The 144,179-nt window shown below is 41.2% G+C and overlaps 1 pseudogene; it reads right to left on the reverse strand.

Moving 5' to 3' along the window:
• Positions 1-3,794: 3,794 nt before the first annotated feature.
• Positions 3,795-4,559, reverse strand: LOC129697753 (golgin subfamily A member 6-like protein 24; annotated as a pseudogene).
• Positions 4,560-144,179: the final 139,620 nt, after the last annotated feature.

Genomic DNA, 144,179 nt, shown 5'->3' on the forward strand with positions numbered 1-144,179 from the left:
CGCCTGTCGTTTCGCAAGCATGAAAGCGATATGACACGCACGCATCCTGGCGGGGTTCTTCACGTAGTCACTCACGTGACTCCGAAGTAAAATCGTGTTTGTCGTGCTTTTTGGCAAACTCCAAGCGGGCTGTCATGTGCCTTTTACTGAGGAGTGGCTTCCGTCTGGCCATTCTACCATAAAGGACTGATTGGTGGAGTGCTATAGATATAGTTGTCCTTCTGGAAGTTTTTCCCATCTCCACAGTGGAACTCTGGAGCTCTTTCAGAGAGACCATGGGGTTCTTGGTCACCTCCCTGACCAAGGCCCTTCTCCCCCGATTGCTCAATTTGGCAGAGCGGCCAGCTCTATGAAGAGTCCTGGTGGTTCCAAAGTTCTTCATTTAAGAATGATGGAGGCCACTGTGCTCTTTGGGACCTGCAATGCTGCAGATATTGTTTTATACCCTTCCCCAGATATGTGTCTCAACACAATCCTGTCTCAGAGGGCTACAGCCAATTCCTTCATCTTCATGGCTTGGTTTTTGCTCTGACATGCACTGTCAAACTGTGGGATCTCATATAGACAGGTGTGTGCCTTTCCAAATCATGTCCAATCAATTTAATTTATCAATGGTGGACTCCAATCAAGTTGTAGAAATGTCTCAAGGATAATCAATGGAAACAGGATGAACCTAGGCTCAATCTTGAGTGTCATAGCAAAGGATCTGAATACTTATGTAAATGTGATATTTCAGTTAGTTCTTTTTAGTTACTTTCAATACACTTGTTTTCGCTTCTTCATTCTGGGGTATAGTGTGTAGAATGATGATTAAAACAAATGCATTTAATCCATTTTAAAATAAGGCTGTAATGTAACAAAATGAGCTCTCTTGCACAAGTGGAAAATATATGTACCTGTAAATAGCAAATGTAATACAAAATCCTGCTTCAGAGTGGATACCTTATTGTGCAAAGGAGCAGCCTTTGTTAATGGGATAATGGTCAATAGAGAAGATAACTTTGGATTGGAAGTAGAGAAAACTGTTAAATACTTTCATCCTGAGTTTTGTTTTCCACTGACCTGCCACTACATCTTTGCACTCCATCATAGTAGTGCATGGATATTATTCCCTGAATTCTTGACCAACAGATTCTCTAGTTACGATTACATTGCTGTTTGTAGGAGTTTCCTGCACATTAATTGAACCATATTACAACAGGGACTACATTATTAAACAAAATGTAGCTCTAGCCTTTTGAGTTGTCCACTGGTTACAAATGCATTAAAAAAAAATGTTTTAATTATTCTAATAATCCAAGTCAAAATTTTATTCCATTTTATCTTCTGACAGTCACATAAAAGAATCTAAGAAGACTAATTGAGCAGCTGCACAGTGCATACTCAAATCAGGCATGCGCCGTTGAATCTTCAAATTTACTATGATTTTGCCTATTTCATGCTTGAACAACAATCCTTGCAATGTTGAATCTAAACAGCTTTTACTGCAAACAACTTGTAATGATAATATCATTCTGCACATCATAGACTACTTTCATGTACAGAAATTGCAATTGCTTCTGGTTGGTGTTCAGTGATTGTCTGTATCTCAATACATGTGCATTAATGTACAATCTATACCTTCAGAAAATCTGCAATTGGTGGAACAATTCCTTTTTATCGAAATGAATGAAGCCTGAAGACAGCGTCATGAAAGCATTAAAAAATGAATGAAAGCTTCAATTACTCTTGCACTTGGATATCTTCTCCAAATACCGGTAATACTATCTGTTTTAGAAACTGGAAAACAATATGGATTGAAAAATTCAAAGCAACTACAATTTTATTATAGCATATAATGCAGTACATTTCCTGGGAATCAATTTTAAAAATGCTCCCATGACTCAGTTGGTGGTGTAGCGGCAGATTTTTATATCGTTCAAGAGATTACTCCCTCTAGCCGCTAACTGAACTACATGGTTAAGGGGAATATCGTTATACGCATGACGATTGCTTCCGTCATTGGACCTTCAGTCTAATGAACCCTCAACCATATAATGGTCACTCTTTCTTTAAGTTCTAACTAACCCTGTTTTGTTTTTGCAGATGCTGGAGAATCGAAGGTGTACACAGAAAAGCTGGAGACTCTCAGCATGCAGCAGCATCTATGGAAGAAGGAAATAGGCAACGTAATGGGCCGAAACCCTTCTTCAGACTGAGGGTCTGAAGAAGGGTTTCGGCCCGAAACGTTGCCTATTTCCTTCGCTCCATAGATGCTGCTGCACCCGCTGAGTTTCTCCTGCTAATAACCCTTCCTCAATACTCAATACCCAGTCTAGAATAGCCTGCTCTCTCGTTGGTTCCTCTACATATTGGTTTAGAAAACTATCCCGCATACATTCCAAGAAATCCTCTTCCTCGGCACCCCTGCCAATTTGATTCACCCAATCTGTATGTAGATTGAAGTCACCCATTATAACTGCTTTATCTTTGGTGTTGGGGGAGTTCAGAACCAGGGGCCACAGTTGAAGAATAAGGAGTAAGCCATTTAGAACGGAGACGAGGACATGCTTTTTCGCACAGAAAGTGGTGAGTGTGGAATTCACTGCCTCAGTGGGCAGTGGAGGCGGGTTCTCTGGATGCTTTCAAGAGAGAGCTAGATAGGGCTCTTAAAAATAGCGGAGTCAGGGGATATGGGGAGAAGGCAGAAATGGGGTAGTGATTGGGGATGATCAACCATGATCGCATTGAATGGCGGTGCTGGTTCGAAGAGCTGAATGCCTTATTCCAGCACCTATGTCTATTGTCTATTGTCTATTATCTATTATCTCTCCACTATTCCCTCAGTCTTCTGGGCAACTTGCTAATGATGACTCTAGATGTACTCGAAAGATTCATTTCCACCATGTGGCTGAGATTTTTCATCGAGCTGCAACAACCTCACAGAAATATTGTATATTTGCTCAATGCCATCCCATCTTCTGACTAGATTTCTTTCCAAGCATGGGCCTTCTCCATGTATGCGTTAGAAATCCTCTGATCATTGCCAAAATGTTCTTTAAGTAATCTTGTCGCCTTTTGATAGCCGTGGCTGCCTGGTTCATTTTAACAACTTTCTACAAGTACCTGAACATCTCTGCTTGTGTACTTCACCAGAAATCGTAAGCGCTCCTTTTCATTCATAATTTTCATTTCTAATACTTCTTCTAATGCCCTTACAAAAGCTTCATACCGCAAAGGATCTCCATCATATGTAGCAATTTCTGCTGGTGGTAGAATGAGGGAGGTATTTTGTCGAGCAATGAATTCAGCTTGACTGTATGCCAATGCCCATAATCCATCCTGATAACCTTGGCTTGGCTCCACCTGATGGTAAACAGGCCTCTGTGACTTAAAGTGGCCTGCTTGAGACTGTGCATCAGGCCTCAGAAGAGCATGGTCCACTATTGGTTTCTCTCGTGGCTCCACAGATGCTCCATTTGTTTGTTTCGATCTAGCACTCATTTGCTGAGATGAAGTTTTACTCATCTTATTCAGTTCCAATAGGCTTTCAAAGCAATGAAATCAGGTGGACCTTGATTGTGGAATTGATCCAACTGCTGATTCATTTGGAGCTGTTTTTTCTCTTGGTCTAGAGCTCATCATCTTCAATGATCTAGAGCTGCTCTTGAACCGTTACATTCCAGTATCTCCTTCTTTGATTTGACCACAGCCATCTTTGTGTCTAGTTCCAGTTCCTGTCATCGCCTCAGCAGCTCCTGTCATTGCCTCATCTGTTCCTTTTGTAATGTCATCTCCTCCTTCATCTGTTCCTCTCATCGTCTCATCTCTTCCTTCATCTGTTCTTCTCGTCGTCTAATCTCTTCTTCTTGTCGCCTCATCTGTTCCATTTGTCGCCTCATCTCCTCTTCTTTTTGTTGCGTCATCTCTTCCTTCATCTGTTCCTCTCATCGTCTCATCTCTTCCTTCATCTGTTCTTCTAGTCGTCTAATCTCTTCTTCTTGTCGCCTCATCTCCTCTTCTTTTTGTAGTGTCATCTCCTCCTTCATCTGTTCTTCTCGTCGTTTCATCTCTTCCTTTTGTCGCGTCACCTCGTCCTTTTGTCACGTTAGCTCTTCTTCTTGAAGCCTCATCTCCTCTTCTTGATGCTCAATCTCATGTTTCATCCTCAATGCATCTGCTTCTATTGACAGAGCAGCTAGATCAGCTTCAACTCCCAAATGAGCAGAAACCCTTGATACCGAACTGGCTGTGGAACCAGATTTATGTCCTGATCCTCGTGTAGATACTTTCGAGATATTATCTCGTGGTGTTATCTCATCTTCCTTTCTGACACCTTGTTGTCTTGTACTTCCAGCTGCTAAGCTCGTAAAATATGGTATAATAACTACCCCTCTGCCATCCATGAAACCATTGAATATCTTTAGCTTGTCTTCCCACCACTGGGTGTGACTTATGCGTTCTTCCCGAGACGACTGTGAACACAGAAGCACATTTTGTATCTTTCCAACCTCTCGGCAGAGGTTCCATAGATGGCTCATATTAGATTTCACTTTGACCGTGTTCTGTACTGATTCCATTAGTTTCTTGTTTCTCAATTAATCTGGTAACCTGTTTCCATAATTTGTTTCTCTCCTTCTCAGTTTCTTTCAAGTAAGCAACATGTGTATTATCTGTTTCTTCTCGATACATGTTCACTGTAGCTTTCAATTGCCTCATTAACTTGTTCCCATATTGAGTTTTCCTCCTTCTTATTCTCCATCAGACAGGTAGGTTGTCCTTGATTAAGCTAGACCGCCACTTTGTGGTTCCTCAGGCATGGCTCTTTCTTCATCTTCTGGCTCCATGATTTTAAAGAGGTCTTGGCAGATTGCTAAGTCTTTAAATTGAACAAACAAAGTCTTCTCTGAATTCTGCTCCAACTTTGTGTAAACATCAAGTGGCTATTTTGAAAACAAATTTCTCAAAACAGTAACAAACTGATATTGTAGACAACATCTCTCAAATGTCCATGAGCTTAAAGATGATGATAGTTCAAAAGGAATGCGTGTTACCAAGAGTTCAAAACAATCCAAGGTCGAACTGGTGGGAATCTCCAGACAGTGGAAAAACACTTTCTGGCTCTTCTTACAGAAGCCACTTAAAATTAAAACATTGCAGCTTCAAAATTCATAGAAATAATAGTCGATTTTACTCACAATATCTGTGATAATGTCTTTAGATCTTCAGATAAGTTGTGTCACTGTTGATAGGCCTCGAGGCCATCTCTGGCCGAGATCTATTGTCTTCAGTTCCTCGGTTGGAACCGGTCTTCTGTCCAAAATTTATTTCAAGATCTTAGCCAAATTTTCTGTCCCACTCTCTGGGACTGGCTGTCACTCCCCTCCCAGAGGTATCCTTTAACTTAATGTAGCAGCAGATTTTTATATCGTTCAAGAGATTGCTTCCTCTAACCGCTAAGTGGACTATATGGTTAAGGGGAATGTCATTATACGCATGCGAGCTTTCCATCAGAGACCTTCAGAGCTTCTTCACAGATAAATCTTCATAACACATAACATAAGCTTTTGTTTAATAGATTCTTTATTGTTCATGAAAAACAATAAGGTACATCCAAACTTCTTTCGTCTCATACACCATAATCTTCATCGAACTCCAGCATATCGCTTTAAAGGTTTGAAAACTCCTCGTGTCTCCGTTACACTCTGCATGGTCAAAGGGTATACCTTCCCCATGCTGGTCCACTAAAAACTAAAAACTAAGCTTCTGCGCGAGAAACTTAACTCCAAACACGCCCTAAAATACTTTATAAATCCCACTCACAGTCTAAAAAGACACATGCCATCATTAATGACACACAAAACAATCAAATGGCCATTACAGGTGGTACTTCCTGCCTCTGGCTGTGTCCCAATTCAGATATTCAAGCCTACGGGATCTCCTGGTTAGTAAGCATTTCAACTCCCCTTCCCATTCCCATACTGACCTTTCTGTCCTGGGCCTGCTCCAGTGCCATAGTGTAGCTACATGCTAATTAGAGGAACAACACCTTATATTTGGCTTGGGGAGCTTACGACTTAGTTCTCTATTTTCTATTGAATTCTAAAACTTTAAGTAACTCCTACTTACACTCCCCTTCCTTCCCCCCTCCCCCCTTGGCCCTTTTCTCCCCCCTAGTTGTTTTACCAGTTCCACAATTGTCCATCTTGAGATCACACCTCGCCAACAATGGGCTTACCATTGGAGGAGCATAAGGGACTTGGGAATGCTTGTGCAGTTAATTTGCAAGTCGAATTGGTAGTAAGGTAAACAAGCTCAAAGCTAACAAAGATGGCTTGTATATAAAACAGGGATGTAATGTTGAGGCTCTATAAGGCACGGGTAAGATCGCATTGGGAATATTGTGAGCAATTGTGGGCAGCTAATCGGAGGAAGGCTGTGCTGGCACTGGAGAGGGTCCAGAGGAGGTTTACAAGAATAATCCCAGGAATGAGTCGGTTAACCTATGATGAGCGTTTGTCGGCACTGAGCCTGTACTCGCTGGAATTTAGAAAATGAGGGGGAACCTCATTGAAACATTCAGAATTGTGAAATGCTTTGATAGAGTTGATGTGGAGAGGATGTTTCCACTAGTGGGAGACACTAGGGCTAGAGGCCACAGCCTCAGAATTAAAGGACGTTCTTTTAGGAAGGAGATGAGGGGAAATGTCTTTAGTCAGAGGGTGTTGAATTTGTGATATTCTTTGTCACAGAAGACTGTGGAGGCCAAGTCACTGGTTAATTTTAAGGCAGAGATAGAAAGATTTTTGATTAGTACTGGAGAGAAGGCATGAGAATGGGGTTAGGAGGGAGAGATAGATCAGCCATGCTTGAATGGCGGAGCAGACTGATAACGCAATGGGCTGAATGGCCTAATTCTACTACTATTGCTTATGACCTGACCTTATGACCTGGCACCGCCCTGCCTGAGATCATTTGTGGCTGGCCTTGATTGCTCTTTTCTTGCCTCCAGCTCTTCGCCCCCAACCCCACCCCCTACTTTCAGTCTGAAGAAGGCTCCCAATCCGAAACATCACCCATACCTTTTTCTCCGGCGATGCTGCCTGACCCATTAAGTTACTCCAGCAATTTGTGTCTATTTTTGAGATTTCCATTGCAGTGCAGAGGGTGCTGCTCGCCTGGACATGTTGAGTTTTGGATATATTAAACGGAGAGTTTGAGAGAGAGAGAAGATGAGATTTTAGATTATGTGCAGGATGTTAGTAACCTATTGTCACCAGCCAAATCAGGCAATTTGATTATTTATCTTATTGTTGTTCGTCTGGAAATTGGCCAACTAATTTCCTGCAACAGTGACTACACTTCTAATATACTACATTGACCATGAAGTGTTGTAAAGCATAATATGTCAAGATAAGTGCTTGTTCCTTGTGGATTTTCTCAAATCAAAGTGTTCAGTTGGACCAGAAACATTGGCAGCCCATTGAGACAGTGCTGATTGTTTAGCAGAATAATCCAGGCAGTCCCACTCTCCTGCTCTTTGTACGGATCCCTGCAATTCTTTTTCCTTCCAACTCACAATTTCTCCAAATCCCTACATGTCTAACATTGAGTCCGTATCCACCAACTTATTTAGTTTAGTTTAGAGATACAGCACGGAAACAGGCCCTTTGGCCCACCGGGTCCGCGCCAACCAGTGATGCCCGCACATTAACACCATGATACACCCACTAGGAACAATGTTTTCCATTTAACACACCAATTTACCTACAAATCTGTGCGTCTTTGGAATGTGGGAGGAAACCGAAGATCTTGGAGAAAACCCACGAAGGTCACGGGGAGAACGTTCAAACTCCGTACAGACAGCACCCGTAATCCGGATCGAACACATGTCTCCGGTGCTACATTCTCTGTAAGGCAGCAACTCTACCACTGCGCCACCGTGATTAGTTAAGAAAGACACAAAATGCTGTAGTAACTCAGCGAACATGTTCATAATTGCAGTTGTGAAATGTTTTTGCTTCTGTCTGCTGGTTGCATTATATTTGTGAGCACTGCTCTCAATGATTTTGCCTGTGGAAACAGCCTCCATTATTCTGTTTCAACCTTTCATAATCTATCTCTATCAATTCTACTTGATAGGTAATTAGTCGTTCCATCAGTTTAACCCCCATAACTATGATCTGTCGATAGACATAAATATGCCGGAGCAACTCAGCATGGACAGGCGGCATCTCTGGAGAGAAGGAATGGGGGACATTTTGGGTCGAGACCCTTCTTCACCAATCTTTTTGGTTATGCTTGCGAATCTTCACTAACTTCCAAGGTGTGGAACTCAAAATTGGTGTCAAACAGATATTCTGTGCATAATAAAAAAGCTGAAAAACTCAGCAGGTTTGACAGAATCAGTGAAAAGTGAAAGGGAGTTAACATTTCAGGGCAGACAAAACCCGTTCCCTTTTACGCATATACCACCTGTCCTGCAGATTCGTTCCAGCATTTTCTATTTTCTCTTCTAATTTTTTCCAAGTGATTTGCAAACAATGAATAGGCCTTCTGAAACTGCCCATAAACTGCCTGAAGCCAACCAGTCAGTCTCTGGGCAGGTGGGGATCTTCTTTCCCATTGTTTACAGCCTGAGTCTCCCATAAGGGTGGTGCCAACATTGCCAACTATGTGTTGGGAGTCAAGCAGTTAGGATCAGCATTGATGAAACCCAATAAATTTCACATTGGGTAAGTAGGTGCTCTGCAGGAGGTTAAGCAGCATCGATGGAGGCAGAGGAAGTATTATTATAGCAGGTACTATCACAACATTTAAGAAACATTTTGACAGATACATGGATAGGGCAGGTTTAGATGTATATGGGACAAACACAGGTAGGTGGGATTAGTTCAGATGGGATATGTTTGGTTGGTGTGGGCAAGTTGGGCCGATGGGACTGTTTCCATGCTATATGACTCTATGGCTCATGCTCATTTTGGACGCAGGACAATGTTCACAATTGCCACTGTATAGCATACAAATATTTGCAGGCAAGAGAATAATCTGAATGTTGCTTTATTTTTGTGTTAACTATGTCTGACTGGCCTCTTTTCTTCCCTGTGGTGGGCTCACAGCGGGAAAGATACTACTGAAATAGGCCCTCAGGGCTCTATTCCAGACCACTTTAAAGAACAGGCTTGCTTTCACCTCCCCTTTAATCATAAAGAAAGTGGAATATTTCTTTAGTCATTCCCTTTGGACTTCTTCATGAGGCTAGAAATTAAAGTTGCTTATTTTAGAATATACAGTAAATCTGCATCACATTTTTATCACACTTTTCAGCTACTTATTTAAATAATTAATGCCTCATTAAAATCACGAGGCAGATGCATGGCAGATGCAGTATAATATAGATAAATGTGAGGATATCCACTTTGGTGGCAAAAACAAGGGGGCAGATTATAATCTCAATGGGGTTAGGTTCGGTAAGGGGGAGGTACAGTGAGGCCTGGGTGTCCTTGTACACCGGTCACTGAAAGTTGGCGTGCAGGTACAGCCGGCAATGAAGAAAGCTAATGGAATGTTGGTCTTCATAACAAGATGATTTCAGTACATGAGTAGAGAGGTTCTTCTTTATATAGGGCTCTGGTAAGACCACATCTGGAGTATTGTGTACAGTTTTGGTCTCCTAATTTGGGGAAGGACATCCTTGTGATTGAGGCAGTGCATTGTAGGTTCACGAGATTGATCCCTGGGATGGCGGGACTGTCATATGAGGAAAGATTGAAAAGACTATGCTTGTATTCACTGGAGTTTAGAAGGATGAGGGGTGTTCTTATAGAAACATATAAAAGTATAAAAGGACTGGACAAGCTAGATGCAGGAAAAATGTTCCCAATGTTGGACGAGTCCAGAACCAGGGGCCACAGTCTTAGAATAAAGGGGAGGCCATTTAAAACTGAGGTGAGAAAAACGTTTTCACCCAGAGAGTTGTGAATTTGTGTAATTCCCTGCCACAGAGGGCAGTGAAGGCCAAATCACTGGGTGGATTTAAGAGAGAGTTAGATAGAGCTCTAGCGGCTAGTGGAATCAAGGGGTATGGGGAGAAGGCAGGCACGGTTGATTGATTGGGGACGATCAGCCATGATCACAAGATCACTAACGGCTCGAAGGGCCGAATGGCCTCCTCCTGCACCTATTTTCTATGTTTCTATGTTTCTATGTAATGTCCTTGGTATAAATGTAAACTCCCCTAGTGTATGAAGGATTGAGTTAATGTGCAGGAATCGATGGTCGGTGCGGACTCGGTGGGTCGAAGGGCCTGTTTCCATGCTGTAACTCTATCTAAACTAAAAACTAAAAAAAATCACAAATCAAAAAATATTAAAAGCAAATTTGGTTAGTGGCACAAAGTATCTTCAACATTTGATGTTTGCAGACTTGACATTAGTGAGAACTCTAAAACAAATTATTACTTCTCAAAATTACAAATGTCCCTCATTGTAACAGTCTCTAGCGGACTAATCATTTCTACCAGTCATCCAGTCTTCATAGACAGTTCCCTGCTGCTTTTTAATGGTCCAAATCGACTTTCATCCATATATACACCAATTCCTGAATTGACCAAGAAAGAACATTACCCACCAGGTAGGTATCTGCTGTTTGGGATGAAGGTGGCCTCAGGTATTAAGGTGTGTGTTAACATGGTGTAACAAATCCAAAAGTAGATGTGGTCGATCATTTCTGCGACTGTTCCCCTGATACCCAATCCCCTTCCCACATGCTGTAGTGCAGAAGCCTGGGAACTAGAACTATGCGTTTTCATAAATAATCATAAAGTCGTGAAGAGATACAGTACAGAAACAGCCCTTTAGCACACAAAAGGACACAAAGTACTGGAGTAACTTAGCGGGTCAAGCAGCATCTCTGGAGAACATGGATAGGTGACGCTTCGGACCCTTCTTCTATTTAAAAAAAGAGAGCTGTACATTCAGAGAGGAAGAGAATGGAGTGGGGAAGGGTCCCGACCCAAAACGTCACCCATCCATGTTTCTCTGAGATGCTGCCAGACCCACTGAGTTACTCCAGCATTTTGTGTCTTAAATTATTGCAGGAGATCATCAGGACAATATCTGAGGCACAATCATATTCAGATACTTCATTCCTTGAACCTCCTTTATTTATAAGAGGATGGGTCATTATTGGTTACACAGTACTCATGTCACCCACAAAGAAATCACAGCAACTGGTGCCTCTATGTAATAACACATTTACAACATATAAAGAGGGGCTGATAAATAGTTGTGCCACAGCAGTTCCCAGCTTTGAACATTAACATCAAAAGTAAATATACTCACCTACTCTTGATATTCAATAGTATTTCCATTGTCAATTCCCAACTATGAACATTCTCCGGGGTGAACATTGACAGAAATTCCATTAAACATTGTGCCAACAAGAGTGAGTCAGAATATAGGTATCTTGAAGTGACTGACTGAATTCCTGATACCTCAAACCTATTTTATCATCTACAAGGTGCAAGCCAAGAATTTGATGCAGTACTTTTGAACTTGTTCATTAGCTTCCTGAAGTACTTTTTTTTAAATTTTTTGTTAGAAGTACAATACTGTGGTACCTCAGTACCTAATACTTGTTGACATATTACATTTCATATACGACTTCTTATTTTTTTATTTAATAGCAAAACAGGAATAAGGAAGAAAAGAGTAGAAAATAAGAGATTGACATGTGGTGTGTGAGAGAAAGATAGTCCAAAAGTAGGAAGAAGAAAGAAGAAGAGGTAGAAGGAGAAAGAGATGAAAAAAAATAAAAGAAAACTAAAAGAAGAAAAGGAAGAAGGAGATTGAAAGCTATATACCTATTTTATGTTCCAGGCCACTCGCCACCTGATTCTAAAACATTTTATTTCTATGGTTGTGTTGCACCATATGCTTGTAAGAAATCGATAAAAGGTGACCGAATCAATAAGAATTGGTCTGCTTTACCTGCTAGAAGGAGTCGCATTTCTTCCAGATATGCCGTTTCCGACATATTTGAAATCCACATTCCTGAAGTACTTAACACATCATACAAATCCTTGAAGAAAGGCCCTCTGAAGAAGTGTCTCAATCCAAAATATCCCCTGTTCCTTTTCTTCAGAGATACAGCCTGACCCGCTGAGTTACTCCAGCACATTGAGTCTATCTTCAGCGCATCTGCAATTCCTTCCTACACACATACAAGTCTTATTTGTCTATGTCTTGCTGAGGTGGACGTTTCTGTTAGTTCTTCAAGCATGGTCTTCTTTTCACTTTCTCATTTGAAAACAAAAAGTGTGCTTTCATGTTGTTTACTTGCTGAAAATCTGAATTATTCAGGACACAGTGAGCCATTTCAAAGAGTGAAAGGAAAGGTTTGAATTAGATAGCACAACCACATAACATATGGGAAACCTATATGTAGGGGTGTCTGGTTCATCTTAAGTAACCTTCCCTTTAGTTTATAGTTTAGAGATGTAGAACAGAAACAGGTCCTTCGGCCCATCGAGTTCACGCTGACCAGCGATTCCTGCACACTAACAATATCCTACACACACTAGGAACAATTTACAATTTTGCCAAAGTCAATTAACCTACAAACATGTATGGTATGTCTTTGGAGTATGGTAGGAAACCAAAGCACTAGGACAAAGCCCACGCAGGTTACAGAGAGAACGTACCAATCCCTTATGGACAGAACTCGTAGTCAGGATTGAACCCGGGTCTTTGGCACTGTTTGGCGGCAACTTTACCACTACGCCACCGTGCCTCACCTAATGATGAACCAACCAGGAAAACGGAACTTTTCCTCTTTTGAGTATCTTCCTGTTTTTACTGACTTCCATGCTGAATCTATCTGCTTTCATTCAATTTCAAATCTATTGACTGGCTGACAGGTTTTACTGCAAAGGGACTCTACAGTGCAGCCAATTTGTTTACTGGGTCAGACATCCACTAAACAACAATCAGCTTTTTCTGGATCTTAGACAACTAGAACTTGAAATAGTATCCATGTCCTAACAAGATAATAATGCCCAATAGGACGGGCCCTTAACAAAATACTACTTTGCACATGGCTCTGGGGGTTCCATTAGGGTCAGATGAGCTATTCATGTGCCGTTAATCTAGTTGGGGAGATGAAAATAAATAGAGGGCACCCCAATTTACATAAGTGGTCTGTTCCTGAGAATGGTCTATAAACTGGATTTTCCATGTTAGGAAAATTACCATTTCCCCCCAAATGGTAATGCAAGTTCTTAATTTGCAGAGAGTCACAGGTGGAGGGTCAGTGTAGTGTGATGTGATAGGAGTTTATTTTAGTTTAGAGATTTAGTGTCGAGACAGGCCCTTCGACCAACCGAGTCACGCCAACAAATGATCAACCATACACTACACACTAGGGGACAGACACTCTTGTTCTATCCTACACACCAAGGTCAATAGTACAGAAGCCAATTAACCTACAAGTTACATGTCTGTGGAATGTGGGTGGAAACCAGAGCACTTGGAGAAAACCCACAGAATCACAGGGAGAACATGCAAACACCGTACAGACTGCACCCATAGTCAGGATTGAGCCCGACCTCTGGCGCTGCGAGGCAGTAACTCTGCTGCTGCGTCACTGTGTCGCCCTTGATTTGTTAATCTGCAATAAAAGATTGGCAATTTAATTAAGTAAAATGTGCTCTCATGAGAGGTAAATCAGCCTTCATAACATTTGATCTTACCTAAAGGAGAGTTTGGAGAAGTTATTGGTTTTTTTTTCAGTGAGCGGCCTCTGTATTCCTTCCAGGATAACAGATCAAAGAGAATACCTGTGAGCAGAGTCCAGGTAAAACCAGGTTGTTACAATTCAGGTCTTCTGTAATTCAGGGGCTTGTGCAATAAGTGGAACACGGGCAATTTATCCAGTTTCTATTGGGGAGAGGGATTTAAAATTATTCCTGGAGTTTCTTCTGAGACGCAAGCCTGTTATCAACTTTTCTCATCCATAGTAAAACACATATGTGCTGGAGGAACTCAACAAGTCAGGCAGCATCTGTGGAAGAAATGGAGAGGCGTTGTTTAAGGTCGGGACCTTTCTTCAGATTTGACCTGACAGAAACATGATGAATGAATACTTTATTGTCAACTGTGACAAGCCACAGTGAAATACTTTGTTTTGCGTACCAAAGGTATACAAAGAGCCGCCACATAAATAAAGTAACAAAGTATCCAATGTCAGGTCCTCCTTTGTTCCGCTTTTCTCCCCATCCCCTCCCCCTCCCCTCTCCCCTCTCCCCATCCCCCCCTCCCCCATCCCCCCTCCCCCTCTCCCCCACGTTCCTGGCAACATGTCCTCCGGCTCCCACATGCATGTCCTCCGGCTCCCACATTGCCTGTCCATTCCCTCCACAGATGCTGCTTGACCAGCTGAGTTCCCTCAACACTTTTTGTTTTGCTCAAGATTCCTGTTTCTTGTGATTCCTCATCTGTACCATGCCTCGGCTGCCATTACTTGTTCATGATTTTTACCATCCTGTTCAACTGGTTTTAAACTCCATTTATGTTTTCAATGCTTTCTATTAAATTACTTAGGATCCATGTGCTCTTGGAGTTTTATTTCTTCAGGAGAGAAGAAATAATTTAAGTTCTGGTGAACCTCCATTTGTAATATAATGATCCTTGCATGCTGCAAAAACTGCTTCTCTGTCATTCAGCCTCAGTATTTCTGGTCTGTTAACTATAATAACACTGTAAACTACTTAGAAAAATTATAGCAGCAGAGAATAACTCTTGAGGCACAGAGTTGCAAATATTGTACACTTAATTGAGAAGGTTGATACTGGCACTGAGATCAATCTTCTCCTCGGCTATTTCACAATGCATCTAAAAAAATATTCTCTATACCTAATTTCCACATAGATTGGTTATGTAAATGAACTAACTTCACAGTGTTCATTGCCCTTAAGTATACTTTTATCTAGCACCTCATAAAGTGATATTTATAAACCACTTAGAATAAATTTGCAACCTGATGGTAAACTTTAAAATAGTGACAGCTAACACTGAATCTCTCATTAAAACTCAGCTGTCGGGGGTGAATGTGCAGTACTGCCTCATACTGATATGAAAGGTTTCAGGTTTGCTGCATATTTTGGGTTATTTTAGATGTGCAATGGTAATGTGATCTCCTAAATTCTAAACTCAATACTCTGACTGACGAAGGCCAATGTGCCGAAAGACTTTTTGACCATCATGTCTACCTGTAATGCTACATTTAACAAACTATGCACTTGCACTCCTAGACCCCCCTGTTCAAAAACACTCCCCAGAGCCCCACCATTCTCTGTGTAGGTCCTGCCTATGATAGTCTTCCAAAAATGTAACACCTCACAAATCTCTGTTTTAAATTCATCAGCCATCCTTCAGCCCACCTCCTCAATTGTTCAAGAACCTGCTACAATTTTTGACAACCAACTTCATTATCTACAATACCACCCACTTTTGTGTCATCTGCAAACTTGATAATCATGTCATGTACGTTCTCATCCAAATCATTTATACAGACAATAAACAGCAATGAGCCCAGCAACAAACCCTGAGGCGCACCACTAGTCACAGGCCTCCAGTCTGAAAAACAACCTTCCACCATCACCTTCTGCTTCCTTCTATGAGGCCAATGTTCTATCCATTCAGCTATCTCTCCTTCGATCCCACGCCATCTAACCTTCCATAGCAGTTCTATCCATTCAGCTATCTCTCCATGTCGAATGTCTTGAGGAAATCTATATATACAACGTCTACAGCTCTGCCTTCATTAACCTTTTTGGTGACATGTATTGAACCTGTTTTTTGTTTGTTTATTATGTTATCTATTCAGATTCAGATTCAGATTCAATTTTAATTGTCATTGTCAGTGTACAGTACAGAGACAACAAAATGCATTGAGTACTATGTTTACAAGCCTGTTGTGCTGCTGCTGCAAGTAGCAATGTCATTGTTCTGTTTTTGGTACATACAGTATAACAATGAAACAATCTTGCCTTTCGACTTGACTAAATGGAGTCAATAGTGGGAACTCTGGTCTGGACATAGGAAGCATGTATTGCAGTTTTAGTTAAAATCCTTATATCTTTGACAACTGCAATAGCTGAAGATGTTTGCTTATCTGAAGGGATTTTGGTCCAATTTATGGTATAATTTTGATATGATCAGATTATTCAAAGTGATTACTGGCTGGGATATATAAACAATTAGAATAGTGCTAAGGATGATTGGATGAAATGTCAAATGCAAAAATAAATTAAATTGTGCATTCTTCGAAATCACATTAATTTGTAGAGACTAAAGACTAAACTGGTTTTCAGTGATTACGCCAGATCGTAGGGCTGGTGTGATGTCATGTGGTGGACAATGCAGTCCAAATGTATAACTTTGTTGGATACACTGAGAAATGAGTGCTAGAAAGCATATTTATTTTCTCTCCTCTCCAAGAAGCAGCTTTCAGTAGTTAAGGGGGAATGTTGTCTCCAACCAGGCAGGTAGGCTGAGAGATTTTCAGCTGGTGTATAACATGTACAGACTGTTGTAATGAGTTGGCCCATGACAGAAATGGTTCAATACTGACTGTCTGCTTTATGTTACACCAGATGGAAAATAGGCTGACTGGAGAATGTGTCGTTTTACATTCATTCACATAAATGTTGTTTGTTTACAAAGTACTTTTCATTGTAAATTTTCTGTTAGTACAAGGAAAAGCAGATGGTAGATTGCGCAAGATAATATGTAGCATAAAACTATTCACAATTGGTCTCCTGTGAGAAAATGAGAAACAGGACAAAGGGAAGGCTCTGTATCCCTTGAGTTTACTTTGCTTGTCAAGAAAATCGTGGCCCTTCTCTCGGCTTATCTAACAAATTGCCTTAACGCCAAAACTCTCGATTTCCTTGGAATTCAAATATACATTAATTACAGTCTTGAATGTACACAGCGTTCACTTCACTTAATATACAAAACATGGAGAAAAAAATGTCAATTTTTGAATGGATGTTGAATCTAAGAGAAAATCTACTTTTTACCAGTAAAATGTGTTGCAACATTTATAAGCATCATTTTTTTTACAATGGAATCAGTGAATACTATCCCATCTACTGAAGGGATGGATCTCTATAACTGTTGTGGTTCAGTCAACACTCTATCTGTTTTCTCTGCTGAAAGACCTGTACACAAACATAACAACGACACAGAGAACGCTAGTTGAGTGATACTGGAACAATCTCATGCTCATCATCAACAAAACCAAGGAATCAATTGCTGATCAGAAAGGTGAAGTTGTGAGACCTCGTGCCAGTTTTCATTGTTGGGTTAGCAGATTAAAATGTCTGGGAAATTAACATCTTGTTATGACCTGTCCTAGGGCCCAGTGCACAGATGTAATTCTTGAAGAAGGCTCGCCAGTTCCTGTACTTTCTTCAAAACTTTAAGAGTTTCAGCATTAACTGAATAATTTTACAAACCTCTACAAATGCACTGTAGTATATGGCCTGCTCAGATGTACAAGAGGCTGTAGAATTTAGCGGACTTAGCCCATAACATCACATAGCAGCATCTACATGAGGTGCTGTCTAAGGAAGGTGGCGTCAATCATCAACGATCTCCACCATCTTGGCCATGCCCGCTTCTTTCTGATACTCACAGGCAGAAGATACAGACTGCTTAAGGACTGTATAACCAGATCAGTTACGGCTATTTTCTTGCAATCAACAGGTTCTTGAACTGACCTGTACAATCCTATTCCTATCGTCAGCAACAAAACAATACAGATCACATCTTGCACTAATATGTACATGTGTAAGAAGTAATTGTAGATGCTGGCTTAAACCAAAGATAGACACAAAATGCTGAAATAACTCAGCGGGACAGGCAGCATCTCTGGGGAGAAGGAATGGGTGACGTTTCAGGTCGAGACCCTTCTTCAGACTGATCATCGGGACATCAGATTGATCATTAGTCTAAAGATGGGTCTTGACCCAAAACGTCCCCCATTCCTTTTCTCCAGAGATGCTGCCTGTCCCGCTGAGTTGCTCCAGCATTTTGTCCAACTATCATATACATCATGTTTTACCAATTTATTTTAACTGATGGATTGTATTTGTGTAGTACTGCTATTTTCTTTTCACTGTCTAATTGTCATAGAGTTATAGAGTGATACAGTGTGGAAACAGGCCCTTTGGCCCAACTTGCCCACACTGGCTAACATGTCCTAACTGCACTAGTCCCATCTGCTTGCATTTGGTCCATATCTCTCCAAACCTGTCTAACTGTTTCTTAAACAATGGGATAATCCCATCCTCAACTACCTCCTCTGACAGCTTGTTCCATACACCCACCACCCTTTGTGAAAAAGGTACCTCTCAGATTCCTATTAAATCTTTTCCCCTTCACCTTGAATCTATTCCTCTGGTCCTCGATTCACTTACTCAGGGCAAGAAACTCTGTGCATCTACCCGATCTATTCCTCTCATGATTCCATACACCTCAATAAGTCACACCTCATTCTCCTGTGTTCCAAGGAATAGAGTCCCAGCCTACTCAACCTCTCCCTATAGCTGCCACCCGCTAGTCCTGTCAACATCCTCATAAATCTTCTCTGCACTCTTTCCAGCTTGACAACATAATTCTTATAACATGGTAGCCAGAACTGAACACAATACTAAATGCAGTCTCACCAACATCTCATACAACTGGAACATGACCTCCCAAATTCTATATTCACTATTCTGACTGATGAAAGCCAATGTGCCAGAAGCCTTTTTGACCACCTTATCTACCTATGACTCGACCTTCAAGGAACCATACACCTGCACTCCTAGATCCTTCTGCTCTACAACACGCCCCAGAGCTCCACCATTCACTGTGCAGGTCCTGTAGTTAGACTTCCCAAAATGCAACACCTTGTGTAACATATCATTTATTGCATCATACAGTATGAAAACAGGCCCTTCGGCTCAACTTGGCCACACCGAATATTGTATAATGTATGTTTTTGTGTGTTGTCTGAGTCTATATATGTGTGATGCTGCTGTGTTGGCTCATTCTTGTGCATATGATAATAACCTCCACTTGGGTTGACTTGACTTTGGAACCAAACTGTGATAAACACATTTGACATGTGCTTACACTTTTTAAAATGCTTGGCAAGCCTTTGAGCATATTCTATTTTTACATTTTAAAAACAGATTTTAAATTACTGTGATGATAATGGTGGACAAATGTTGTTTATGTGATGTTACAGTGCAGGTGTCAAATTAGGTTGCATGCTGATTACTGTCATCATCTGCCTTCATAGTCTCAGTAGGTGTTGCATGTCTGTAAGCCTTCCCTTCACCATAGGTGCATGCATGTACTGCACTACCCAAAAGTTTGCTTGAATCGCTCGAACAAAGGATCCACAAACCTGAATTTCATGCTTCCTTGCATGGAGTTATTATAATAGATGATAGCCCTTAACCATTAATATGACAAAACCCATAATCAAAAATCTTTTCTGAGCAGTTTTCCCAGAGAGAACATGCAGTCGTTCCAGGTGCGACAAAGGTTCACCTGTATCTCCTCCAACCTCATCTACTGCATCCGCTGCTCTAGATGCCAGCTGATTTACATCGGTGAGACTAAGCGGAGGTTGGGCGATCGTTTCGCCGAACACCTCCGCTCAGTCCGCAAGAACATACCTGAACTCCCGGTGGCTCAGCACTTCAACTCCCCCTCCCATTCCCAATCTGACCTCTCTGTCCTGGGTCTCCTCCATTGCCAGAGTGAGCAACACCGGAAATTGGAGGAACAGCACCTCATATTCCGCCTGGGTAGCCTGCGGCCGGCGGGCATGAAGATTGAATTCTCCCAATCTTGCTAGCCCTTGCTGTCTCCTCCCCTTCCTTAACCCTCGAGCTGCCTCCTCCCATCCCCCCGCCCTCGGGCTCCTCCTCCTCCCCTTTTTCCTTCCTGCTCCCCCCCATCCCCTATCAGTCTGAAGAAGGGTTTTGGCCCGAAACGTCACCTATTTCCTTCGCTCCATAGATGCTGCTGCACCCGCTGAGTTTCTCCAGCATTTTTGTGTACCCATGCAGTTGTATAATCCTGTTTCTTTTCTTAATTTAACCCTTTTTTTCCCTTTTGAGGAGCAAAATGACGTGAAAGCAATTTCAATGTAACATTGGAAAAGTGTATTTCTATTTCCAATTTACCTTGTTAATAGCAAATAGTAAGTTTCTTTTGTTCTGCAGAATGTGTGAAATGTACAGTAGCAAGCACAGGATGTGTAATTTACAATTTTGCCACAGGAACATTTGATCTCAAATTTGTAATGTAAGATTTCAGGAACAAATAGGCATGGAATTTTCTTGAATGAATTATATACTTGATATAAATCTAAATGTTCCAATATTTGGAAATTCATTTTAATGGGGTTTCCTTCAACATAAATAAAATAAAAAATATCCAATGTTTTATCTCATTGCAAAGCTATTTACTGCTACTTTAAACCATGCAGGTGGATCAGCATTGTGCAGCACCTGTCTGCTGAGATATTCCAGCACTTTGTTTCCTTTTTTTTAACCAGCCTCTGCAGCTCCTTGTTTCTGCAGTACACTAATTAATACGGATAATAAAATGGCACTGGAATATAATTAAACATGAAGAAATACCATTACTCTAAAGGAAGAAACTATATATATCATAGCATGTCATTAAACAATATGGTGTATTCCAAATTACTGGTCATATGATTGTTATGTTGACAAGCATTTTGTGCACAACAGTTGTCTTCAAATAATTAACTAAATAAATAAATAATTATTGTAGAATTGCTTGCAGGAGCAATGTTAATAATGATATTGAGATAGCTCTTCCATTCATCCAAACATTCCAACACTGAATTAGCTGTAGGCAGTATTTAGAGTGAACTAGAAGGACATATTATCCTGGATTCTTAACTCGCAATTTTAGTTTTGGAGGTTGGTTTAAAAACTGGACTTTCGGACATAGTTACAAGAATGCAACCAGATGCCAACACTCTGTCAAATCTAATCTGACCTGCGGTTAGCAGTAAAGAGTGGATTTTAGTCAAGCAGGGGGATACTGTCAGATCAAAAGCCCATGCACAAAATGTTTGTCAACATAACAAACATATGACCAGGAATTATAAACATTGTTTTTAGCGACACGACGCAATGCAATATAAATATATTTAATTCCTTTAGTCAAGTCATTATGTTTATGTGCAATTAAAGCACAGTGACTGTAGACTTGCACACGGCCAAACTATTTTGTTGCAAATTGGATTTACCCTCAGGTATCAAATTTAAATTATGAATGATACCTTCTATCATAAGTCTACCAACTCCAGAAATCAGATTAAAATTGACTTCCACTTAAAATATATATATATATATATATTTTTTAATGTTTATTTTATTAGAAGCAATTGTACAAGAATAAAGCAATCGGCATAACAATGATACACTTTTCGTACAGCTTCATTTTTAACATTTTATAAATTGATACATGAATCGAGAAAAAAGTAAAAAGGAAAGAATGAAAAAAAGAAGAAAGACACAAAAAAGAGAGAAGAAAAGCCCCCTGAACTGCCAAAGAGGTGCAATCAGAAATTCAGTGAAAGAGACCATGTTTTGGAGAATTGGTCTGATTTATAAGCCAAAACAAGCCTAATCTTTTCTAAATGTAGTGTCTCGGTCATTTCAGTGCTCCACATCTTCACTGTGGGAACTGTTGTCTTTTTCCAGAATTTGAGTATAAGTTTCTTCACAGTTATTAAGCTGTAGTCAAGCAAACATCATTGGAATGTCGTTAACTTAGAACAAACCTCTGACATTCCTAAAATTATTAGTTTTGCATCTGACTCCAGTTGAATTTTAAGTGTTTTAGAGATTATATCGAATATTCCCATCCAGAAATGTTGTATTTTTATACAGGATGTGAAGGAATGGGTTAAGGTAGCTTCTTGGAGGTGACATTTATCACAGGTGGGGGGGGATAGGTGGGAAGATCTTATTCAATAGTATAGTCTTTGAATAGTACAACCTATGCAATATTTTGAATCGTATCAGGCAATGCCTGACATTTAAAGAACAGTAATGTATGTATAGTAGGCTTTCCTCCCATATATCATTTGAAATAGATAAACCCAACTCGTCTTCCCATGCTCGCCTATACATCTCAGAAGGTGGGGTATCAGCATTTAAGAGAGTGTTATAAATGTAAGATATCAACTTACTTGTATCGGCATGTCTCTTCAGACAATCATCTAATATATCTGGACCCATAAAAGGACAATCTTGTATGTATGTTTTCACATAATCTCGGATTTGAAGGTATCTAAAAAGACGGTTTGCTTTCAAATGATATTTCTCCTGTAGTTGTTGAAAAGAAAAGAATGTTCCCTTCTTATAGAGGTCTCCCACAGTATTAATTCCTAGATTTTTCAATTGAACAAACACCCTATCTAAAGTATTTAAGAAGGAACTACAAAAATGCTGGAGAAACTCAACGGGTGCGGCAGCATCTATGGAGCGAAGGAAATAGGCAACGTTTTGGGCTGAAACCTTTCTTCAGTCTGAAGTACCCCATCTAAAGTAGACGGTTTAAACAAGGGATTTTTAGCAATAGGCAGAAGGAGAGACAAATTTCTCAGTTTAAGACTTAATTTCAACTGTTTCCGTAGGGTACTGTGCATTATCGGATTTTGCTCATACGTTGACTTATTCAGATGTATTGGAGATAGAAGAATCGAACCTATGTTAAAAGGTAAACAATCTTCTCTCTCCATTTTTAACCAATTTACCTGTTGACATGTATCATCCAACCAGAAGATTATACTTTTAATGTTAGTCGCCCAGTAGTAGTAAAGAAAGTTAGGAAGAGCTAATCCTCCATTTTCTTTGGATTTGCACAAATGTCTTTTATGTATTCTATGGGTTTTGTAGTCCCAAATAAAGTTAGTGATAGTAGAATCAAATTTCAAATTTACTGTAAAAGTGGAAATCACCTCAAGACAATATGATATAATGTCAATTCACCCGTAGGCTTTCCTTGATAGACAATAGACAATAGGCAATAGGTGCAGGAGTAGGCCATTTGGGCCTTCGAGCCAGCACTGCCATTCAATGTGATCATGGCTGATCATCCCCAATCAGTACCCCATTCCTGCCATCTCCCCATATCCCCCGACTCCGCTATTTTTAAGAACCCTATCTAGCTCATGATTACATGACTGTCGAGATGACAATGAGACCCATACATTTGAATAGTGCTGGAGTAACTCAGTGAGTCAGGTAGCATCACAGAAGAAAATAGATAGGTGATGTTATGGGTCAGGACTCTTCCCTGCTGTGCCTTCAACTTTGATTCCAACTGATCCTTTATCTCTGTCCCCACATTCCTGTTCTCTCCCCATCCCCCTTGATGCCTTATGCATCTCATAAACTATCGCTATTTTAAATATAATAGGAATTTGGCCTCCAAACCTTCTCTGGTAGAGAATTCTGTAGGATCACACCTTCTGAAAGAGGAAATTTCTAATCCCATTAATTCTAAATGAGTTAGATTTAGCTCTTTGTTTACGAAGAAACTGCAGATGCTGGAAAATCAAAGGTGGACAAAAGTGCTGGAGAAACTCAGTGGTTGCAGCAGTGGGCGGCACGACTCATGTCGCAGCGGCCTCTGCAGTCCGTCTGTCTTTTTATTATTTTCTGTCTCATTTCAATGTAGTTTTTATTTTATTTGTTTTGACGGGGTAGGTGTGCGGGGGCCGGGGGAACTTTAAAATCTTTCCCCTGCACGGGAGACCTGACCTTTTCTTTGTCGGGTCTCCGTTGTCGTTGGAGCTGCAACGTGGAGCGGCCTCCAGCAAGAACGACCTGGGGCTCCAGTCGCGGAGCTGCGGACTTACGTACCATCACGGAACTGGCCAAGTCCGGAGCGGGTGGAGCGGTGGCGGCGAGCTGCTGTGACCCGACCCCCGGAGATTCAGAGGCTCCAACCGCAGATCTGGCAGACAGGAACACCGGGAGCCCGCGGGTCCCTGCTGGGAGACCGCTTTTCGGGGCTTCCGCAATGGCGACTTCTCCCGCCCGAGTTGCGGGGTTGAAGATTACCTGGAGCGGGGCCTTACATCACCGCCCCGCGCGGCTTGGAATGGCTGCGGGACTTTGTTAGCGCCCGCCGGGGGCTCCAACAACAAGACCCGGAGCGTGGCCTCGCATCACCCGGCGTGGCTTTAATGGCCGTGGGACAATTACCATCGCCCGCTGGGGGCTTTGACTCTGACATCGGAGGGGAGAGGGGAGTGCAGGGGAGAGATACGTTTTTTGCCTTCCATCACAGCGAGGAGGAGAGATACGTTTTTTGCCTTCCATCACAGCGAGGAGGAGATGCGCTGTGAAATAGGCAACGTTTCAGGCCAAAACTTTAGCTCTTAGGGCTAGGGAATCAAGGGATATGGGGAAAAAGTCAGAACGGGGTACTGATATTGGATGATCAGCCTTGAGGGGCTGATTGGCCTACTCCTGCATCTATTTTCTATGTTTCTACCCTACATTATCACATTAGTGGATAACACACACAGGCATCCACCAGTAAGGACTTAAAAAGGACTCACTAGTTTAATTATAATCAATTTCAAATGATCTCTGAAGATATATTTGTCCAATCTTAAGACCCCAAGAAATTGCAGTTGTGTACATATCCTAGTCGATCACACAGACCAGATTTCCTACCATTAATGCCATCTGCACAGAAAGCACTCAAAGCCATGATCAAACTCATGTCTCTGATGCCGTGAGGCAGCAGCTCTATCAAATGTTTCACTGTGCCATTGCTTTGGGACTTTTTGTTTACCATGGACATGATTGAATAATTAACCATCCTAAGTCATGCAAAAGTTTAGAACTGGAAATCCAAACGATCTATCCATTAAAATAAAATTACTTTTCAACAAATAATTTAGGCAAAGATTTTTAAAATAATTCGAATAATTTGCTAGAAAACGGGCACTTTCTATAGTTTTAGGGGATGTCTTCAAAATGGATTAATTTAGCTCTAATTTGGGATTCTTTGCTACAATAGAATTCTGCTCCAATTCACAATTGTTGTAATTCAAGGCCACACGTGTTGCTAATAACAAAAAAGAAACACAACACGTGATGAAGGAAATAAGGAGATAATTTATTAGGTAGCTTCTAATTAGACTAATCGTGATTGTAATTCTAGGTAAGGTTGTCTTTTTTGTATGCTGATTTAATTAGGGTACCAATGCCTGGATATATTTCTATACCCATATACAAATCACTCTTCAGATAACCAGGTAGCAGATGTGCATGTAATACTTGAATAGATCTATATTTTTAATGGCTGCTGTGGTGATTATAATGGGTAATGATGGTTGCACAGCAAGTATTGATTTCACAATTGTTTATATACAGCGGTGACCTAATCTGCGAGTTTGAAAGATTTTGCCCTCGATTCAAACATGCAGCATGGTCGACACATGGTCCTAGGAGGTCCTATGAGGTCACTGGAACTCTCTTTCATGCTATAGGGAAGTTCCCATATACTTGCAGCCTCAGTTTTGTTGTGGAAACATTTTCAGCATGTTGCAAATTTTTCGACAAGTAAAAATTGATCGGCATGATTCTTTTGAACTCGTAGTGCAGTAGAGTGGGGTCGCTATGTAGTTATATGCAGTCGAGGGCAATCTCCTTCACTGACCTGGCATTTTAATTGGCTCATTGGAGTGTCAGGACTAAGGAAAACCGACCGGTAGGTTAAATGCCCGCTAAACTTTATTATAAGTTGTCTGACTACTTAAAAGTGTCTTCACTCCTTCCCTCCCCCCCTCCCTCCCCCCTTCTCTCCCCTTCTCTCCCCTTCTCTCCCCATTGCTAAGCCATTTTGGTCAAGTCTGTGTTTCTGTAGAAATAAGACAGGCTGCTGAATGGTGCCAGTAAGTCTAGAGCCCAGAGCAATATTGCAGATGAGAAATGTAAGAGTATCTCTTCAATTGACAGAATGAGTGAGATTTCTGTAGAAGATCTCCAAAGAAGTGTGAAAGGCATGAAGTTGATAGGATTGCAGCAACAGCATCGTAATTAGTGTAAATAATATTGCTAGACAGTTACCCTGCTGTTTGTTGATTGGCCAAAGTGTTAAGCCCTGGCAGGTTTGTTTCAGTTCCAGGGTAAATGTTACATTATTCAGTTAAGTTAGCTTCCATCCAGAAGCTTCTGTAGACACAATGTATGGGAGACTATGTTATTGGTTTGGGGAACTGTCAATAATGTACTGATGTAATTAATATGTTTGATTGGATTGTAAAGAGACCACCCCTATGTAGTTCGGCCCCTCAAGGTTTGTGGACCTTTAAATGGTGGCTCCATCTTAGATCGGAAGTACGCTTAGAAACATAGAAACATGGAAACATAGAAAATAGGTGCAGGAGGAGGCCATTTGGCCTTTCAAGCCAGCACCACCATTCAATGTGATCATGGCAGATTTTCACACAGAGAGTGGTGAATCTCTGGAACTCTCTGCCGCAGAGGGTAGTCGAGGCCAGTTCATTGGCTATATTTAAGAGGGAGTTAGATGTGGCCCTTGTGGCTAAAGGGATCAGAGGGTATGGAGAGATGGCAGGTACAGGATACTGAGTTGGATGAGCAGCCATGATCATATTGAATGGCGGTGCAGGCTCGAAGGGCCGAATGGCCTACTCCTGCACCTAATTTCTATGTTTCTATGTTTCTATGTTCCCTATCAATAACCTGCGTGACCTTTTTGGAGTGTTTCTGCTTGCACAAGGCTGAAGGGCTTAGCCATGCAGAGACAAGGATTGAACCTGCGGTGGTTTAGGTATCGTATAGGGGAATTTGTTGTTCAATCCAAAAATATAGATTAGTTGTGCCAGTTATTGACTCAGTGGTTTTTGACTGAACTAGACTGGGGGCTAAGCTTTAGAAGAACGTATTTACATTGGGGGCTTGTCCGGGATCTCAATGGACCCCCAAACATAAGCTTGTGATTAAGGGTGTTGCGCTGTTCCCGATCGCGAGTGCAGAAATTGGTGCCATGGTGCCGTTTTCACAACGGTTTTCGTCACTTCGCTAGTTGGAGCAGATTGATCCGATTGGGCTTGGGAAAGGGTCCCAATGAGATCGTAGAACAGAGTCTAGAAAGCACTGGGGGTAAAAGTGCCTTTGGGGTTAGAGGCCCTACTAGAATTGGGTTAAAGGCCCATAAAACTAGGGTTGGGTTAAAGGCCCATGGGTTAAAGTCCCATAAAACTAGGTCGTATTCAGTAGCTACAGATGCTGTCAAAAAACAAAAATCTATTCCGTAAAAAAAATAAAAATAGAGGTTTGAGGCCCTATCCAGATCGGGTATCCAATTGACTGGATATTTCAAGACAACCTGGATGTAACAGTGCTAAGCGGCTAAGCACTGCATCGTTGCTGGTTGGTGCAGATTAGAAGCGTGCTAGAAAAATCGGCATTGACTGCCAGTGTGAAGAGATTACGCGCTGACACCCGGTGTCAAGCAGGTGGAAAGGAAGAAGCATTTTTGACAGGGTGAGCCGATGTTGGTTAAAGTCCACACCTGTTTGAGGAATCCAGATCTCTGAGAGGACGGGAGAGGACCCTTGTAAAGGTATCGGGCATTCAGTGGTTAAAGTATAGATTGGTTGAAAATACTCTAATCAATTTGAGAATTCTATATCTGAGCAAATTTGAATTTGAATTTGCGTACGTCGAGTTATGCACCAAAAAGCTAATTGTTCCAAGCTGAACGAGGTGAAATTCTTCGATTTAAAGTATCTGATATTCAGAATCTCATATTGAGGTGCTGGTCTATAAAGTGTGCACATATCTGTGTATTATAATAAAACTTCGAAGTGTGTATAATGTTTGTGTAAGATCGATTCCGAATCGTGGCTGATCAACTTGGAGTTCGTACCCCCTCTAATCCATTGTTGATTAGTACCTGACAGCAAAGAGTAACTGAGTAATTTTTAGTAAAGAGTAACCTGACAGGATAGGTACCCCTAAGTCTAAGCATTTAGTGTGAGAAAAAAGTACCTGAAGGTAAAGAGTAGCTAATTAGTACCAAGTACCCCTCAGCATAGAGTACCCTAGGAAGGGGAAAGTCTTCTGTATCAGAGGGAGAGGTTCACTGGTTGATAGCAACGCGACGCGGGATTTAAATATTGTGATTTGCTTTTGGAACTGTATATTAAAGATTGCTGTTATTTCATTGTGTTTATCGTGTATTGCATTGCCAACGATAGAATTTAGTAAATTTCAAGTGTACATATTTATTTCATATAAATACCTTGTTGCTTGTAAGATACATTTGCAGTGCGTTAAGGGCCTGTCCCACTGCGGGGACCTAATTTGCGAGTTCATGAGAGTTTAGGAGAGTGCCATGGTCTTGTTGTATCGCCAAAGTAGAACACCTCCGAAGACCTCCTTCGACTATGTAGAGAACCTCCTACGAATATGTAGAAGACCTCTTATGACCATGTAGAAACCTCCTTCGACCACCTTTGACTATGTTGAAGACTAGTTTCGACTATCTACGATTAACTCGCCGATACTCTTGGGAAAATTGGACACCGAATAATGGGGAATGAAGATGACCACCTTCGACTACCTTCGACTATACTAAGACTACCTATGACTATCTTCGACTACCTTCGATTACCTTTGACTACCTTTGATTACCTACGATAACATGCCGACCTACTACAACCTACTTCAACTAAGCCTACGAGTAAAAAAATATCGATTTTTTTCCATGCCGACCAAGTTTTACTCGCGGACAATTACTCAGCATATTAAAAAATTCTCCTTGACAAAACTGAGGCCGTGAGTATGTGGAAAATTCTCTCAAGCATGAAGGAGAGTTACAGTGACTTCCTAGGACCATGTGTCGACCATGCTGCGAGTTTGTGGTGAAGGCAAACTCTTCTAAACTCGCAAATTAGGTCCCCACAGTGGGACAGGCCCTTTAAGATCGTAAATTGTTGCATTGTACTGATTGTGTATTGTTTAGGGATTTGGGGTATTAGAAAACTGGGGTAGAAGTGGGTTAAAGTGAATATATAAGATTTGGCTTGGTGTGGATTGTATTAGTATTGGAGTCCGATTTTGTGGTTGTTCGATCAAGGTTCATATCCTTCAGATCGATTGCTTTGGGGAAGGGTTTGTTCTGTTGACCGATCACACCATCAGGAAGAATTTAAATAGTGTGTGATTTAATTGTGATAATAAGTGAAAGCTTGTAGTTTATATTGGAGTTTGTTTCTGTTTAGTTATAATAGGTGGTATCGTTTCTTGCTTGGGTGTAGTTTTGCTTGCACGGTTTGGAGTTTATTTGTCTCTGTTAAATTGAAGTATTTTGAGTGAGAGAGATTGCTGCTAAAAAGTATACTTGGATATTAAGCACCTTAATCTGGGAGACTAAGGATCCTTCCGGAACTGTTTACAGGTTGTAAGTTGGATGAGGGGTTGTGAATGAGAAGGAACTGCAAAGAGAGTTGGGTGCGCGATTGAACAAAGCGATTGAACGGAGTGATTGAACGGAGCGATTGAACAGAGCGATTGAATAGAGCGATTGAATAGAACAATTGAATAGCGATTGAATAGTAGATTGGGAAGATTGACTGTGCGATTGTTTGAGAAAGGTGTGAGACTGTTAGCGTTTCGGAGACGTTGGCTATTGTTCGGCAGCGATCTTGGTAGCCTCGGAGACTGAAAGGAAGGAGTGAATTATTGAAGAGGTGTGAGTGACTCAGAAACTTGTCTATATTATTTCTATCGTGAAAGACATGGGGAATAGCCTAGAGAAGGATATAACTACCACTTCCAAAAGCCCATTAAAAATAATGTGTAATGAATTCCCTCAAAAAGCCGAGAGGTTACAAACATTTTCGGGAAAGTTAAATAAAGAGTTAGGAAGTGAACGATGGCCGATGGGTGGCCTGAAGTCAGTGACGGAGATAAGGTACATAGAGAAAATTATCCGGCAGTGTGGAGATAGCAAAGAAGGAAATGAACATAGAAATATGGAGAATGTATTATACGAAGAGGAAAGTGAACATAGAAGTTGTTAGGCTAACAAATTGGAGGAAGGCCACCTCAAGACTGGGGATAAAGTTTTTGGAAGTGGGAGCTGATTGTTCTCTGGGTATTTCTGAAAAGAAAGCGAATGACATTAAAGATCAAAAGCAGGAGCAGGGAAGAGCGGAGACTCTTAAGGGAAAGTTGACCCCGGTAACTAATAAAGGGGAAGTGGCCCCGACGACTACTAAATTCAGCAAGAGCACAGTGGTTAGTGTGGACCTTGAAGGAAAGGAAGCCCAGTATTTAATAAGATGGGCAGACTTTTTCGGTATAGAAACACAGCATTCCTCTCATGTTCCTAAGAAAGAAAGAGAAAATAAAAAAAAAATCGCTCTATTATAACATTAAACTCCGCAGAAAGGGGACTACCAACCAAGTCTGTTTTTGTTGTTTTACCTCCCGTTACCAGGTCCTGATACCACTTATTTATATATTTGTTTTTTTTTTAAATTACTATTGCACCTCATACTTGTAATAGGTCCAGAAACATAGACCACGTCTTTTGGAATTGGTCTGCTTTACCTGCTAGGAGGAATCTCATCTCTTCCAGATGTAATGTTTCAAACATATTTGATATCCACATTTTTATTGTTGGTGTCGGCGCATTTTTCCAGAATTTAAGTATAAGCTTTTTTCCCATTATTAGCCCGTAATTAAATAAATTCTTCTGAAACACGTTTAATTCAGGGTTACCTTCCGATATTCCGAAGATAATCCATTCTGGTTTTGGTACCAGTTTTATTTTGATCAATTTTGAAAAAATATCAAATATTTCATACCAGAATTTTTGGATTTTTGTACAAAAAACAAAAGAGTGCGCTATGGTAGCTTCTTGACACAGGCATTTATCACAGATTGGTGAAACATTAGGGAAGATTTTATTTAATTTAGTTTTTGAATAATATAATCTATGTAATGTTTTAAATTGGATGAGCGTATGTCGTACGTTGATCGAACATTTATGCACCTGTAGTAAATGATTATCCCAGGTCTCTTTTGAGATTTTTATAGCTAATTCTTGTTCCCAATCTTTTCTAATTCCATCTGTTGTGGGTATTTCTATGTTTAAAATGATATTATATAGGTACGATATTAAATTAGCTGATTCCGCCTTGGTCTTCATTGCTTCATCCAATAAGTCGGAAGGCATATTATGATAGTCTTTTGTGTGTTTTTTCAGATAATCACAAATTTGAAGATATTTAAAATATTGGTTATTTTTCAAATTATATTTCAGTTGTAGTTGTTGAAATGATAGTAAATTCCCCAATTCATACAGATCTTCGAGCGTTTTAATTCCCATTCTTTCCCATTGTATAAATGATTTGTCTATGATTGATGGTTTAAACGATGGATTATTGACTATTGGTATTAAAAGAGATAGGTTTCTTAATTTTAAATTCTGTTTTATTTGTTTCCATGTTCTTATTGTGTTATGTATAATTGGATTTTTATTATAATTTTTATTATTCAAATTTATTGGTGAGAGGATGGTCGCTCCTATATTACTCGGGGAGCAGTCCCCTTTTTCCATTACCATCCAGTCCGCCTGCTGTGCAGAATTGTCCAGCAGGTGAATCATATTTTTAATATTTACTGCCCAATTATAATACATAAAATTAGGGAGCGCTAGACCCCCCAGCTCTTTTCGTTTATTAAGGTGTGCTATTTGTATTCTATGGGATTTATAATCCCATATAAAATTTGTAATGTCTGAGTCCAATTTTTTGAAAAACTTTTTTGGGAGATATATAGGTATTGATTGAAATAGGTATAGAATTTGTGGTAAGAAAACCATTTTAATAGCATTTATTCTGCCTATTAAGGACATCGGAAGTGTTTTCCAGAATTTAATCAGATTATTCAATTTCTTGAGTAAGGGATTATAATTGGCTTTAAACATATCCTGGTAATTTCTAGTAATTTCAATTTCCAAATATTTGAATTTTTCTGTAGCTATTTTAAAGGGAAATTTCCGAAGATGTGTTGAGTCTTTTGGTTTTATCGACATAATTTCACTTTTGTTCCAATTTATTCTATATCCCGAAAAGGATCCAAAGTCCTCAATTAAATTTAATATGTTTGGTATACTAATTTGTGGTTTTGTGATGTACAGTAGTACATCATCGGCATATAGGGATATTTTATTCTTTGAGTATTTTGTATTATAACCATAAATATCCGGATGTGTTCTTATTTTTTCAGCAAGGGGTTCAATTACCAAAGCAAATAACAGCGGTGATAATGAGCATCCTTGTCTATTGCCCCTTGATAGTTCAAATTTCGAGGATAAAATATTATTAGTTAATATTCTAGCCGTAGGTTTGTTATATAATAGTTTTATCCATGCGATAAAGTTTTCTCCCAATTGGAATTTTTGCAATACTTTAATCATATAATCCCATTCTACTTGATCAAACGCTTTTTCTGCGTCCAGTGAGATAATAGATAACTCTTGGTCGTGAGATTTATGTGAGTGCATTATGTTAAGCAAACGTCTCAAATTATTGAATGAGTGTCTCTTAGGTATAAATCCTGTTTGATCTCCATTTATTAATCTACTAACGTACCTGCTTAGTCTACTGGCTAGTGTTTTCGCTATTATTTTTTGATCCGTATTTAACAAAGCAATAGCTCTATATGAGCCTGGTTCTTCTATGTTTTTATCTTTTTTAAGTATTAATGTGATCGTTGATTCTGCTAATGTTTCGGGTAAGCTTTGCTCTTTAAAAGCGTATGTATACATTTTCTGTAATCGTGGGGTAACTATATCGTAAAAGGCTTTATAGAATTCACTACTGAATCCGTCTGGTCCTGGTGTTTTGCCATTCTTTAGTGTTTTTATTGTGTCTTCTATCTCCTTAGAAGTAATTGTTGCTCCCAGTTCCTCTTGTTCCCTCAATTCTAATTTTGGGAGGTTACAATTTTCCAGAAATTCTGAAACTTTATTATTATCTATTGACGTTTTAGATGTATATAGATTTTCGTAAAATTGAGCAAATCTTTTATTGATATCCTTGGGTAATGTTAATAATTCCCCACTATCTGATTTAATCTTTAGTATTGCATTCTCTTTTTCCCGTTTTTTCAATTGGCGTGCTAAGAGTTTGTGGGGTTTGTCCCCGAATTCAAAGTGTTCTTGTTTTGTAACTTGGAATAATGTTATAACTTTCTCTGACAATAATTTATTCAGCTTGAATTTCAATAATAGGATTTTATTATGTTTATCCATAGTTGGATCTTTAGCATTATCTGTATCTAATTGTTTTATTTGTTCTTCTAAATGTCTTTGTTCTTTCTTATTCTTTTTATTTTGATAAGCTTGAAATGAAATAATGACTCCTCTAATAAATGCTTTAAAGGATTCCCATAATAGCGTGGGGGATATATCTGGTGTATCATTTATCTCAAAGAATAAGTCCATCTGTTTTTTTAGATATATACTCCCTTGTGGGTCTTTTAAAAGTTGCGAATTAAACCTCCAGAACGATTTATTCATAGACATTCCTTCTAATTTTAAAACAAAGGTTAAAGGAGAGTGATCTGAAATCGCATTAATGTGGTATTTAGGATTCATAGTGTGTGTAATTAATTTTGTATCCACAAGAAAATAGTCTATCCGTGAATATGTTTTATGCACCGTTGAATAGAACGAGTAGTCCCTTCCCGTCGGATTTGCAATCCTCCATACATCTGCTATATTTGTGTTTTCCATATATGTATGTAAGAGTTCACTGGTTTTAGATTTCATATTACCTTTTTGTTTTTGCATCGATTTATCTAAATAAGGGTCTAAAACACAGTTGAAGTCTCCTCCAATTATAACATTTTGATAATTAAATTCTGCAATTATATTCAGAATTTTATTAAAAAATTGAGGGTTATCAAAGTTGGGCGCATATATATTTACCAGCGTAATTGGCGTATTATTGATCTCTCCTGCTACTATAAGATATCTCCCTTCCTTATCTGAAATAGTATTCTTTGATTTAAATGGAATTCCTTTACGGATAATAATTGCAGTACCTCTAGATTTAGAAGTGAATGAAGAGTGAAATGTTTGGCCTATCCAGTTAGCCCTCAGTCTCGTCTGATCTTGATGTTTAAGATGCGTTTCCTGTAGGAACGAAATGTCCGTGTTGTATGCTTTCAACTGAGCTAGTATCTTGCCCCTTTTAATAGGTTCATTAATACCCCTTATATTCCAACTACATAGTGTGACTCCTCCCATTTTCCTTTGATTGTCGTCATACATTTTTACCAATTTTAATGACCTTACTTATTATGGTGCATCCATACCTCAGGACTCTGGTTATTTTGGGAGCATTTATATTATAGACTTTCTTGGTAGTTCCCCTCTGCGATTGTCCTTGAAAAAAAAACACATAAATGTGACATATTGTGATAAAAAAAAAAGTATATAGAATAAATGTACGGTGTCTGGATTTCCGACACCGTAGTGAGTGGCCCACTCGTCTGTGGGATACGACATCGATATTGCTTCCGGCGTAGCTGTTATGAGGTTAGCCCCGCTGACTTTATTACTCATAACCTAGGGGGTAGGTACCGTTTCCAAATCAGTTCTATTTCACCCCATTGCAGTATATATATATATATATGTTTCATTCCGACTTATCAAATCTAATCAAGTATTCAGTTACATATATTCCTCTCTCTTTATCTCTTAACTATTTGTAATTGGTTTTAGTATTGTTAAAAGTGAGCTGTTCGTTGAAAGGGTTAACCAGAGTCAGGCTCCTGGAATTAAGCCAGGTGCCTGAGTCTCTTCCCCTCCCCCACTCGAGCTGCGGAACCTGTGAGATTACAATGTTGTCTGCGTTATAACACATATTTATCAATATCAGTTTATGTATTAGTATTGTTAGTTATTAATTACTAATAATTCTCTATACTTTGTAAGAGTCTGTAAGAGTATGTAAGCCATGTGATGTTTTTCACTCTCTCTCAGCTTCAGCAGATCTGCATTCTTCTGTTATCAATGTTTCCTGGTTTGAGCATCGCATGTCCTTGAATTAAATTCGAGAGAAGATTATAATGTCTAGACAAGTCTCGTGGAAAATCTGTTGCGAATAGTCATTTTTAAAGCTTGGTGTTATTCACTTTTTTCACTTTTCTACTAATATTCTTGTTGGGGGAATAAGCACATTAATTAGTTCATGACGTCTGGTGATCAATCTTCTTTTGTTGCTGCCTTAGCCACGATTTCTTGAGCGTATTTAAGGGATTCTACCGGGTTAGTGAATGTTTTTGAGATTCCCTTGAAAGTGATACGCATCCTAGCCGGATAAAACACTCCACATATGACGCCCTTGACACCGTAGAGAGCTTCTCTGGTCTGTGAGAACTTTCTTCTCTTTTGCACAATCTCATAAGGGTAGTCCCGTAGAAGTTTAATAGAATCATTTCCATACATCATCTTCTCTCCGTGTTTAATTTTTTTCATCAGCGCTTCCACTGTTGGGATATCCCGAAGTTTGACTATAATCTGTCGTGGGTAGGCTTGTTCTCCTTGAAATCTTGGTTTAAATCTAGGTAGTCGATGTGCTTCTTCAATTACTGGTGCCTCAGGTAAATTGAGTACATGTTTGATTAAATTGGCAGTGAACTCACGAGCGTTTTCCCCCTCAGCTCCCTCTTTCACTCCACGTATTCGTATATTTTGACGTCTTGAGCGAGCTTCTAGTTCAACACATTTATCAGATACTTTTGTAAATTGGCTCTTGAGGCTGTCTAATTCTAACTTCATTGCCTCCATTTCTCCAGCCATCTCTTCCACAACAGCTTCCAAATCTTTCACTGCAATTGCATTTGCGGAAATAGTTTCATGCACAGCCTCAAACATCTTTGTGGACTCTTCTGCCACCTTAGTAATTTTCCCCGTTAGCTCTTCTTGCACATCATCAACTTTTTTTTTTGCAGAGCACCAATGCCCGCGAGTATTTTTTCATTACCAGCAATCAAGTTTAAATTTCCAGCTTTCACATCAATTTTCAAATCTCTTACCGAGTTCTTTAATTCCTCCATTTCAGTTTTCTCTTTTGTGATCAACTCAGTCTTAGATCGTGTGGCCATTCCAGAATCCACTCCAGAGGTTAGTTTTGCAGTTTCTTGATGTTCCTGAGTCTTCAGCAGTTGTTTTGTCACTTTCCTCTGTGGGCTCTGACCTGGAGATGTATTTTTCATTTAAAATGATTTTCCCTCCGTTAAATCCACGGCGCTTACTGATGACGTCATCAGCACCGCGACATGAAACTCCGGTAAGTCTTTAAAATCGGTCCCGACCTCCAGACCCGATTTTAACGCGAAAAATCGCGATTTTTTCAGCGGAGCTAGAAGATTTGCGACTGCTAGCAGTCCTCAGTACCATTCCTAATGAAGTAATCACTCTTAATCACATTGTCCATCTGACAACGCTTTTAAGGAACCATGCACCTTTAGTCCCAGATCCATCTGTTTTGCAGTACTCTCCAGGGCTCCACCATTTATTGTGTAGGTCCTGCCCTGATTTAACACAGAACATTGCAACACCTTACACTTGTCAGAGCTAAAATCCATTAGCTATTCCTTGGCCCACTGTCCAAACTGATCTAGATCCTATTATAAACTTAGATATCCTTCCTGATTATCTTGAGTATTATTTTCACATTGCAGAGATATCTAGGTGTTCTCATGTATGAAACTCAAAAAAAGTTAGCAGACAGATAGAGCATGTGCTTAAGGCGGCAAATGGCCTATTGGCCTTTATTGCAAATAGGTCAGATTTTATATTTAGAGACACTTTGCTACAATTATTTAGGGTGCTGTTGAGGCCACATCTCAGAACTACACACAGAGCTGATCCTCATAACTAACAAAATGACATAGAAGCATTGGGGACAGTTGACAATAGATTCACTTGGGTAATTCCTGGGATTAGAGGATTGTCATATCACAAGTGGATGAACAGTTTGGATTTGTATTCCCTGGAGTTCAAAATAGTGAAGGTTGATCCTATGAGTCATATCCTATGTGGCTCTGACAGCACAGGTGATGAGATGGTTTTACCATTGGGAGCACCTCAAACAAAGAGGTGCGAGTAAAAGATATGGGGCTAGTCGTTTAATATAGAGGTGCTCCGAAATGTATTGCCACAGATGTATTTACACAGAGGCGTAGAACAAATGTATTTCATTCATCTGTTCTACGCCACTACATCATAGTCTATATGTCTCATTTCCTTTTCCCGTGTCTTTCAATCTGAAGAGTCAATCATTCCTTCTGTCCAGAGATGCTGCCTGACCCCTGGAGTTATTCCAGCATTTTGTGTCTATCTTGAATTTTTTTTCAGTTTAAGTTTAGTTTCAGTTTTCAATTTCAGATTCAGTTTATTGTCACATGTACCAAGGTACAATGAAGAGCGTGCTAACCAATCAGTGGAAAGACAATACGCGAGTACAATCGAGCCATTCACAGTGTACAGATACATGATAAAGGGAACAATGTCTAGTACAGATTAATGTCAGTTAAGTCCTAACAAAGACAGTCTGAGGGTCCGCAATAAAATAGATAGTAGTTCAGAACTGCTCTATGGTTGCGGTAGGATGGTTCAGCTGCCTGATAATAGCTGGGAAGAAACTGTTCCTGAATCTGGAGGTGTGTGTTTTCACACTTCTATACCTTTTTCCCAATGGGAGAGGGAGGTTGGGAGTGTGAGAAGAGAGGAAATTTCACATGAAGATCGTGGAAGATAGATAATTAGATATATTTAATGTGGATGTTGATACATTTTTGAAAGGTTGAGGAATAGAGAACCAAGGGGATCTGGTGCAGAAGAGGAGTAGTGGCCTAGGGCAGGTTATACATGATCATATTGAATGGTAGGTCAGGTTTGAGGAGGCCAGTGACCTGCTCCAATTTAATTATGTTCTTGTGTTCAGTCGCTCATATCAAGGTTCCACACTAATCTAGTTTTCAGTTCGGACAAATGTACTTTGGTAAACCTTTTTGTTTGTTTTTGCACTGCAAGACAAATATCCCATTTCATTTGACTTCCTTATTTCAGTTTTGTAATGGTTTTTTGTCCTAGATGTTGTATAAACCACCATAGGCCACAATGCTACCATAGGCATAGCCGGCCATGCAAACCATATGCAATGGTCCTGTGCTAAGTAAAGACTTGAAAAATAACATTTCTGTAGTCGACTGTTAATATGTCTGAGTTTCAGGTGTTAAGAGCATCAAGAGTGCCTGACAAGGGACGTCTATCTGCAATATTAACTTTTATATTGTCTTTTCAGTGACCTGTATACCTCTGATTTATTATAGTCCAAGACATCCAAGATGCCTTCTTTTATCAGTAAACATGGTTTCCTTCCTGCTGTTCTGGATATATCCTTCATCTGCTATTCTGATCTAGCTTTCCTTCCCCACAGACAGAACAAGGAGTTCCCCTAGTCCACATCTATCACCCCACCAAACTGGAGGTACTCCACTTCATATTCAACATGGGTACCTTTCAACACAACAGTGAATTATTTAAACAAACCTTTTCTTTTCCCTCTATCTTTCCTGTTCTCCAACCTGGTGTACACCCATTTCTTCCACTATTTTTCCACGTTTCTCCTTGGTCTCCATCCCCCTGTACTCCTCCCTCTGGCTTGGCATTTCACTCCATTCCATATCTGACACCCTGTTATCTTCTTTTCACCTTAGCCTTTATAATTTATCCACACATAATTTATCTGCCAATAGACCCCTCCCCCAATTATCACTTGACAGGCTTTGCCCCACCCTCATTTTTTTCCAGCTTTATCCCATATACTGCACTCAGTCTGAAGAAATATCCGAATTGAATAACATGTGGAATTCTCTGCCACAGAAGGCATTGGAGGCCAATTCACGGATGACTTCAAGAGAAAGTTAGATATAGCTCTTAGGGTCAACGGATTCAAGGGATATGGGGAGAATGCAGGAGAAAAGTAAGTAAGTAAGGTTATTTGCCAAGTATTCACATACAAGGAATTTGCCGTGATGCTCCATCCCCAAGTAAACATAGAAACATAGAAAATAGAGGCAGGAGTACGCCATTCGGCCCTTCGAGCCTGCACCGCCATTCAATATGATCATGGCTGATCATCCAACTCAGTATCCTGTACCTGCCTTCTGTCCATACCCCTTGATCCCTTTAGCCACAAGGGCCACATCTAACTCCCTCTTAAATATAGCCAATGAACTGGCCTCAACTACCTTCTGTGGCAGAGAGTTCCAGAGATTCACCACTCTCTGTGTGAAAAATGTTTTTTCTCATCTTGGTCCTAAAGGATTTCCCCTTTATCCTTAAACTGTGACCCCTTGTCCTGGACTTCCCCAACATCGGGAGCAATCTTCTGGCATCTAGCCTGTTCAACCCCTTAAGAATTTTGTAAGTTTCTATAAGATCCCCCATCAATCATCTAAATTCTAGCGAGTACAAGCCGAGTCTAGCCAGTCTTTCTTCATATGAAAGTCCTGACAACCCAGGAATCAGTCTGGTGAACCTTCTCTGTACTCCCTCTATGGCAAGAATGTATTTCCTCAGATTTGGAGACCAAAACTGTACACAATACCCCAGGTGTAGTCTCACCAATACCCTGCACTACTGCAGTAGAACCTCCCAGCTCCTATTCTCAAATCCTTTTGCTATGAAGTCAAGTCAAGTTTATTTGTCACATACACATACGAGATGTGCAGTGAAATGAAAGTGGCAATGCTTGCGGACTTTTGTGCAAAAGACAAACAACCAAACAAACTATAAACACAATCATAACACACATATTCTTTTACATAATAAATAATGGAAGGAAAAACGTTCAGTAAAGTTAGTCCCTGGTGAGGTAGGCGTTTACAGTTCGAATGGCCTCTGGGAAGAAACTCCTTCTCAACCTCTCCATTCTCACCGCATGGCAACGGAGGCATTTGCCTGACCTTAGCAGCTGGAACAGTCCATTGCAGGGGTGGAAGGGGTCTCTAATGATATTGTTGGCTCTGGAGTTGCACCTCCTGTTGTATAGTTCCTGCAGGGGGGCAAGTGAAGTTCCCATGGTGCATTCGACCGAACGCACTACTCTCTGCAGAGACTCCTTGTCCTTGGCAGAGCAATTCCCAAACCAGATGGTAATGTTCCCGGACAAGATGCTTTCCACCGCCGCTGCGTAGAAGCACTGGAGGATCCTCGGAGAAACTCTGAATTTCTTCAATTGCCTGAGGTGGTAAAGGCTCTGCCTTGCCTTACTCACGAGTGCTGAGGCGTGTGATGCCCATGTCATATCCTCGGAGATGTGGACTCCCAGATATTTAAAACAGTTCATCCTATCCACAGGATCCTTATTTATCCTCAATGGAGTGTACGTCCTCGGATGATGTGCCCTCCTAAAGTCCATGATCAGCTCCTTCATTTTTTTGATGTTCAAGAGGAGGCTGTTAACCTGGCACCAGAGTGCTAGATCAGCCACCTCCACCTGGTAGGCCTTCTCGTCGTTGTCTGAGATCAGGCCCACCACCACAGTGTCATCAGCAAACTTAATTATTGAGTTGGAGCTGAACCTAGCCACACAGTCATGTGTGTACAGGGAGTACAATAGGGGGCTGAGGACGCAACCCTGGGGCGAATCTGTGCTCAGGGTGAGGGACTTTGATGTATTCCCTCCCATCTTGACTACCTGGGGCCTGGCGGTGAGAAAGTCCAGGACCCAGGCACACAGGGAGGTGTTGAGCCCCAATTCCAGTAGCTTCCCAGCCAGTCTGGTGGGGACTATCGTGTTGAAGGCTGAACTGTAGTCTATGAACAGCATCCTCACGTAGCCCCCCTTCTGGCTGTCCAGATGGGAGAGAGCGGTGTGCAAGACCTGGGAGACCGCATCGTCCGTGGACCTATTCGGACGATATGCGAACTGCAACGGGTCCATATTCCGAGGGAGGAAGGCGCAGATGTGATTCTTCACCAGCCTCTCAAAGCATTTCATGACTACCGAGGTAAGGGCCACCGGACGGTAGTCATTCAGCCAGGCTGGGGAGGCATTTTTTGGTACCGGTACAATGATGGATTTTTTGAAGCAGGCAGGAACCACGGACTTGTCCAGGGAGAGGTTGAATAATGTAGTGAGCACTGGAGCTAGCTGCGTAGCACAGGACTTGAGCACTCGCCCCGAGATGCCATCGGGGCCTGCAGCTTTTCTCGTGTTCACCCGTGTCAGAGCCCTCCTCACGTCATGCTCGGACAGCGAGAATGTGTGCACATTCCTCCCTTCAGCTTCAGTAGCCAGCCCGCTGGCAGTATTGTCGCTAGTCGGCAGATCTGGAGTGGTGTTGCCCCTCTCGAAAGGAGCGTAAAAGGAGTCCAGGTCATCAGCTAGGAAGGTGCCGGCACTTGCGGATGAGGGAGGGGTGCTCCGGTAGTTGGTTACAATCCGTAGCCCCTGCCACAGGCTTCTGGTGTCCTGCTGCTCCATCTGTGACTCCATCTTGTCTCTGTACCTTCTCTTTGCGTCCTTCATCGCCCTTCGCAGTCGGTAGGACTCTGCCTTGTAGGTGTCCATGTTTCCTGATGCCAGGCCCGAGTTGTAGGCAGTCGTGTGAGCATTCAGGGCCACACAAACAGACCTGTCTACCCAGGGTTTTTGGTTCGGATAGGTGCTTACCCTTACCGTGGGGATGATGTTCTCGGTTACTGTTGCGATGAAGTCCGTGACTGCTTCCGCGAACTCACTGACTTCACTGGAACTTGCTTCGAACATATTCCAGTCGACATCACTCAGTGCATCTTGCAGCATGGCCTCTGACTGGTCGGACCACCGCTTTACGTCCCTCGTCTCTACCGCTTCCCGAACTATTCTCTGTTTATACTCCGGCAACAGGAAATGGCAGCGTGGTCAGGTTTTGCTAGGGGAGGGAGTGAAACGGCCTTGTAGCCTTTCCTGAACGGTGTGTAGCAGTGGTCCAAAGTTCTCTCCCCCCTGGTGGCACACGTGATGTGTTGGTAGAAGTTCGGCATCACCTTCTTGAGATTTGATTTATTAAAATCTCCCGCCACCACCATAGCCTCATCCGGGTTCTTGTTTTGATGTCGACATAACACATCATGTAGGGCCGAAAGTGCCACGTCGGTGTCCACCTGTGGTGGAATGTAGACGGCTGTGACGATCACTGAGCCAAACTCCCGGGGAAGGTAGAATGGGCGGCATGAGATCGTCAGGTGCTCCAGGTCCGGCGAGCAGGAACGGGAGAGCATCTTGATATTTCCAGGGTACACAAAATTGCTGGAGAAACTCAGCGGGTGCAGCAGCATCTATGGAGCGAAGGAAATAGGCGACGTGGCAGCGTGGTCAGATGTTTCCTGATATTTCCAGGGTTGCACCAGTTGTTATTGGTCATGAAGCAGACTCCTCCACTCTTGGATTTCCCAGATGCTTCTGTTCTGTCAGCACGGTGGACAGTGAAGGACTCGGTTGGGCAGATTACCTGATCCGGGATCAGCGAGGTCAGCCATGTTTCAGTCAGGCAGAGGAGAATGTTTCAGTCAGGAGAATGCTAACACACCATTCGCTTTCTTCACCGCCTGCTGCACCTGCATGCCTACTTTCAATGACAGGTGTGCCATGACACCCAGGTTTCGTTGCATCTCCCCTTTTCCTAATCGGCCACCATTTAGATAATAGTCTGCTTTCCCGTTTTTGCCACCAAAATGGATAACCTCACATTTATCCACATTATACTGCGTCTGCCATGCATTTGCCCACTCACCCAACCTATCCAAGTCACCTTGCAGCCTTCTAGCATCCTCCACACAGCTAACACTGCCCCCCAGCTTCGTGTCATCCGCAAACTTGGAGATGTTGCATTCAATTCCCTTGTCCAAATCATTAATATATATTGTAAATAGCTGGGGTCCCAGCACTGAGCCTTGCGGTACCCCACTAGTCACTGCCTGCCATTGTGAAAAGGACCCATTTACTCCTACTCTTTGCTTCCTGTTTGCCAGCCAGTTCTCTATTCACAACAATACTGAACCCCCAATACCGTGTGCTTTAAGTTTGTATACTAATCTCTTATGTGGGACCTTGTCGAAAGCCTTCAAAAAGTCCAGATATAACACATCCACTGGTTCTCCCTTATCCACTCTACTAGTTACATCCTCGAAAAATTCTATAAGATTCGTCAGACAAGATTTACCTTTCGTAAATCCATGCTGACCTTGTGCAATGATTTCACCACTTTCCAAATGTGCTGCTATCCCATCTTTAATAACTGACTCTAGCAGTTTCCCCACTACTGATGTTAGACTAACTGGTCTGTAATTCCCCGTTTTCTCTCTCACTTCCTTTTTAAAAAGTGGGGTTACATTAGCTACCTTCCAATCCTCAGGAACTACTCCAGAATCTAAAGAGTTTTGAAAAATTATCACTAATACATCCACTATTTCTGGGGCTACTTCCTTAAGTACTCTGGGATGCAGCCTATCCAGCCCTGGGGATTTATCGGCCTTTAATCCATTCAATTTACCCACCACCACTTCCCGGCTAACCTGGATTTCACTCATATCCTCCATCTCATTTGACCCGCGGTCCCCTGCTATTTCCGGCAGACTATTTATGTCTTCCTTAATGAAGACAGAACCAAAGTAGTTATTCAATTGGTCTGCCATGTCATTGTTCCCCATGATCAATTCACCTGTTTCTGACTGCAAGGGACCTACATTTGTTTTAACTAATCTCCTTCTCTTCACATATCTATAAAAACTTTTGCAGTCAGTTTTTATGTTCCCTGCCAGTTTTCTTTCATAATCTATTTTCCCTTTCCTAATTAAGCCCTTTGTCCTCCTCGGTTGGACTCTGAATTTCTCCCAGTCCTCTGGTAGGCTGCTTTTTCTGGCTAATTTGTACGCTTCATCCTTTGTTTTGATACTATCCCTGATTTCCCTTGTTATCCACGGATGCACTACCTTCCCTGATTTATTCTTTTGCCAAACTGGGATGAACAATGTTTGTAGTTCATCCATGCAGTCTTTAAATGCATACAACATGTAACAACATGACATATAGTGATAGTTACGAATGACTCAGAAAACACTAAACATTAATAATAATAAAACATTAATGATAAAACACCATTGATCAAGCACATGAACCAACAAAATACCAGATCAAAGGAAGGCTACTGATTTTTGGCTGTTGAGTAGAGAGAAAAAAGGGATACTGATTTTGGATTATCAGCCATGATCATATTGAATGGCGGTGCTGACTCAATGGGCCAAATGGCCTACTCCTGCGCATATTTTCTATGTTTCTATGTTTCTAATCTGAAACATTGACCATCCACTCCCTCGACAGATGTTGCCTGACCCTCTGAGTTATTCCAGCACTTGGTGTTTTGATCCAGATTCCAGCATCTGCAGTCTCGTATGATTCCAACAGCCATATCTATCCTGTTTGAAGAAAATTCTATTAGGCGTACCATTGAATATATTACTGTTATTTATTGTGCTGGCTTTAGTTTAATCATGCATTTTAAATGCCCTCGCATCACTTTCAAATTCTCCATCATCTCACCAAATGTTGATTTTCAGTAAGATTTGGAATGCATATGCGATGTGATGCATAATTATGACCTATCGTTCAAATATTGCTGAAGCATGCCTATTATATTAAAACCATGTCCAATTTATTTATATAACATTAACTGCACGTACTGTGAGCACTTCAAGGTTACCAGCATTTGGGGAACTTGGGAACAGGAGTAAACATGTCAAGTTGGCACCAAATAGCAGCTTTACTAGTGGGCTTCATTCAATTCCAGTGACATTTGATATGAATAATGCATTAAAACTCAGTTGGACAATTGCAATAAATGCCTGGTGGAAGTGAATTATGACAATGTGCACTCTGCTCTTATTTCCATTCATTCATAAATATTAACTAATAAAAAGCAGTGGAGTAAACCTACATTGTAAGGGAGGCATTAACTCAGCTTTTCAACCCTCACCATATTCTATTTCCCATTCATTTCTCACTTCTTGCCAGGTCACTTGTCACATATTTGTGACTAGAAAGCAAATTAGCTATGTTCAGCTTGAACATTGACAGAGCTGGTGATTGCATTTGACCTGCAATGTTGAAGATGAGTCATCCTTCAATGCAACTCTTCGTAACTTTTATATTTCACATTCACCCATTCGAGTCTTGATACTTTTAATGTGGTGGGTGGAAAAGTACAGAGGAATTTAATATCTCAACATTTAAAAGTAAAGTGGTGTAATGGCTATGCTGTGTGTCTAGTAATCCACAGGTCATGCCATACCACTCCCAGGTAAAGAACATATCCAACAAGGGAAACCTGGTCACTTAAAATGATGTTTAAAAACATTACCTGAACCAAGAACCACACCATTACCATTCCAGGGGTCACTATTGACTAGAAACGTAACTGGATCAGCCACATAAATACTTTATTGTAACAGCAGATCATAGGCTAGAGATACCCCATTTCTGCTGCCTACATCTAGCCTGCTGGAGAATGTAATTATTAGATATTCTCCAGTGAAAGCAGTTTCAACAATATTCAGAAAGCCTAACACCATTCATCATAAATCATTAAAAAGGATTCAATTCCTTCATGTTTAAGATTAAGTTTAGGATCACAAGTGTCTTGTACACCGAGGTAGAGTGAAATACTTTGCTTTGCATGCTATCCCCTCAAATCAGATAATACTATAAATAAATACAATCACGCCAAACTCAAGTACAACATGCAGAGCAAAGGAAACTATACAGTTAGAGTCATAGAGTTATAGAATGATACAGCATGGAAACAGGCCCTTTGACCCAACTTGCCCACAACGGCCAACATGTCCCAGCTATACTAGTCTCACCTGCCCCCGTTTCACCTGTATTCATCCAAATCTGTCCTACCCACGTACCTGTCTAACTATTTCTTAAATGGTGGGATAGTCCCAGCCTCAACTACCTCCTCTGACAGCTTGTTCCATACATCCTCCACCCTTTGTGAAAAAGGTACCGCTCAGATTCCTATTAAATCTTTTCCCCTTCATCTTAAATCCATGTACTCTTGGCCTCGATTCGCCTACTCTGTGCAAAAGACTTGTTGCATTGCAGTACAATAGCTTCAGAGAAAAAGTCCAATGTCTGCAATGAGGTAGAGAATCAAAATGTACCATAGGCTATGAAAGGACTATTCAGAAGTCACATAACAGAGGGGAATAAGTTGTTCCAGAGTCTGATGGTGTGCTTTCAAGCTTCTGAATCTTTGATCTGACTAGAGCAGGGAGAAGAAGAAATGAATGGTATGAGAAAGGTCAATGATTATGTTGGCTGCTATTTCAAGACAGCTTGAGGTGTATAGGAAGGAACTGCAGATGCTGGTTTAAATCAAAGATAGACACAAAATGCTGAAGTAACTCAGCGGGACAGGCAGCATTTCTGGAGAGAAGGAATGGGTGACATTTCGGGTTGAGACCCTTCTTCAGACTGATGTCAGGGGAGTGGCGGTACAGAGATAAGAAAGTTGAGTTAATCCAGCACTGTATCTTTTTTATTGAGATAAACAATTCTATGTGAGTCAGAGGTTGTTGCACTCAAATTGCACAAAATGTTCTGTTCAGGGAAGCTCTGATTACTGGTGCACAATGGAGAAATACTGGAATGCATAGAAGAGGCAAAGGTGGACATGTAGCTGGAGAATGAATTATAACAAAAACCTTAAGAATCTTGGGGTTTTCAGTATTTTTAGCCAGTGACAGTAAGGAACATTGATACTTGCCCAAGTTGGAGAAGTGTGTGATCTGAAGATGGACTTAGAGATGATGGCACTTACAATTGCCCTTGTTAGCATTGACAAGTTTGTGCAGATTTGGGGAGTTCTTTCAAAAGTGCCCCACTGAACTTTTCAGTGTATCTTTTAGATGATGTTCAAAGTAAGTCTATTAATAATCATTATTGTTTTGTTCAATGAAAGTATATTCACTATATAATTTCTAAGAATATTTGCCAGACAATATGTTGCAACTGATAAATGTTTATTAATCTATGGTATGAAGTGCTGCATGCCATTTCTAAAACAAATTACGCACAATATTGGAAGATAAATTAGCCTAATTTGCAAACTCTGACCTTTAATGAACTTTATTGACATTATAAGGGGAAGTCAGATGGCAGGAGAGCTTACTTGATGTGTGTTTGGTCACTGCTGCTCTAAGATAAGTGTAACCTTGTGTTAATTTGACTTACTTGCTCCATTTTTAATTAGTGTGAATTAATTAAATTGTAAATCATTTCATTGAAATGTGTTTTCTTATTTTGAAAACTTCGTTACACTACATCCATCCTAATAAGCTTTAGAAAACAACAAGGCCAGGAATGAATGTATTTTCACCATTTTTGTACAGAAAGTACGGTACAAGCTATTGCAAATATCCCCTTTTCAATTGTTTACTTCTGATATTATTTGGTTACTAAAAATGTTTAACTTTGTGTAAATAATGATTGATTTTTAAATATTGGAGGTGAAATTTGAATGAGGCATGCTCTGGTAAAAAGTGTCACAAATATTATCTTTAAGGATTGATACAATAAATCAGCAATATAAGAAGGGCAATATAAAGATTTTGGGAATACAAGCAGTAAATTGAAATAGAAAAACTGCAACAAAAGATTAGCAGAAAATAGAAAAGATTCTGATGATACTGTGATATTGGAATGATTGGCATGGGTTTCATTTGGCTCCAGCTTGCTACTACATTCTTTTAATGATGGTTTTACCACAATAAGGGTAGGCAATCATTAACAACAGTCCTTTTACAACAGTGGAACAGATCAAGTGAAAGAAAACACAATTTTAGGGCTGTATTGTTGTGATAAATTCATTGAATAATTGGGACCAGTGGCCATTCGCTTCAGTTAATGCACAGAATCATCTTCTATTATTTACTACTTTGCTTCAGATGTAGGGAATCAAGCAATCAAGGTGCCAGCTGTATTTCCAGTTCTCCTTGTGCTCTAATACCCAGCTTTGGTTCCAATGGAGGGGGACAGTTATAAGGATGTGAATACTGCACAGAAGAAGAAAGAGTGTAAAGAATGTAGAAATACAGAAATAAAAGTGATCAGAAAAAAAAAGTACTAATTTGCAGAAGGATTAAAGGGAAGTGAGAAAAATATTTCAGGGCGGCACAGTGGCACAGCAGTAGAGTTGCTGCCATACAGCTCCAGGGATCCGGGTTCCATCCTGACTACGGGTGCTTTCTGTACGGAGTTATATGTTCTCCCTGTGAACACGTGGGTTTTCTCCAGGTGCTCCAATTTCCTTCCACACTCCAAATACGTACACGTGTGTAGGTTAATTGGTTTTGCTAAAATTGTAAATTGTTGCTAGTGTATGTAGGATATTGCTCGTGTACGAGGGTGATCGTTGGTCGGCATGGACTCGGTGGACCGAAGGGCCTGTTTCCGTGCTGTATCTCTCTAAACTAAACCAAACCCGGTAAGACTCCGGAACTTACGAACTGAAAGAGTGGTTGAAGCAGAAATGCTCAACACTTATGAAACAGTACTTGGATATGTACTTGAATAGCTGTGACGTGCAAGGCCACAGAACTGGAAGGTTGGCTTCTGCTGCAATGTTTTCTCTCTCAAGCAGCATAGTCACAGTAATCCAAATGACTTTCTTCTGTGCAATACAGTTTCTATGAATTTGAAATTAAAAAAGGTTAAAAGCAAGAAAGAATGAGGAGGGTGTAAATTATACATTTCAGAATTCCACACTCTGCCACAGTACAGCTTGGTCTTTTGTCAAACATTTTACAAATGCCGGTTTTAAACTGAAAAAAGCCCTCAGGTTATTACATCTTTATTCAATGTGATTGGCTAGTAAGGATTAATTTCAGAATGGACCTCTTGACCAGCATCCTGCAGTCATGAAAAATAGTTTGACCTTCTCATGGTGCTCCTTGTACTGCTCGAGTGACAGCTCTATTCATTTGAATTCAGACAAAGTCCTTGCCAGGTTAGGTAATTTGGTCTAGGGGACAAGGGGGGAGGGGGTGGGGTTGGGATTTGTAGTCAGCATGATTAAAAGCTGGCACTGAATTCAGGCTTTTGATAAACAGAGGGAGCTGTAAGTGATGGGGACAATCAGATTGTAGAGGACTGCAAGAAGGATGGGACACTGGAGAGGGGAAATTAGTTTTAAGCCAAGCAAGGTGACCCGACAAAGTGGTATGGTGCAGCATATTAAATATTTACATATAACATGAGGACAATTTGGAATGTTGGATAAAAGTCGTTGAGCTTTATCTTCACCTTGATTTATAAAACCTCCTACATAGTCTCACCTCTACTGTTGCAAATTTAGCCTCTCATATAGATGACGGAAAATCATGAGAATCCAATCTAGGTCACAAGAGGATGCTATTGTTACATGCCCAATTAAAACAACTGTGAAAGTCGGCATAGTGCCATGTGTTTAAACTCACATTAAAGTAAGGCACTCGGCCTTATTTGAGGGAGAGACTACTTTATTTAGACAATTTACTGGGTTCTGTTGATCATTAATACTTTGGATAACAGTTTTCTAATCTGAGCATAAACCAATAGAAGCTAGATAACTCTTATAATAAAAACGGGAAATGCTGGAAACTCCCATCACATCAGTGTGCATCTGTGAAAAGAGAAAAAAAAAGAAAAAAAACATTTCAAGTCTGAGACCCTTTATTTGAACTGGGGAACAAAGAAAATAAAGCAACTTTTCAGCAGCAGAAAAGTGGCAATCTGGGCGATTGCTAGTCAGCGCAGACGGTTAGCCAAAGACACCATTTCCACACAGTATCTCCAAATTAAACTAAACTAGTAAACTAAATAAAGTCATTCTGATGGACTCTCCTGGGTAAGCAGCTATCAGGTTTTTCAATTCTGTGCAGAAGATCACAGGTGCTTACTTCTTCATAACTTTACCAATAACTTACATAGTTAATGCATGTTCACCTGATAATAAAATCTTTGGGTGTGCATTGAAATGATTCATTTTCGGTGATGAATACCAGGGAAAAATGGACTTACACACTTATCCTTTGTTATTGTGGCAATATGAGGACATTGATGGCTGAATTACCATAAATGTGTACATTATGTCAATGTGTCAACCTAAATCCTAAGGGTGGCACAGTGATGGAGTTGCTGTCGTACAGCGCCAGATACATGGGTTTGATCCTGACTACGGGTGCTGTCTGTGGAGAGTTTGTACGTTTTCCCCATGATCTGCATGGGTTTTCTCCATGATCTCATGTATCCTCTCGCACTCCAAAGACATACAGGTTTGTAGGCTAATTGACTTTGTATAATTGTAAATTGTCCCTAGTGTGTGTAGGATATGGTTAGTTTATGGGGATCGCTGGTCGGCGTGGTGGGTCAAAGGGCCTGATTTCATGTTGTATCTCTAAACTAAAAACTAAACTGACCTAAACTAAATCCGTGTCAGCACACATTCAAATGATGGAAATAAATAAACACACATCTGAAATTGTGACTGTGAGTGGAGTGGTGGGTGTGAGTGAAGAATGCTTGAGTGGGTAGCGGAGCAGTAGATGTAGGTCAGAGTTCTCATATTCTGGACACATGCTTTGTTACAAGACCAGTGATTTCTAACTCTACAAATTTTCCAAGGAAGTTTGTCTAATGACTGGCACTTTTCCCATTTTATTCGAATGGTGACCCCAAATTTCACTATACCAATTGGTGCATGTGACAATAAATGTCTCTTGAATCTCTCTTGGATCTCTTGAATCTTGATTGAAAGAGGCCTCTATCTGATTCACTAACACAGTTTATATTATCAGTGTTTCTTGTGCATTCTGAGAATTAAATCAAACTTTCTCTGTTTTGAGAGGTGGGGGACGACCGCTCTTGAATCCCCCCCCCCCCCCCCCCCCCCCCCCCCCCCCCCCCCAGTGTTTTTTTGTTAAATCAAACTTTCTCTGTTTGAGAGGTGGGGGACCCCCCCCCCCAAGTTTTTGTAATCCGGATTTTAAAACTTGGTGAAATCTCTGCTTTCCGCGAGACAGTGGGGGTGGGACTGAGGATAGAGTGCGGGTGATTGGGGGAGGGAGATGTGCCAAAACACTCTCGGCACAGACCTGCGCCTCATCCGCAGCCAGGATCGTTCCCGGCTCTCTGGTGCTGTCCCATCCCCACCTGAGTGCCCCCCCCCCCCCCCCACCCCCATGCCCGGGGGTGGCCAGAGAGGTCAGGAGTGAGACGGGACCTGAACCCCAAGGCCCACAGCTAGCGCAGAGAAGCAGCGCAAAACCCAGCTCAACTCTGCCTGTCCCGCCAGGTTAACCTACAGCCCTGCGTGGATGCGGGAAATATGGCCCAGGTTTACAGCCAGCGCGGAGAAGCAGCGCTGATGTCCCGTCAGTCCAGGCAGGGCTGTAGGTTAACCCAGCGAGACAGGCAGAGTTGAGCTGCATTTAGCGCTGGATTGAGCCACCAAAGCCTCGTGCGTGTGTGTGTGAGTGTGCGCATGCACGCGCGGCCGCCAAGAAATTCTGTCCCCCCTGTCCCCCGCATATTTTTATAGCGATTTCCGTGCCTGATCGGGGTTGCCTCCTACACCCATGCAGAAATTCCAGACCATTAACTTCACTACTAATTTCCAACTTTTCGCTGAACACCACCGCACAGTCCACCTACACCTACCATTATCTTCCAGTAGCGAAACACTTTAATCCTCCCTCCCATTTCCATGCTGATCTTTCTGCCCTGGGCCTCCTCCACTATCAGTGAGGCCAACGCAAATTGCAGGAACAGCATCTGATATTTTGTTTGAGCAGCTTACAACTCAGCAATATGAATATTGACCTTGTAACTTCAAGTAGCCCTTGCTTTCCCTCACTCTCCACCACTCGCCCATCCTAGTTCTCCGACCAGTATGACCGTCCTGATTAAATTTTACAATGAATGCCTCATTATTTTCTTCCCCTAGCTAATAATGATCTATTCTACATTTTCCTTGATTTCCATGCCCTTTCATTTATCATTTTTCCCACCTTACCCTTCCATATCTCCCATTTCCCTCTCCTCTGACTCTCAGTCTGAAGAAGGGTCTCGACCCGAAATGTCACCCATTCCTTCTATCCAGAGATGCTGCCTGTCCTGCTGAGTTATTCCAGCATTTTGTGTCCTAATCACATTTGATTTATTTTAAAAGGAGAAAGTAGACACTTCCCCACATCACGAATAGTCTAAACAGGGTTATGAAGGTTGAACATTATGCTGCAAATAGGCTTTCTTTGTGCATAACACATTTCCATTTTCATTTAAGTCCATTACACCAGGAATTAATTGCCTCTGGCAGTTTGATTGAAACACAAGAGCAATCTTTAATCCTGAATCTTAATGTAGGCATTAATTTTGTAAACCTCACCAGAGAAGAGTTTGACTTCTGATGCCCATAGCATAGTTACTCAGATCTGAGTTGAGTCACCAAAAGAAAAAAAAGTAAAATGAGTCTGTGACTGCAATCTAAATTAAGCGTACAAAATTCTAAGTGGTGCAAGTTGACATAATGCAGTGTCTAGAATTTGAGTAGTCAGTGGAATCATGATACAACATGGGAAATTATGGGCTTTGCTGTTTTGCTAGCATTCAATGTAGTGTGAGAGCCTTGTTAGACCCAAGAAAATGAAGGCCTCATTGCCCAACATGTGTATCGGATACAGCTAGAGCATTCTTTTTGAAAGGCTCAAGGTGTCTCGACTGCAACCGAATTTTAATTCTCAACATTCCACAATCTGCTCAATTACAAAAGCTGCTATGACATTGCCCAATTTTATGTCAGCCAATCTGGGAAGAACAAGGCAGAGTCAATAACTGTGCCTTGGACATGGCAGTGAGCAACACAGGGGCCTCACAGGGGCCCTTCCTGTTCACCATTTACACCTCAGACTTCAAGAAGCGAGCGGGCAAGATCATCTCTGACCCCTCTCACCCTGGCCACAAACTCTTTGAATCACTTCCCTCTGGAAGGCGACTCCGGACTATCAAAGCTGCCACAGCCATCATTAATATCTTATTATTATTAATGTTAGTGTTTTCTAAGTCATTCGTAACTCTCACTGTATGTCATGTTGTTACGTGTGGGCGAAGCACCAAGGCAAATTCCTTGTATGTGAATACTTGGTCAATAAACTTACTTACTTAGATATAGAAGCTGGGATGTAATGTTAAAATTGTACAAGGCATTGGTGAGACCAAATCTGGAGTATGTGTACAATTTTGGTCGCCCAATTATAGGAAGGATGTCAACAAAATAGAGAGAGTACAGAGGAGATTTACTAGAATGTTGCCTGGGTTTCAACAACTAAGTTACAGAGATAGGTTGAATAAGTTAGGTCTTTATTCTCTGGAGCGCAGAAGGTTAAGGGGGGGACTTGATAAAGGTCTTTAAAATGATGAGAGGGATAGACAGAGTTGATGTGGACAAGCTTTTCCCTTTGAGAATAGGGAAGATTCAAACAAGAGGACATGACTTCAGAATTAAGGGACGGACGTTTAGGGGTAAATATGAGGGGGAACTTCTTTACTCAGAGAGTGGTAGCGGTGTGGAATGAGCTTCCAGTGCAAGTGGTGGAGGCAGGTTCATTGGTATCAATTAAAAATGAATTGGATAGGCATATGGAGGAGAAGGGAATGGAGGGTTATGGTATGAGTGCAGGCAGGTGGGACTAAGGGGAAAAAAAAGTTGTTCGGCACGGACTTGGGCCAAGATGGCCTGTTTCCGTGCTGTAATTGTTATATGGTTATAACTTGGACTCCTGCCACCTGCAGAAGTTTTCGGATGACTGCAACTGGGGGCTGCATCAGTGAGGGGAGGGAAGCTGAGAGGTGTAGTCAATGACTTTGTTTAGTGGTGTGGACTAAATCACCTGCAGCTCAACAACGACAAGACTAAGGAGTTAGTGGTGGACTTTAAGAGGACTGTCCCCAGTCTCCATCAAGGGTGTGAATGTGCAGTTTTCCAGGGAGTATAAATACCTTGGAGTGTACCTTGACAGTAAACTGGACTGGTCCAGGAATGCTGAGACCCTGTGCAAGAAGGGACAGAGCCGGGGCTGTACTTTTTGAGAAGGCTCCGCTCTTTCAACATCTGTAGCAAGATGCTGCAGATGTTCTACCAATTAATGGGGGCCAGTGCCATCTTCTTCACTGTGGTTTTCTGGGACAGTAAGGCGAAAGTCACAGACACCAACAGGATTTACAAACTCATCAGGAAGGCTGGCTCCGTCTTCGGGAACAGAGTTGGAGTCATGGAGGGGAGGATCCTCCTGAAACTGCAGAGCATCCTGGACAATACCCCCCCCCCCCCCCCCCCCCCCCCCCCCCCCCCCCCTCCCCTCCATGGCACACTGGTCAACCTGAGGAGTACCTTCAGCAATAGACTGGTTCCACCAAGATGCAGGACTGAACGCCACAGATCGTTCTTCCCGGTGGCTATCAAACTGTACAACTCCTCCCCCTTCTATCGAGGTGTAGATTGCTTCCCCTTCCCCCCAAATCTTTGCACAACCCCAAGCCTTCCCACTTGTCTTTTTAATTTTATGTTTTGTGAATTTGTGTTCTATGACTGTTGGCAGATCAATTTCCCTCCTGGGATAAATATTCTATTGTATCGTATCGTATAAGGGTGCAGGATCAATATGATGTAGGATTCCATGCTACATTCACATTCAGATGCGTATGAATGTAGATGGGAAGTAAACTGGGTTTCCATGAGAATTACCATCTATTCACAAATTTAATGATATTTAAATAAGACCCTTATTTTAAATAACAGCTCATGTTATAGATTCTATATTGTTACAGACTTGATTGTAGCAAAATGAAGAAGGGGATTATGTTTAAGCTTAGGTTTATTATTGTTACATATACCGAGGTACAATGAATGAAATAAGGGATGACAGAAAGCTCATTTTCACACGCGATCCTTTATTATTGTAGTGCCCAACTCTATTTGGTCACTGTCATCTACCTGTTCATGGTTGGATGATATCCGATTTTGCAAGCTTTAATTTAATTCCGAAAAATGCCAAATCAATATCGTACATTGCCAATGGACTTGCCAAGAACAGCAGTAATGAACAGCACTGAACTACCTTGATGTGTCCTTTCTGTTCTACCACACCTCTTGTAAAAGAGCAAGACTGCAAACCTTTTCTTTTCATTTTCTCATTTCTGCAAGTTGTGGAAACATGGTTGATGGCAAAACTACAAAATGTTCTATTAACAATTTCAAATATATGTTATATACACATGAACTGCAAAATTTGAGTTTCATTTTATCCACAACTGAAGGGAAGTGAAATGGACAGTATATATTTTCATAGTAACAGAGAAGGAATAGAATAATCAGCCCTTATTTTAATTGAAAGGATACACAAATGTCATGCCAGAAAATAAAACATTCTCAGCTATTCGATATTTGGTCACTATCCAAAATTCCCCAGAAGATTGCGAAAAAACGCTATTCAAAATTTCAGTTTATGCATCAGCTACTCTAGCTGATATTCAGGGAGACAAAACAAAATAGAGCATTTCAGCTTAACCTGCTGGTCTGATAGCTTGGAACATACTGGAAAATATTGTTAGATTTTGGACGTACTGGAAGATTTTAATATTAATTAAAATAAGTCTGGCAGAGTTTTATTTTGGAGCATAAATTTCAATTTGCATGAGCATTTTAACTTTAATTGCCGAAATGAAACCATTACTTTACTTTTTCCAAACGTTCTCCGTCTTATTCTTCAATTTCTCCTCATCCTTTCCACACTTCCATCGCATGTCATCTTCCCTCTTTCATCTCCCACATCCGGTAACAAGGACCATTTGCATCCACATTTGGCATTAGTTGCTGATGTAAATGCACAACATTCTAGTGGTTGTGTGCCAAATTAGCCACAATAGATTCCTCACTCTGTTGATTGTTAAATTTTACCACAGATTAAAAAAAGGTGAAATGGGTTGAAGAGGGCAAAGCTAAAGACATTGTATATATGGATTTCACTAAGGCATTCAACAGGGTTCCACATGGTAGGCTGCTCTGGAAGGTTAGATAACATGGCATCCAAGGAGAGACAGCCGACTGGATAAAAATAGGCTTCATGGAAGGAAGCAATGACTAAAGATAGAATGGTGTTTTTTGTCACAAAAGGAGGCATGTGACTAGTGGTTACCTCATGGTTTGGTGCTGGGGTCATTATTGTTTGTAATCTATATCAACAATTTGAATGAGTACGTATAAGGCATAATTAGTAAATTAGCAGAATACACGAAAGTGGATGGTATTGTAGATAGCAAAGATAGTAAGTAAGTAAGTTTATTGGCCAAGTATTCACATACAAGGAATTTGCCTTGGTGCTCCTCCCACAAGTAACAACATGACATACAGTGACAGTTAGGAATGACTCAGAAAACACTAAACATTAATAATAATAAAACATTAATGATAAAACGCCATTGATCAGGCATGTAAACCAACAAAATACCAGATCAAAGGGAAGCTACAGATTTTTAGCTGTTGAGTAGAGCAACTACTCGTGGATAAAAACTGTTTTTATGTCTGGCTGTGGCAGCTTTGACAATCTGGAGCCGCCTTCCAGAAGGAAGTGATTCAAAGAGTTTGTGGCCAGGGTGAGAGGGGTCAGAGATGATCTTGCCTGCTCGCTTCCTGGCCCTTGCAGTGTACAGTTCATCAATGGAGGGAAGGTTGCAGCCAATAATCTTCTCTGCTGATCGGACGATTCGCTGCAGCCTCCAGATTGTTCCTTGAAAGTGGCATCACAGGCAGGTAGGGTGATCAAGGCTTTCAGCACAATGGCCATGGATTGTTTTGGTTGTACTAAGGTCTTTGGGTTTTTCTACTTGCATTGGATTTATTATTATTTTATATTTTTTTTTTTTTTTTTAATTTATTGTTTGGATTTTTGTATGTAATTTATGCGCCTCGTGTTAGTTGTATGTTCTGTTGTTCTGCCTGTTTTATGATGTCTTGCTTGTTTTCTTTTTTCTGTACAGCACTTTGGTCAGCTTTGGTTGTTTTTAAGGTGCTTAACAAATAAAGTTATTATTATTATTATTATTATTATTATATATTATCTATGTGTACTGTGTTTATAAGCTTGTGATGCTACTGCAAGTAAGAATTTCATTTTTCCATTGGCAGTACATATTACAATTCAACATTATTGACTCTTGGCTCTAGATCTAGAGCATACAGGTTTAGGAAGAGCAGGGAGAAATTTAAAAGTGATCTGAAGACACATTTTTCACACAGGTGGCTTTCTGGAATGAGGAGGGGATGAGGAGAAGATACAGGCCTAATGCCGGTATATAGGATTAGTGTAGCTATGTATCACAGATGGACCAAAACAGTCTATTTCTGTACTGTACGTTAGGTTAGGTAAGGTAAGGTTAATTATTTTCACATTTTACTGTGGTGGACTTAGTGTTATGTTTGTTTTTTTCAGTGAAAAGCCTTGTTTTGCATGCTACCCAAACAAGTTCAAGTGAGTTTATTGTCTTGTGTCCCTGATAGGACAATGAAATTCTTGCTTTGCTTCAGCACAACAGAACATAGTAGGCATTGACTACAAAACAGATCAGTGTGTCCATATACCATTATATAAATATATACACACATAAATAAATAAACTGATGAAGTGCAAATAACAGATAAAGAACTATTAATGTTCAGAGCTTTGTCCGAGCCAAGTTTAATCGCCTGATGGCTGTGGGGAAGTAGCTATTCCTGAACCTGGTCATTGCAGTCTTCAGGCTCCTGTACCTTCTACCTGAAGGTAGCAGGGAGATGAGTTTGTGGCCAGGATGGTGTGGGTCCTTGATGATACTAGCAGGCTTTTTGAGGCAGCGACTGCGAAATATCCCCTCGATGGAAGGAAGGTCAGAGCCGATGATGGACTGGGCAATGTTCACTACTTTTTGTAGTCTTTTCCTTTCCAGGGCGCTCAAGTTGCCGAACCAAGCCACGATTCAACCGGTCAGCATGCTGTTTACTGTGCACCTGTAGAAGTTAGAAAGAGTCCTCCTTGATAAACTGACTTTCTGTAATCATCTCAGGAAGTAGAGGCACTGATGAGCTTTCTTAATAATTGGATCAGTATTCTCGGACCAGGAAAGATCTTCAGAGATGTGCATGCCCAGGAATTTGAATCTCTTGGCCCTTTCAACCAATATATAAAGGGACTGTGGGTCCCCATCCTACTCCTTCCCAAGTCCACAATCAGTTCCTTAGTTTTGCTGGGGTAGAGGGCCAGGTATTTCTGCCTGCACCATATGGACAGTTGCTCTATCTCTCTTCTATACTCTGACTCATCCCCATCAGTGATACATCCCACAACAGTGGTGTCGTCAGCGAAATTGATGATGGAGTTCGCACTATGACCGGCTATGCAGTCATGAGTATAGAGTGAGTACCGCAGGGGGCTTAGCACGCAGCCTTGAGGTGCTCCCATGCTGATTGTTATCGAGTCTGACACATGTCCACCAATACGAACAGACTGTGGTCTGAGAATGAGGAAGTCGAGGATCCAAATGCAGAGGGATGCACAGAGACCCAGTTCTGCGAGTTTGGTAACCAGCTTGGAGGGGATGATTGTATTAAATGCCGAGCTGTAATCAATGAATAACAGCCTGACGTATGAGTTTTTGTTGTCCAAGTGGTCCAGAACGGAGTGGAGGGCCAGCGAGATCGCACCCACCATTGATCTGCTGTGGCGGTAAGTGAACTGCAGTGGGTCCAAGTTTTTGTCAAGGTAGTAGTTGATTTGCGCCATGATCAACCTCTCAAAGCACTTCATCACCACAGGCGTTAGTGCCACTGATCGATAGTCATTGAGGCACGTCACCTTACTCTTCTTGGGCACTGGTATAATTGATGCCCTTTTAAAGCAGGTGGGAGCCTCAGACCTCAGAAGTGAGAGGTTGAAAATGTCCGTAACAACTCCAGCCAGTTGGTCCGCACAGGTTTTTAGAACACTACCGGGTATGCCATCAGGTCCAGGCACTTTTCGTGGGTACACCCCTTTGAAGGATTTCCTGACGTCGGCCTCTGTGACTGAGACTGAAATTCCATCACAGCAAATGGGGGCTTGGGAAGGCACATCGGTTTTTTCCCTATCAAAGCGTGCGTAAAACGCCTTGAGCTCAACAGGGAGTGATGTTTCGCCAACATTCAAGCTGCCTCCTGATTTCATAATAATAATAATAATAATAATAATAGTAATAATATATTTTATTGGCATTGCACATCAGTGCAACGAGATTTAGTATGCAGCTTCCAACCGATGTAAAGAAAAGTAAAATAAATAAATAAGCTGTGTGACGTGACCATCCGAGGGAGACAGTCCAGCGGGGGGTGGGGGGCACTCAACAGGGCTGGTTCAGAGCCGCTATAGCTCTGGGAATAAAGCTGTTTCTGAGTCTGGAGGTTCGGGCTTAGAAGGCCTTGTAACGTCTGCCGGAGGGAAGTAGTTCGAACAGTCCGTTACAAGGGTGTGAGCAGTCTTTATGGATGCTGACGGCCTTCCTGAGGCACCGTGTGTGGTAGATGCCCTCCAAGGCTGGTAGCTCTGTCCCAATAATCCTCTGTACTCTGTGGACGATGCGCTGAAGAGCTCTCCTCTCCGCCTCCGTGCAGCTGAGATACCACACAGAGATGCCATACGTTAATATGCTCTCTGTGGTGCAGCGGTAGAACGTTGTCAGCAGCTGTTGGGGCAGACCAGTCTTTTTTAATGTCCTCAAGAAGAACAGTCGTTGCTGTGCCTTCTTGACCAGCGCAGCGGTGTTGGTGGACCATGTGAGGTCCTCTGAAATGTGAGTGCCCAGAAACTTAAAGCTGGACACTCTCTCCACACTTTCCCCGTAAATGGAGATTGGGGCGTATTCTCCATTATGGGATCTCCTGAAGTCAATAAATACTTAAAAAGACCAATAATTAACAATTAAAAATTAAAAATTGCAAAAATGCATCCCCCTACAGCCTAGCGGTTCGAATTATAAAATCTAATGGCTGCAGGGGTGAAGGATCTCCTGAACCGCTCCGTGCTAGAGGGCAGGGAGAGGAGCCAGTTGTTGTTCCGAGTGCTCTTTTGACTCTCCAGAATTACATAGAGGGGATGCCCGGGGTTTTTCAGGATGACCTGCACCTTGTGCCTCATACGCCTCTCAAGCACATCGATCCCAGAGTCTACTCTCCCCTCCAGCACTGAGCTAGCTCGTTTAACCAGTTTGACCAGCTTCTTGTTGTTTTTTTCACTAATGCTGTTGCCCCAGCAGACAACAGCATAGAAAATAACACTTGCAATCACAGTGTTGTAAAACATGTGCAGCATATCACAACACACATTGAAGGATTTGAGCCTTCTGAGGAAAAAGAGTCTGCTCTGGCCTTTTTTGTAGAGGGAGTCAGAGTTGACAGACCAGTCCAGTTTGTTATCAAGGTGCACTCCAAGGTATTTATATGTCTGCACCACCTCAATGTCAGCCCCAGCAGCGTTGACCGGCTGAAGGGGGAGCTTGGACCTGCCAAAGTTAACCACCATCTCTTTACTCTTAGTTGTGTTCAGGATGAGACAGTTCTCTTCACTCCAGGCACAAAATGAACTGGTCAAGTTCCTGTATTCCTCCTCCTGCCCGTTCCTTACACATGCCACAATCGCTGTATCATCTGAATATTTCTGTACGTGGCATGTGTCAGACTTATAGTTAAAGTCTGCTGTATACAGGGTGAAGAGGAACGGGGCCAGAACTGTTCCCTGTGGGGCACCAACATTGCACACCACTGTGCCAGAGACACTGTCCCCCAGCTTGACAAACTGTGGTCGACCCGTCAGGTAGTCGTATATCCAGGAGATAAATGTGGAATCCACCCCCATCTTCTTAAGCTTGTCATTCAAAATCAGGGGTTGGGTGGTCTACAACTCTTTACAATTTCTTGAGGTCTTGGGCAGAAATGTTCCCAAACCAAATTGTAATGCAACACAACAGTATGCTACATTTATGTTATGTTACAGTATGTTACATTTATAGAAGCTTATAAGAGTCATGGAAGACATGCTGAATTTCCTCATCTACTTGGTTTGTCATATCAATGTGGTTGGACTAAAACAGATCGTTGGTAATATTAGTGCCAAGTAACTTGAAGTTCTTAACAACTTTCAATTCTTCACCATTGATGCTGATAGGGGCATGTACTCCGCCACAATTCCTAACATCAATAACTAACCCCTTCATCTACTAATATTTATGGAGAGGTGGTTGTCCTGACATCAGGTTACTAAGTCCTCCATTTCCTTCCTGTACTTCATCTCGTCATTGTTTGTGATCTGGCCCACTGACCTAGTGTCATCTTTAAACTTGTAGAATGAAATAGAGCCAATTTTGTCACACAGTCAAAAGTGTATAGAGGTATAGTATGGGACTGAGAACACATTCTTCTGGGGCACTGATGTTGATAATTATCTCGATACATTTGGGTGAAGATGTTTGCAAATGCCTCGGCCTCATCTTTGGTGGTCATATTTTGGGCTCCACATTCATTGAGAATGGACATTTTTGTGGTAACTCACAGAACATCGAACGCAGAACAGTACAACACACGAACAGACCATTCATAGAAACATAGAAATTAGGTGCAGGAGTAGGCCATTCGGCCCTTCGAGCCTGCACCGCCATTCAATATGATCATGGCTGATCATCCAACTCAGTATCCCGTACCTGCCTTCTCTCCATACCCCCTGATCCTCTTAGCCACAAGGGCCACATCTAACTCCCTCTTAAATATAGCCAATGAACTGGCCTCAACTACCCTCTGTGGCAGAGAGTTCCAGAGACCACTCTCTGTGTGAAAAAAAAAAAGAAAAAATCTGTGCTGAACACAATGTCAGGACCATCTCTTAACTACCTGCACATAACCATATCCCTCCATTCCCTGCATTTCTATATGCCTGTCCAAACGTCTTTTAAATGCCACTAATATATCTGCTTCAACCACCACCACGGGCAGTACATTCCAGGCACGCCATCTCCCTCAGTGTAAAAATGCCCCACACAACTCCTTTAATTAGCAATGTTACAAAATTTTGAGATTTAAAAAATCAAGTCTGTAATTTATACCATCCGATAAAGCATAAAAAGAAGTTTAATTTGACACCTAATTCACTTTCATATCTTCAGTATTAAAAAGGTTATGACCATTTTCATACTCGGAAATAAGCATCTTGTTCCCTATTGCTTTTCCATTGACTGAATATAAAAGCTGTGATCGAGGACAGTCAAAAGCCTATAACTTTATTAAAAATTAAGAGAACTGAAAGACATTTTCAGTTATTATAGATTGAAGCATTCTGAAACAAATATGAACAATCTTACATAGATGGCTTGAAATTAAAGCATATAATTAGTTAGTTACCTAATTGTAGCTAATTACAAAATTCAATTACTAGATCTAAACATCTATCAATTACTTAAGAATAGATTAACATTTTTAAATAGCCTAAGTGTCCAAATAACATTCACACAAGAATTCACAATAAAACATGTTTTTTAAATCTCATTGTCATGGATTTATAAGCCAAATGGAAGGAATTTAATGTTTAATACCTGCAAATTAATGGCCATTTATTTCAACTTGCGAGTGGGTTTTACTGGAAAGGGACCATTTGGAACGTTGAGGTTGTGGTGATTTATACCCCCATTTCGGCATGCTGTTTCGTATGGGGACTAAATCGCCATTTTGCAACTCAAAATGTGAACTAAAGGCATCTTAAGACACACTTTTATACATAAAAATAAACAACTTTATTTTACCTGTCACCTACATGAAATCCCTCCCCGTTGTCGGCGTTTACGGCTTTAGAAGCTGGTTTTAAAATGACTTCAGCGTTGAAATTGTCGGGCGATTAAAAAAAAAAAGACACAGAACAGCCGTCGGAATGATTCTTCAACAAACGCTTGGACTCCGACAATATATAATCCAGGACAAGGCAAGAGAAAATCGTTTTTTTGCAATGTTTACATATTCTGTTGTGCTGCTGCTTAGTTCCCTTCATTGCATGTTGCTACCTTTTTTTAACATGCTCTTATTTTGCTTCTTTACCAACACATATGTAAAATTCTTAAGGGATTGGACAGGCTAGATGCAGGAAAAATGGTCCCGACGTTGTGGGAGTCCAGACCAGGGGTCACAATTTAAGAAGGATTGAGATGAGGAAAAACCTTTTCACCCTGAGAGTTGTGAATCTGTGGATTACCTGCATAGAATCTAAGTTCAAATCCACTGAATGTTTTCAATAGGGAGTTAGATTGTGCTCTTTGGGCTAAAGGACACTTCACCCACCTGGGCCTGAAAGAAGGAATGGGGTAATTGACGGCGGCATGATCGGCCATGATCATATTGAATGGCTGTGCTGGCTTCGAAGGCCCAAATGGCTACTCCTGCATTTCGTTTTCTATGTACTGTACATCAATATGATAATCATCAATGGCCTCTTACATTCTCCATTGAAGTTAACCTTAATCTGTGGTGAACAAATTGACAATGCATATTGATAAATGGATTCACCTCTGAGGGTTGCAAATGTCTTTTTAATCATATTAGATACTGATATTTCCACTGAAAACACACATGTCAAAATTTGTCAACAGCCTATTTTTATGTTAACATGTCTGCAAGCAGCAAGAAGCTCTTGGAATCTGTGTATGTTTTTGATCTGACCAACTTCTCATTATTGATTTTTAAACATTCACTTATTTATGAATTAATACAATATAGATTTACCACTGGATACTTCCTCAAGATTAATGTGATATGTTTCAATGATGTTGGAAGACTATTTTGAAAATGTCAGGCTTTATTTTCATTATTGCCCGATGTAAAACTATGTCAAAATTATCAAATATGTAATTCAATGCCACTGTTTTGATTTGTTGAGGCTCTGCTGACAAAAGTCACACCTGCAAATTCATATAATGCCAACAAGGCAGGTTAACATCATTCTCTGAACCTTCTAAAATCAAGACAAATATAGAAATTGAACAGATTTCCATCATAGTATTTGCCAAATGGAAGAAGGAGTATCCCAATCAATACGTTTATTTGATTCCACTGCTTCAGAGTTGACTTAATATTGTATCTTCTCAGTAAACAAATAACATTATTTTTACTGTGCATGTATGAGAATGACTGCTCAGATGAATTCTGAAGCTTTTCTGTGAATTAGTTACCTAGCTTGCCCTTGCAGCTCTTCTTAATTAAAGGACCAACATTAACCACCCTATGGTCTCCTGGTGCCTTATCCGTTGCTAAAGATGAAGCAATTATCTCTGCTGGGATCCTTACATTTTCTTTCCTCGCATCCCACAATGTCCAGTGATACCCTTGATCAGGCCCCAGGGATTAATTCATCTTACTATGCCGAAATACCTTCAGCACCTCCTCTTTTTCAATTCAGTTATGTTCCAGTACGTCACTATTCATTTCCTTTAATTCCATAGCCTTCATGACATTCTCCACAGCAAATACTGTTGATAAATATTTATTTAGTATCTCTCCTACATTCTGTGGCTGCTCACATAAACCCTTAAGGGGAACTATTTTCTCCCTAGATATCATTTCCCCTCATACAGAATCTCTTGGTGCTCTCCTATACCTTATCTGCCAAAATTATCGCATGTTCTCTTTTTGCCCTCCTGACTTTGCTGTTAAGTGTACTCCTTCTTGTACCATCAACTCGGGTCCCTATTTTCTGCCAGCCTAGCTGTTCACTCAAACAGGAACCTATTCATGCTGGACTTTCTCCATCTCACTTTTATAAATCTCCTGTGTGCCACATGTCCCCTCACTTGCTAACAGCCTTTGAAAGTTCCTGTCCATTGCCCACAACATTTTTCATGCACCAATTTGGGAGTTTAATTTGTGGACAAGACCTTATTTTTCCATAACTAAAACTAATATAACTCAAAGTACTCGCCCACCAATGCTTTAGTTACTTGCCTTGTCTCATTTGCCAATAGTAAGTCCATTGCTTCTTCTCCAGTAGTGCCATCTACATATTCTTTGAGAAAAACTTTGCTGTTAAACAAATTGTGGCCCATTCCAGCCCTTGGCTCTATGGCAGTTCATCTCATTGTGAAGGAAATTGACATTACCTAATATTACAACCCTATTATTCTTACAGCTGTCTGCAAACTCCCTTGACTATGGTCTTCAGTCTTGATGGCACCTTATCAAATACATTTTGAAACCCCATACATACCACATTCAGTGCATCCCCCCCCATTATCACACCTGTTATTCACTCAAAAACCTTCAACCTCTCAGTTTAGTTCAACATGATTTACGTTTAATAAATCCACGCTGACTTCCTCTAATTAACAGTCTGATAAAGGGGCCCCCAATGCAAAACATTGCCTATCCATTCCCTCCACAGATGGTGCCTGAACCGCTGAATTACTCCAGTATTTGCTCAAAATTCCAGCATCTGCAGTTCCTTGTGTCTTCATTCCCCAAATCAATGCTAACATGCAAATGGTAGCATTTTTCAAGAACATTCCTCACCACAAAACTTAAACTTACTGGTCTGTAGTTATAGAAGTTATCCATGCGCCTTCACTTAAACAGGATGGAATATTTGCAATTTTCCAGTTTGCAAGCACCACCTCTGAATCTATGTTTGGAAATTCTGCTGTTTCTTCCTTCAGCAATCACGGGTATTTTCTTGTCTGGAGCAAGTAAGTTATCCACTTACCAGTGCCCCTGTTTATCAATATTAGCACATGAGGCATCATAACACCATTTTATTTTACTGAGGTACCAGTGTAATTGATTTCCTTGATAAATAACACATGCAAGTACACATTTAGCTTCTATTTTCATCAATAAATTTCCTTTTTCTTTATACTTTAGACTTTAGAGATACAGTGTGGAAACAGACCCTTTGGCCCACAGTCCACACCGACCAGCAATCATCCCTTACATTATCACTATCCTACAAACTGGGGACAAATTACAATTTTTACCAAAGCCAATTAACCTACAGAACTGCATGTCTGTGGGAGGAAACTGGGAGAGGAACCTCACGCAGTCACAGGGAGAATGTACAAACTCCGTACAGAGAGCACTCATTGTTAGGATTGAACCCAGGTCTCTGGCGCTGTAAGGTAGCAAATCTACCGCTGTGCTACTGTTCCTATCTGATTATTCAACATTTTCATCCAACAATCTTTTCTTTGCGGTTCACATACTTAACAAATATTTTCAGATTCTCTTTTATGTTTTCTGCCAGTCTTTTCTCATGCTCTCACTTTGTTTCACTTAGTTCCTTTTTTATCTCCCCTCTGAACTATTCGCAGTCAGTCTCATTCTCACTTGTGTTACCAACCTGACATCTGTCACATGTATTTCTTTATCTGCTGTATTTTACTTTATATCTTTTTTTAATGTTCAGGGAGACCTGCTTTAACTTTCCTGCTCATTCCTCTTGTGGGAATGCACCAGGGATGTAGCTGAAACACCTCAGCCTCAAAGCAAGCCGTTGTTCAATTACAGGTTTGTCTTCCAACCTTTGATTCAATTTGCCCATGTCAGATCTGTACTCATCCCATTCAGATTGGTCTTCCAACAGTTTTCAATAACATTGCTATATTATAGATTCACAGAATCAAATAGCACATAAATAGCATATAAATAGACTGTTTTGGTTAATCTTGTCCACATGGACAGCAATGCTAATTTCCTCTTGTTTGAGATTGTACCCCTCTTGTTTGAGATTCCCCTCTTTGGCAAAAAGACTTTGACTATCAATTTACTGTATGCCCTCATAATCTTATGAACCTCTTTAAAGTCACCATTCAGCATCCTATGCCTCTTGTGCGAATCAACCCAGCTTATTCAATCTGTTTATAACTTTCAATCTCTCTCTATTGTGACCACATCTTTCCTGTCGTGTAGCAACTAGAAATGTACAAAATATCCTTTCTCCAACACCATCGTTAAGTTATATACTGTACAACATAGAGCGCAGTACAGCACAGGAACGAGCCCTTTCGGCCAACAATGTTTGTGTTGAACATGACGCCTAGCTTAACTGATCCTATCTGTCTGCACATGATTTATATTCCTCTATTCCCTGCACTTTCATGTACTTATGTAAAAGCCTCTTAAATGACACTATCATTTCTGCCTCCACCATTACCCCAGGCAGTGTGTTCCACGCCGCTACCATTCTCAGTGTATAATAAATTCCCCCGCATATCTCCATTAAACTCTCCCCCTCTCTCCTTATAGCTATGCCCTCTAGTGTTGGACATTTCCATCCTGGGTAAAAAGGTTCTGACTGTTTACCTTTTCTATGCCTCTCATAATTTTAGATGCCTCTCAGAATTTTATATAATTCTATCAAGACTTCCTTGAAGCTCCAACGTTTCAGAGAAAAAGTTCACCGACAATACGACCGGGGTTGGACAAGCAATGAGTCAGAGTACAGGATGGAGATTGTAATATGATTCATTTGTGCTAGAACAGCAATTGTGCTCTCAACATTGGTAAGGTCAAGAAGTTGATTTGTGACTTCAGGGAGAGAAAGCCGCTTCTTCCCATCAACCGAAGATAGACATAAAATGCTGGAGTAACTTAGCGGGACAGACAACATCTCTGGAGAGAAGGAAAGGGTGATATTTTGGGTCGAGACCCTTCTTCAAACTGAAGAGAAGGGGGAGAGGGAGATACATAGATAAGGAAGTGTAAGGTGTGAAAAAAGGACAAAGGGAATGGAGGTCAAGGAAAATGTAGAATATATTCTTGTTAGCTGGGAGAAGGTAACGATAAAGCAAACAGAGATAAACTGTAGTTGTAAGATTGGTCGGAGAGCTGGGAAGGGAAGGGTTGAAGAGAGAGGGAAAGCAAGGGTTTTGGAAGGTACAGGTTCATATTTCCATTTTCGCATCAACCATCAAGCCCTTGAACCACACTATACAATCCTAACCACAACTCTACCACTGCAATGATCTGCAGTGGACTTTGTTTAAGCTGCAATCTACTTTGTTGCCACTATTATTCCTGATATTACTTGTCATTTATTTGTATTATTGATTATTGTGTAATTTATTTGTGGTGTTGTTGCTTTTATGTATTTATAAAGCTGCAGCAGTTGAACACTCTTGGCAGGCTACAGGGCATGATTTTTCACATTATTTCAAGCGGTTGTCTTTCCAAATATGTACAGCAGTGGAAGGCTTGGGTGTCTTGCAATTAATACAACAGCTTTAGCTCATTACTTGTTATCTGAACTTTATGGAAGAAATTTCAATAGGAAAATATGACTGTTACAATGATCTGCAGTATTTTTACACATGAGCTATAATTTATTACAGTGTAAAATCGAGTTGATGTACATTTACAATCTGAATTCCTAATAGTATAGCAAATTAGCCCTTATAATTTACACATATTGTTTGTCCTCTTGTGTCTAAGCCTCAACATGATTGTCAATGCTCACTATCAATCTTTCATTTGTTTAGCTCCCCTACAATTAGCTCCCTGATTTGCTTCTTTTCCATTGAAAGTGGAGATGTGATTTCAAAGACGCAACAATGTGTACCAGAAACATAACTGGATGTCGTAATCCAGTTAAGGATTTTCATTGAGGCACAGTTGAAGCAAGACACTGTGTTAATGATAGACAAAAAATGCTGGAGTAACTGAACGCATCTCTGGAGAGAAGGAATGCTGCCTGTACCGCTGAGTTATTCCAGCAATTTTTGTCTATCCTCAGTTTAAACCAGCAGCTGCAGTTCTTTCCTACACACTTTGTCTGCTCCACTGCAAACTTCTTCAAGTTATGCCTACTTTGAAGAAGTTTTCCTCCTCTCTCTGACATGAGTCCTGCAACAATCTCTCTTGCTGCTCCCCCTCTGTGATTCCTCCTGCTCTACAACCACATTTTAAATTTTACTTCGGAGTCACGTGAGTGACTATGTGAAGAACCCGCCAGGACGCATGTGTGTCATATCGCTTCATGCATTGCAAAACGACAGGCGGGGTGGAGCGTTCCCCCGCAGTGGTAAGTTTAAAACCGAGACCGACAGGTAAGTGAATTACTCTGCAGTCGTTTGTTTTCCCGTGCTGTATTACAGGGGGAAACTATGGACAAAACAAAGAAGTTCACAAGGGCTGCGATAAAGCTGGCTGGGGAGGACCGCGGAGTTGCGGGCAGCCAGCAGCGGCTGACTGCACCAGAATCACCTATAGTGCAATCAGCTGTGCCCGACTTGGCACCTGCGCTGGCCAGATCAACACCATGGCCGGGCGGGAAGGCCAAACGGAAGACCGACAGGGCCGTTGACTCAGACGAGTCGGACTGCGAGGGAATGCCGCGGGCGGCTAGCGACCGTGATTGCTTGGGCCGAATGGAGCGGCTTATGGAGCAGATGCTCCACCGTGACAGACTCCAGGAGATGGAGTCTAGTCACCATGGGTCTTATAATATACCTACGGCTGCACCTTATCCAGGGCTGCATAGTGCATCTCCCTCGACAGAGGGGAGCACTAGGAGCCAATTCTGGGCTGGCTCTGAAGAGGGGTTTGCTGAAGAAACAACTAGTGTGCAGGGGGTGCAAGAACAAGAAAACCTGCTGGAAATGGTGTCCAAATTTGTACAACCAGAGCAGACTGGACAGCCATTAGAACTAAAATTAGCATCCAGTATTGACTACCTCTCATTTAAACCACTACAAGAACAGGCTGTAAAGGACACTACTGCCAAATATTTTGCACCTGTAAATTGTGTATCTCTCAACGTTCCCGTTGTGAACAGTTGCATCTGGGGATACATTGGAGCGGGAGTCAGAAGCCAGGAGGTCAAGCTTCAAAAAATCCTAAAACTATTGACTGCAGGGATCACAGCATTTGCCCGGTCAGTGGATGGAAAGGAGATGTCGGAACTACAGCAGGACGCTCTGGCATTATTCTGCAATATGCAGTACGAGATTAATAGTCTTAGGAAGAACGCTATCCGCCCAGCCTTAAACCCCAAGTTTGCAGGGCTGTGCAAACCTGGAGGTACTAAACCACCAATATTACTATTTGGGGGCAACCTGTCAAAACAGGTAAAAGAGCTCAACAAGGAGGCTAAAACCTTCGGGCTCATAAAGGTGGCAATGGGCAGGACCTCCTACACACGGCGACAGCACCCCTACACACCCACCAGCAGAGCAAGACATACAGAAGCTGGTGAAAGCTCAAGGGCCGGGCAAACAGGACAGAGGTCTTTTTTAGGCCATGGCCCAGACCGGCCTTCATGGAAGATGTGCAAACCCCACACCTTGTTCTTGAATGGGGGATGGAAGCGAGTCTAGCCTAACCATGGTCATTGGTCATTTGCAAGCCGCAGATGCTAACAATTCTGAAATAAAAACAGCGCCTCAACCTCTATGGCGACAGAACAGGAAGAAATAAACTTTCTACTAGTAACCATGGATGTAGGTGGGTCTGATTCCTTCCAAAAAACAGGAAGTGTAAATAATACACAAATTGGTGGTAGATTACATTTTTTTGGGAGGCATGGAGTGCAATAACTGCTGACACTTATATCATGCATAGTATTCAGGGATATACAATCAAATTTGTGCACAAAAACCATCCTCCGGTTCAGCATGTACCGAACCAAACGTTCGTGCTATCACGACAATAAAAACTGGAAGCGCATGCTGAACTGAAGAGGCTATATGCTAAGGGGATCATTGAGAAAACCCAACACAACTCTCTGGAATTCGTGCCAAATATCTTTACAAAAAACAAAAAAGATGGTGGTTGCCGCATCATTATAGATTTGACCAAACTAAATACATTTGTGCAGTATATTCATTTCAAAATGGAAACCTTTGTTACTGCCAAACAATTGATTTCCAAAGGCTACTTCATGGCTTGCATCGATTTAAAAATGCTTACTATTCGGTGCCTATACGGAAGGATCACAGACGTTATTTAAAGTTTAACTGGATGAGGCAGCCCTTGGCAGTATAGAGCACTAGCTAATGGAGTAACATCCGCCCCCAGACTATTTACCAACATTTTGAAACCAGCCCTAGCGTTTCTTCGGAAACAAAAACATATGGTCATGGCTTACCTAGATGACATATTAATTGTAGGGAAAACTTTGGAATTAACCAAAATAGCTGTATCAGCCACCAAACAATTGTTTGAGAAATTGGGGTTTATCATCCATCCAGTTAAATCTAAGCTGACGCCTTCCACCACTATGGATTACTTAGGGTTCACCATTGACTAAGTTCACATGTCGGTGACTTTACCTAAGGACAAGGCAACAGACTTAACTGAGGCCTGCAACAACCTCATTGACAGCAGTGAACCATCTATTCGACTGGTAGCAAGGGTAATTGGCAAAATTGTGGCTGCTTTTCCAGCCACAGCTCGAGTGTTTGGACAGCAAGGGTTTGCAAAATTAGAAAACTTTACAGGACGCAAGCTGGGCGGAAAAGGTATTCCTCCAAGCACTCAAAAGGGTTTCTGATACTGGCCATTTTCGCTCCATAGATGCAGCTGCAATGAAGTTTCTCCACCATTTTTGTGTATCGATAAGTGATAACGGAATTAACACAATGGCAATGGTGTTATCAGAAAAAACATTCGGCATTGTTACCTACCAGCCCTATCAATACAGTGGCAGACACCAAGGTCACGAAAATGGTGCTGACAAACTCGATGATGTTGACTGCATAGTGTTTGGATATTGTGCACAATATAATTCCATCAGCGATGGATGCTTTGCGCTGCAGGGGGAAATTGGATGCACAAAAGGCATCATTACTTGAGACACATGGCATAAACTACTTGGAAATGTTAGGTGCCCGATTTCTATGGTCCCTAAATTCCCATATGGTTCAGAACCATGCATCACCTGAAACGACCAGATTTGTTGGACTACAGGGATTGCCATAATGCCCACCATTTGTTGTGGCATAGAATCTAAAGAAACCACACTTCTATATGGGGTGACGGAACCAAAAATCGATATCACAGCGGCTCAGGCAGTCCACCATAAAACAAATCTGGTTCATCAGGACTGGGAGGATATAGGAGGAACAACATCACTTACTGTACGGAGAATTCCTGGCTAGCCTCCCTATGAGAGGGGCTCAGGTATAGGGAGGACACAGCCTTGAGGGGTTTAGCGTATCTGTGGAAGGGGAGAGAGTAATTCAGCAAGGATTCACCCCCTAGCAAAATTTATGAGGGGATTTTTAAATTAATCAGGACGTTCATTCCCATCAGGACGTGAGTGCTGTCCCACGCTACTGAGGAATATGCAACAGCTCTGTCCCTGCAAAGACTAACTTTCCGGTAGTCATGAAGATGGGGTTTTGGCCCAAAACGTCATAAATTATTTCCTAGTCCACTCCATAGATGCTGCTGCATCCCGCTGAACAGACCGGGATCGTCAGGCCTCAAAATACCTTCGAGCTTATCATGTGATGATCGTGGTTATGACACAATTTGGCAATGAGTGTTATCAGAGGCAATGAGATGGCATTACTGATCAGCCACAAACAGCCCCATAATAGGGTATCGGTACAAACAATTTCCAGATGGCTGAAACAGGTTTTGACAGCTGCTGGGGTGGATACTAACATATTCAAATCTCATTCCAACAGGGCTGCAGCTACATCGGCAGCTATGGAATTGGAGGTACCTAGGGACCAAATCCTGGGGACAGCAGGATGGTCAAAAGAGAAAACTTTTCAACTATATTACAATAAACCAGTGGTCAAACCTGTGCCTTTTGCAGAATCCATTTTAAGTTCTGTATCATGATTTACCCCATAAGATAGGGGTTATAATTTTGTTTGTTAATAAATTCATCATGGTTTTTTCAATGTCTGATTCATGTTTGAATACGTAAACACAATTCCTCCCTTAGTCAATTAAGGCAGACGTGCGGCATGGAATCGTTCCACGGCATGAAATCATAGAGCTTTAAAATCTTCACGTAGTCACTCACGTGACTCCGAAGTAAAATAGTAAGATTAAACGAGAACTTACCAGTTTGAATTTTGATCTTTATTTTATGAGGAGTAACGTTGAGGGATTACGTGCCCTCTGCTCCCACCCTCGATCATAAGTTCAACTGGTATCCTATTTCTCTAATCTTACTATGATCAGTTCATTTACTGTTATCTGTGATTTCACACCGCTGCTTTGAAGATTGACACGCATGTGTCCTGGCGGGTTCTTCACATAATCCCTCAACGTTACTCCTCATAAAATAAAGATCAAACTTCAAATTGATAAGTTCTCGTTTAATCTTACTATTCTACATTTTCCACGAAATCCATCCCCCTTGTCTCATTTTCACACCTTACACTTCCTTATCTCTGTAATCCCTCTCCCTTGACTCTCAGTCTGAAGAAGGGTCTCAACCCAAAATGTCACCCATTCCTTATCTCCAGAGACGCTACCTGTCCCACTGAGTTACTCCAGCATTTTGTGTCTATCTTTGGTTTAAACCAGCAGCTGCAGTTCCTTCCTACACACTGTGTTGATGATATTGTCAGGCTAGGGGGGACTCACATTGCTAGCTTGATGGGGCCCACGGAGGTATATTTGTACTGAAATTAGATTAGGCAATTGCAAGTTTAGTTTAATTTAGTTTAGTTCAGTTTAGTTTAGTTTAGTTTAGTGTAGAGATATAGCGTTGAAACAGTCTCTTTGACCCACCGAGTCCATGCCGACCATCGATCACGCATACACTAGTTCTCTCTTACACAGTAGGGCCAATGGCCCTACAAACTTGCATGTCTTTGGAATGTAGGAGAAATTTGAAGCCCCCAGAGAAAATCCACATGGTCACAAGTAGAACATGCACACTCCGTACAGACAGCACCCATAGTCAGGATAGAACCCGGGTCTCTGGTGCTGTAAGGCAGCAACTTTAGCCTTTACTTTAGACTTTAGGGATACAGTTTGGAACAGGCCCTTCAGCCCACTGAGTCTGCACTGACCAGCCATCACCCCATACACTAGGTCTATCCTACACACTGGGGGACAATTTACAGCTTGTTACTGAAGTCAATTAACCAACAATCCTGCACGTCTTTGGAAAATGAGGAAACTGGAGACCTGGAGAATACCCATGTGGTCACAGAGAGAATGTACAAACTTTGTCCAGACAGCACCAATAGTTAGGATCGAACCCGGGTCTCTGGTGCTGTAAGCAGCAACTCAACTAGTGTGCCACTGTGTCTCTCACTGTGGTGGCACAGTTATGGTACAGCTCTGAGTTACTAGAAGTATCCTTAAAGCTTTTATTTTTGTCACAGAGGTTTGGTCATATAATATTATGATATGTCTTCAATCTAAAAGTTGAGCTTCATCTTCATAAAGACATCACTACTGGTCAGGAAACTTAGATTTCAACCTTCAGGTCATATTTTTGCCCCTCGGAAACTATAAATCTGGAGAATACCCATGTTTCCATGTTTTTCCATGAGAGAATGTACAAACCCCTTCATCAGAGACTGCGATGTATAACTAAATCCAAACCGGGTCTCTGCTGTTTGTTCTGTACCTCAACTACCTGCTAGTTTCCCTCTCACTCTGACTGGCACAGTTATGGTACAGCTCGAGTTAGACTAGAAAATGCTGGAGTAATTGATTTTGTCACACAGCATCTCTGGAGATAAATTAGGATAGTGACATTTAATAATCTAATAATAATAATAATCTTAATAATAATAATAATAATAATAATAATAATAATAATAATAATAATAATAATAATAATAATAATAATAATAATAATAATAATACTTTTAATCTCATTGCACGTCAGTTTGCAACGAGATTTAGTATGCCCTCCATCTGATGAAAAAGAAAAAAGTGAAAAAAAAAAAGTCCTCTGTTTGTTGTGACCATCCGAGGGAGACAGTCCGGGGGGCAGATGCTGGGGGGGGGGGAAAAGATAGATGGGGGGGGAGGGGGGACAGCATGGGGGCACTCAGCAGGGCCGGTTCAGAGCCGCTATAGCTCTTGGAATAAAGCTGTTTCTGAGTCTGGAGGTTCGGGCGTAGAAGGCCTTGTAACGTCTGCCGGAGGGAAGTAGTTCGAACAGTCCGTTACAGAGGTGTGATGAGTCTTTATGGATGCTGACGGCCTTCCTGCGGCTGGTAGCTCTGTCCCAATGATCATCTGCGCTCTGTGGACGATGCGCTGAAGAGCTCTCCTCTCCGCCTCCGTGCAGCTGAGATACCACACAGAGATGCCATACGTTAATTTACTCTGTCCTCTGAAATGTAAGTGCCCAGAAAATTAAAGCTGGACACTCTCTCCACACTTTCCCCGTAAATGGAGATTGGGGCGTATTCTCCATTATGGGACCTCCTGAAGTCAATAATCAGCTCCTTGGTCTTGGAGGTGTTTAGTGACAAGTTGTTACGTGTGCCCCAGTCCGCCAGGTTCTGCACCTCCGCCCTGTATTTTGTTTCATCATCGTTGGTGATCAGCCCAATCACTGATGTGTCATCTGCAAACTTCACGATGGTGTTGATGTCGAATGCAGGAACACAGTCGTGAGTGAAGAGGGAGTAGATCATGGGGCTTAGTACACAGCCCTGTGATGCGCCAGTGCTCAGGGTGATAGTGGAGGACAGATGCGGGCCCAGTCTCACTGCGTGCGGTCGCTCCGTCAGAAAGTTCAGGATCCAATCGCATATCGGCGAGCTGAGGCCTAGTTGGTGGGGTTTGGTGGTGAGCTTGGTGGGGATGACCGTATTGAATGCAGAGCAATAGTCAACGAAGAGCATCCTCACGTACGTGCCCTGTCTGTCCAGGTGAGTCAGGACAGTGTGAAGAGCCAGAGAGATGGCATCCTCTGTTGATCTCTTTGCCCTGTATGCAAATTGATGAGAGTCCAGTGAGGCACGGATGCTGGATTTGATATGGGAGAGGACCAGCCTTTCGAAGCACTTCATTGGGATTGGAGTTAGGGTAACCGGGCGGTAGTCGTTCAGGTTGGTGACTTTGGACTTTTTCGGCACCGGCACTATGGTGGATGTTTTCAGGCACTTGGGGACTGTTGCGGTCTGAAGAAGGGTCTCGGCCAAAAACGTCATCTATTCCTTTTCTCCAGAGATGCTGTCTGACCCGCTGAATTACTCCAGCAAATTGTGTCTAACTTCTGTTGGCATGGAGTTACACTTAGACCAAACTGGACAAAAAATTATTTCCCTAAAGTACTTTGTAAATCATATGATTATTAGAACAAATTGGCACCATGGTGATTGTTATGTATTCAGATTAATTTTTATTGTAAAAGGGAATAAAATTTTCAAGTTAGTGTGATGGGATTTACATATTCTTTGGGGTCATTGAATCTTTTCACTGAACTACTAGTTCAGAAAGGGCGGGCGGCACAGTTGCACTGCTGTAGAGTTGCTGCATTACAGCTCCAGAGACCCAGGTTCGATCCTGACTATGGGTGCTGTCTGTATGGCGTTTGTACATTCTCCCTGTAACATGTGGGTTTTGTCCGGGTGCTCTGGTTTCCTCACATTCCAAAGACGTGTGGGTTTGTAGGTTAATTGGCCTCTGTAAATTGGTCTCTGTAAATTTAGAAGATTGTGGGGGGATCTTATAGAAACTTACAAAATTCTTAAGGGGTTGGACAGGCCAGATGCAGGAAGATTATTTCCGATATTGGGGAAGTCCAGAACAAGGGGTCACAGTTTAAGGATAAGAGGGATGTCTTTTAGGACCAAGATCAGAAAATCATTTTTTACACATTTTTTGAATCTGTGAAATTCTCTGCCACAGAAGGTAGTTGAGGCCAGTTCATTGGCTGGATTTAAGAGGGAGTTAGATGTGGCCCCTGTGGCTAAAGGGATCAGGGGGTATGGAGAGAAGACAGGTATGGGATATTGATTTGGATAATCAGCCATGATCATATTGAATGGCGGTGCAGGCTCGAAGGGCCGAATGGCCTACTCCTGCACCTATTTTCTACGTTTCTGTGTTTCTATGTTTCTATGTTTCTATGTCCCTAGAATTTGTCAAATGGTAAATTTTACAGCACTGCAGTGCCAGAGACTCTGTTTTGATCCTGACTAGGGGCGCTCTCTGTACGGAGTTTGAATGACCTCCCTGTGACCGCGTGTGGTTTCACTGAGATCAGTGGTTTCCCACACTCCAAAGACATACAGGTATGTAGGTTAATTGGCTCGGCGTATATGTAAATTGTCCCTAGTGTGTGTGGGGTAGTGTTAATGTGCGGGGATCGCTGGTCGGTGCGGACTCGGTGGGCCGAAGGTCCTGTTTCCTGCACTGTATCCATAAAATTAAAAGTAAAAATGTTGGGCAAAGCTAGTGTATGGGATGATTGTCGGTTGGCACAGACTCGGTGGCCCAGAGGGCCTCTTTCCATTCTGTATCTCTAAAACTAAAACTAATCACCTATTAAGTGCTGATGTACATGCATCATACAAGCAAATATCACCAAGATCTTCCCCATTGTTTAAATGGCTCTTTGTTTGTGAACCACACACAATGAATGGTGCCAGCCTATTTAATCTTGCAGCGTTATAACACCTGTCTGGTCATCTGCTTCGCCAGATACAAATGACACCCAAAACAACTTTAATCAGCTGTGTCAAAACAGAAATCACCGCTAAATTAATACAGAGTAAGGAAATAGAAAATTAGACATTCAGTCATATTTTAATAGAAGAATGATATTGGGACAAAGCTACCCTTTTAACATGATGCATTGTGTGTCTATTTCTTTCTCTGTTGATCTTCTTTTGCAAGATGGTATCATCCATTATATATATAATAAATACTATTTGAGTGAATTGATTGTACCAGTATTTTTTTTTGTTTAGATATAGGTTAAAGATATCTATTAATACTGTAAAGCCTGAGAAAGTGATTCATAATATTTTTAAATGGATATTAAAGGCAGAATACTGTTGTTGCATTTTGTCAGCAGACATTCTTAAAAGAACAGCCTGGTATAATGGTTACCTTATATTGACACTTGGGGGGAAAAAAATCTTTACCAGATTAAAAAGTATTCAAAGTTTTCACTCGGAGAACATTTGGATTTAATCCAGATTTCATACTTTGTTGTATTGGTGTTTAGCCTAATCATCTCACAGCTGTGGCTACTAATGCTATTCAAATCCCTTTACTCTTCAAAAAGGAATCGGGTTCTACTTGTTTATTCTTACCGCAGAACCACTGCAGGCAATGGCAAATTAATGTCACCGTGGCATAAAGGGACCATTATTTGAAAGTCTTAAGTACAATCTCAATATCAAGTAAGGTGTTCCACTGAGGATACTGCTGCTACTGTCTATCACTGCCATAGTGCAGCAGTTCACTCATCATTATACAGTTAGCAGTGCTATAAGAATCACTGCCATATTTTACCAAATTCTATTCATATTTGAAAACTGCCCTTTCACATTCAACAAAGAACAGTAAACAATTTGTTTTCTCTGTCAAATTAAAGAAAACTGGTAGCCAGCATGGTATAGCTACTGCCTTACTGCGCCAGAGACCCAGGTTCGATCCTGACTACGGGTGTTTGTCTGTGTGGAGATTTATGTTCTCCCTGTGAACTGCGTGGGTTTTCTCTGAGATCTTCAGTTTCCACCCACACTCCAAAGACGTGCAGGATTGTAGGTTAATTGGGTTGGTGTAAATGTATATTTAACCCCATTGTGTGCAGGGTAGTGTTAATATGCGGGGATCCCTGGTTGGTGTGGACCCGATTAGCCTAAGGAACTGTTTCTGTGCAGTATCTCAAAACTAAACAGCAACACAATATTTCACACTGTTGGATAGCCATGAAACTGTCCTATGATCAGTCTAGGTCACTTCTGCTGGGAGCAAGGATTTTACTGATATTAAAAATCCTTTAGCCTCTTAAAAACATAATTGTTTTTGTGTGTGATTTTGGAATCTCAGGTTATCTTGAAGCACTGCGCATTGTTTACCAACCCAACCTACCTGTACATAACCAAGCAAATCTGTGTTTAACTTCATTAATTAGAGCAAGGTTTAAAAACATTGACTTGTTAAACTTTAGTCAGATTTTGATGGATTATCTAATAATGCAGCTACACTGGTGCATATTGATCTCAAATCAATTCTTCTTTACTCCTTTTTATTCTAATCTGTTGTCTGAATATATAGAGAATCTTCAATATTGGGTTATGCATAACTATTTGTCACACTGTGTATAATGCACTTGTGAAGATCATTATTTTCAATAGTGCTTTGCAGCTTATAGCTGCCACAGCTGTTAAGTCTACTTCAATTCCCTCACTGCTCAAAAACACCAGGTAATGCTGATTTCTTTTTAATTCTAGAGGGCTGTACTGAAAGGGCCTGTCCCACTGTATGAGGTAATTCAAGAGTTTTCCCGAGTTCTCCCCTGATCCGAGCTCGTGTAATGTACGTAGCAGGTACATAGGAGCGCGTAGATGTCACGTAGCGGCTCGTACGAGTAACGGTAGGTACTCGGGAATTCCTGTAAACTCGTGACGTTTTTTCAACACTGCAAAAAATGTCCACGAGTAAAAAAAACTTGTGATGAAAAAAATTGTTACTTTTTACTCGTACGAGCCGCTACGTGCCCGCTATGTACATTACACGAGCTCGAATCTGGGGAGCACTCGGGAGAACTCTTGAATTACCTCGTAGTGGGACAGGCCCTTAAAACTGCCTTGGTTTTTTTTTAATCCTTAAAGCTGTATTCTGTCATTACCATAACTGTTCTGTTTATTTTATTTTCTAATTATTTTTGCATTGTAGACAATAGACATTATACAATAGGTGCAGGAGTAGGCAATTTGGCCCTTCGAGCCAGCACTGCCATTCAATGTAATCATGGCTGATCATTTAAAAATAAATTGGATAGGCATATGGATGAGAAGGGAATGGAGGGTTATGGTATGAGTGTAGGCAGGTGGGACTAAGGGAAAAAAGTTGTTTGGCACGGACTTGTAGGGCCGAGATGGCCTGTTTCCGTGCTGTAATTGTTATATGGTTATATCCCCAATCAATACCCCGTTCCTGCCTTCTCCCCATATCCCCTGACTCCACTACTTTTATCATTTGGAAATCTCACTAAAAATCCCCATCATGTTCCTTTCAAAGTGCGTACTTAATTTTCATGGGTGTCATTATCACTGTGAAACTATCTTCTTGAAACTGAATACACAATGAACTTCAGATGCCGGAATCGTGAGGAAAATATCATCTATCCATGTTCTCCAGAGATGCTGCTGGTCCCGCTGAATTACTCCAGCATTTTGTGTTTTTTGTTCTTGCATTTAAAACTATGTTTCTGAAATTGAATTGTCTCAGAGTTCATTGTTTCATCCAGACACTGAAAATATATTGATCCTGTATTTAACTCTGCATATTTGTGACTTTATATTCAAATGTCTCTAATAAATCTTTTTTTGTACAGATTGGGTGATGATGCATAGGATATTGTACTGGGAACTGTTTTCTTTTATCAAAAATTGTTTGCTCACGGGCTCAAGCATTGATTTAGTGAAATTTTCCAGGAGTGGTGAATGTAGTTGTGTATATTCACTTTGCTTAATAGAGTGGAGTGTGCTGGCATGAACTGGGGTGAGCTTATCTATTCACCTATATGTTTATTCATTGTAAGCTTCAACAACATTAGCAAACCATCTGTGTGACACTCATTGCCCAAGTGAACAGTGTAAAATTAGCAGTGATAAGGATATTGGTTGCACGTAGCTTTTTGATACTTTATTGAACTAAAAGTTAAGAAAAATGTTTATGAAATAATTTAATAAACAATCTTGAAAACTTCCAACATTTTCTGGTGATTTTAAGTCATAATTTGGCATTAAAATGGTCCTATAACAGAGAGGTTTTCCTTTTGTGTAAATTTGCTTTATCGAAGTTTACTGCATTTCCCTTTACAATGGAATCTAATGAAAAACAAGGTGGAACACAATATAGTTGAAGGTAAAACTAAACTATGGACACAAAATGCTGGAGTAACTCAGTGGGACAGGTAGTATCTCTGGAGAGAAGAAATGGGAAATATTTCTGGTCGAGATGCTTCTTCAGACTCTTGATAGGTACAACATATCTCTAGGGTATTTTGCAATATGACATGATAAGTCTTACAAATTACTTTAATTACAATGCAACTGGTCTGCTTATTAAACAGGCGAGTGTGCAACAATCTTCCTTGCCAACCTTACAGACGTGTTACCTGCTGTAACAGATTGACTTGTCTTCCTCTTTACAGCAGTCAGGTCTGCCTTCCCTAAGACTTCAGCAGAATAAACTAAGTGGAATAATTGTAAATTGGTGCTCTTGACAAAAAAACAAAATGCAGTTTGACTATGACATCTGTTCTTTACCTGAACTTGACCTTAAAAATATGGCCAGCATCAGATATAAGGGTTTTTTTAAGGCCTCCCCAGACTTTATGTTATAAGGAATTTCTATCCTGCAGCATGTTCAATTAATAATGCCAGGTGGAACAAAAGAATTGCAGAGGCAACTTTCAAGTGGTATTAACTTATGCTATCCTGGAAATTAGAAATAACTGATCGCAGAGAGTTGGAGATGCAGCACAGTCCATCATAGAGTCCTGAATTCCCACTGTTGACTGGATCTATACTGCACGCTGCCTTGGAAAAGGAACTAACATAATCAAAGACTTGTCTCACACTGGTCACCCCTTCTTCACCTTACTCCCTTCTGGCAAAAGTTACAGAAACTTGAAAGTGTTCACTACCAGTCTCAGGAACAGCTTATTCCACTATGTCATCAGGCTTCTGAACGGTCCTTCCAAAAACTAGGGTACTGCCAGATTTACCTCTACCTCATTGTGGACATTGGACGTTGTCCATGGAAATGAATGTGCAAAAGCATTGAGAACTATATTCTGCACTCGGTATCTTCCCCTTTGCTCTACTGCACTTGAGGTTGACTAGATTGTATTTATGTATAATATTATCTGACCTGTTTGGATAGCATGCAGAACAATGCATGTCATTCAATACATGTGACAATAATAAACCTAAACCCAAAACCTAAACTTAAACTCTTTTAGGATAGTTTAACTATCTATCAGCCTGTATTTATATAGGAACTTCAAAATATCAAAACTACTCAAGATGAATCAAATGAATATTACAAAAATAAATTTCACACCAAGGCATTACAAACTATCAGATAAAGACATTATCATCAGATATTCACAAAGTGCTGAAGTAACTCAATGGGTAAGGCAGCATCACTAGAGAAAGTGGATAGGTGACGTTTCGGGTCAGGACCTTTCATCACCTATTCATTTTCTCTAGAGATGCTGCCTATCCCACTGAGTTACTCCAACATTTTTTGTCTATCTTTGGTATAAACTAGCATGACATTTTCAAAGAAAACCTTGAGTAAGAAAGAAAGGTGGAAATGTGGACCAAGTTAAGGCTGGTATTCCAGACATAAAAGGTCACATCAGCTGTAAGTATGGCTGCCACTGGTTTATCAATGAGGATTGTGGACATGAGAAAGATTACCGAGATCGGGGCAAGTGAGAGCTGTACATCAAACTGATGAGGAGATGGTTCCCAAAAGAAGCCATTAGACAATGTCTACCCAGCAGCTGTGGGTGACAGGTTAAAGTTTAAAGCAAATTGGTGTCTCTCTAATTTGTTCTGTATCTTTTCATACCTTTAGTTTCACTCTCCCCTGATTCTCAGTCTGAAGAAGGGTCTCAACCCAATATGTCACCATTTACTCTGCAGAGATGCTGTTTAACCCGCTGAATTACTTCAGACTTTTGTATCTATCTTCAGTGTGAATCGGCATCTGCTGTTCCTTCCTACACAAAAGAAAATACTTATTTGGTCAGCAGAAAAAATGGTGATGTTGATAGGGCTGACACCCCAAAAAAGATAATTCTGGACTGATACAGGTCCGAGAAAGCTACTAAAAATGGGTATAAAAGCAAGTCTGGGATAGCTATGATCCTTTGTATAATAGCATAGTCTTTATGAGATGCTTCATGTTAACCAAGTGGTTTAACAACAGATTGTAGATAAGAAAAATAGGAGAATTGAGAATGCTCATCAACCTTTTTGCTTGTCAAGACACATTTATGATGTTGTAAATAAGTGTTATAAATTATCAACTAATAAATTTGAATCCAGAATCCACTTGAAGGATTGCCACTGAGTTATTTAAAATCTAACAGAATTTTAGATGCAAATTTATGTTTAAATTATTTCAAGAGACAGTCAAGAGACACAAGTGTTTACTTGTTATATGTACTTACATTGTAAAAATTACATTTTTACCTACAGCAGCATAACAGGCCTGTAAACACAATACATTTACATAACATACAATAAACAAAAAAACAATTCAATAGGTGAATAATTCCTCCCCAAAATAACACGTTGCAAAAATGCCTGAAGTCATTAGTGCAACTAAAGGCAGTCCATAGTTCATAGCTTAGTTAGTATTTTGTGGTATTCAAGAACCCGAGGGTAGCTGCAAAGCAATTTGTGAACCTGGTGGTCACAATTTTCAGAACCCTATACCTTCTTCCCGAAAGTAGGAGTAAAATGTGTTTGGCAACGATGGTGTCTATCTTTGAATATGCTGGCTGCCGTTTTGAATCAATGGCTCCTGTAGATCTCTGTAATGGTGGGGACGTTGCACCACTGATGGACCGGGCAGTATCTACCATTTTTTGTAATCTTCCTCATTCCTGGTCGTTCAAGTTGCCGAACCAGGCCGTGATGCAACCAGTCAATATGCTTTCTACCATACACCTACAGATGCTCATGAGAGTATTTGTCGACATACTAAATCTTTTTAATCTTCTCAGGGTGTGGAAGGATTAGTAGGCTTTCTTTATGAATGGATTAATGTGCTGGGCCCAGAAGAACCTGTCCAGTTCGAACATCATCTTTAAAGCTGCTGACAACACTACTGTTTTAGCAGGAAGTATGGCTAATCATGAGTTTGAATAAAGGCGAGAGACCAATAATTTGATTAAATGATGCCAGAACACCAACTTTCTCTCAATGTCAGCAAGACTAAGAAGCCAAGTGCCCAGGACAGATCTTCAGAGATATGCATGCCCATGAACCCGTAGTTGTTGTCTATTTCCACTGCCAACACGTCCAGGAAAACGGTTCATCGATACTATTCTTTGCATTTCTAAAATCAACATTTAGCTTCTTGGTCATCTTGGTCTTTAATCCTTCAACATCTTGAGAAGATTAAGAAGATTTGGTATGTTGTCAAATACTCTCATCAACATCTATAGGTGTATGGTAGAAACCATATTGCATCACGGCCTGGTTCAGCAGCTCGAATGCGTAGAAGATGAAGGAGATGATGGTGTTGAGTGCCAAGCTGTAGTCGATGAACACAGCCTGCTGTGTATGTTCTAATTGCCTGAGTGGTCCAGTGCAGCAAGATTTTATCCCTCGTTGATCTATTGTAATGGATGCGATCCTTGCTAAGCTAGGAGATGACATGTCTCAAAGCACTTCATCACCATGGACATTAGTGGCACCAGTCAGTAGCCATATAGGCATATCGTCTTATCTTCTTGAGCACTGGTCTTTGATGCCCAGCACTGGGAACCCCAGGTAGTAATGAGGGGTTGAAGATGTCTGATCCACACAGGATTTAAGACTGCAGTCCATCGGCTTTCCACATCATCCATACACTGTGGGAACATTCTTCAAGTAGACAAGGGGTTCTTAGTAGATGAGGGGTTGTTCCCGATGTTGGGGAAGTCCAGGACAAGGGGGTCACAGCTTAAGGAAACTCCTTTAAAAGCCGAGTACTTTTTTCACACAGAGATTGAATAAGAACTCTCTGCAGCCAAGTAGTTGAGGCCATCATTGGCTCCAGCAGCCCTTGTGGCTTAAGGGGATCACATGGATCCATATACTGAGTTGGATGATCAGCCATGATCTTGAAAGTAGGCTCGAAAATGGCCTACTCCTGACCTAATTTCTGTGACTATGTCTATGATGAAAAATGACTGCTGATTGGCGTTGAGTTGATAGAAAGATCCAAATTCTAGTGAAAACTGAATGAAACTGACAGCAAATAAGGAATTGGAAAAGATCTATAAAGAACAAGTCATGCTGAAACTGAGGTTCTTCCCAACCTATTAAACCATCAGTTTACAAACCATTTTGGGGTGGCACAGTGGCACAGTGATAGAGCGCCAGAGAACTGCGTTCGATTCGGACTACAGGTGCAGTCTGTACAGAGTTTGAACGTTCTCTTTGCGACCACATGGGTTTTCTCTGGGTGCTCTGGTATCCTCCCACATTCCAAAGACATGCAAGTTTGTTTGGCTTCTGTAAATTGTCCCCTGCAGATAGAATAGAACTAGTGTACTGGTGTTGCACAGCATGGATTTGATGGGCCGAGGGGCCTGTTTCCACGCTGTGTTTCTGAAAATTAAAAATTGTGATATTAAAAAAAGATAAGCATTACAACTGACTATTTGTAAAATTAACATATGGAAGTCAGTCTCATTACACCATAGAGCAACTTTTAATTGCTGGGAAAGCTTGGTGCTATGTGATTTGAGTACAATATTGTCATTAAATATTTGCCCGTTATTGATTTGAAATACATATGCTTGATGATTTTAAATAAATGTGCCTCAGGAAAGACTATTGCAGTGTGCACACCTGAGTCAAGAGTTCACACAGCAGATGGTGGGTTTCTGGAATGAGCTGCCAGAGGAGGTCATAGAGGCAGGTATAACAATATTTAAAAGGCAATTGGTCACGTGCATGGAAAGGAAAGGTTTAGAGGGATTAAAACAGGGAGGTGGGATTAGTGTATATGGGGCATCTTGGGCAGCATGGATAGGCTGGGCCAAGGGGCCTGTTTCCATGCTGTATGACTCTATGACTCTAAGAAGAGCTCAAACAAAATGTTTGCAGTTTATTTACAGGGTTTAAAATTGCCTCCTGAGGCTCTGGAAGCTAGAGTTCCGGAAATAATATTTTTGCAATCCCACAATCCGTTCCTGAAAGGGGTGACAGCTTTGAGGTAGCAATTACCGTCCACAGCCAACATTACATATTAATTAAAATCATGATTAGAATTAGAGTCATAGTCATAAAGCATGTAAGTAGGTCCGGTCCAACCTGTCCCACCTAAGCATTTAATCGCATGTGACCCATATTCCTCTAAACCTTTCCTTATTCTGTACCAATCCAAATATCTTTTAAATGTTGTTATTGTACCTTAACTGCAATGCCCTTTTATGGAAGTTGCACATACAGTCCAAGAGACACTTGAGATAGATTGTGTTTGTAAGTTAATAGCACACTTTAAGCTGCAGCAAATCCTTCCATATTTGTTCAAGAACTGTTGCAAGCCAATGTTTCAAATCTCCAGTGAGGTAATGATTCAGCTTCACAGGATGATTCAAGAACGTGTCAAATTGCACCATAATGCTGTCAGCCATTGTCTACTTTCTAAGCACATGCATGTACTGGCCTGGAATGACAAAAGTAGAAAACCTGTTCATCATCAGCCGATGTGAAGCTCGGCTACAAGTCTCTGGTCTCAGCCCAATGATTTTGTGTCACCGACTATAGGCATGTTTGTAACTCTTGTACAATGTTCTCCTTATGTTTTCACTATCTCAACAATACATCCTCGATTTGCCACTGGAGTATTACAAGTACAAAGAAGAGCCAGGAAGAATCCAACAGGAAAATGCATTTTGTGTCGGGTTACTGGTTCCCTGGTTGACCCCATTATTTCTGAGCTTTAGTTTTGCCAGAGACAAAAAGAATGAAGTGACAAGGAAATGATAAATGAATTACACAACAGTTTCAATTAGTTAAATTGAGCCCATTTTATAATTAATAATTAGTTTATTTATATCTGAGCATCAATTTTATGTGAACCAAAGTGCTTTACAGAGCTGATTTTTAAATTAGCAATAAAATACAAAACAAAAAAGAGAAAATGAAAAAAAAAAAAAAAAAGAGCTGCATTTTAAATTAGCTAAAAGCCTATATGATCACCTTAATTACCTGCAACTCCACCCTCAGGGAACCATGCACCTGTACACCTAGATCACTCTGCTCTACAACACTACCCAGAGGCTTACCATTTACTGTGTAGGTCTGGCCCTTGTTCTACGTCCCAAAGTGTAACACCTCACATTTCTCTGTATTAAATTCCATCAACCATTCCTTCACCCACCTGGCCAATCGATCCAGATCCTGTTGCAAAATTTTGCAACCATCTTCACTATCTGCAAAACCACTAACTTTTGTATCATCAGCAAACTTACTATTCTAGCCCTGTACTCTATGTTCACATCCAAATCATTGATGTAGATGACAAACAGTAATGGGCCTAGCACCGAACCCTGAGGCATATCGCTAGCCACAGGCCTCCAGTCCAAGAAGCAACCTTCCACCATCACTCTCTGCTTCTTTCCATGGAGCCAATTTGCTATCCATTTAGCTATCCCTCCTTGGACCCCATGCAATATAACCTTCCAGAGCAACCTACCTTGCGGAACCTTGTCGAACGCCTTACTGAAATCCATGTACACAACACCTACAGCTCTGCCTTCATCGACCTTTTTGGTCACATCTTCTAAAAATTCCATCAGATTCGTGAGACATGACCTCCCACGTACAAAACCATGCAGACTATCCCAAATCAGCCCTTGTCCGTCCAAATGCCTGTATATCCTATCCCTCAGAATACTCTTTAGTAACTTACTAACTACAGATGTTAAGCTCACCAGCCTATAGTTCCGCGCATTTTCCTTGCAGCCCTCTTGAAAAGAGGCGCAACATTTGCCACCCTCCAGTCTTCCGGCACCTCTCCTGTATTTAAGGATGACTCGCAAGTTTCAACCAGAGTTCCCGCAATTGGACAAAATTGTTATCAAATAATGTTATCAGGTGAACCTCATCAGGTTCACTTGGTTAATTCCCGGAGTGGCGAGACTCTCATATGTTGAAAGAATGGAGTGACTGGGCTTGAATACACTGGAATTTAGAAGGATGAAAGGGAATATTATTGAAACATATAAGATTATTAAGGGATTGGACACGCTAAAGATAAGAAACATGTTTCCGATATTGGGGGAGTCCAGAACCAGGGGCCAGAGTTATAAGAATAAGGGGTAGGCTATTTAGAACGGAGATGAGGAAAACCCATGTGGTCACAGGGAGAATGTGCAAACTCCATAGTCAGGATTAAATCCAGTTCACTGGCTGCCTGTACCTTTTCCTTTCCCTGTAAGGCAGCAACTCTACCACTGCGCCACTCTGCAGCCCAAGATATAATGTGTAATTTTTTTTAAATGGGTTTGCTCAAGAACAGGTAACATTTTAAATGACCATTAGTCGCTATAAGAATCTTGGAAAATTCTCTGGCTTAGGACGATAATACATTGTCTGGCTTAAGACCATAAAGTGAAGGGCATGGAGTTAGTCTAGGGAATGTCCCATGCACATAATCTTTGTATGCTGTGTTGCAGTCGTTTGCTACAGAATTCTTAAGCAATAGCTAATAAATGCAATGTCTGATGTGATCAAAGAGTTTCTAAGGTGTAGCATTTTCAATCAACTCCCTCTCTAGGTTTCACCTATCTACTACCACACAGTTCACTCATGGGATCCTCTTTCCTAGTAAAGGTGATGGTGAACTAGTATCGCCAGTGGCCAAAGATCATGGGCTAGCACTTCTTGCAGTTGACTCTGAATCTCAATTAATTTGTTTAGGTTTAAGTTTATGTTTAAGGTTAATATTGTCATGCGTACCGAGGTACAGTGAAAAGCTTTTGCATGCAAAAACTTTGTTGTTTAGTTTTTTAGTTTTGTTTAGAGAAACACCACGGAAACAAGCCCTTCGCCCCACCGAGTCCGTACCGAACAGCTCATTAACACTACCCTACACACATGAGGGACAAATTTATATTTTATACCAAGTCAATTTGCCTACAAACCTGTATGTCTTTGGAGTGTAGGAGGAAACCGAAGATTACTGAGAAAACCCACGCAGGTCACAAGGAGAACGTACAAACTCCAGATAAACAAGCACCCGTAGTCAGGATCAAAACTGGGTCTCTGGCATTGTAAGGCGGTAACAGTACCACTACACCACCGTGTCGCCCTAAGATACTAATGTAATATGAAGATAATACTACAAATAAATACAATTGTCAAACTGAAGTACAACCGATAGAACAAAGGCGAAGATACAAAGTGCAGAATATTGTTCTCAGCATTGGAGTGCATCAGTTCCATAGACAAAATCCAATGTCCACAATTGGATAATGATGAATTGGGCAGTACCCTAGCCTACGTAAGGACCGTTCAGAAGTCTACTTGAATATATTGCCAAATGTTTTTGACATATGCCTTTGTGCTTATGGCTCTAGTCTCTGGGCCACTTTATCCAAGGGGGGGAAACGTTAATAGATTTCAGTGCTTCACCCAGTCATCATTATTTTATTGGCCTTAAAATAAACCCTACATATCAAAAGACCCACGGTTCATTTTAATAGTTTTCTCATATGACCGACTTCCTTTGTGTTATTTTAATGGAAAGTTGCATATAAACTGATTTAAGAATAATTTCCATTGTTCTCAGTAATTTAGTATAGAAGCTAATTCATGGAACTAGAAGGATATGACATTCTACTTAAGATCAGATACAGTGAAAATGTTAAGAAAGGTGTAGTGACACATTGCTTGTGATTAAGTGTATAGTTACTTTCCAAAAGCTGGCACGAAAGCTTGTTTTTTTCAGGTTTTTCATGTATTTTTCCTCTGGCTAGTTGGCAAATGGATAATTAATGGGATAATTATTCTCCTTTTATATTCCTTGGAACTATTCTAAGACTGATTGAGATCAATTTTAATTAAAATGATTGTGGAAAATTAGACAGCCACTAATAATTTGGGACAATGTTCCTCTTCTCTCAGTTTTGTGACCAGGTTTCCCTTTTTGCAGAGGAAATGTTAGAATACATTCTACAGATGCCACTGGGTTCTTGCTGGCTGCTGGACAAAAACAATGTAAGAAAACATAATCCTTACAATTGCCCAAACATAAAGTTAATTCAACCCTGGCATCCATATAGGAACAAACCTCATTTATTTTACAGGGTATGTTAATTTTTTTCATGGGTTTGTAATAAAGTGTTAGTATTCTGCAATATTTAATGTTAGTAAACAATAAAAGCTCACTTACGACCTTCCTTAACACTTTTTAAGCAGTGAAATATTAAAGTTAGAGAAGTTAACACCATTAAAATGTAATCCACAGGGATAACATTCATAACCTTCTTCAAATAGTTCCTCTTGGGAAGTTCCAAACTTCAAATGGAAGTTGACCTAAATTCTTGTGCTGTTTCTTTTAATTTGTGTGCCAAATTAAACTATATTAGCCGTAGAGACACATACATCATAAAATTGGAAGTACTGTGTGCTAGAGACAATTAGGCATTTATAATAAATGGAAATTAAACATATTACTAGATGCAATGTTTAAAATTTGAACTTTGTCCATTAATCATGACATATTGTCACCTTGCTCTCAATAATGTCAAACGCAAATTACTGCTTTCTAGCGAAGTACAGTGAGTAAATTTATCTCCACTGCAAAAATTATAAATGTTAGTGGGGAAGGACAATTAAACAATAAATTCCAAAATGATGTAGGTCGTGTACATTGACCTGCAAATATCAGAAACCATGGCAAACGAAAAGGTCATTTGACCTATTAAGCTCACTAACTACAGCTCTGACAGTGGAGATGTGAAATGCTGGATAAGTACTTCATTAACAACCTTAAAAAGACCTTAACAAGAAAAGAAAAACTAGCTTTAGTCTTGCTAATGATCATTGATCCATTTTTCACAGTCTGAAGGACACAGAAGAACTAAACATTGATGAGTGGTTTATTAATAATTTCACGATATTTTACATGATGACAAAAGTTAACATTTTTAATTTGAGAAGAGTGCAAACTATTGTTACTAGATTCTTCTCATATCAGAGTAGCTTTTCCATTTAATTGGTAGATCATGTTCATGCAGCATACAAAGATTGTTACAGATATCAACATTTGTTTGTGCTCAAGTATTGGGAATGTATTTTTTTGTGACCAGTTATTCATACAAAGCAGATATACAGTTAGTCATCCCTAAACTGCAGTTATCAAACAGTGTAAAACCATATTTTTCTTCTTTCATATGGTTTACAAATAGTTCTATAAGTTGGTTTGGTTTGTCCAAATCAAATCTTAAATTGGCCTGCCAATCATAAGTTGACTGAACACTTGTAATATCAATATTAATGAATCGTTCATATGAAACAAAATAGTATAAGACAATATTAATGAAAGTGTAAATTATATATATTATGAAACTAAAGAGTCATGTGGACTTAATTGGTCAGTTTTTTCATTTCATTGCAATTAATCTGGATGTAAAAGTTAAATATAGAAATATGGATAAAAAAGTGATTAGAGATAATCACAGGGGATTTCGGAAACCTGGCAGTCTTAATGAGTGTCCTTTAAAATGAGCCGAGACTTAGAGAAAGCAAGCACAGAGAGTTCTAACTATCAATTTAATGTGATAAATTTAATGTGGTTGAAAAAATGGAAAATCATGAACTACACATCCTCCAAGCTGAGCCCTAAGAGAGCTGCTCCCATAGGACGTTCCAGTGATGGACCCACTCATTAATTCCTGGTTATTGAATGCCCTTTTTTATTCCTTGCTGTATTCAGCATGACACGTTTTCAAATATGAAATTCTGAAACATTCAAGCCACTTGAACATTTGCATGAATATTTTAAGCTGAAAAATGTATATGAAAGGCAAAGAAGAGAAGGTAAACCAGGATGTAATTTCCTCTCTATTACTCTTTGGGTGGTCACTTTGTTATACACCTATGCTCAGTTCATAGAGGCAACCCTGAGCATCCTGTTGTCTGAAACTTTCATACTGCAGGTCACTCCATCCTTATCTATCACTCAGTGGCTGCCTGCACTGTTATATGGAGGAACATCACGTCAGCTTCCATCAGGCCATGTTGGGGCTTCCGTGACTTAATATTAACTTAAAAAACTTCAGGTAATTCACCTTCTCTGTTTGTAGCAGATCTGATCAGTTCTGCTGCAAGTTATCAATCTGCAACAGTTTTTATTTGTTTTATTTATCTCCATTAACCTACTGGGTTTTTTTTTAACAACTGCATTTAACAATATTACATGTTTCAGTAGTATTCCCTTTGTTATTTCCATCCTTCTCCCACCCTCACAGAATCTTTAAAAATGTTTACAAATCATTTGGTTTCTCTTCCCATTTTGATGAAGAGGTTCAGGTCTGAACTGATAACTCTGTTTCTCTTTGCACAAATGCTGCTTGACTTGCTGAGGGTGTCCAGGATTTTTCTGTTTTGTTCTTTTTACCAGAAAGAAACTGTTGATTATTGCCAATACAAAAAAACAGAAATAAACTGTGAGTTGGATAAGGATACTATTTACAGAAAAAGTATAACTTAAAATTTTCGCTATTCAATAATTGGACTACGTGGATTTTTCATCCTATTTTTAAAGAAATAATCTTGTATATGTCATAGTGTTTTGTGCTCCTGATTATTTTTCTCAAGAAGTAGCTAATTGTTAGAAACATAGAAATATAGAAATATAGGTGCAGGAGTAGGCCATTTTGGCCCTTCGAGCCAGCATCGCCATTCAATATGATCATGGCTGATCATTTAAAATCAGTACCCCCGTTCCTCCATTTTCCACATATCCCTTAATTTCTTTAGCCCAAAGAGCTAAATCTAACTCTCTTGAAAACAATCCATATTTTATTTCATATTTTTGACATTGTCTATTTTAGACGACCATAAAGTATATTAATTCTATTCCTGAAACATAACCTATACTTGCATAAGTAGGGATTCCGAATTTCCTCATAGAAAGAAAATCTTCTCGTACTCCGGATAAAACAAACCTCTTTTAAAGGTGCATAAAATTATGAGAGGAATAGATGGAGTAAATGCACAGTCTTTTACGCAGAGGAGAAGAACCAAAAAACAGAGGACATGGGTTTAAGGTGAGGGGATGTTGATGTAATAGGAACCTAAGGGGCAACATTTTTACACAATGGGTGGTAGGTATATGGAATGAGCTTCCGGAGGAGGTAGTGGAGAAACATTTGGACAGGGACATGGATAGGATAGGTTTAGAGGGATATGAGCCAAACCTAGGCAGGTGGGTAGATCTACTAATGTAGATGTGGCTTTATAGTCAGCATGGGCAACTGCTGAAGAGCTGTATGTCTCTACGACTCTCTTACTCGATAAAATATGTTGAATGAAATGACCCATACAATTTCAAGCATTTTTCGTATTTTAATAAAGCAAAATTCAGAGGAGGATCACATTCAGCAAGGGCTATTTGCCTACCATTCTGTGTGCCACTGAAACTGTTACAGATCTTGTGATTGTACATCAGAATTGATTAATAAACTTTATCAACAAAAAATGTAATCTCCAAAGAAATAATTCCAAGGCAATCATTTGGATAGAATTGGCGTAAATGGCAGTGGAAGAACTACTAAGTATTTAAATGAAGTGTGTATTTATCTCACTGAACTTGATTGCATTAAACATAATTGTAACAGGCTTGTCCCAATTCTGGTTATTTTTTTCTAATGATCGGGTTGCAGAAAAAAATCATAGTATTTAATTCTCTGGCAAATGAAACTTTTGAGTTCTAATGTGAATTCCTTATACAACTGAAATTTAGGACAGCCCAGTTGTACAGCTGGTAGAGTTGCTGCCTCACAGCGCCAGAGACCTGGGTTCAATCCTCACCTCGGGGTCGTCTGTGTGAAGTTTACACATTCTCCCTTTGACTCTATGGGTTTCCTCTGGTTGCTCCAGTTTCCTCCCACATTCCAAAGTGAATTTGTAGGTTAATTGACCTCTGTAAATCACCCCTAATGCGGAGGGAGTGGGTGGTGGGATAAAATAGAACTAGTGTGAAAGGGTGATTGATGGTCAGTGTGGACTCATTTTACTGAACTTCTGCAAAAGCCAGCTGACCATCTGTCACTTGAAATAGAGTGTTTTGCTTGTAAAGGTCTACAAAAGCTTTCCGTGTCCGTGTAAATGGTATGGAAGACCATGACAAACTGTAAAAGTAAAGTTCTCATAATTGCTAAAACACAACAGCATATATTTCAAGAGTCAAGAGTGTTTCATTGTCATATGTCCCAGATAGAACAACAACATTCTTACTTGCAGCAGCACAACAGAATAAGGAAACATAGTACATTGTAAACAATATAATAAATGAGAAAAAAAAGTTCAGTGTGTGTTTTTTTTTTAAGTTCAGTGTGTCGAATCTTTTAGACCAACATTAGATTGAACAATATTGAATTTCATGAAGATATGGACAAATCTTACTCCAGCCCTCCTATTTTAATACCATAACATTCATTTTGCATTTCGACTGTGGACCTCCTTGTATGTCCTGCCACATTTGCTCCAAGAAAAATAAAACTTTCTTTCCCTACTGCTTCTAGAGCTAGACTACCACTTAGATATTGTAGCCACTTTGAAATAATAGCCCTCTCTTAAGCTCGAACCAACTCCAAAGGCAATTGATGGGCTGAGAATTCTAATCTTTGACATGGCTACATCAAAAGCCTGCCAGCCACTTCCTATAATTACATATCTTCAATAGAATACATAGTGTATTCCACAAACTGCTAAATGTGATCTTTATAGTCTGTAGCACCTCAAGCTATGAGAACACAAACAAAAATATGTATGCAATCTTTCAAATCAAATTCTAATGAATTCTTATTAGTACTAGTAGTAGCTGTGTATTGTAGCCTGTTTCTGAATTAACAATGAAATTGAATATTGTACAAGAAGCAGAATGTACAACTGTTTCTATGTAATGTATTACGGACAGGGGATGAAATTCCAGGCATACATCATTTGACTCGTTCACCATTTGAACAGGTAGGATCTTCCATTTCTTTGTCCATTTCATTACACCACACATACAACCTCCCTAATCCAATCCAATGTGCAGAAAACCTGATTACAGCTAATCTATATTACTAAATCTCTGTTCTTGACCGCTTTTGGCCTTTTGTGCTGCAATTTCCGAGAGAACGCCGCCACCTACGGCCATCATTTTTGGCCACCTCGCTCAGAACCCCCCTCCGCCGCATGTGTGCTGAGTTATTTATGTTTTTACAAAATTTCCCATTCTCTCTGCTACCCCTGCTGGAGGGAGGGGGAGGGACTATAAAACCAGGAAGTGGTGTACCTCAATCAGTCTCTGCAAGTGCTGTGCCTCAATCAGAGCTCTGAATAACACTGAACAAATGTCTCCACAGCTGTGAGTACCCATAATGTGGTTTGAAAATGAAAATATGGTTAGTTTGAGGAAAAAAGCACTGCCTGCAAATGGTTGTTTGGGTTGAAGTAAAAAGGAACCCTCTCTCTCTCCCCACCTCTCCCTCTCCCCACCTCTATCTCTCCCCAACTCTCTCTCTCTCTCCCCACCTCTCTCTCTCTCCCCACCTCTCTCTCTCTCCCCACCTCTCTCCCTATCCCCACCTCTCTCTCTCCCCACCTCTCTCCTCTCTCCTCTCCCCTCTCTCCCTCTCTCTCTCTCTTTCTCTCTCTCTCCCTCTCTCTCTCTCTCTCTCTCTCCCCCCTCTCTCTCTCCCCCCCTCTCTCTCTCCCCCCCCCCTCTCTCTCCCCCCCTCCTCTCCTCCCCTCCTCTCTCTCTCCTTTCCTCCCCCTCTCTCCTTCTCCCTCCCTCCCCCCCTCCTCCCCCCCCGAGAGAGAGAGGGAGAGAGCGCGCGACATGCCTCTCCCCCCTCTCTCTCCCCCCCCCCCTCTCTCTCCTCCCCTCCCCTTCCCCTCTCTCTCTCCCCCCTCTCCCCCCTCTCTCTCCCCCCCCCTCTCTCTCCCCCCCTCTCTCCCCCCCCCTCTTTCCCCTCTCTCTCCCCCCCTCTCTCTCCCTTTCTCTCTCTCTCCCTCCCCTCTTCCCTCTCCATCCTCTCTCTCTCTCCCCCTCCTCCTCCCCTCTCTCTCCCCCCTCTCTCTCCCCCCCTCACCTCTCCCCTCCCCTCTCTCCCCTCACCTCTCTCCTCCCCCCCTCTCTCAACCCCCCTCTCTCCTCCCCCTCTCCTCCCCCTCTCACTCCCCTCCCCCCCCCTCCCCCCCTCTCCCCCACCTCCACAACCCGCCCCAAACACAATTGCAACCTCTATCTATAACCGATCTACCCCTCCCCCCTCCCCCCCCCTCCCTGCTCCCCACCTCTCCCCCTCTCAGCACCCCCATCTCTCTCCCCTTCACTCCCCCCCTCCCCCTCCCCTCCTCACCCACCCTCCCTCTTCTCCTCCTCTCCACCCCCCCCCCCCCCACACCTCTTGCCCCTCTCTGTGTGTCTCTGTCTCTCTCTCTGTCTCTGCCCTTTCTCTCTCTGCCCTCACTCTCTACCCCCCCCCCCTCCCCCTCTCTCTAGATGTGACTGCAAGTTGGGGGCTATGCGTCAGTAGATAGGGTGGTTATGGGGTAAAAGGAGCAAATTAATAATATTAATATAATATCAAGGGGGGTAATTAGCATGAGTGCAGGGGGTGGGGGGGGGGGGGGGGGGATAGTTAGTGTGTGTGACGCTGCATGCCGCCTCCCCCCCACAACCGCACGTTGGGGGAACAGACCCAACGGGTCTGCACTTGGTCTAGTAGTCTTTAAAATTCAATAAAAAGTTAAACGATTGTCTGCCGGTAAATTAGTTTGGTGTAACATTTAATAAAGGATGAAAAATAATTAAAACCTCTCAACATAGAAACATAGAAAATAGGTGCAGGAGTAGGCCATTCGGCCCTTCGAGCCTGCACCACCATTCAATATGATCATGGCTGATCATCCAACACAGAATCCCATCCCTGCCTTCCCTCCATACCCCCTGATCCCTTTAGCCACAAGGGCCACATCTAACTCTCTCTTAAAGCCATACCTCCCTGCTCTTATACTCAAACCTTTTGCTATGAATGCTAACATACCATTTGCTTTCTTCACTGCCTGCTGCACCTGCATTCCTACTTTCAATGACTGGTGTACCATGACACCCAGGTCTCGATGCATCTCCCCTTTTCCTAATCGGCCACCATTCAGATAACATGTACGGATTGGTATCACTGCATCAAAATATTTAATAGACAATAGACAATAGGTGAAGGAGTAGGCCATTTGGCCCTTCAAGCCAGCACCACCATTCAATGTGATCATGGCTGATCATCCCATAATCAACAAAAATGTTAATTAGCAAAAATGTTAATTTTTGGTAGATCCTTAATGACCCACAAATAAATTCAATTATCAAAAGCCGCCAGATGAAAAATATATCTCAGAGATTGTGATCAGATTTGCGGGCTTCTTGTATGATGTTTTAAAAACCACTGCAAAGAAAATTGTGGTAACATGACTCTTATGCCAAACATTAGTTAAGGGCACTACAGTGGTGGAATTGTCAATGTTGCTGATGAGGAGTCCACATAGCTGGACTAACAATCCAGATACTTGAGTTCAATTGCATAAACTGTGAATTTAAAATGTGCTTAATAATCTGCAAAATTGATAATAATGCCAATTAGTCTTTGTAGCATTGACCCCAGAAGCCACTGGATTGTTGCTGAGTCCTATTAGGGGTTAGGTTAGGTAAGGGGAGCTACAGCGAGACCTGGGTGTCCTTGTACACCAGTCACTGAAAGTTGGCGTGCAGGTTCAGCAGGCAGTGAAGAAAGCTTATGGAATGCTGGCCTTCATAACAAGCGGATTTCAGTATAGGAGTAAAGAGGTTCGTCTGCAGTTGTACAGGGCTCTGGTAAGACCACATTTGGAGTATTGTGTACAGTTTTGGTCTCCTAATTTGAGGAAGGACATCCTTGTGATTGAGGCAGTGCAGCGTAGGTTCACGAGATTGATCCCTGGGATGGCGGGACTGTCATATGAGGAAAGATTGAAAAGACTAGGCTTGTATTCACTGGAGTTTAGAAGGATGAGGGGGTTCTTATAGAAACATATAAAATTATAAAAGGACTGGACAAGCTAGATGCAGGAAAAATGTTCCCAATGTTGGGTGAGTCCAGAACCAGGGGCCACAGTCTTAGAATAAAGCAGAGGCCATTTAAGACTGAGGTGAGAAAAAAACGTTTTCACACAGAGAGTTGTGAATTTGTGGAATTCCCTGCCACAGAGGCCAAATCACAGGATGGATTTAAGAGCGAGTTAGATAGAGCTCTAGGGGCTAGTGGAATGAAGGGATATGGGGAGAAAGCAGGCATGGGTTATTGATTGGGGACGATCAGACATGATCATGATCACAATGAATGGCTCGAAGGGCTGAATGGCCTCCTTCTGCACCTATTTTTTATGTTTCTATGTTTCTATTTGGTACATTAACACCTCTTCAGAAGTGGAGAAGTGGAGTACTCTGGTCTATCTATGACCAGATCCATTCTATGAGGTTCACTCTCAGCATACAGTGGTGGCCAACAAGCCACTCAGTTGTACACCACTGTTATATTCAAAGACCTAAAGTCAAGTGTCAAGAGTGATTTATATATATATATATAATATATAATATATATATATATACACTTACATAGGTACACATAAAAAACAAACAAACAATAATAGTGCAACAGTAACAATAATTATCTATGTAGTTCAGAGATTATTTGAGGTTGTAATGTTCAATAGCCTAATGAGTGTAGAAAAGAAGCGGTTCCTGAACCTGGACATCAAAAGAAAGAATAAAAACAGACAGACCACCAGGCAGTGACCAAGGGCAAAAGAAAATATGGACATGAAAAACATTTTTCCTAGCCCAATTGACATTGCAAACATCAGGGGATAGTTGTTCTAACTACGAGAGATAGCCCTCAAACTAATTAACTGCAGTTTGACAAAGACAAATCATGGAATTATTCCTTACAGATTGTGTGCCAGACTTCTCCATTGCCATCTCTAGGTATGGGGTATAGAAGGAAGTGAACCCCATTTCATTGTGACTGTATCGTTAATGAACCCATTTCCTATTCGGTGTCATTAAGCAGGGAAACAGGTATTTTGGCCCACTGTCGAGGATTCGTAAAGAATCGCTGATTGAAGAAAGGAGCAGGGTGTACAGGAGGTGAATGTGAGATTGAAGGGAACTATATCATTGCAATAGATAACATCTTACAGGATTATTTTCATGTCCTTATTCTGGTATCTACTACACTCATGTTGGAATCCTCATCAGATGTCTCAGAAGAACCTGCTTTATGATCCATATATGTTAAATAAAACAATTCACAAATCTTTAGAAAGTTTGGTGAACCGTTTATCAGACTACTTAAACGTTTGCATCTTCAATGTGTGGTCATTACACACCTAAAAGACTGCACAGATAGAATCCTTAAATAAAAATTCAGTGCAGTGTCATTCCGTTCCAGGGTCTTGCATTAACTTGTTAGTCATTCACATAGTAAAATAAAAGTTTATTGCTCCCAAAGTACAGTGCAATATTTAATCATAGAATTTATTTATTTCAAAACGTATTTACTTTTTGACACATTAAAGAGGCATTTACCCCTAATTGTCATGTCCTTTGTGTTCTTGTATGAAATAATGGCTTGTTGACAGAATTTTAAACAAAGCATTGAGACACTTATCCTTCCACGTCAAAGCTGCAATTCTGATTTTGGCAATGTCTGATTCACTCCCACTTTCTATCCTTGTAAATATTAAAATTGTTTTGAAATTAAATGTGAAGTTCTTCAACATCCGATTTTTGTCCAATCTTTAAATTATATTATTGTAAATTATTAGACAAATATGAACAGACACACATTTAGGATATTGTCCACTGTGCCTCAGATGAAATGTAACTCAGAGAAATGTTTAGTATTGCATTTTGGTAAGTTTAACCAGGGCAGAACATACACAGTGATTGCCAGAACCTGGCGAGGATTGGAGAACAGGGAGACCTGGAGGAACAAGCACATATATCCATATAACAATTACAGCACGGAAACAGGCCATCTCGGCCCTACAAGTCCGTGCCGAAAAACTTGTTTCCCTTAGTCCCACCTGCCTGCACTCATACCATAACCCTCCATTTCCTTCTCATCCATATGCCTATACCAATTTATTTTTAAATGATACCAACGAACCTGCCTCCTCCACTTCCACTGGAAGCTCATTCCACACCGCTACCACTCTCTGAGTAAAGAAGTTCCCCCTCATGTTACCCCTAAACTTCCGTCCCTTAATTCTGAAGTCATGTTTGAATCTTCCCTATTCTCAAAGGGAAAAGCTTGTCCACATCAACTCTGTCTATCCCTCTCATCATTTTAAAGACCTCTATCAAGTCCCCCCTTAACCTTCTGCGCTCCAGAGAATAAAGACCTAACTTATTCAACCTTTCTCTGTAACTTAGTTGTTGAAACCCAGGCAACATTCTAGTAAATCTCCTCTGTACTCTCTCTATTTTGTTGACATCCTTCCTATAGTTGGGCGACCAAAATTGTACACCATACTCCAGATTTGGTCTCACCAATGCCTTGTACAATTTTAACATTACATCCCAGCTTCTATACTCAATGCTCTGATTTATAAAGGCTAGCATACCAAAAGCTTTCTTTACCACCCTATCTATATGAGATTCCACCTTCAAGGAAATATGCACGGTTATTCCCAGATCCCTCTGTTCAACTGTATTCTTCAATTCCCTACCATTTACCTTGTACGTCCTATTTTGATTTGTCCTGCCAAGGTGTAGCACCTCACATTTATCAGCATTAAACTCCATCTGCCATCTTTCAGCCCATTCTTCCAAATGGCCTAAATCACTCTGTAGACTTTGGAAATCCTCTTCATTATCCACAACACCCCCTGTCTTGGTATCATCTGCATACTTACTAATCCAATTTACCACCCCTTCATCCAGATCATTGATGTACATGACAACAACAAAGGACCCAACACGGATCCCTGAGGCACCCCACTAGGCACCTGCCTCCACCCCGACAAACAGCCATCCACCATTACCCTCTGGCTTCTCTCATTCAGCCACTGTTGAATCCATCTTGCTACTCCTGCATTTATACCCAACATTTGAACCTTCTTAACCAACCTTCCATGAGGAACCTTGTCAAAGGCCTTACTAAAGTCCATATAGACAACATCCACTGCTTTACCCTCGTCAATTTCCCTAGTAACCTCTTCAAAAAATTCAAGAAGATTAGTCAAACATGACCTTCCAGGCACAAATCCATGTTGACTGTTCCTAATCAGACCCTGTTTATCCAGATGCTTACATATATTATCTCTAAAAATATTTTTTCCATTAATTTGCCCACCACCGAAGTCAAACTAACAGGTCTATAATTGCTAGGTTTACTCTTAGAACCCTTTTTAAACAATGGAACAACATGTGCAGTACGCCAATCCTCGGGGACTATTCCCGTTTCTACTGACATTTGAAATATTTCTGTCATAGCCCCAGCTATTTCTAAAGTGTCAGTACGTCTTTTACTTTGAAACTCATAGTATCCATAGCTACTCTACTAGTTTCCTATACCTCACATAATTCAATACCCTTCTCCTTGGTGAATACCGAAGAAAATAAATTGTTCAATATAATTGTTCGCATAGTTCTGTGAAAGTGACAAAACAGGTGAAATGGGGTTGTATGAAGGCATTTGGCATGCTAACCTTCATCAGACAGGGTAGAGAGTGCAATGTGTAGGAAGTAATTACAGAACATGCTGGTTTAAACTGAAGCTAGACCCAAAATGCTGGAGTAACTCAGCAGGTCAGGCAGCATCTCTGGAGAGAAGGAATGGGTGACGTTTCGAGTCTGAAGAAGGGTTTCGACCCGAAACGTCACCCATTCCTTCGCTCCAGAGATGCTGCCAGTCCCGCTGAGTTACTCCAGCATTTTGTGTAGAGTGCAATTGTTGGAACATCATGATATATCTGAAAAAGATGTTGATAAGTCCACACTCGAAGTATTGTGAGCAGATCTCGTTGCTCAGCTATAGGAGTAATGTTATTAACCTAGAAAGGGTGCAGAAATGATTGACAGCGATGTTGCCCGGTGATTTACAAAGATGGGACTTTTGGAATTGTATTAAGAGCCTTGAGGCCCTGCACTGGGAGAAGAATCAAGAGACTAGAGTGTTTATATGTAGCAACAATAGAAAACGAAATCCTAAAGGGCCTGTCACACGAGTATGCGACCTGCATGCGGCAAGCGCGACCAAACCGGAAGCGGGGGCCGCGCGGAGGTTGAGTGATCACTGTACAGGGCCTGTGCCACCAGCATGTGCCTGCATGTGGCGAGCGTGACCAAACCAGAAGCGGGGGCCGCGCGGAGGTCAAGTGAGTGACGTGAAGTTCGAGCGAAGTCCGCAGGAAGTTTGCGCGTGATGTATGGCGTCAAGACGCTGCGTACGGTGTCAAGACGCTGCGCACGCCCGTCGTGGCGGTGTGTACAGCGTCGAGGCGGCTGCACATTATCCCTGATCCTGACAGAGTGCCTGAAAAGAACAAAATCATTTGATTATGAATATTTAATTGTTTATTTTAATCTGCATCCAGTGCATCTTGAATTGAGGAAAGTTCAGGGAAATCAATGAACAACTTCTACTTTCAGTACTTTATCGGCAGGACCCAGATTGAATATTGAATCTTTATTTTACGGACACCGTGTCTGATGTTCAATTTAGGATCCAATTTTATCATTCTATTATTTTTCTTGTAAAATCACAATCTAACCTAAATGTTGAGATATCACTTGTCAGCCTTGAATTTATGTAAGTGAACCAATGTGGACCACCTAAAACAAAATGCTCAGACTTGTTGGTTGACTAGATGGGAGAGCAGATACCAATCAAATCTAAGCAGATGGTATACACCATCCAAGGTTTAGGTGTACATTTATGTTATCCCAGGGTAATATTTGGAAGCAACAGATGGTCAAGCAAAACTTAGCAAAATGTTCCAAGGGATTACATTTGAGGTTAATATAAATTGTTTTATATCCTGTTTTATTTAAGAATAAATTATCTGTTCTTTAAAGGAGAACAAATCACTCGTAACATAATAATAATAATAATAATACATTTTATTTATGGGCGCCTTTCAAGAGTCTCAAGGTCACCTTACAAAAATTTAGCAGGTAGAGGAAAAACATGTAAGGGGAATGAAATAAATATTAGAGACATGACTAGTACACAAAGTAAAGACAGAATACAATTCAAAACACAATATGAGGCAATTAATGCACAGATGAAAGGGGAGGGGGACGTGGGGCTAAGGATAGGCAGAGGTGAAGAGATGGGTCTTGAGGCGGGACTGGAAGATGGTGAGGGACACGGAATTGCGGATCAGTTGGGGGAGGGAGTTCCAGAGCCTGGGAGCTGCCCTGGAGAAGGCTCTGTCCCCAAAACTGCGGAGGTTGGACTTGTGGATGGAGAGGGGACCGGCTGATGTGGATCTGAGGGACCGTGAGGGTTGGTAGGGGGAGAGGAGGTTAGTGAGATATGGGGGGGCCAGATGGTGGAGGGCTTTGTAGATGAGGATCAGGATTTTGTAGGTGATCCGGTGGGAGATGGGAAGCCAGTGAAGTTGTTTGAGGACTGGAGTGATGTGATGCCAGGATTTGGTGTGGGTGATGAGTCGGGCGGCTGCGTTCTGGACCAGTTGGAGTCGGTTGATGTAGGTGGAGCTGATGCCAAGGAGAAGTGAGTTGCAATAGTCCAGTCGGGAGGAGATGAAGGCATGGATGAGTCTTTCAGCAGCGGGAGGTGTGAGAGAGGGTCTGAGTTTGGCGATGTTGTGGAGATGAAAGAAGGTTTTAATGACATGGTGGATGTGAGGCTCAAGGGAGAAGGTGGAATCAAAGATCACGCCAATGTTGCGGGCCTTGGGAGATGGGGAGACAGTGGTGCCGTCGATGGTGAGAGTGGGGTTATTGATTTTGCTGAGTGTGGATTTGGAGCCTATGAGGAGGAATTCTGGCTTATCGCTGTTGAGTTTGAGGAAGTTATGTTGCATCCAGGTTTTTATAGCTGACAAACAGGAGTTGATATGGGAGAGGGGGGGGGGGGGGGTTTGTGGGAGGATTTGGTGCCGAGGTAGATCTGGGTGTCATCGGCGTAACAGTAGAAGTCCAGGTTGAAGTGGCGGAGTATCTGACCAAGGGGGAGGATGTAGATGATGCAGAGGAGGGGGCCGAGTACGGAGCCTTGGGGAATGCCTTGAGTGACTGTGGCTGTAGCAGAGGTGTGGTTGTGGAGAGAGATGAAGTGGGATCTGTTGGAAAGGTAGGAACGGAGCCAGCTGAGTGCATAGACTTCAATGCCGAGGTCTTTGAGTCTGGTGAGCAGGATGTTATGGTTCACTGTATCGAAGGCTGCGCTCAGGTCGAGGACAATGAGGATGTTGAGGGAACCAGTGTCAGCAGAGGTGAGGAGGTCATTGAGGACTTTGAGGAGAGCAGTTTATGTGCTATGGAGGGGGCGAAAGCCAGATTGGAGGGGTTCAAGTAGGTTATACGCAAGGAGGTGGGAATGAAGTTGCGACGCAACGATAGGCTCCAGGGCTTTTGAAAAAAAGGGGAGGTTTGAGATTGGGCGGTAGTTAATGAGAGAGGAGGGATCAAGACCAGGTTTCTTTAAGATTGGTGTAACAGCAGCAGTTTTGAAAGCGGAGGGGACAATTCCTTGGGACAATGAGGACTTCAATAGAAACATAGAAATTAGGTGCAGGAGTAGGCCATTCGGCCCTTCGAGCCTGCACCGCCATTCAATATGATCATGGGTGATCATCCAACTCAGTATCCCGTACCTGCCTTCTCTCCATACCCTCTGATCCCCTTGGCCACAAGGGCCACATCTAACTCACTCTTAAATATAGCCAATGAACTGGCCTCAACTACCCTCTGTGGCAGAGAGTTCCAGAGATTCACCACTCTCTGTGTGAAAAAAGTTTTCCTCATCTCGGTTTTACAGGATTTACCCCTTATCCTTAAGCTGTGACTCCTTGTCCTGGACTTCCCCAACATCGGGAACAATCTTCCTGCATCTAGCCTGTCCAACCCCTTAAGAATTTTGTACGTTTCTATAAGATCCCCTCTCAATCTCTTAAATTCTAGAGAGTATAAACCAAGTCTATCCAGTCTTTCTTCATAAGACAGTCCTGACATCCCAGGAATCAGTCTGGTGAACCTTCTCTGCACTCCCTCTATGGCAATAATGTCCTTCCTCAGATTTGGAGACCAAAACTGCACGCAATACTCCAGGTGTCTGGACCAAAACTGCACGCAATACTCCAGGTGTGGTCTACCAAGACCCTGTACAACTGCAGTAGAACCTCCCTGCTCCTATACTCAAATCCTCTTGCTATGAAAGCCAACATACCATTCGCTTTCTTTACTGCTTGCTGCACCTGCATGCCTACCTTCAATGACGGGTGTACCATGACACCCAGGTCTCGCTGTATCTCCCCCTTTCCCAATCGGCCACCATTTAGATAATAGTCTGCTTTCCTGTTTTTGCCACCAAAATGGATAACCTCACATTTATCCACATTATACTGCATCTGCCAAACATTTGCCCACTCACCCAGCCTATCCAAGTCACTTTGCAGTCTCCTAGCATCCTCCTCACAGCTAACACTGCCCCCCAGATTAGTGTCATCCGCAAACTTGGAGATATTGCCTTCAATTCCCTCATCCAGATCATTAATATATATTGTAAATAGCTGGGGTCCCAGCACTGAGCCTTGCGGTACCCCACTAGTCACTGCCTGCCATTGTGAAAAGGACCCGTTTACTCCTACTCTTTGCTTCCTGTTTGCCAGGCAGTTCACTATCTACATCAATACTGAACCCCCAATGCCGTGTGCTTTAAGTTTGTATACTAATCTCTTATGTGGGACCTTGTCGAAAGCCTTCTGGAAGTCCAGTTACACCACATCCACTGGTTCTCCCCTATCCACGCTGCTAGTTACATCCTCGAAAAATTATATAAGATTCGTCAGACATGATTTACCTTTCGTAAATCCATGCTGACTTTGTCCAATGATTTCACCACTTTCCAAATGTGTTGCTATCCCATCTTTAATAACTGACTCTAGCAGTTTCCCCACTACCGATGTTAGACTAACTTGTTTGTAATTCCCTGTTTTTTCTCTCCCTCCCTTCTTAAAAAGTGGGGTTATGGTTGCTACCCGCCAATCCTCTGGAACTACTCCAGAATCTAAAGAGTTTTGAAAGATTATTACTAATGCATCCACTATTTCTGGAGCTACTTCCTTAAGTAGTCTGGGATGCAGCCTATCTGGCCCTGGGGATTTATCGGCCTTTAATCCATTCAATTTACCCAACACCACTTCCTGACTAACCTGGATTTCACTCAATTCCTCCAACTCCTTTGACCCGCGGGCCCCTGCTATTTCCGGCAGATTATTTATGTCTTCCTTTGTGAAGACGGAACCAAAGTAGTTATTCAATTGGTCCGCCATATCCTGGTTCCCCATGATCAACTCACCTGTTTCTGACTGCAAGGGACCTACATTTGTTTTAACTAATCTCTTTCTTTTCACATATCTATAAAAACTTTTGCAGTCAGTTTTTATGTTCCCTGCCAGTTTTATTTCATAATCCATTTTTCCTTTCCTAATTAAGCCCTTCGTCCTCCTCTGCTGGTCTCTGAATTTCTCCCAGTCCTCCGGTACACTGCTTTTTCTGGCTAGTTTGTACGCATCATCCTTTGCTTTGATACTATCCCTGATTTCCCTTATTATCCACGGATGCACTACCTTCCCTGATTTATACTTTGCCAAACTGGGATGAACAATTTTTGTAGTTTATCCATGCAGCCTTTAAATGTCTTCCATTGCATATCCACCGTCAACCCTTTTAGAAATAATTGCCAGTCAATCTTGGCCAATTCACGTCTCATACCCTCAAAGTTACCTTTCTTTAAGTTCAAAACCATTGTTTCTGAATTAACAATGTCACTCTCCATCCTAATGAAGAACTCAACCATATTATGGTCACTCTTGCCCAAGGGGCCACGCACAACAAGACTACTAACTAACCCTTCCTCATTACTCAATACCCAGTCTAAAATAGCCAGCTCTCTCGTTGGTTCCTCTACATGTTGATTTAGATAACTATCCCGCATACATTCCAAGAAATCCTCTTCCTCAGCACCCCTGCCAATTTGATTCACCCAATCTATATGTAGATTGAAGTCACCCATTATAACTGCTTTGCCTTTGTCGCACGCATTTCTAATTTCCTGTTTGATACCATCTCCAACTTCACTACTACTGTTTGGTGGCCTGTACACAACACCCACCAGTGTTTTCTGCCCCTTAGTGTTTCGCAGCTCTACCCATACCGATTCCACATCCTCCAAACTAATGTCCTTCCTTTCCATTGCGTTAATCTCCTCTCTAACCAGCAACGCTACCCCACCTCCTTTTCCTTTCTCTCTATCCCTTCTGAATATTGAATATCCCTGGATGTTCAGCTCCCAGCCTTGGTCACACTGGAGCCATGTCTCCGTGATCCCAACTATATCATAATCATTATTGGCTATCTGCACGTTCAATTCATCCACCTTATTACGCATACTCCTTGCATTGAGACACAAAGCCTTCAGGCTTGTTTTTACAACTCTCTTACCCCTTATACAATTATGTTGAAAAGTGGCCCTTTTTGATTTTTGCCCTGGTTTTGTCTGCCTGCCACTTTTACTTTTCACCTTGCTACCTCTTTCTTCTACCCTCATTTTACACCCCCCTGCCTCTGTTGAAGTTGAACAGATTAGTGAGGTGGGGACAGAGAACAGGGAGGCAGGACTTCAGCAGGGGAGTGGGTAGAGGGTCGAGGGAGCCGGTAGTGGGTTTGGAAGAGCTGATGAGTTTGAAGATTTCAATAGGGGTGACCAGGTCAAACTGGGAGAGGAAGCAGTGTGGAGGAGGGGTAACGAGGTCAGTGGAGATGTTGAAAGGTGGGGCCTTGGTAGGTGGTGGAGTAGATGCTGGGGAGTCGGGTACAGGGGATAAAGATTGATAGATGGTGCTGATTTTATCAGCGAAAAAGTGGAGGAATGAGTTGCAGAGATCCGGAGTAGAGGTAGGGAGAGTGTTTGCTCGAGGCATGAGGAGGTTGCCCACTGTGGAGAAGAGGGTTATGTGGTTTAGGCAGGGATCAGTGAATATGGAGGAGAGGTAGGCAGATTTTGCAACAATGAGATTTTGAGCCATGAGAGGTAGGCAGATTTTGCAACATGTTGGTTCCTAGATATAATAAATAATAATGATAAATAATTTTGAAAGGTAATACAGTTGGTGGATTTATCTAATGCAAGTGAGAGCATTGAAATAAAAAGGGAACCTCTGTTTACGGGCTAGTGGTTTAGGTTTATATTTTAGTTTTAAGTTTGAGACGTGTACCAAGATGAAAAGCGTACTACCCAATCAGACCAGATAATACTATATAAAAAATGCAATCATGTCAAGGGTTATGGGGAGAAGGCAGGAGAACGGGGATGAGGGGGAGAGTTAAGGGCCTGTCCCACTGCGGCGACCTAATCCGCGAGTTCTGATGAGTTTGCCCTCGACTCATACTCGCAGCATGGTCGACACGAGGTCCTAGGAGGTCTTTGTAACTCTCCTTCTTGTTCGAGGGCAGTCCCCGCATACTCGAGGTCTCAGCTAGGTCGGGGCGTATTTTTCAACATGTTGAAAAATACCCGCTAGTAAAAAAAGGTTGCCATGGAAAAAATTGTAGGTTTAGTCGAAGTAGGTCGTAGTAGGTCAGCATTTTATTCGTAGGTAATCGAGGGTAGTCAACAGTAATCAAAGGTAGTTGAATGTAGTCGTAGATAGTCTTCATCATAGTCGAAGGGAGGTCGAAGGAGATTGAAGGAGGTGGTGTTCACTCTCCACTATTCGGTGTCCTATTTTCCCGAAGCTAGTCGAAGCTAGACTTTAACATAGTCGAAGGAGGTCGAAGGAGGTCTTCTTCATAGTCGAAGGAGGCCTTCAACATCACATTTATTTCAAACTCTCCTAAACTCTTCTAAACTCGCGAATTAGGTCGCCGCAGTGGGACAGCCCCTTTAGATCAGCCATGATTGAATGGCAGAGTAGACTCGATGTACCAAAAGGTCTTACTCTGCTCCTATCACTTATGAACTTTTGTCAATCAAATATAATACACAGAGCAAAGGGGATAATATAGAGTGCAGAATGTGGTTCTCAGCATTGCAGCACACCAGTTCCATAGTCTGCCCAATATCTACAATGGAGTAGAGGTTAATCGGACAGTACCCTAGCTTATGGAAGGTCCCTTCAGGAGCCTGATAATAATAATAATAATAATCTTTATTTGTTAAGCACCTTAAAAAACAACCAAAGCTGACCAAAGTGCTGTACAGAAAAAAGAAAACAAGCAAGACATCATAAAACAGGCAGAACAACAGAACATACAACTAACACGAGGCGCATAAATTACATACGAAAATCCAAACAATAAATTAAAATACATAAAACACGAGTACGAACCACGCAGCAAAACCAAGCAAATAAAGTAAATAAACAATTCAACACCTCACTGGTCTACAAAGGCCACGGAGAATAGATATGTCTTCAGGAGCGACTTAAAAACAGCTAGAGAAGGGGCCTGTTTAACGTGCAGAGGCAATTCATTCCACAATCTCGGAGCCGACACAGCAAAGGCACGGTCCCCTCTGAGCTTCCGCTTAGTCTTTGGCTCAATCAGGAGCAGCTGATCATCTGACCTGAGAGAGCGGGAGGGCGAATAAGGGTGAAGAAGCTCAGATAGGTAGGACGGGGCAAGACCACTTAGGGATTTAAAAGTAAATAAAATAATTTTAAAACGAATCCTATACTGAACAGGCAGCCAGTGGAGAGAGGCCAAAAGGTGTGAAACATGATCATGCTTTCGTGTGCCAGTCAAGAGACGAACAGCTGCATTCTGTACCATCTGGAGAATAGAGGGGAAGAAACTATTTCTAAGTCTAGTGGCGTACACTTTCAAGCGTTTGTACCTTCTGCCGAATGAGGGCAGGAAGAAGAAAGAATGACAGGGGCGGGAACACTTTTTGATTTTGTTGACTGCTTTTCCGAGGGAACATAAAGTGTAGATGGAGTCAATAGCAGGAAGTCTGGTTTGTATAATGGACTGAGCTACATCCACAACTCAGCAATATTGTGTGGTTTGTACAGAGCTGTTCCAAAACCAAGCTCTGATGCAACCTGAGAATATGCTATCTGTGATGCATCTGAAGCAGTTTGTAAGAGATATTGGAGTCATGCTGAATTTCATCACTCTGAAAGAAGTAGAGGTAATGGTGTGGCTTCTTGACTGTTCTCCCTGTTGGATTGCAACCTTGTCGTGGTCAGGGAGCTTGTGTGTCTCAGTGACCCCTAGAGCTATGCCAGCAGGAGATTTGTCTCCTGTTAGGGTCTCCCATGCTGGACAGGTCGAAGGGTATAGGCGAGACGAAGAGCGATCCACTGGTCCTCTAGGTTGGAGGTTGAGCACACGGCTAACAACCCTGTCTCGTAAAACAAATATGTTACGGAAACAGCAACTGAAGGAATCAACACTACTGGGCGTGATGGACTCCCTGGGCTATCGACAGATGCTGAGATGGATGTCAATGGTGAAAGCCGAAGAGAACCAGACAGCATCCCAAGAATAGCCCTGCACTGGACACCAGAAGAGAAAAGGAAAAGAGGGAGTCCCCAAAACCACCTGGTGTCGAACTGTAGAGGAAGAAATGAAGACAATAGACCTGACCTGGGATAGTATCCAGAAGATAGTCCAGAACAGACAGGAGTGGAGGACCTTTGTTGCTGCCCTACATGCCAGGAGACACACTAGGCAGCAAGTAAGTAAGTAAGTATGTAAATAAGTAAGTAAGTAAGTAAGTAAGTAAGTAAGTTCTTGACTGTTGCATCGATGTGGTTGGTTTATGGTAGATCATTGATAATATTAATACCAATGAACTTGAAGCTCTCAACCATTTCCAAATTGGCACCGTTGATGCTGGTTGAAGCATGTCCTCCACCCTGCTTCCTAAAGTCAATAACTAGCTCCTTCATCTTGCAGGCATTGAGAGAGAGGTTAATATCCTGACACTGTTACTGTGGGCTTAAAGCAGGTGGGTGGGACTAATGTAGATGGGGCATATTGGTCTGTGTGGGCAAGTTGGGCCAAAGGGCCTGTTTCCACACTGTATGACTGAGACTCTCTTTGACTCTACTAAGTTCCCCATTTCCTTCTTGGTCCATGGGTTGGAGAGTCGAGAATCCAGTGGCAGTGTGGGGCGCTGATTCTTAGGTCCAGGTAGTTGGAGGTGTTTTTGATAGTATTATGGCACTGAAGGCCATAATCGATAAATAGGATAGACACAAAAAGCTGGAGTAACTCAGCAGGACAGGCAGCATCTCTGGAGAGAAGGAATGAATGATGTTTCAGGTTGAGACCCTTAGGGATGGTTCAGACTGGTTAGGGATAAGGGAAATGAGATATAGATGTGATGATGAACAATGAATGAAACAAATGCAAAAAAGTAACGATGATAAAGGAAACAGGCCATTGTTAGCTGTTTGTAGGGTGAAAACGAGAAGCTAGTGCGACTTGGGTGGGGGAGGGATAGAGAGAGAGGGAATGCCGGGGCTACCTGAAGTGAGAGATATCAATAAATAGGGGTCTGGTGGATGGTGGATGTGATTGGTGTGAAGCAGTATTAGTCACAAAAGGCAAGAGGTGAAGAAATATCATTATGTGCAAAAACTAAAGTGCCACAGAAATTCAGTAGTCAGGCAGCATCTGAGGAGGGGATGGGCAGGTGACTTTTCAGGTTCATCAGTTTCAGCCTGTATTTGTTTTGCACATGGATCGGCAACGTTTGGTGTTGTGATGCAAAGAATGGTTCCAACTCGAAAAGTCACCTATCCATGTTCTCCAGATGTGTTGCCTGGCCTGCTGAGTTACTCCTGCACTTAGTATCTTTTTTTGTAAACAAACATTTGCAATTCCTCGGCTCTAAGGCTTAGGTTCAGATTTATTATTGTCAAGTGTACCAAGATGGAGTGAAAAGTTTTGTTTTTGCATGGTATCCAAACAGGTCAGATAAACTACACATAAATACATCTGTTTTAATTCCAAGTACAATAGCTACAACAAGGGTCCCAACCTGGGACGAATTTACCCCCAGGGGGTAAATTTTGTCTACCCAGGGGGTAAATCTGTTGATTCTGGATTTGTACATATTTTTTCTCATTGACTGACTGTGTTTGGTTCTGGTATACCGGTATCTGTTCATCATTAGTTGTTCATAAATAAGTGAAATAACATTGTTATGTACTATTAAAGTTACCAGGGGTAAACGGGACAAAAAATGTTGGGAGCTGGGAATATATGAGGTATAGAATATAGTTCTCAGCATTGTAGCCCATCGGCCCCATAGACAAAGTCCAAAGTCCTTAATAGGGTAGGGGCAAGCAATAGATATTGGTTAACCAAATGAAATCTGACTTAAAATGCAATATCAGCTGAATAATAAATGTTTTGTAACAAAGCAATGTTGTTACAGAATTAAATCTAACTGAATTTAAACAAAAATGATTGTGACTGTCGGCAGTGATGAATGATGTGTACGTTTTTGATCATAACCTTACCCAAGAAACCATTTCCCAATGAACACATTATTTTTCCTGTCGGCTTTCTCATGAATGGACTTCTTTGCAGCAGATTTCTGTCAAATCAGCCACATTCACACCTGTCGTCATATTTTGTGTCCTGTTTTCTCCTTGCCCCAACTCAGGCAACCCAGCACAGCACAGCACTCCATCCAGTGGCTCAGTCTGGAACTGTTAAAACCCATCTTCCTCAGCATTACGTCAGCAGGCACAGCGGGTACTTTTGTCTCCTGACCCTGTTCATAAAAGGTCAGAAAGTAGCCTTGTGTTATCACCAAGGCTGGACTGTGCTTTGGGATGCATGAAAGTAGTTTCAATAGAAATGTTTTGATTTATACTTTCACAGTACAGTCGGCTATTACAGATCTATAACACCAGTCAAACATTTTGGAACATGCTGAGCACTAACAACTACTGAAGCATGTGGTGCAAGCACCATTTTTTTACTGCCATTTTATCTTGGCAACTATAGTGTATAGAATTATGGTCATGAATATTGGGCAAAAGGGAGGGGGTGAGGGATTATATTGCTGCATAATGAAATTCAGTCAATAAAATGACACAGATCATCTCGTCAAATTAGTAGCTGAAGGCAAAAGTGCTACCCCAGCATTTTAGTCAAGTGTTTAGAGAAATATAAGCACTAATTACTAGATTTGCATAACTTAATCATTAAGGTGATGTATTATATAAAGCAAATCAAACTGTGTTTGTTGACTAATTCATTCATTCAGCAATTCTTAGCCAAGCAAGAAGTTAACTGCAGACTGCAATATACAACTTGTGCGCCATAAAGATAGATTATGAAGATTAACCCTGGGGGTTAATACAGTAACATTGTAGTACAATAATATGAGAACAGCCTTGTAAATCCTAATTGCTTTCAAAACAAGTCTGGTTAATTTTTGTGGATTGAATTCAAATTCCTGAATTTTCCCAACACGGGCATTGTGACAATGCCGAATATAATTCTCATTATGAACGCCATGTCACGTGGGTCATGGTTTTCTCCGTTCCTGATGCCACTTGCGGTGGGGTGAATCAAGTGAAATAATTATATATTGCCTGAAGACAAGCATGGCTGCAGAGAGAAAAAGGGGAAGCATTGCCCAAGGCTTGAGTGCCCCAGTGGCCATGACTACACTGTCCACAGCTTGGAAACTCTTGTCCACAGTCAATATAATGCTCCCCTTTGGGCACACTTCCAAACTACAAAGAGAATAATGGAAACAGTTACCAAATAAAATGCCTTGCCGATGTTCTTCTCTATCTTTATAATTATATGTATGATTACGATCTGACATACTTTCCCTTATCAATTCCTAGTTATCTAGCTGAAAGGATGTGTGTGAAATGTTAGTCCTCTGATTTCTGACATACGCCTTAGACTTTATAGATGCAGGGCAGAACCAGGCCCTTCGGCCCACTGAGTCTGCGCTGACCAGCGGACCCTGTACACTAGCATTCTCCTACACTCTAGGGACGATTTACAATTTTGCCAAAGCCAATTAACCTACAAACCTGTACATCTTTGGAGTGTGGGAGGAAACCAGAGTACCCAAACATGGTCACAGGGAGAATGTGCAAACTCCGTACAGACAGAAGAGAGACACAAAATGCTGGAATAACTCAGCGGGACAGGCAGCATCACTGGAGAGAAGGAACGGGTGATGTTTCGGGTCGTGACCCTTCGTCAGACGGCATCAGTAGTCAGGATTGAGTCTGGGTCTCTGGTGCTGTAAGGTAGCAAAATGACCGCTGCACCACTGTGCCGCCCTTTATTTATTATTGGGAACTGGCCGACAATTGATTGCTTTCCCGCAGTTATGTGATTAAAATTGATGGCACCTCCTTTGTTAATGAACAAAACAATAGACAATAGGTTCAGGAGTAGACCATTCGGCCCTTCGTGCCAGCATCGCCATTCATTGTGACCATGGCTGATCATCCACAATCAGTACCCTGTTCCTGCCTTCTCCCCATATCCCTTGACTCCACTATCTACAAGAGCTCTATCTAATTCTGTCTTGAAAGCATCCAAAGATTTGGCTTCCACTACCTTCTGAGGCAGAAAATTCCACAGATTCACAACTCTCTGGGTGAAAAATATTTGCCTCATTTCCATACTAAATTGCCTACTCCTTATTCTTAAACTGTGCCCCCGGTTCAGGACTCTCCCAACATCGGGAACATATTTCCTGCCTCTAGCGTGTCCAATCCCTTATGTATATTACAAAAAGTCTTGACCACTTCCTGCTGTTCTGTATATTGATTTTAGAAAAAGCGCTGCCACTTACGGCTGTGATTTGTGGCCATCTTACTCAGAGTCCCCCTCCGCTCATCAGGTGCCGAGGATTTTTCACATTGATGAAAAATAAAAGAGTTGTTAGAGTTTAAAAAATGGTGAGATTCTCTCCTGTCAATCACGCCATGAAGGCCATGCCCCTTTTGGTGGGAGGGGGGATGGACTATAAAACCAAGAAGTGTGGGCGTGGCCCAGTCTCTGCAAGATGGAGGAGGGAGAGGTCATGACTCGCTGTCTTTAGTGGTCTTGCACCCTGCATGAAGTGGTAAGAAATTGCACTTGAATTTGGTGGCCTTGCACCCTGCTTGAAATGGAATTTCAAGGAATAGCCGTGAGTCAACTGCCAGTCCACCAGCCGTGAGTGAGTGAGCTACCAGCACAACAGGCTTGAGTGACTGAGCCGCCAGCCCAAGAACCCATTTGGCCCACAATGGGAATTGGTGGAGAGGTGGAATCTTGCGTTGGGTGATCAGCCCTCCCATGCGATGCTGGGACCCAATGGGTCCAACTTACTCTAATTAATCTTGTATGTTTCAATAAGGTTCCCTCTTATCCTTCTAAATTCCAGTTTTTACAAGCCCAGTCAGTCCATTCTTTCAACATATGATACCTCCATCCCAGGAATTAACCTCGTGAATCTACGCTGCATTCCCTCAATAGCAAGAATGTCCTTTCTCCGATTTGGAGACCAAAACTGCACACAATACTGCAGGTGTGTTCTCACTAAGGCCCTGTACAACTGCAGAAGGACCTCTTTGCTCCCATACTTAACTTATCTTGTTATGAAGGCCAACATGCCATTATCTTTCTTCACTGCCTGCTGTACCTGTATGCTTAACTTCAATGACTGATGAACTAGGACACCCTGATCTCGTTGTACTTCACCTTTTCCTAACATGGCACCATTCAGATAGTAATCTGCCTTCCTGTGTTTGCATAGCGGATAACGTCACATTTATCCACATTAAACTGCATCTTGCATGCATCTGCTCATTTACCCAACCTGTCCAAGTCACCCTGCATCCTCATAGCATCCCCCTCACAGTTCACACTGCCACCCAGCTTTGTGTCATCTGCAAATTTGCTAATGTTCCCCCAATCGCCTCATCTAATTCATCAATGAATGTTGTAAATAGCTGCGTTCTCAGCACCGATCCTTGGTACTCCACTGGTAGATAAAAATGCTGGAGGAATTCAGCGGGTGAGGCAGCATCTATGGAGAGAAGGAATAGGGGATCTTTTGGGTCGAGACCGTTCTTCAGGCTGATGTGGGGGGAGGGGGGGGCAGGAAAAACAAAGGAAGGTAAAATAAAGTAAGGTAAAAGAAAGGAAGATCTACCTTGGTACTCCACTAGTCATTTTGTTAGATTTGCTATACTTTTTATTTTGAGAGAAAAGCACGCTGTTGACTTGGCTAGGTATTGTGTGGCAACTGAGAATGTAAAGTTCATGGTTGCATTTCTGGTACATGATATTTGCCTACAGTGATTACATAGGAGCTAATCTCATCAGGAGTGGGTTTTTGCAATGACATCCTTGACATAGGGTGAGTTTCCATCTACAGCAAGCATTACATTTATAAGTAAAGTCTCAAAGTGCTGGAGTAACTCAGTGGGTAAAGCAACATTTCTGGAGAACCTGGATAGGTGCCATTTTGAATTGAGCCCTTTTTCAGACTGATTGTGGAGTGGGGGGAGAAAGCTGGAAGAGAAGAGAAGCACGGGGCAAAGCTTGGTCTGTAAAAGGTTGATACAGATGAATGGGAGATGGTAGACAAAGGTCAGAGATTAAAAAAAAGGACAGAATATGTGTTTCAAAAGGGTTAAAGTGTTGTAAATTGTGAAGCAATAGTAAGGAATGTAGCTGAAAGGGTAAAGAGAAATGTTGTGTCCAGCTTGGACACAGGGGAGAGGATGGGGAAAGAGAGGGGGAAGAAGGGAAAGGAGGAGCATGACATCTATATGGAATATTTATTCAATGTACAACCCCAAATGTGTATATCATTTTGATTCCACTTTACCATTTCAGATGTGGCTTTGGCAAAGCTGGAAGCAGACTGTTCTATCTGCACTTTGGAAGTTAGCCTTGGCAATTGGGAGAGAGGCTGTGTGGATAACTGATTGAGTTAGACAAAGGCAGAGATGGCAGGGGTGGTAGGGATAATAATCCCATCAATGCTTGCAGGCTTTCGCCAGTCGCTGGCACACAACGTTGCCTTAAATTGTCTCACTGACACCAAGAATGCCAGATTCAACACCATTCAAATTTGCAGCTGCAACATCCAGATAATTATTAGCAGGTTTGAAGCTGGATGTGAGGAGATGATAATGGCAAAGCACATGGAAATCTGAACTCAACTCAACTCAAAACGTTCCATTATTTGTTACCACTATCATCCAGCCACCTGCACTTAGCTTCTTGTCCCAGTGACCAAGTTTAACCCAGTAGTGCAGGCACAGTAACCTTTGATCAAGACCTTGGAGTAAGCAAATTCTGGGCAGCCTGCATCACAGAATCATAGAATTAAAGAAGTATGAAAACATATCACAGAAATGGGCTTTTTTGTCTCTCTTTGCCAACCATACTGTCTATCTATGCTAATCATATTTGCCTGCATTTGGAACATATCCCTCTATGTTTTTTCCTATCAAAATACCTGACCAAAAGCTTTTTAAAAATTGTATTTGTATCTACCTTCACAACCTCCACTGGCCAGCTACTTGATATTTTCATCATCCTCTGTGTGAAAAACACACCTCTCATCTCTTTAAGTTTCTTCCCTCTCACCTTAAAACGGGTTCTAGACTTCCCTGCCCTGGGGTAAAAAAAGAGATCCTATCCTATCATAAAATCATAGTCATAGTGTAGAAACAGGCCTTTCTGCCCAATTTTCCGATGATGCCCAACAGCCTCCATCTACACTAGTCCCACTTGCCTGTGTTTGGCCCATATACTGACAACAAGAATATCAGATTCAACACCATTCAAATTTGCTGCAGCCTGCAGATTATTATTATCAGGGTTTGAAGCTGGATGTAAGGAGATAACGATGAAAAAGGACATGGAAATCTGAACCTATCCTATCCATGTACCTGTCCAAATATATTTTAAACATTGTGATAGTATCTGCTTTAACTTCCTCCTCTGGCAGCTCATTCCATATACCCACCACCCTTTGTGTAAAAAAGTTGCCCCTCAGATTCCCATTAAAACTTTCCCTGTTCACCTTAAACCTATGTCCTCTGGTTCTTGATTCCTCAACTCTAGGTAAATGACTGTGGAGTAAACTTCACAATCTGGTATGTGTATTGCCCTGGTGGCTTATATCTTAACACAGCATGGCGACACAGTGGTGGAGCGGTAGAGCTGCTGCCTTTGAGCGCCTGAAACCCGGGTTCGATTCTGACTATGAATGCTATCTGAATGAAGTTTATATGTCCTCCATGTGACCACGTGGTTTTTCTCCAGGTGTTTCGGTCTCCTCCCACGCTCCAAAGACATGCAGGTTTGTAGGTTAATTGACTTTGGTAAAAAAATATATAAATTGTCCCGAATTGGTAGATTAGTGCTAGTGTATGGGCTGATTGCTGGTCAGGGCTGACCAGCTAGGCCAAAGGGCCCAGTTCCACACTGTACCTTCAAAGTCTAAAGTAAAGTCTAAACCACAGTGCAAGTAGATTAACCCGATTAGCAGTTGGAGATTTTGACAATGGCTTTCAAACTCAATACTGGCCTCAAGGATTTTTTTGTATCAGGATACTTTAAAGGTTTTCAAGTATGCTTTAACAGATCTCCAGCATTGATCACATGCTCAGGACAGGCAACTGGCTGTTCAGTTTCAGGGTAATACAGCTTCCAGCTATTCTGAAATGTGTCTGGTCATCATGACATCTTACCATACCTATACCTAGGTCCTTTTCAGAATGGCATGTAGTGACCAGTGGGGTGCTGCAAGGCTCAGTGCTGGGACACTAGTTATTTACAATATATAATTAACGACTTAGACAAAGGAATTAAATGAAGTATCGAAGAAAGACATTAAAAAACTGGAGTAACTCAACGGGATAGGCAGCGTCTCTGGAGAAAAAAATAATGCAAGTTTGCGGATGGCACAAAGTTGTGTGGCAGTAAGAGCTGTGAGGAGGATACTATGGGGCTGCAGGGTGACTTGCATGGGTTGGGTTAGTGGGCAGATATAGTTTAATGTGGATAAATGTGAGGTTATCCACTTTGGTGGCAAGAACAAGAAGGCAGATTATTATCTGAATAGTGTCAGATTAGGAAAAGGGGAAGTGCAACGTGACCTGGGTGTCTTGTACATCAGTCACTGAAAGTAAGCATGCAGGTACATCAGGGAGTGAAGACAGCAAATGGCATGTTGGCCTTCATAGAGAGAGGATTTGAGTATAGGAGCAAGGAGGTCCTACTGCAGTTGTGCAGGGCCCTGATGAGCCCACACCTGGAGTATTGTGAGCAGTTTTGGTCTCCTAAATTGAGGAAGGACAATTTGCTATTGAGTGAGTGCAACGTAGGTTCATCAGGTTAATTCCCGGTATGGCGGGACTGAGATATGATGAAAGAATGGATCGGCTGGGCTTACATTCACTGGAATTTGGAAGGATGAGAGAGGATTTTATAGAAACTTATAAAAATCTTAAGGGTTTGGACAGGCTAGATGCAGGAAAAATGTTCCGGATGTTGGGGAGCCCAGAACTGGGGGCCACAGTTTAAGAATAAGTGGTTGGTCCTTTAGGACTGAGATGAGGAAATACTTTTCACCCAGCGAGTTGTGAATCTGTGGAATTCTCTGTCACAGAATGTATTCAAGAGAGAGTTAGATATAGTTCTTAGGGCTAACGGAATCAAGAGATTGGGGAAGAAAGCAGGAATGGTGTACTCAATTTGGATGATCAGCCATGATCATATTGAATGGCAGTGCTGGCTCCAAGTGTCAAATGGCCTACTCCTGTACCTTTTTTCTATGTTTCTATGTTTCTATATCTAACATCTTTGAGTATTGGAACACCAATATATTAATAAATTGGTGCTTTCTTACAGGTGGTGACATCTGAACGTCATAATAGCTGTCTTATTTGATCAGGACCATTCACCATAGAAACTGGAGCTGGAAACACAAGTACTAACTTACATTAGCTAGCATCTTCTCTGATTTAGTTTAGTTTAGTTTAGAGATACAACTTGGAAACAGGCCCTTTGGCCTACCAAGTCCACACTGACCAGCGATCCCCGCACCTTAACACTATCTTACGCACAATAGGGCCAATTTACATTTATAAATTGGCGCTGTAAGCGTGTGAGGCAGCAACTCTCCCGCTGCACCATTCTGCCACCCCTGGTCCAGAAAAGGAACCAGCCAGTCATTTGGGTTGATTATTAGGCCACCCACTACCCGAGACCCAGTCACTGTCTCTACCGAAACATTTGAACAATTCAGATGCAAAAATATTGAGACCAATTTTTAGCCACTGCTGAAACATGATTACCAAATCTCAGTTGATCCCAGGACATGGTCTTGTAGGATGAAAATACCTAACATCACCTCTGAGAACATCCTGAGACACTTACATTGTAAGATGGCGAGGAAACCTATATTCTGATTGTAGATAATTATGATCTATGAGGTCCATCTTTCTATTCAAACTTTCCCTCCTGCGTTGTTGATAATATATCTGTTGGCTATCCAGTTGTTGTTGCTGCAACCTATTGATGGTGTTGGTGTCACCTTGGCCTTCAGAATAGGTTCAATTTGTGTGCGTAGTGAAAGATGATATGATAGATAAAGCTGACACATAAAGTTTGTCAATAGACTTTAGAGCATGTAAAACAACCGTTTAGCACAAATACTGAAAATAAATCATTTCACACTATTCGCTGTTGTGATTGGTTGGCATCATCCTTTAATTAATGGCTAATTTATTCGTGTCGTCCAGTCTTCTCAACTGATGCTCTTATATTGCCTTGTGGCTTGGAAAACACATGGAGCCAAAATTAAATTCCAAAAATCATTGCTAAAATTAAATAATTGACAGCCTGCCTTTGCTGGTGAGTGTTGCTTTCCTACAGCCTAGCGCACTACAGTTCAATGCAGAAGTCAAAAGGTTGGTGCTGGCTTTCAAATAACTCCAGATTTTTCTGGGATTTCACTTCAGTCTCCTCAACATATATTTGTCCCTATTAAAAATAATTTCCTTCAAATGTATATGAAACTCGTTAATTCTAATAGTAAAATATTACGTAGATAGATCTTTGACAAATATTGGTCATAATATCATGTGTGCAAAGAAATTAAGTTGCAATTTTGTAGTCGGTAAGGGACAGAAATACATAGCTATTGAAATATGGCAGAATTTCATACTTGAGCCAGAACAAAGTGCTCAATAGGCCAGGTGTGTAGGAAGGACATGCAGATGCTGGTTTAAACCAAAGATAGAAACAAAAAGCTGGTGTAACTCAACGGGACTGGCAGCATCTCTGGAGGGAAGGAATGGGTGATGTTTTGGGTCAAGATGGATCTGAAGAAGGGTGTCGACTCGAAATGTCGACTCGAAATGCCCATTCCTTCTCTCAATAGGCCAGGTATAATTTGTAAGAATTTTCATTGTTCCGTTTCCATACATATGACAATAAGATACTCTTGAAGCTTGACATTTGGAGGGAAATGGACAGATGACATTTTAGATAGACACAAAAAGCTGGATTAACTCCGCGGGTCAGGCAGCATCTCTGAATAAAAGGAATTGGTGACTTTTTAGGTCGAGATCCTCAGTCTGAAGAAGGGTCTCAACTCAAAATGCACGTATTCATTTTCTCCAGAGATGCTGCCTGACCCACTGAGCTACTCCAGATTTTGTATCTATCTTCGATGTAAACCCGCATCTGCAGTTCCGCCCAACACCAATGGCATTTTTGGTCGGGATTATTCTTCAGCCCGATGGAGAGTGAAGTTGGTAAAGAAAGGAAGGGTGGGGAAAAACTGGCAAGTGATAGGTTGATATAGTTAATGGGGGGTGGGGGCTGATTGGCAGATAGGATTTGAGTATAGGAGCAGGGAGGTTTGACTGCAGTTGTACAGGGTCTTGGTGAGACCACACCTGGAGTATTGCGTCCAGTTTTGGTCTCCTAATCTGAGGAAAGATATTCTTGCCATAGAGGGAGTACAGAGAATGTTCACCAGACTGATTCCTGGGATGTCAGGACTTTCATATGAAGAAAGACTGGATAGACTCGGCTTGTACTCGGTAGAATTTAGAAGATTGAGGGGGGATCTTATAGAAACTTACAAAATTCTTAAGAGGTTGGTCAGGCTAGATGCAGGAAGATTGTTCCCGATGTTGGGGAAGTCCAGAACAAGGGGTCACAGTTTAAAGATAAGGGGGAAGTCTTTTAGGACCGAGATGAGAAAAACATTTTTCACACAGTGGTGAATCTGTGGAATTCTCTTCCACAGAAGGTAGTTGAGGCTAGTTCATTGGCTATATTTAAGAGGGAGTTAGCTGTGGCCCTTGTGGCGAAAGGGATCAGGGGGTATGGAGAGAAGGCAGGTACAGGATACTGAGTTGGATGATCAGCCATGATCATATTGAATTGGCGGTGCAGGCTCGCAGGGCTGAATGGCCTACTCCTGCATCTATTTTCTATGTTTCTAGGTGGAAATAGTAACAAAGGCTAGAGGTGAAATTCAGACAAAAGTGTGTGTTCTTTTGTCTGGCAACCTTTTGCCTCCAGTTCACGTCTAGTTTTTGGAATTATCTCCACCCATCTGCTAACCACCTCACCTCATCGATATCCAACTATCACCTCCATGTTGTGCTCCACCGCCACCACTCTTTACCACTCTCTCCCCTATACACCATCAAGGGGATCCAACGCGAAGCGTACTCTGTGCAGTTCCCCCCACAGATGCTGCTTGACTGCAGAGTTCCTGCAGCATTTAATGTGTTGCCACAGATTCCAGCATCTGCAGTTTCCCATGTCTTCAGCGTTCCATACTTTGTGGAATTTTGTGTTAATGTCAACTTTCAACTCTGGACTGAAAGCATTGTGTTCACAGGTATACTCTGAAATGAATGTGATGGATTATTGTATTGGCATCTACCAACATGTGCCTGTGGTGGGAATTTGGATTCACTGAGGCTCTGATTTTGCTCTTTGCTTTTAAGTCATGTAAAAGGCCATTAAACTTTATTTTTGTTTGTTAAACATTGTTTGATAGTTCTTTTTCTGCATATAACCTTAGCTATGTTCTGCATATAACTTTAGCATTCCCTTTTCAAACTTTTTTATCTCCAATTATTTAAAAAAACAATATATTTGAATATACCCACCCTTGAATTCAGGTCGCTACATGGCCTTGCCCTAGCTCTCTAAACCTATATCGCTCTGCATTGCTTACATGTGTAGGAAGGAACTGCAGATGCTAGAATACGCCAAAGATAGACACAAAATGCTGAAGTAACTCAGAGGGACAGGCATTATCTATGGAGAGAAGGAATAGTTGATGTTTCGGGTTGAGACCCTTCTTCCTACAGAATCAGGGGAGAGGGAAATTCGATATGAAAGGGTACATTTTCTTTGCATCCTTCCATATCTTGTTTCCCTTTTCCCTGACTCTCAGTCTGAAGAAGGGCTTCAAACTGAAACTTCACCCATTCCTTCTCTCCGAAGAAGCTGCCTTTCCCGCTGAGTTACTCCAGTATTTTGTGTTTATTGTTCGGCCGCATCTTGTTATGCCTTTACCTGCTGAGGCCAATAGCTCTGAAAATGTCTCTAAAACCCTCTTCACCTCTCTCCTTCTCTTCCCTTCTGTAAGATATTCTTTAAAATCTATATATTTGTCTGATTTTGTAAGTCATCTAAAGTCAAATCTCTGGTGGCTTGGTGTCAAGTTGTTATTTCATAATGCTTTGGGAAATTTTACTGCTTAAGGTGTTTATATAAATATTAATTGTTGTTTTTTGAAATTGTACAGCTAATATTCCATATCAAATAACCTATGGCTGTGAAGCAAAGTAAAATCAACCATTTGCCTCCCCATTGAAAAGTTATGGACAATTAATGATTATTTTGCTTGGTTGCATTTTCAACCCTTTTTTTCCCTTTATAGAAGGTTAAGAGAATTGCAGGAGCACGATGAATAACTGGATTGCTTTATAAAGAAATGATGCAGACTCAATGAGCCAAATGGTTATGTTGTAACAATGCTACAATGTGAATTGAGTTGTGTATATCTGTGCATACCATTTTTTGGTTATGAATGGAGGTATATATATTCATCCACAACATCTCTGCCTGCTTTTCTGTTTATTCAACCCATGGAACTTTGTTATTGTACTGCACAGGTCATTTTAGTGAGCTAAATATGTATTTTTATTTCTTCAGCAGCACAATTCCCTACCTGGTTCCACAGTGGGTATGTTACTAGATTAATAACAATGAGCTGACAACCCAATTTACATCCATTTAAATGAATCTGGAAATAAATGCTCTTAACAGCAATGGCAACCCTGAAATGAATGGTGTATTGTTGTCTACAGTTATTCTGGGAAGGAGTATTGTATCCTATACCCGCTTAGCCTAGGCATGAATCTATATATGTGACAGAAATAAGGTTGACTCTCAATAACCTCTGAAGTGATTCACTAAAATGAGAGGGACAACTTTTATACACAGAGTGATATATGGAAATAATTGCTAGCTTAATTTAATTTAGTTTAGTTTATTGTCACATGTACTGCGGTACAGTGAAAAGCTTTTGCTGCATGAAAGACAAGAATCTGAGGCAGGTACCACAACACCATTTAAAAGACCATGGACAGGAGAGATTTAGAGAGATGCAGGTCCAATACAGGCAAATGGGAATAACTTTGATGAGCATCTTGTTTGACATGGCAGAGTTAGGCAGAAAAGTCTGTTTCCACATGGTATGACTCCATGGCTCTAAGACTCTATAATAAGAAACTCAGTTCATGAGCAATTAGGGTTAGGCAATAAATGTTAGCCTTAAGTATGGCTTAAAGGAATTACAATGTTGTTCATCTGAGACCATTTGTGTTTATCACTCCAAATAAATGAGTTTCATGTTCTTGGGTTAAAGTCCATAGTATCTACAGGAAACACTTGATTTTCATATAGTCTTTTCAGTTTTACAATTAAACTGAGAACAGAAATAGTAAAATACAAAGGTATATCAGTATTATCATGTATATTTTTTAGCATCTGTACATATCACATAATCATGTATTTTCTTTGACTGGATTGCATGCAACAATAAGCTTTTTAATGTACCTTGGTACATGTGACATTAGTAAGCTAAACTAAATTAAATCTGCCTAAACATGAGCACGTGACTATTGAAGCTGATCAGTATTAAAATGTTCTATGATGGAATCAAAGCTGTTGCAAATGTAATAAAACCACTTTGGCAATGAAGCTTTAAAAATTGGTGTTATGACAGTCTCAGCCGAAATTATTCCTGCATTCCCATATTGCTGGAACAACTCCAGTATTGATATGAATGGGGCTCTGCAGCGAGTGTACTTAAATATTCATACCAGTTTATTACTGATGCTCAATGCATTCTAAAGAATATTCATGTGGCTGTTTAATTCCAGATGACCACAGTTAATATATTACATTCAAATAAATATAGAACAGCAATCTCTTGTGAATAGCCTAGCCCTAAAAAGCCTTTGAATGCAGCTTTATTTTATTTAAAGAGATGTGTGGGCTGACTGGCTGGAGCTCAGCAGTATTCATCTGTGCTGCAGAATAAAAAAAGCAGGATTAATCCATTGTTTCTCGAACAATCCTTTGATAGAGGCAGGATCTGCATATGCGTTTTATCACAGCAATAGATAAAGATTAGAATGAACAATCAACTGTGTTTTTATCAGGAGAATAGATTTTCAAGATTATTATTTTTATAATGCCTGTAATTAAATAAAAAAGGTCAAAAGACGACCAGTGATTCTAAAATACAATGCAAGATTATTGTTCTGTGAATTATCAACTGATTTTTCTACTATATTAACCACTTTTTAATACAACACGAGTAAATAGTTGAATTAGAAGACAAATAAATTCAACTGTTGCTCTCACAATAGCACCAGGTTTTATTTCAGGAAATGTGTTCGTTTTTTTTATTGTTTACTCTAGTTGCTTGTCTTTCATAGTATTTTTATATCAAATTCACTTTCTTCAAATGCTGAGCCAAATAGCAGAAACCCTGCACCGACCAACAAAAGATTTGTACCATGTACCACATTTAACATATACATTGCTCTCCTCTGCCTATGTAGACTATAATTATTGAATTATAAAAAGCATCTCACTTTAGTAGAATTTCACAATACCAGAAGATGTATTAAAGCTGTTCGCATAAAGCATGCTTCGGCTCTGCTGCATAGCAGGGATTCAGGCAATGCAGTCAGCTGCGCAATTCTATTCCTGGTTCAAATAAGACTGATTAAAATGAAATTACTCAGTCTTCTGACCCATGGCAAATTTTATGAGCTGCAATTTGTCTAGCAGTTCAGCTGTGAATAAAATCTGACCGACTATAATTTAGGTTTATAGTTCCTACTTCTTCAACATGGTTGACTCCAGAGATCCTGAAATGAAGAATTAGAAATGAATTAGCCAAACCGAAAAGGTTCAAACTGTAGAAAACTCTGTGCTGGCCTTTTGCCATTACTATTATCATCTTTAATCTTACAAGCTTTCCGGAATAGTAAGAAGCACAAATGGAACAAAACAAGAAACTTTATTTAAGGTAGTGTAGTTATCTGAGTTTAGATCAAGTTTATAATGGTTTTGTTGCTTATTTTATTTATGTTTTTTTTTAATGTTTTTAATTGTAAATTAAGCATTATTAAAATAATGCACTTTATTTATCATGATCATGTTGCTTTTCAACAATGTAGCGTTTGGATTTGTACATACAAGATATTGATGATATTAAAATACACATGCTTTGATTTCAGAAACAGTTTTATCCCCAATGCTGAATTAAAATTAAAACTAATTTCTGTATAAGTAGATTTAAATCATGTTGGTATAAACAGTTTGACTTGAATTCCCATTTGTTTTTTACCAGTGTGTATTAGACTTGCACTGTAATTTGATATCATTCAACATTCACCTTAGCCGAGCTGTAGATATCTCAGATTTAATAAAAATCAACATGATCCAAATTGAAGCTGAGCTGCAAAGTAACCAGAATATAAACTCAGCAGTCTTTTAGGCTCAAAAATACAGATCTTATTTTTCAAGCTTTACCAACTTTGGTGTAAAAATACAATTACAATATCTTTCATTCCCGAAGAAAAAATTGCAGCTGCACAACAGTGTGCATGAAAAGTGCAATAGTAACTGTTGCTTTCTGCTGATCAGCAGACCACAGACTGTGATTATATCACAATTAAATGCTCCCATTGAACTTCATGGAATAACTCGGTGGACTCTGGTGTCCAGTAATATCAACACCAATGTTCTGTGTTGGCAAAAATCAAAACACCTTCTATCTACATTTTAAATCTAGTACATAGATCCTTATTTCTTGATGAATCTTCAGGACTATCAACACATGTGATCATTTTCCAGATCAGTTTCTCAAAACTTTTGGTTCAACACTCTACAGTCCAATTCCAAATATATTACAAATATTTCTCCATCACTAATCTTATAAACTTACACCTCTTGGGGAAAAAGAGGAAAAATACCCCAATGATATTTTGCATGAAGAATAACTATAATGTAGAAATAAGAATAACTATACATTGACTTGATCAATATAAGTTTATTTCTACATTAATCCATGTAGAGGGTTTTTGTGTTACAAAGGATGAGTAGTATAGTGAGTAAATAACTATATCAGTAAAGATATTGAACTCATCTGCTCTTTTTCTTTTATTTACGTAGTTAGCAATCTGTGAGAATCTGAACCAGAATGACCAGTAGAAATAACATAAAGAACAATGTGTACTACACAGAAGTTCTCCTCCTCCCTCTGGAGACAGTTTCACAACCTCCTCTCTAACTGCTCCCCCTCTGTGATTCCCCCTTCCCTTTAATTCTATGAAATAAAAAGTCTGAAGAAGGGTTTCGGCTCAAAACGTTGCCTATCTCCTTCGCTCCATAGATGCTGCTGGACCCGCTGAGTTTCTCCAGCATGTTTGTGTACCATTGTGAACTACACTATGTGGGAAGGCTGTAGAAGCTGTTGTATTGCATGGAACACTATAAAAATGAAGAGTGAGTCTCACTAAGACAGTGAGCAGTCAGAACTGAGACCATATGCGACCACCCACCTCCCTCCCTCTCTGATTCCACCTCCTCTCTCCCCCTCCCCAGTTCTCCAGCTGTGTTCACAGCAATTGTGGCAAAGACCAATGAGGTGCTTTTGTGAAGAATGCAGAAATAGAGAAAGTTAGATTGTTCTTAAACACTTAATCGTGGCTGGATAATACCTTCCTTTCTCACAGTATACTGTAGGTAGGACTTACATAGCACATTCCAGCTTATCATGTCACTTTTATCTGATCAGCTCAGTGCTGGTGGGAGAATAACTACACCACACCGCTGTTATGTTTAAAAATGCCACACTCTGAGGAGAAAGTGTGAACTACTTTCTCCCGCTTGCAAGCGCAAGATCGATCAAAATAAATGCTCTTCTGTTTGGCATGAAGTACAGACAGCGTGAGTGATTTTTTTGCACTATGAAAATCTGCTTTACAAATACTATTTATTCTCTAAGCTCCGTGGTGATTGCCTGTATCCATCTATTTTTGTGGATGGACAGAGCCAGTTATTCCTCAGTGACATGGCCCACTTTTTAATAATGGTGTCGGTGTCACCGGTTTGATAGGGATACTTTATTTCGAGCTCTGTCACAGTAAGAGTTTGCCAAGCAGAGGGAGGAAAAGCCTCAAGGAAGTGATCAAAAGCTGCTTAAAAGAAAATTGCAACATCCCCAATGACTTTTGGGAATCCCTGATTCATGACCACAGAAAGTGGAGAAGGAATATATGAGATGGTATTGAGAACCTCGGGGCCGTAGAGAAGGAGCACGCAGAAGCCCTGTGTGATTGGCAAAAGGTGTCCGCCATCTCACAGATCAGTCAACCAACTGCACTGACAGGCACCACCTGCCCAACTGTGCAAGGGTCTGACGTGTCCACCTGGGCCTCATCACTTACCTCCGAGCCCATGAACGTGGAGGAGAAGCAATTCATCCTCAATTTTGATGGATTGCTAAAGATAAGAGATTCCAATCTGCACGAAGAATGACCGAATATCCCTCAAAGTCAGAAACAAAGAAGAAAATGCAGCTTTATTCTGTTGCACAACTGGTTTCACCGTAGAAAGCATTTTATCATAGAAACATTGAAAATAGGGGCAGGAGGAGACCATTTGGCCCTTCAAGCCTGCACCGCCATCCATTGTGATCATGGCTGAGCATCCACAATCAGTAACCGGTGCCGCTAGCCCCTAGAGCTCTATCTAACTCTCTTTTAAATTCATCCAGTTAATTGGGCCCCACTGCATTCTGTGGCAGCGAATTCCACAAATTCACTACTCTCTGGGTGAATTTTTTTTTCCTCATCTCAGTTTTAAACGGTCTCCCCTTCATTCTTAGACTGAAGGCCCTGGTTCTGGATTCCCCCAACATTGGGAACATTTTTCCTGCATCTAGCTTGTCCAGTCCTTTCATAATTTGATACATTTCTATCAGATAACCTCTCATCCATCTAAATTCCAGTGAATACAAGCCAACTCTTTCCAATCTTTCCTCATATGACAGTCTCGCCATCCCGGGGATTAACCTCATGAAACACTGCCTCAATAGCAAGGATGTCCTTCCTCAAATTAGGAGACCAGAACTGCACACGATACTCCCGATGTAGTCTCTCCAGGGCACTGTATAACTGTAGAGTTACCTATACTCAAATCTCTCATTATGAAGGCCAACATGCCATTAGCTTTCTTCACTGCCTGCTGTACCGGGACGCATCACAGCATGGCTTGGGAGCAGTTCCATTCAAAGCCACAAGAAATTGCAGAGAGTTGTGGATGTAGCCTGGACTATCACATAAAACAACCTCCTTTCATTTACTCCATCTACACTTCAGATTCAGATTCAATCGTTATAGTCATTGTGCAGTGTACAGTACAGAGACAACAAAATGCAGCTAGCATCTCCCCAGAAGAGCGAACATAGAATAATGAGCAATAAATATATATACGTACATACAGTCATAGTAGTGCAATTTTTCTGGGGGAAGGAGTGTCCGGAGGGGGGGAGGGGGTGACTGGCAATCACCGAGGTGCAGAGTTAAGTAATGTAACAGCCGCAGGGAAGAAGCTGTTTCTGGACCTGCTGGTCCAGCAATGGAGAGACCTGTAATGTCTCCCGGATGGGAGGCACTTCAGGCTGCCTCGGTAAGGCCACCAGCATAATTAAGGACCATTCGCACCCAGTCACTTATTCTTATCCCGTCTTCCATCAGACAAGGTACAGAATTTTGAAAACACATACAGTACCTCCAGATTGAGGGACAATTTCTTTCCACATGTTATCAGGCAACTGAACAATCCCCTCATCAGCTAGAGGGCAGACATGCCTCCCCCATCTATCTCACTGGAGTTTTTTGACTATTTTTAATTGGATTTTATCATGCACTACATGTTGCACCCTTTATCCTTTATCTGTGGGCAACTGTGATCATGTATAGTCTTTTCTTTGATTGATTAACACCAAACTAAAGATTTTCACAGTACCTCGGTACACATGGCAACTATAAATTAAACTAAACTAAACCGTTACTACCAACAATAAAAGTGTCATTATATCTGATGGATTCCTACTCTTTCTTATGACAGAGAAGGAGGCTATTTGGTAAATTGAGTCTATGATTGCTGCCAGAGCATTGTCATCAGTCCCATTCCTGTTTTTCTCTCTTATTCTCTCTTAATACCAATCAACTTCCCCCTTCTCTATGGGGATCTATATGGTTTTCATTGTCACTTCATGCCTACCGAGATGTTCAGCTGCAAAAAAATGATTCGGGAAGCTTTGCATATTGAAATAATTCTAAAACTTAATGATGCAAAATTATTTTGGCTCAGATAGAGGTAAGTAGTTAACATTGCAGTGATTTGTGCTACATCAAGGATTCTCATTATAGAATTATTGCACCATATAGATAGAACAATAAGTTGTCAACTAATGGCCAGGACTGAAATGAGCTGTATTTACTTTATCTGTGTCAGTAATGGAATCACCAGAACACACGGGCACATTTAAATCTCAGAGGCCTGCAGAAAACATCTGGCAAATGGAGACAATATCACATATAACCAGGTCAGTCCTCTCCAAGGTTGCTGCATTAGGGCTCTGCTAGAGAACATATTGCGAACACAACAAATTCTTGTATTATGAGGATTTAATGGATTGGCATAAAAATGTAGTTAATAGAGCTATTGTTTAGTTTAGTTTAGTTTACAGATACAACGCGGAAACAGGCACTTCGGTCCACAGAGTCTGCACTGACCAGCGATCCACATACACTTGCACTATCCTACACACTAGTGACAAATTACAATCCTTACCCAAGCCAATTAATCTACAAGCCTGAAAGTCTTTGGAATGTGGGAGGAAACAGGAGCACCCGAGGAATACACACGCGGTCATGGGGAGAACGTATAAACTCCATACAGACAGCACCCGTAGTCAGGATCAAACCCGGGTCCCTGGTGCTGTAAGGTAGCAACTCTACTGCCATGCCACCATGCCCCGGTGTATTATGTATTTTAAAAATACATGAAGGAGCGACAGGGTGATCAGAGGTCACAATACACAACAGAAAATATTTGTAGGAGTAGGCCATTCGGCCCTTCGAGCCAACACCGCCATTCAATGTGATCATGGCTGATCATCCCCAATCACTACCCCGTTCCTGCCTTCTCCCCATATCCCCTGACTCTGCTATCTTTAAGAGCCCTATCTAGCTCTCTCTTGAAGGTATCCAGAGAACCGGCTTCCACTGCCATCTGAGGCAGAGAATTCCACAGACTCACAACTCTCTGTGAGAAAAAAATTGTTTCCTCCTCTCCATTCTAAATGGCTTACCCCTTATTCTTAAACTGTGGCCCCTGGTTCTGGACTCCCCCGACATCGGGAACATGTTTCCTTCCTCTAGCGTGTCCAAACCCTAAATAATCCTATATGTTTCAATAAGAAAACCTCTCATCCTTCTAAACTCCATAGTGTACAAGCCCAGCCGCTCTATAATCTCAGCATATGACAGTCCCACCTTCCCTGAAATTAACCTTGTAAACCTACACTGCACTCCCTCAATAGCAAGAATGTCCTTCCTCAAATTAGGGGACCAAAACTGCACACTATACTACAGGTGTGATCTCACTAGGGCCCTGTACAACTGCAGAAGGACCTCTTTCCTCCTATACTCGACTCCTCTTGTTATAAAGGCCAACATGCCTTTTGCTTTCTTCACTGCCTGCTGTACCTGCATGCTTAGATACTGCACAATTGTCCTGAATATTTGAGGTAGTAAACCTCTGGCGCAAGTGAAGCAAGAATTGGGATACAGAATGTGAAATGTGCTTTTCACATTTTTAAGATAGGCAATGTTTGATTTTCACAAATACTAGTGTTGGTTATTGTGCTGTAGACCACAGAACTAAGTGTTTACGATACTGACTCCCTCGAAAAAGATGAATGTCCTTTAATAAGACATTCAGTATATTAATAGCGTCCAATATTTTCTGGTTGATAAAAATTAAGTATGATCTCATTAAAATGTAACAATTATTAAGAATATATGAGATGATAGGAGGCTGTTTTCCTCAAAAGAGAGGCTAGAATTAAGAATTGTTATTCTTTGAATAAGGAGTCAGAACTGAAAGGATAAGAGATTCTTTCAGTGAGAAAGTTGTCTATTATTAGAATTTTCCAAACCACGGATCTGCAGGTGTTCATAAGAATAAATTAAAGACGGAGATCTATGAAGGTTGGACACTAATGGAAGGTTACGATGGAACAGGGAGCTAATCGTGTTTGTCCCTTCACATAGTTTATTTATCCTCCCAGAATTCACATAACCAATGTTACATTTGTTGCTTCCTCTAGATTCAAGATTCAATTTAATTGTCACATGTACCAATTAAGCTACAGTGAAATTTAAGTTACCATACAGCCATACTAAGTAAAAAGCAATACTAAGCCATACTAAGTAAAAGCTGTGCTGTCTTCAGCCCGAGGCTGAAGACAGCACAGTACTCACGTGAGGGTGGCTGGAACGGTGTTCTGGTGGCGGTGGCCTGGGTTCGGCCGCGGGCCAGCAGCTGCTTCTGCAGGACTGGTGGGCGGCAGCTTCAACCACCCCGGGCCTCGGTGTTTGAGCCGCGGGACTGTTCTTAACATCGCTAGGGGGGGGTATCGCCCCAGCGCAGAGGGAGAAGAGGAGGGAAGAGACTGCGACCTAAGACTTTTGCCTCCATCACAGTGAGGAGATGCTGGGTGGACTCACTGTGGTGGATGTTAATGTGTGTTTATTGTTGTTTTATTGTATTGTATTATATGTATGACTGCTGAAATTTCGTTCAGACTCAGTCTGAATGACAATAAAAGGCTATCTATCTATCAAAGAAAGACAGCACATAAAATAAAGTTTAACATAAACATCCACCACAGCGGAATCAACATTCCTCACTGTGATGGAAGGCAATAACGTTCAGTCATCTTCCTCCTTTGTTCACCCATGGTCGGGGCCTTTGAACCCTCCACACTAACGTTGCCGATGGTCCGCTGTTCAAGCCCTCTCGTCGGGATGATCGAAACTCCGGCGTCGGGACGGATCGGAACACTCCGCGGCATGGAGCTCCCGAGTCGGCCGCTTCTTAACGGAGACGCTGATTCACGGTGTTAAGGTCCACAGACCTTGCGGTTGGAGCTCCAACACTGGTGATCCTCGGCAAAAGATCCCAGGGGTCCACGATGGTAAGTCCGCGCTGCACCCGCGGCTTGAAGCTCCGGACCGGTCTACAGGAAAGGCCGCACCACCCCACGTTGTAGGCCACATGGGGGGATGGAGATGCGATGTGGAGAAAAATTGCATATCCGTCAAGGTAAGTGATTGGAAAAAGTTTCCCCCGATCCCCCCCCCACCCTGCACATAAAACATACCAAGAGGCATTAAAACAAACATTCAAGACATACTTAAAATAATAAAAACAGAGAAGAGACAAGACAGACTGTTGGCTAGGTGGCCATTGTGGGTGCTACCAGTTGTGATTATATTATTTTATTGCCATTGATTGCAGATGAGAAAGTAATGGGTTTGAAATTCAATATGCCCATGCACATGTATGCGTGCACATCCACAGAAATACACATGCACACACATTGACCAAACAAGATGAGAATGTTTTGACATTCAACCTGCTTTATATTTTAAATGTGTGGTGTACTAACCTATAAACGTTAAAGCATGCTCTGAAATTCAGTTTGCATGAAGCTTGAGTTGCCCAAGTTGATGACAGAGAGTCAGAAAAAATCCTTGATTAAACATAAGGTTTAATCCCAGTGAATGAATGAATGAATAAGTTTATTGGCCAAGTACGTACACATACAAGGAATTTGCCTGGGTGCGCCGCTCGCAAGTAACAATATGATATACAGCAACAATTAAGAATGACACATAAAACATTAAACATTAATAATAAAACAGTAGTTAAACATGTGAATGAAATAAAATACCAGAGAAAAATGAGGCTACAGGCTTTTGGTTATTGAGTAGAGCTACTACTTGTGGGGAAAAAGGCTGTTTTTATGTCTGGCTGTGGCAGCTTTGACAGTCCGTAGTCACCTTCCAGAGGGAAGTGATTCAAAGAGTTTGTGGCCAGGGTGAGAGGGGTCAGAGATGATCTTGCCCGCTCGCTTCCTGACCCTTGCGGCGTAAAGTTCGTCAATGGGTGGAAGGTTGCAGCCAACAACCTTCTCAGCTGATCGGACAATTCGCTGCAGCCTCCGGATATCGTGCTTGGTGGCTGAACCAAACCAGACCATAATGGAGAAGTTGAGGACAGATTCGACGATGGTAGGTAGTATATCTGCCTGTGGCAGATTGTGTTTCCTCAGCTGCTGCAGGAAGTACATCCTCTGTTGGGCCTTTTTGACTGTGTAGTCGATAGTGGCCCCCCATTTCAGGTCCTTGGAGATGATGGTTCCAAGGAACTTAAAAGACTCCACAGATGTGACTGTGGTGTTGTTGATGGTGAGTGGGGTGAGCTGTCCTAAAGTCTACTATCAACTCCACTGTCTTAACAGCATTGAGCTCCAGGTTGTTGCGACGGTTGTAGTAATGGTGTTGGTGAATTCAGACAATTCTGAATTCAGGGAAAAAGTTTACAATGTAGAGAGGGAGACATTATGCTTTGCGTTATGGAGAAGGGGTAGAATATTTATGTTGGTCTCTTGCTTCTCATGGCCCTCAATGTGCATGGCCCTCAATGTGCATGGAACTGCAGCCAACATCATCAAAGACTTATCCCCCCTCATTCATTCCTTCTTCTCCCTGCTCCTATCTGGCAGAGGAACCGAAGCTCGAAAACAGCACCACCAGACTGAGGAACAGCTTTTACCCCAATGTTATCAGGTTTATGAATAGTCCTTCCATAAGTTAGGTACTGGACGATTCGTCCATACCCTATAGTGGACAGTGTGACTTTGTCTGTGGAAGTGATGCGCTACAATGTGCTACAATGCTAAAAACTTCCTAGAGTAGCTTGTACTGGAGCCTACCAGAGAGAAGGCAATTCTGGATTTAGTGTTGCCTAATGAACCAGATAAGGGAACTCAAGGTAAAGGAACCACTAGGAGGTAGTGACCATAAAACGATGATTTTTCATCTGCAATTTGAGAGGGAGAAGGTTAAATCAGAAGTGTCAGTGTTGCAGTTGAACAAAGGGGACTATGAAGGCATGAGAGAGGAGCTGGCCAAGGTTAACTAGAAAAGGATCCAAGCAGGAATGACGGTGGAACAGCAAAAGCAGGAATTTCTGGGCATAATCCAGAAGATGCAGGTTCATTTCATTCCAAAAGGAAGAAACGATTCTAAGGGGAGTAAGAGGCAACTGTGGCTGACAAGGGAAGTTAGGGTTGGAATATAAGTAAAAGAAAAGGTGTATAATATAGCAAAGAGTATCGGGAAGCCAGAGGATTGTGAAACTTTCAAAGGACAACAGAAGGTAACAAAAAGGGCATTATGGGATGAAAAGATGAAGTACGAGGGTCCAAGAATATAAAGAAGGACAGTAAAAGCTTCTTTAGATATGTTAAGAGAAAGAAAATTAGTAAAGACAAATGTAGGTCCCTTGAAGGCAGAAACAGGTAACATTATTATTGGGAACAAGGAAATGGCAGAAGAGTTGAACAGATACTTTGGTTCTTCACTAAGAAAAACACAAACAATCTCCCAGACGTACTAGAGGACAGAGGATCTAGGGAGACAGAGGAACTGAAATAAATTTGCATTAGGCAAGAAATTGTATTGGGTAGACTGATGAGACTGAAGGCTGATAAATCCCTCGGGCCTGATGGTCTGCATTCCAGGGTACACAAAGTGGTGGCTCTGGAAATTGTGGGCACATTGGTGATCATTTTCCAATGTTCTATAGATTCAGGATCAGTTCCTGTGGATTGGAGGGCTGCTAATGTATCTAATTTTTTCAAGAAAGGAGCGAGAGATAAAACAGGAAATTATAGACCAGTTAGCCTGACATCGATGGTGGGGAAGATGCTGGAGTCAATTATTAAATAAATAATAATGGTGCATTTGGATAGCTGTAAAAGGATTGGTCCAAGTCAGCATGGATTTATGAAGGGGAAATCTTGACTACTGCTGGACTAATCTTTTGGATTTTTTTTAAAGAATGGGAAGTAAAATTGATGAAGGTGAGCCAGTGGATGTAGTGTGTCAGGACTCTCAGAAAGCCTTTGATAAGGTCCCACACAGGAGATTAGTGGACAAAATTAGAGCGCATGGTATTGGGGGTAGGGTATTGACATGGATAGATAATTGGTTGGCAGACAGGAAACAAAGAGTAGGAATAAACGGGTCCCTGTCAGAATGGCAGGCAGTGTCGAGTGGAGTGCTGCAAGGCTTGGTGCTGGTACCGCAATTATTTATAATATATATTAATGATTTAGATGATGGGAATAAAAGTAACACTGGTAAATTTGCAGACAAACCCGGGTGGCAGTGTGAACTGTAAAGAGGATGCTAGGCGATTGCAGAGTTACTTGGACAGGTTGAGTGAGTGGGCAGATGCATGGCAGACGCTGTACAATGTAGATGAATGTGAGGTTATCCACTTAGGCAGCAAGAACAAGGAGGCAGATTATTATCTCAATGGTGTCAGATTAGGAAAAAGGGAAGTGCAATGAGATCTGGGTGTCCTTGTACACCAGCCACTGAAAGTAAACATGCAGGTACAGCAGGCAGTGAAGAAAACTAATGGCATGTTGGCCTTCATACCCAGATGATTTGAGTATAGGAGTAAAGAGGTCCTTCTGCAGTTGTACAGGGCCCTGGTGAGACCACATCTGGAGTTTTGTATGCAGTTTTGGTCTCCTAATTTGAGGAAGGACATCCTTGCTATGGCCGCAGTGCAGTGTAGGTTCATGAGGTTAATCCCCGGGATGCGGCACTGTCATATGAGGAAAGATTGGAAAGACTTGGCTTGTATTCACTAGAAGTTAGAAGAATGATAGGGGATCTTATAGAAACATGTAAAATTATAAAAGGACTGGACAAGCTAGATGCAGGAAAAATATTCCCAATGTTGGGGGAGTCCAGAACCAGGGGCCACAATCTAAGAATAAAGGGGAGGCCATTAAAAATGAAAGAACAAAAAATCACCCAGAGAGTTGTGAATTTGTAGAATTCTCTGCCACAGAAGGCAGTGGAGGCCAATTCACTGGATTAATTTAAAAGAGAGTTAGATAGAGCTCTAGCGGCTAGCGGAATCAAGGGATATGGGGAGAAGGCAGGCACGGGTTACTGATTGTGGATGATCAACCATGATCACAATGAATGTCGGTGCAGGCTTGAAGGGCCAAATGGCCCCCACCTGCACCTATTTTATATGTTCCTAATCTATATTCTGCAGACTGTATCTTCCCCATTGCTATATCTATTGAACTTGCCTTTGACTGGATTGTATTATGTATGGTATAACTGATCTGTTTGTATAGCATGCAAAAAAAAGCTTTTCACTGTACCTCGCTACATGTGACAATAATAAATCTAAACCAAAACCTTTTACTGCTCGGTTTCCCAAAGCAACCTATCCGTGTGTGTGGGCACGTGTTTGTGTGTGTGTGTGGGGGGAGCATATGTGTGGGTGTGTGTGTGTGTGGTTGTGGGGGGGAGGGGAGCTTCAAATCTTGATGTTAATGTACCTTAAATATCTATCCAATCCCAAACTATCTGTTGTTAAAAATATTTCATAATAATAGCAATAAGGAAACAGTCAGCAGGTACATGGATAGGACAGGTTTGGAGGGATATGGGCCAAATGCAGGAAGGTGAGAATAGTGCAGCTGGGACATGTTGGCCGGTGTGGGCAAGTTAGGTAGAAGGACCTGTTTCCATGCTGTATGACTCTATGACTCGATGAAATACACAATAGGCTACATACAATTTTGAAAAAAAAGTGTCCCTTGGATTTATGTGACCTTTGGCAAAGAAATAATGTTATCTTTCTTTCAACCAGTGGCAGGCCTGGGGAAAGTGAACGTTGAAATATAGTATTAAAAAGTTAAAAAAGGGAACGGATTAATCATTTTCCCTATGGGATAATAAATCTAAAATTTAACTGGTTTCTGATTGCACTTTAAATTAAAAAATAATGTATACTTGTTTTGTAATAACAAGTGGCTTTCCATTTGGATAGCACTTATTATGTCCCTGTAACTTCTGAAAGCATTTCACGCAGCGCTTTAAAAAAAAATCTGTGACTATTCATAATATTATTGTAATAACAAGTGAAGTAAATCCTTTAAAAAAACATTTAAACGTGTTGCATTAAACTCAAAATCTATCAAGAAAAGGGAAAAAAACTGAGAAAAAAAATCAATCACTTCAACATTATATTTTGTTTAATACAAATACCCCAACCATAAATTCCTAGCTATTTAGAGACAGAATGTGTTCACCAGCATTTTAATTAAGTTTAATTTGCAATTGAAAAAAATAATGTGCCTACGGTTTTTGTTGAATTAACTTTGATGATTGCAATGCAACAATCTATTTAATGCTTTATTTGAAGTTTTGCACAGTTAATCATGTAACATCTCCCACAATACAGAGAATAATAAGGTGCTTCATAATATATTTGAATTATTCGTGACAGTGAGCAGCTATACTAATGTGACAACACTGGAATCTTAACAGCACGGCAATTTAAATTGACTTGATTCACCAGTTAAAACTGGAAGCATGGCAATCTAATCACTTTCATTACAATGGGCAATAAGAACTTTGTTTGTAACTCGAATTCTGAGTGTAATCATAAATATTGATGAGTATAACCCACGGTTTATAGTTTGCAATTTTTTCAAATTCTCAAATAGAAGTAATAATAGTTCAAATATTAATATTATTTAATGAAAGGTCAATATTGGAATTTAAATAGTAAGGCTATGTAAATGTCAATATTACCCAAACACTAAGGCAATTCAAAACTAACATTAAGTAAATACAAACCATTTTATGAGACAAGGACCGATTTAGGACTAAAAAAAAAGATTCACTAGTATAGTCCTGAACAGCTTCAAATTCATCCACAAGAAAATATGCAGAAATATTGGAATGTTTTGCTGTGAATGTTTTGTAAATCCCAAGTATTAGTATTGAAATATTGTAATGCTTTGAAATAATGTTCATTCAAAACTGGAGAAGGCACAAAGTGAAGCAGTGGCTCAGTGAGTCAACCAGCATCTCAAGAGAATTTGGATAGGTGATGTTTCAGGTCAGGATCCTTTTTCAGACTGATTGTGGAGGAGGGAAGTGGGGGAAGCTGGAAGAGAGGAGGGGACAGGACAGAGCCTGGCAGGTAATAAGCCAACACAGGTGAGGAAGGTTATTTGGCAGACAGATGGTTGGAGAAAGGCCAGAGAGTGAAATGACAGAAGGTGTGAGACAAAAGGTGCGAGCTTATCACTGCCAAATTGGAGAGGAATATGAGGGAAAATGTTGGAATGTTATATGAATTGTGCTGGAGAATAGGACTGATTGGATTATTTTAAAAATATTTAACATGAACAGTGAACTAAATGACAGCTTTTATGTTGGTAAAGTTTCACGGTTTTGTGATCCCACATGTAATGGCACAACTGTTCACGCTGAAGATTTGGAAAATGCACAAAAATCCCCCAATGTGGCATTAAAATGTCACAGCCTAGCAACAAGGGATTATCTTCTTCACCTTGCGTCCTTGCAGCGCCGCAATCTCAGTTAGAATCTATGGGCATGGTGTTTCCTACCCACATGCAGAAGTCCCAGATTTCCTGGCACTTAAGCAAGTAAACGTCAATGCTTTAATTCAAATGCATCCGCATTTACCAACAAAATCAAGCGCGTAATTTATGTTCATTTCTCAGTAGAGAATGTAAATATGCAGTCTTTCGACATATATTTCATACTTCCTGGTTTATAGCTTTAAAACCCTATTGGTTCGGATTATGCAGATAGTACAACATGACAACCTTTTGCCATTAACCTTGATATAAACTAAACTTCAGCAATCATCCCAGTGTTAACTATAATAGAACAGGGTATACATTCCCAAGACATGTCCTTTGACGTCAGAGTGATGTAAAGGTGCAAAAGTGATATCAATTCGGAATTATGTCTTTCCACAAAATTCAAAAGTGACTGAAGCCTAAACTGCGCTTTCAGGTGTAGCTGGAAATGCTTAGAATTTCTGTAAAGGCAACTTTTATGCAAAGTAAACCTTTTGTGCATTAAAAAAAAAATAAGGTTACAAACTATCAAGAAGATGTTTTTTACAAAGTGAAAAAGATTTTTAAGTTAATAGATAATTAAATGTTTAAATTAACAATCGTTAAACTGCATTGCTTTAAAATAAACCAAAAGAAAACATTCCGTAATCCTTTGGAGCTGAAGTTTACAATGCTTGCACAGGTTTCTTCCTCATGCACTTTATTGTTTTGTTTAGTTTGGTTTAGTTTAGTTTATTGTCAGGTGTGCACTGAGGTACAGTGAAAAGCTTTTGTTGCGTGCTAACCAGTCAGCAGAAAGACAATACATGATTACAATCAAGCCATTCACAGTGTACAGATACTACATGATAAAGGGAATAACGTGAATACATTTAGTGCAAGGTAAAGCCAGTAATGTCCGAACAAAGACAGTCCAAGGGTCTCCAATGAGGTAGGTAGTCGTCCAGGACTGCTCTTTAGTTGTGGTTGGATTGTTCAGTTGCCTGATAGCAACTGAGAAGAAACTGTCCATGAATCAGGACGTGTGCATTTTCACGTTATAAATGTTCCAGTAATTTTTGGGGGCAGTATCAAAGGAAAGTACTGGTAATTTTGCTATCAATATTATGGAAAAGTTTGAACTATTTTATACATAGCCAAACTTCTGATTTACAATAGGAGATGTTAAAATTGTACAAGGCATTGGTGAGACCAAATCTGGAGTATGGTGTACAATTTTGGTCGCCCAATTATAGGAAGGATGTCAACAAAATAGAGAGAGTACAGAGGAGATTTACTAGAATGTTGCCTGGGTTTCAACAACTAAGTTACAGAGATAGGTTGAATAAGTTAGGTCTTTATTCTCTGGAGCGCAGAAGGTTAAGGGGGGACTTGATAGAGGTCTTTAAAATGATGAGAGGGATAGACAGAGTTGATGTAGACAAGTTTTTCCCTTTGAGAATAGGGAAGATTCAAACAAGAGGACATGACTTCAGAATTAAGGGACAGAAGTTTAGGGGTAATATGAGGGGGAACTTCTTTACTCAGAGAGAGGTAGCGGTGTGGAATGAGCTTCCAGTGGAAGTGGTGGAGGCAGGTTCATTGGTATCATTTAAAAATAAATTGGATAGGCATATGGATGAGAAGGGAATGGAGGGTTATGGTATGAGTGCAGGCAGGTGGGACTAAGGGAAAAAAAGTTGTTCGACACGGACTTGTAGGGCCGAGATGGCCTGTTTCCGTGCTGTAATTGTTATATGGTTATATGGTTATATTCTGCTGAATAACTCATTGCCTATTTATTCTAGTGAAAAGCTGGTATAGCCTGTGTAATATTCCATGCAAAAGGTTCAGGCTGTATTTTATTTTCCTATCTCTCTGATCATTTTAGATCATGCAAGAATGTTCAAGAATTAACTAACTCCTGCAACAACAAAATAAAATCTCTGCTCATTAGCTACCATGACAAGTCTTGCCAGGTTTAAACTAAGTGGAAGTTTTTTTTTAATGGTGTGTTAAATTACAGCTGTAAAATGATTGGATTATGCCCAACATGCCCAACACACACCTGAAGTCTCGCAAACCCTTCTGGTCTTCCGTTAAATCCCTGGAAGACTTTGACTCCAAGACTGAGTCTGGAGAGATGCCAGCACCAACAATGAGATGTCATCACAGACCCCACAGTGAAACCACCAGGTTTTGACCTCCGTCACAAGCAATAACTAACCCTGAACAGAATCCGCACTCTCTATGCAAGAACAGCCCATCACCTGCATAAGTAGGGGATGAAAGGCAGCCCTACTTATGGCTGCGAACATCTAGACCAGACCATCCCATACATTGTGAATGACTGCCCACTTACGTTTTTACCTGGGGGCATTAAAGCCATCCACCCAGTAACTGATGCTGTCCTGGCCTGGATGTCTACCCTTGATCTACAACTTTAGGTTGTGCACGCCTTACACAAGAAGAAGATTGGAGTATTGTTTATTCTTGAATGTGAATAATGGGAAGAATTACATAAACCTCTAACTCCATTTGTGGAATTCCACCCAGAGAGTTGTGAATCTGTGGAATTCTACCCAGAGAGTTGTGAATCTGTGGAATTCCACCCAGAGAGTTGTGAATCTGTGGAATTCCACCCAGAGAGTTGTGAATCTGTGGAATTTCACTTGGAGAGTTGTGAATCTGTGGAATTTCACCCAGAGAGTTGTGAATCCGTAGAATTTCACCCAGAGAGTTGTGAATCTGTGGAATTTCATACAGAGAGTTGTGAATATGTTGAATTTCATCCAGAGAGATGTGAATCTGTGGAATTTCACCTAGAGAGTTGTGAATCTGTGGAATTATCTGCCACAGAAGGCAGCGGAGGCCAATTCACTGGATGTTTTCAAGAGATTTAGATTTAGCTCTTAGGGCTAATGGAATCAAGGGATATGGGGAAAAAGCAGGAATGGGGTACAGATTTTGGATGATCAGCCATGAACATATTGAATGGCGGTGCTGGCTTGAAGGGCTGAATGGCCTACTCCTGCACGTTTTTTTCTATGTTTCTATGTTTCTATGTGGCACATTGATTTCAAATGGCTGGGGTCCACGGCTCTTTGCTTGTATCGTATGGTACAGCCAATGTTG

This window comes from Leucoraja erinacea, chromosome 1, assembly GCF_028641065.1.
Source record: "Leucoraja erinacea ecotype New England chromosome 1, Leri_hhj_1, whole genome shotgun sequence".
In the NCBI taxonomy this organism is placed as follows: domain Eukaryota; kingdom Metazoa; phylum Chordata; class Chondrichthyes; order Rajiformes; family Rajidae; genus Leucoraja; species Leucoraja erinaceus.